Here is a 102,887-nt window from a genome sequence, read left to right as displayed (position 1 = left end):
AAAATAATTATAAGTCAATTAAATTGATTTACATATATATTCAAATGAAAACCTACCCTTCAAAATAACTTCAATTAATTTCTTTTCTGATTAACATTTACTAAAATATAATATTAACTTAACATTAATGGACCAGATGTTGATATTTACTTATGGCAGAAAAAAGGCACCTCACACAATAATGTGAATGGTGGTCTAACAAGCTGTTTATTATTTGCAATACACTGTATATTCTTAATTGTGTGACCAATTGCGTAAAATATTCTTAGAAACAACAACTTGTCCTTACAATGATATTACGCCAAAAAAAATTGTAAATGAAAATAATTATGTTATTAAGTATTTGAAGTTCTAAATTGGTGCATTTCCAAAGATATCATCAAAAAACTGTCGAATTAGTATCAAATAATTATTGTATACCACATTTAAGACAAATTCAACAGTTTTTTGATGTGTTTTTCAGAAATATACCAATTTGGAATGCCTGATTTCAATATGTTTATGATATGAGAAAAATATGAACTTTCACCTGATACCAAAATCTGCATTTTGATGGGGGTAAAGTGGGCGACGAGGCTGTCAATCAGGTTACCCACCTTTAAGTAATATTTAAGTCATAATTATATCGTTATGAATACGGCAGACGGCCGAATCCAGATTCGGCTTTTGGTAAATTCATTTTACACATGCATTACATTTGAATTCGAGAACAAGGGATCAATGCTATAGCCTATATATAGAGGGCAGCATATCGATTTTTAACGGTTGCCGTCGGTGACCTGTACTGTGATGCACCGTCAACTAACCTTGTATGCCGCCCTCTTTTGATTACTTATATATGCTGTTATCATCTGGTCTCCGTTAAAAAAATGATATGCTGCCCTCTATCATGTACAGCATTGATCCCTTGTTCTCTAATTCAAATGTAATGCATTCAGTAAAATAAATTTACCAAAAGAGCGAATCCGGATTCGCCGTCTGTCAGATTCTAACGATATGTGTACATCCATATCAAAACGATGCACTTGTCGGCTGCTACATGTATCTCATTTCACACAATAGCTAGAATAAATACCATACTCATCTCAAGTGGAGATCACTTCAAATCGTCCCAAAGTGACATGGTTAAGGAATGTTCTCTGTATTCCTAAACCATGTGACTTGGGGATTATTTGAAGTGACCTCCACTTGAGATGAGTCTGGTATTTATTTATATCCCTAGCTATTATGAGAATTTAGACACATGTAGCAGCCGACAAGTGCATCCTTTTGATATGGATGTACACATATAGGGATGTTTCAGTAATCTGGTATTATACATTGTAAGGCTTTGTTTAATGCTTGCTCTCCACCGACCGACCCAAAATTGGCTCAAATCAGAGTAGGGCCTTTAAAATTGTTTTTTTTTAGTTTATAATTTTAATGGTTTTTATTACTTTTTCTGTGTCTAAATTTAATTTCAAAGCTAAATTTGGCCAACAACATTTTTCTTAAGAAGAAAATCTTTACTGTAAACTCATTATAACATTTAAAACTATCCATTTATGCATCAATGTTTCTGATAAATTTGGCGTCTTAATGCCTTTAAGTATGCAGTCGTTCTAATTTAAATGATTTCTATGATGTGTCTTGCGTATTGAAGGTCTGAAGTAAGGTATTGATGTATCTTTCAACATAACCAATATTCATTGCCTATGCAGGCCTACAGACCGACCCACCCCAAAAATCCCACTGGAGGGCAAGCAAACAATTTTTTCTCGGCCTTATGGAGAAACCTGATAACGTATACATAAAATTCACTGAAAGATTTATACAGACACATAATTTCATTGTTGTACTGTTTTATTTCCACATTCGTTTACATTTACAATATATAGTACCTGCATTATACACCCAAAGATTACCAACTCAAATTGCACTATACGTAATGTGGTAAATTGCCCATCTTGGTTTGTTGCTTACCCGGAGGGGGCACTCGCATGTAAATGTGGTATGGGTATGTGTGGCATGGCGGTTAAGGGTCTCTTTTTCAGGCTCTCCAACAGTTGGATCATGCTCCAGTTCTTTGAGCCTCAAACTCTGACAATTGTAGCTCTTTTTTAGCTCCAAAGCCTATAATTTGGCCCAATTTTCAGTAGTTCACAAGACCCATAAAAAATGTTAAAATTTCAGTTAATACAAGCCACTATTTTGCCCAAAATCAGTTCTTAGTTCCAAAAGTTTGGTGCTCTGCGCCACACACCCCCACCAAATTTTCAGTTGAGTGCCCCCCGGGCTGCTTATGGAGGTTATATAATGTACATTTGGCATTTATCAGCAAGAACCCAAAATTGAACGATAATTTGCATCTTTAAGTTGAGCTTATAAAAAGATTTGCTCATGCATCGGTTAGCGTGCGTTTTTGACACAACATGCTGCATGCAGACAATCGCACACTTTGAAGTTTGAAATAATCCAGAGTAACGTGTTGCCTCCATGAGTGACACACAAAGATGGCTGAGTCAGTACTCTTTGGCTCTACCTTAGGGATGCAATCAAAACTCGACCGGCAGCTGACCAGTGGCAGGAATGAAAGTCCACTTTTGACACAAAGCCTGCATAACAGTGTTAAATTGACCAGAATGGCCCTAACACGTGCTGAAAATAAAAGAAAGTGCGTAAATCTGGACTACAAAAAAGCCTGAATTCAGGCAAAAGCCTGAAACTTGCATCCCTGACCAGCAGTTACCGGCAGTTGAACCGAATTCCATTGTTGAGACCAATAGAAACCGTCTCCAACTGGATGGAACCACCTGGAACCGGCGGTCAAGTTTTGATTTGATCCCTTACTGACATGCATACAAAAACTGCTATGGAATGTTGACCAGATTTGGCACATATAGGCAGTGAGTAATTATCTTACAAAGATGATTGATTTGGACTATTTGAAATCCATACACCCCTATGAAAGACATGATCTTAATCTCCCACACAGGGAGTGTGAAATTCAAATGTGGTTACCTGAATAAATGGTTACCCTGTATGGGAGATTAAGGGTATGCCTTCCATAGGGTGTATGGATTTCAACTGAATAGCCCCATGAGATATGCATCAAGATCAAGGTAAATGAGACCTGTTCTTACAAAATGTGCAGAAAGTCGCTAGCTAGGGAAGAAAATGTGGGAGATACGTAATATGGTTTTCATGAGACAGGTCAGAAAACGATAGAAGACAAACAAATTCTTCGTTTAAATATTGAATTTTGAAGACCAAGTGAAGGAACAATCCTGACAAGTTATGTGTCATTTTAAAGCTTATGATCCAGAGGTTATGAATCTAGACATAACTCAAAATAAAAATTAGCAACTTTCCTCTCATTTTATGGGAACAGGTCTCATACAACAAGTTATTTGTCATGCAATGTAAATGATTTTAAAGTTTGTGCCTTATTATACAGTCTATATGATATACTGAAATACCATCAATTGGACTAAGGCAGCAATGAAAAAACAGACTTCTATTGGTTTAATTAAAAAATTTAATGTTAGTGGCAGACGGCCAAAGAGATTAGACAAGGAGAACTCAGACTTTGTATAATTCCATGAGTAATATTGGAATGTCATGTATTAAAACCAAAAAAAGTGTAGAACCCATATAATGTACTAAATGTGAAAGAGTGAAAAATCACTCAAAAAGAGCTGTATGAGTGACAACTCTTTTAGAGTGAAGCTCACTCTCAAGAAAGAGTGAAAAAATTCACTCCGGAAAAGAGTGAATCAGAAAAGAGCATTTATTTATTTATTTATTTATTCATTTAGGCCTATTTTATATACAAGAATATCATAGCATTTCATAACAGCTACTATGTGCTTTAAATTGTTGTGAGGCTAGGCCCCAGGTTAGGGTAGGGCCCGATCTAGGAATGTTGAACTGGTCTAAAGCTTAAGCACATACACAATGTGTCAAATTCAGTGTGGGATGAATGATGAAAAACTATGGATTTAGTGAAGCTAAATTATAGTCAAACTGTTCAATGGTGAGTACACTTAGGTGTAGGACATAACACTTGGCAAATACCATGTTTACAGACCACAGTCTGGAGAAGCGTGATGCGGCGTAACCTACGTAAGCTTAGGGCCTACATATGCGTACATGTAAACCGGCAACTGGGCCGGTAACAAACTGCTCACATATGACTTAAGCTTACTGCTGCTGTTGTCTCCAGACCAAGTGTATACTTGCTACAAGTTATGACCTACACATAAATGTAATCACTATTGAGTATGTTGTCTATTTCTTCATCAAATCCGCTTTCTTTTCGCCATTCATTCACACACTGTTCGCCATCTTGTTACGCAAGTTCAACAAACATCGGCCGATTTTTGGCGCTTCTGATTTTGAGCCACTCTGTGAGCGAGTGAGGCTCACTCGAAATCGCGAGTGAAATATGTGTACTGTTTTCACTCTTTTAGAGCTAAAACCCACTCTTTTAGAGCTAACTTAAATTCACTCTGAAATTGTGGTTTTTCACTCTTTTACATTTAGAGAGTAGGCCTATTCCATAAGTAATGCAATGGCCATATTGGATTGTCATGTATTACAACCAAAAAAGTGTATTCCTACCTCTCTCTGGTATTTATTTGTGTCAAATGTAAAATGACAAATATTGGGATAAACGGAAGTATCAGGCTGACATGTGTTGGGCAGTGAACGGAAGTATGTCATACATTGATTTGGTCATACGACTTTTATATCAGTCATAAGAGGCTTAGTTCTATGTTTTCAATATGTGACCCAATCTAATCCACTCTAGCTACTAAAGTCAGAAATTTTGAAATTGAGTTAATTACTACCATTAGTACCTACAATTACTGATAACATCCGTAGGTCTCTTGAATATACTTTCGTGCACAGTTATGAACCTTTTATATGGCTATTTTCTTGTGTTTTTATTGCTTTTTCTCCACACTTTATGAATATATTTCACTGTCATTATTGCTGGCTTTAGCCTGATTGGATCAGATCTGGCCACATTTGTAAGAATTATTTGCACTTTGTTTCACCTTGATATTTGGATGTCATATATCACAGAGTAAGGCTGTACACAGTTGTATTTATGCTGTCACAGGTGGTATTCACTGGTGAAGATTTATTTTTGACATTTGGGGGATGGGGTTGGAAATTTTTGTTGAAGTATTGTGAATCTAGCACTTTTGGCGACAGAATCATTATAGTACAAATGTGTGCGAACATTGAAGTCAAAATGGTGAAGTAATGGTGCAAAAATGGAAACCTACTTACAATCATCAACATTGGGGATGATTGAATGTCCCCCTTATCAAAATATTGGGGAGAATTATCCCCCAGGATTTACACCTATGGTGGTATTATACAAGTTTGCTCTGTTTCCAACAAGTGTGTAAACTAGTTATAGCGTGCATAACTTGATACTCAGGGCCCATAGCAAGGATTTATTTTTGGAGGTGCAGAGGGCTCAAAAGTGGACTCTTTGTGAATCTGTCCTTCAAAAAGGGCTTATTTCAACGTTTTTACTGGAAAAAGTTTTGTGAATTTTTCCTTCAAAAAAGGGCTGATTATTTTTAGAAAAAAGAGTGGTTCTTTAGATTGGCATTTTAGGGGGTGCATCGCACCCACTCTGGCTAGGGTTTTGTCAATACTGTGACCTGCGAAATATGTATCCAAGTACCAAACTCAAGGTGGCACAAAGTGTATGGACTGGTGGTGGTAGTGGTGATGGTGGGGGTTATGATTTAGCTCTCTGTTTTTGATATGCAAGAAAATCTTATTGGGTGTTCTAGTTGAAATCCACACACTATCGAAGACACAGTCTTAAACTTCCACACAGGGGATGTGATTTTCAAATGGTGTTACCTGAATAAAATCCACACCCCTTGTGTGGAGATTAAAATAAGGTCTTGCATAGGAGGTGTATGGAATAGCCCAATACTTCTGATTAATTAGAGTCTAATTATCATAAACAAATTAGTGCGTTATCAAATATCTAATAAAAATAATACAATTCATATGCAATTTTGTGAAATAGCACTTTTTTTAAAGCACCAGTGTAAAATATACAATATTACAAGATATGTAGTACTATCATGATTACATGTTACAGTGTGTGCCTATAAAATTGCATACTGACATATTGACTTAGGATTTTATTCAATATGTCACTATGTCAGTAAGTGGATAGTGATTAGATCATTTGAGCCCATATTGATTGGTAGGGCTATGAGTTTATTGGGCAAGTCTTGTTCGGCTTATATAAGGCGAAAATTATTCGGCTTTTGTTACTGCGCGCGTCAATAAAGTCCCAACTCAACTCACATTATACAACGCACAACTAATGTAAGCATTACGCCCAGCTGCGTGCATGCTATTCTATATCAATGAGCCTTATTTTTTCTGCCTTATGCCTATAAACCGAACAAACTTTAGTCCAGTCCTATATTTTAAATTTCATAGCTAGACCAATAAATATTGGGCATAAAGCATCCAATTTATCATTATTGTTTTGTGATTTGCGAATCGTGTTTCTTTATCTGAAAATATCAACAAGCATGAGTGCCGGAACAGGGATTTTATCAGGCACAGTAATTATAAAGAAGTGAAATTCAGACCTGAAACTTTTCCTCTTTTCAGATGATTTCCTCTTTTTTTTATTTCTGAAACTTATGCGTTTTCTTTTATTTTCAGCCCAAATTGAGCCAATTTACCCCAATTTTACGCTGTAAAAGCAGTGTTTTTTGAGCATTTTCATCTTTTTTCCTCTTTTTTTTTATAAAGACCCTGTTTCAGGTCTGAAAAGGGGTTGGCATAATCAAATATATTCAAAAGTTCAATGTGAACAGGAATGCATCATGGATTAATATCATTGGCATAATTATGTAAAATCATGCATATTGATATGTATATGTACATAATAAATCACATAATTTATTATTACTCAAAACATTTAAGCTTATTTCATAATTACAGGCACTTTGTAGCTAAAATGAACACATATGGCAAAAAAAAAAAGTTTGTCTCAAAGCTCACGAGCGCTTTGAAAACAAATGCTAAATGCGATTTTTTTATTTTTTTTAATTCCCGACTTTTTAAATAAAAAAAATTCAGCATTTTTTTTCAAATTGCGCAATTTACAAACGCGCGTGCAAGCTTTGAGACAAACCTTTTTTTTTGGCCTAATCAATACTGCTAATATTGTGTATGCTTGGGCTAAAACGAAATGCTATGTCTCAAAGTGCCTGCACGAGTTTGTTTTTCTTAGCGCTTCCATTTCAGCTGAAACATTAATTTTGTTATTTCTTTTTTTTATAGTTTTTTGTTATAAAATCATAAATTCTGATAACTATTTTGAAGGAAATTTATTTGATTTGATACTCGCATAAAGCAATTGATATTTGTACTTCAATTGTGTAAATGAACCACAATTTTATGCTGTGTACTTTTGAACACTCGCAAATGACATCTTCATTTAACATTAAGTTTTAAACAAATATTTACAAAAAATTCTTAATAAAAACACAACATTTTGCAGTCATGTTTTTGAAAACTGCTAAGGGCTTTGAGACATAGCATTATTTTTTCAGCCTTATAAAGAAGTGAACTTTATTAACCCTATGAGAAGTACCTGCCGATTGGCCAAAATAAATATTGTGTCCAATTTTGAACCAATCAAGGAGGGTATTAATAAAATCATCAGCAAAAGCAAGTTTGACCATAGTTTAAAGCCTAGTCATAATTGGCCATTGAAATGAGCATTTCAAGTTATCAACCAATCAGAAATGCTGTAAGATGACCAGTAGTGTTCAGGGGGTTAATTAAGGGTTGGCATCATCAAATTTTATCCAAAAGATAAAGTTTGAACAGGAATGCATGGAGGTGGGATTAAAATATTGGCATAATTATGTAAAATCAAGCAATTTTATAACATGATATTGATATGTATAAGTACTGAAATAAATCGCACAAAGATCCAAACATGAAGCAACTTTCCATTATTCAAAATATTTAAGCATTAGCTGTGTCATATAATGTCTGTAAAGCATGAGATGCAGTGCAGTTGATTTGTAAACCTTTTATGCATGCAAATATTTTTCTTCCCATGGGGGGTCCCAAATATACCGTGGGTTATAAACTTTTGGAAAGAAAAATAGGGGGGTCATCAATTTTTTGTTGACCAAAATGTAGGGAGTCACAAGATGACCACAGATAGATTCAAAAAGACTGATTTCAAGGTTACTCCTTCATGTAATTATACACGAAATTAGGGTTAGGGTTAGTTTAGGGTTAGGATTAGGGTTAGGATTAGCTTACACGAAATAATTACATGAAGGATCGACCGATTTCAATACAATATTAGCCTGTTTAAGGGGTAAGGTGTATCGGTGGTGGGGGGTCATAAAATTTTATTGATGCTGACTTTTGTAAATTTGGGACCCCCTTTCCGAAGAAAATGGAAGCCCCCTAGGCCTTTATGGAAATGTACAAATTGCAAAAATTCCATGTCACAGAAATACGGGTGGTCTCCAAAACATGCATGAAATTTTAACGCTGCCAAACATATCATGCTTTACCTGTCGATTGGCCAAGAAGAAGTTTTCATTATCAATTGGACCAATCAACAACATTGTTAGAATAATTTCACCACACAAAAACATTGGGGTGAATTATTTGCAAAGCTCCAATCTGATTGGTGATTAAAGTGAAGATATCATATAATTGACCAATCAGAGGCAATGTTAGATTGGCAGGTTAATGATGAAGAAAATTTTAGGAGAAAATCTCTACTTCCGATTATTTATGTTCTTTTTGTTTATAGTATTACCCTCATGTAAACATACTCAGCGTTAGCCTTGTATATATGTGACATGATCAAGGGGAATGTCGACCCTGGTCAAAAATGAGTTTTACATGTTTCTGAAGAGGACATTTTAGCTTTCAGAAACTCCATGTTGATATGACTTTTCATTGTGAAGTTACGTCAATTTATCAATCGCTGAAAACAATATAAAACAAAAGAATCTTTAATAACACTTTCTTTGCCAATATTTCAAAATCAGTATTAGCAACATCGGACTCATTTCCCTTGATCATATCACATATTTTAATTTGTGATGTGATAAAAGACAGATATTATACAGCATACAGAATAAAGCTGTCTAATCCCCTCGTTGAAGTCTTGACAATCATTTTATGCCTGCATGAAGGATACACTGAAAAGATTAATTCATCAAAAAAGTGGTCTAATTTGACAAATTAAAATTCATCATTGCATATGAAATATTTAGCATTCAAGATAAAACTGCTGAGTGCTTGGGATTTTGAAGAAACAATTTATAGTTTTCATCATTACAAATATTTTCACAACTAATAATTTTTTAATTACAAAGTAATGAATAATTTGTAAAATTACATTTAATTTGTCACATACTAAAAATGTTTGTCATACTCCATATTTGTCATTCAATAATTTGTCATTTTACAAATTACTCTTTAATTCATCATTATATTTTATAAGTCAAAAAATTTTTGTAATGATGAAAATTAATTTGAAATGCTATGATTATTTTCCATGACATTCCAAGCACATTTTCAGCAGTTCTTGAATAATTTGATCATGATATCCACCTTGAAATACAAGTGCCCCAACATCAGCAGACAAAACTAGCTGTAATCATATGACTACACAAGACATTCATTGTCTTGGTTCATCTTTTTTGTGTAGGAACATATCCTGCCTGTCTGTTAATAAAGTTACTAACTGTGAGTAATGTTACATTATTGGTTTGTTACCAATGCAATGTTGTGAAAAATAACATTTAATAATGACGGTTATTCAAAAGTCCCGACTCCCTTTCTTGTATAATTCATAACCGTTATATAAATGTCCTTTATATAACCATCTGGTCATACATCAGCTTAAATATCAAGAAAATGATCAGAATTTCACCAACTGCAACATATTTCTAATTTCAACAGTAAATTAAGTTGCAGGTTTTTAAAAGGGAGTGAGTCAACTAAAACTTTGCCAACCCATCTTTTTTACGGTTGCTATTCTTGGAGGAGCCCTAGGGCTCTCCCCTCCAGTCAGAATAGTTTGCAAATAAGTGGGGAGGGGTCAAAATCACATTTTCACTGTATCTGATGTACAGAGCCATTTCCTGTCTTATTTTCACCTTTTGGGGGGTTTGGGGTCCCATGGATCTGCCTCTGACTTGGGAATGATAATAACGCATTTGTCACAATTTGACTGCTCAGTGCCAAAAGTAGATCAGTGCAATAGCTGGCATGTGTAGCTGCCATGTGTAGATGAGTACAATATACTGTGTGTAAATTGCCAAATGGTCACAGGGCAGCTATTGCACTTACCCACTTCTGGCACTGATGAGCAGTCAAATTTCAGATGTTTTTTTTAAAACTAAGTTGAAGTCACATGACTGGTGTAAAATGTACAATCACAATTACATGATCAGTAAAACAAATCATTTTGATTTAAATTTTCATATTAATAAAAAATACACAAATCTATTTATAGTACATAATATTTCACATGTTTAAAATAAATCTAAAGTAGCCTCTTCCGCAGTCTCATTCTCTTGAATATATTTCAAAATATCCGCATCCCCTAATGAATCTACAGCGCCACCGCTTGACGAGTCGGTGACATCCGATCCATTTGAGGCAGCAGGCACCACTGGTTTGCTCGATTCAGACTTTGCTTGTGTTTTTCCTGGCTTTGGCACAGTCGAAGGTTTTGGTGCTGTTGAAGGTTTCGGTGCTGTTGAAGGTTTCGGTGCAGTTGACGGTTTTGGTGCTGTTGACGGTTTTGGTGCAGTTGACGGTTTCGGTGATGTGATTTTCGGTTTTGGTGATGTTACAGCTGGTGGTTTTGTCACTGGTTTGGGGGTTTTCTTGGGTTTCTTGGTGTCGAGCAAAAGTTGATCCAAGTTTTCTTCGACGCTGGAGACAAAATGAGATTGTGTTAAGGATATAATCAAGTGGCCAAATCTTGCACTTCCCATAATGCATTTCTCCCATTTCAATTTCCTGTACTGATTTGCTATCTAGTACAACATGGGTGGATACTCGATAATGATGAAAAGAACCTCAATGAACAGAGCACATCCAGATATTGCAAAATATGTTTATTTCTTGACTATCGACCCATGTTTAGCCAGTCTTCTCAAAATGAAAACAAAGGGAACCTGTACAAATTAATGGGAGTGTCACTTGATGAAATGAGGTGATGTATCATGTTGCAAAGGATTCTGGGAAGGGTAAGATATCAGCTCTACCATCTGGCTACCAAAACAAGGTTCAATCTCTCGGCAAACCCATGCCCATTTTTGTTTTTCATGCTTCTCTATAGCAACGCACCAGAAGGCTTTTGCAAAGCATGTGCAATATGTGTTTATCTATATACAAATAACATTATAAGGATATGAATAATTAATTGACAATATGGAAATATAGAACAAGTTCAAATTAATAAATTGATGAGGAGGGCTATAATAAGTTCCTTATTAATGTCTTAAATACATACAAAGTTATAAGGAATTCTTGAACTCATTCAAGCTTATAGTGAATCCAAATTGGCACAGAGATTATAAGAAAGTCTATTCCATGAAGTGGCAGCTCTATAATGAAATGTTCTCTGCCCAGAAGATAATTTCCACCTTTTCTTTATGAGATTGACTTCGAGTGTTCTTAAAATGAGTAGATTAGGTAAAAGTAAATTGAGATGACAAATAATGTGGAGCAATGTTCTTTAGACATTTATAAACTAAAATAAGTAACTGATTCTCCCACCTACTTTCAAGTTGTCCAACCACTAGCTTTTAAACACAGATCCCTGGGGTATACCAACCTGAGCCATTGGCTTACTTGAGTAAATCTGAATAATCCTCTTCAGCTATTGCCTCATCAGTTCTCATATTACTAAACTTTTAATCACATAACGGGTCCAACCACTAACTTGTAATCACACAACAGGGCCAAACACAGACCCCTGGGGTATACCAACCAGAGCCATTGACTTACTTGAGTAAATCTGAATAATCCTCTTCCGGTACAGCCTCATCAGTTTTCGTCACACCGTCGCCGGCTCCTGGGGGGAGGTACACATCATCACCTGTGTCCTCTGATGCTTCAAAGAGCGTCGGCGCTGGTCCTCGCGCACTGACGTCACGCTCATTTGAGAAAATTGTCGAGTCGGTTTCTGTTAAAAGAAAATGTTATAAAATTTTAACTTATATTCCAGTTTTAATTGAGCTATTCCAGTTGAAATCCATATACCCCATATGGAAGACATAACCCCATTTGAAATTCATACTCCATGTGTAGGAGATTAAGGTCATGACTTCCTTACACACTAAAAACTACGGGGTTATATTTTCCGTGGTCATTTTGAATTGACCACGTTTGGGGTTGTTTTGACCCTTCAAGGGGGTTGTACTGTTTTAATTTGACCACATTCACGAGGTCATTTTAGCCACGACATTTAACGTGGTCAAAAACGTAGTGGTCATTTTGCCGATACCGTCGCGCATTGATATCAGTTTCAATCTTCCGCTTTGAAAATCTCAATTCATAAATGAGTTTAAACATGAGCTGCAATTAATGTTTGTTGATTAATAAATAAAACTAATTTTTTGACCGGTTACCCAATTTGTCAACTTTATAATGACTTGCATTTGAACTATTTGCACACACGGTGTGCATCGGCTCACGTGGTCACATCAGCGCCATATTTGTTCTGATTGTGCAGCTCAGCGGATTGTCGTGTGTGCTTGTCTGCATGATGGAATATGAAAAGTTAGTTGAAAAGTGAGACTGCAAGGATGCATAGACCCTTGTCTATGCACGCAGATTCATTCCAATTTCATGCTGTCGTGGCTGGTGTCTTGGCTGCAGTTGTTATAAGCTTATATCATGTAAGCTTATAATACGTGAACTGTCATAGGCGATGACTGACTGTGTGTGAGTGTGATACACAGACGCAGTTTGCAGTTTGCTGTTTATGTAATGCTTTCTCTGTGCAGAAACACACGTATGTCCTGGTGGGACCAGCATGACCATAGGCCTACTAAAAAAATCCAAACAACCCCTAAATGTGGTTATTGAGTAACCCTATAAAACAACCCTTTCAAATGGGTCATTTCATTTGACCCCGAAATGAGGTCATTAAGTAACCCAATAAGGCAACCCTTTTGAAGGGGTCATTTCATTTGACCCGGAAATGTGGTAATATTTTGACCCCAATGGGGTTACTATTTGACCCAAATACGTAGTCATTGCAATGACCCACCAATGGGGTCAAAATGACCCCGTTAGTGGTATGGTGTTTAGTTGATAACTATGCTGGGGTCAAAAATGACCCCGTTTGGGTCATTTTTTGACCCCGTAGTTTTAAGTGTGTAGGGGGTGTATGGATTTCAACTGGAATAGCACATTGAACATCCAGCTTTACAGCTAGCCTTAATTTTAGGCACATTTTGTTTCATTCATTATTACATTTACAGATGAGATGCATTGTGTGTGTGGGGTGCGTGTGTGGGGTGTAGGTATTTATATGGGGGTGTGTAGACTATGTGTGCATTGTCCTTGCATTACTTCTGAACACTTTCAAATAAATAACACTCCGCTGCAATGAGGCCATCAGCAGTTCCGAGGACATAAACATAGGTTCTTGGCATATACTTTGTTTTAATGGGTCAGAAACAGCAGGTCCTATAGACCACTTTACATTATTGTTTATCAACAAAGGCGAGGGATTGGTCTGTCGATATGCTCGAACGAACCGCTTCACTGTTCAATGGCTTTCTTGTACTATATAAAATGTGGTGGGAGATTTAAAATACACATGCCCTGAGCAGACTACGATGCGCACGCACACTGCAGGGCAAAGTACAATGGAAAGTACCATAATGCCTGCGCATACTGCCGGGCAATGACGTCACATGTCAAGTGGTCTATAATAACCCCTCTTTAATATGTTACGGCAAAATTTCATCTCCAATAACTTCCCATGGTTTTTATATCCTTGTGACAGAGGGATTGGTATGAAAACCCATCGATATCCAGAGGACTTTTGGACTTCAAAAATGTTATCATTTTTCATGTCCTCAGAAATATGTGTAATGCATGTAGGGGTGGGTGGGGTGGGTGGTGGCATGCATTATATTCATGCATTTGTAAAGATCTGTAAATGTGGACACACCCCTGAAAAATAGCTTGATAACCGAGGACACCCAAGAACCAACCGAGAATATCCATGGGTTCACTTTCTCTGTCAGTGTATTGCTAACAACATAAAAATACAGACAATACCGGTCCAGGGTCATGTCTTAGTTGGATAGTATTTAAAAATTCCAGTAAGTCCACAGATTGGAGCTTAGCTTTGTGTGAGCAAGGTCCTCAATTAGGCAGGAAAAAGTTGCAGGTCCTCGTTTGTAGGCCTTTACTAGTAGGGGTGTGTGTACACATGCTCAAAGATGTCAATTATAAGCCTGTTGGCATAATTTGTATAGGGTGTGAGTTTATATAGGGAGGGGTGGGGTGTGTGTGTGTGCATGGGGTAAGCTGTTTGTGTTTAGTCTATGTGTGTAGTATGGGGGTGGACAGGTAGGCTATATATTGGTGCGATAACAAAACAAAAACATCAACAAAACAACCTGCATGAATAAAAAGAAAGTAAACAAACAGAGAAACAAATAAACAAAGGAAAAGCTTTCAAAATGCAACCCTGTCCTAATATAGCATATTGACATTAAAATTATTTTTAAGGTGACAAAAAAAGAACCCTGTTCTGCAGGCGGACGGACTTCCCAAATATAGAGTGTGTTGGTCAGGTAGGGGCTATGCCATTACAAAATGTGAAAAAATTTTGCCAAAAAATGTCTGATTTTTTTCAAAAAATTTAAGTCAAAATCACTCCATGGCTGTTTTTATTTTCATAAAGCTAACAAAAAATCAAATTAAAAAAAAATCCTCAAAACACAAAATCTGAGTCAGTCAAGCTAGTAGAACAGGTTTTTTTTTATCACCCAATAGAGAATTTTGACATCACTTTTGATTACAACAGCATAAACTTATCATTAGACGTATCACCATGGTAACATAACAATAATAACAACTAACGACTAGAGAATCATTCAAAGTGAATATAACCTAAAAAGTCATCATTCAAATCTTCCAACCCAAATAATGTAAAATGCACCCATTACCAAATAAATTACAAATTTATTTATATTTCTACCCAACAAAATCAACAAATGATTGAATTTCACACCAAAATAACGCAATCAAAACCTTTATCAAGCATCTACCATACACATGGTTCCCATGGTTACTTCAAATACATTTGATCAGCGTATATATTGTATGTACTCTGCTGACTATAGTACAGACACACATCACATGCTTTCAATGTAATTCCATATTACAACCTAGTCCCAAAATTGACACAATAACTGTAAAAGTCGACATTTCTGGGCATTTTTTTCCGCATTTGGCCAATTTAGAACTGTTTCACTTCCTCTGTGATTCTATACACAACCACACATTGACTTATGCACAAAAAGAATATATTCCTGCATTGTTATTCATGTGGTAACTGATTGTAACACAAATATGAAAATAAATGTAGAGCAAAAAAGTCCACTTTACAGTATAGTTAAACAGCATGCAAGGAACGATTTAAAGGGGGGTAACCCTATTGGTTTTGGATATGGATTGTCTTTAAAATTACATAATAATATCAAATATCGCCCCCTTTATGCTGCTTTGTGAAAAGCGAGAGCATTTGCAGCGTAAATGTGAATAAATAGCCAAATTTGCAATCCAATACCTTGGTATACGTGAATTGCATTCTGGGTAGGCAAGCAACAACAACCATTTCCGTTCAGATGATTTAATTTAATGCTGACATGCTGTACAATCAATGCCCGGCCCGTATTGAACGAAAAATATTTGTTTTTTCGTACCGTTTCAGAAAAAAAGGAAACAAAATATGTTTCCCCTTGCAATATGTACATTTCAAATGAATATAAAAAAGTTTGGGTTAAAATGGAGAGAAAAAAAACCATTCCGACACGGATTTTGAACCGGTTACCTCTTGGGTAGAAACATGAAGCGCGCTAACCGACTGAGCTAATCGCCCGCTGCCTCCATCGTGGAAATTTTATAATTAAATACGGCACACCGTCTAGACGCGTCTCCTCAGCAGTTAGTGTGGTTCGCTTTTTCACAGAATGTGTATGACGCTTGAAACCAAAGTAGCTGTTGAGGCGACTGATATTACGAGCTATTTCGCTCATAATTCCCGGCCCAGAAATCAAAGTATTTACCATTGTTTACAAACTGGTATACCTGTAAAAGCCGCTGTGTTTCATGATTTCTCCGAAATACATCGACTTGGAGCGTCAAATTTCAGGATAGTAATGAGAAAAATAGTATCTATTATGTGATACCAAAACCTCATCAACAATGAAAAAAATCGGGGATGATGCTGTCGATCGGGTTACGGACCTTTAAGTATTATACTTCAGATTTGTATTTGCCCCCTCCCATGTAACCTTTGGCAAATGGCAATTTGCCAATTTTGTCCCCTCTCTCCCTTCCTCGCTGTAAACTTGACATTAATGCATGACATCACATTGTTCCATTAATGCAACAAATTACAATCACATTTTGGTCAAAATGCACATAACATGAAAAACATGACCACAATACAAGTTTTTTTACTTAAAATACACACATTTTCCATCATATTTAACACAGTTTATACAGCCCTGAAGGTTTGTTACATGTATGTTAACAATAAGACTCGCTATGTCACATATTAATTAAAATTTGCTATGTTGAATCTAACTACAGCCCAGAGCACTAAACCTAGTTCTAACCATAGCTAACCATATGTCATAATCAACATAGTGTACCCTATTTCATATTAGACACCCAATTAGACATAGCAAACCTTATTAGCGAACATTTTACATTGGGGTGGACATGTACCGTTGAAACTATACATATAGCTTTATAACACATTGCATAATACCACATTAGTTACTAGGTCCCTAATGTGATATTAACCCTAACACGGACCCTGGTGTTTTGCTATCGGAAGGCAGTGAAAGAACAAAAAAGGAGAGAAGATGATCAAAGATTTCACTTAGCACCCACGATCACCGACCTCATGCCATGGGGATTGGGTTGGCCTGACCAGCGCTTCTGTGAGCATATGACTTGGAGTGAGTGCGTCATCGCATCACATGAAATGCATGCATATCATGCGCAGTGGCTTCTTTGTAAGATTCTATAGCATATTATGGGTTAACATGCACAAATGGGGATTTTGATCATATAGCTCATGCATATTTCTAAACATATTGCAAATACCAAATACCACAGTTACATTTCCCCCAAGTCCATTACCAGATTTTGCGGTGCCCGAGGCAAGGATAAAGAATGGCACCCCTTCTGGTGGATCCTGAGGGGTTCCCCCCTGGGAATCACAAAAGTTTGCAAATAAGAGGATATAAATTGCCTAATTCACAGAATATCAGATCAAGCTTTCCTACCTAAAGTTTAATTTTACACCAGATCCATTTCAGCACCCCAAGAAGTGACCATGGCACATGCCCCCTTCACCATAGCAACACCTCTGCATTCTCCCAAACAAACTTTGGTAAAAAAGATAATCACTTCACCTTACCCTAACAACGCCTGACAACATTGGCTCCAAATGCATTTACAATCACACCCGTTTTACACAAACTAGCATGAAAAACATATGCACAATACAATTGTTCACTTAAAATACACATTTCGATCCACATTTACATAAGATAATCACTCCACCTCACCCTAAGTTGACACAAAGGCATGACAACATACTGGTTCTAAATGCATTTACAATCATCACACCCGTTTTTACACGAACTAGCATGAAAAACATACGCACAATACAACTGTTCACTTAAAATACACATTTGGATCCACAATTACATAAGATAATCACTCCACCTCACCCTAAAACTTTGGCACAAAGGCATGACAACATATTGGTTCTAAATGCATTTACAATCATACCCATACACAAACTAGCATGAAAAATCTATGCACAATAGAGGTTATCCACTTGGTGGAAGCTCTATAGTCCGAAGGTTCTTTAGTCCGACGGTTCTTTAGTCCGAAGGTTCTTTAATCCGACGGTTCTTTATTACGAAGGTTCTTTATTCCGACGGTTCTTTATTTGAAGGTTCTATAGTCCGAATTTCAAAAAGGTTCCTTAATCCGAATAATAAAAGAGGTTCTTTAATCCAATTTTAAAAGCGGTTCTCTAGTCGAATATGAAAATAGGCTCTATAGTCCGAATTGTAAAAAGGGTTCTATAGTCCGAATATGGAAATAGGCTCTATAGTCCGAATTTAAAAAGGTTCTATAGTCCGAAATTGCAAAACGGTTCTATAGTCCAAACGGATACCGTGTTCTTTAGTCCGAATTGGTAAACGGGTTCTATAGTCCGAATTTTATTTTTTATCATTTGTTTCAGTGTCAAATCATCACTTGTTAAATATAAATCCGCTGAAGTTTAACATGGTTGGTTTCTCTGGATATTTTTCTTAGTATACATTAACGTTCACCTTTATTCTGGTGATATTTTCTTCATTTTTATCCGTTTTTCATTTTTGACCCGTTCAGGGTAGACCCTGAATACCCGTTTCTGGCCATTTTTCAATCCGAGGGCCTAAAAATTGTGTTATGCAACTTGTTGGGCGATCCAAGTTCATGTGTAGATCTCAAATATTTATTTAAGCTATAACATGTCTCTCTTTTTCCCACAGAAAGGCCAAAATATCTCTAAAAAGATTTGTGTTTTTACCGGAATCCATCTACATTACATCGTGATTTGGTGGTGTGCGCCCTTTTAATAGCAGTAGCGTCATATCCCATTTGCTATAGACTCTCCTTTAGTATTTTCTAGCTAGAGGGCGCAGTATATGTTAATGTTTTAAATATTCGGACTATAGAACCTTTTTACTGATTCGGACTAAAGAACACGGTATCCGTTTCGGACTATAGAACCGTTTTACAATTTCGGACTATAGAACCCTTTTTTGAATTCGGATTATAGAGCCTATTTCTATATTCGGACTATAGAAACCTTTTTAAAATTCGGACTATAGAGACTATTTTCATATTCGGACTATAGAACCCTTTTTTAAATTCGGACTATAGAGACTATTTTCATATTCGGACTAGAGAACCGTTTTTTAAAATTCGGACTATAGAACCTTGAAATAAAGAATCGTCGGAATAAAGAACCTCTTTTCAATTTTTTTTCGGACTAGAGAACCTCTTTTAAAATTCGGACTAACGAATGCTATGAACACGTGTTCGGACTAGCGAACCTTCGGACTAAAGAACCTTCGGATTATAGAACCTTCGGATTATAGAGCAGTCCCCATCCACTTTACTCATGCGTGACGTACTTCTAACAAAAGGCGCTGATTCCCAAGTATTCCTCATTCAAACCAATTCAATGCACAACCTTGGAGTTACCTGCATGAATTTGGCGGGCTATTTTGAAATAGTTATGGTTGCACATGCAGTTACTTCTTTTGAAAGTCCTAAACAAGGTATAGCAGTCGCTGGTAGGATATGCAACTTATAGAACACGGATAACCTCTATACAACTGTTCACTTAAAATACACTTTTGGATCCACATTTACATAAGCTGCAATACAGTTATACACCACATATGCATGAATAACAATGATCCTTACTCTTCTTGTAGAAAGCTGATGATGATGGTTGATGGATGGGTTGAAAGCTCTCACTCCAAACTCAGCAGCATGCAATATTGAAGCTAACTTTGTATGATTTCTTTCAATGCTATCTCGGTTTGAAGCTATAACAGTAAACCCCACACATAATTCTGACAACTGATCTTAGTAGGGGTCTCGTAGGGTGCTAAATGACAATATGATCCATGTTACATGCCAAAGTGATTTTCCTCAAAATTAAGTTTTGAAGTATATTTACGGTCTCTTAAAACAAAATTTTGCAAATAACCTTCAACTCAAAATCACTGAATACTGAAAATTATTATATAAATGTTTTTATGTTTACAAAGAAGTTGTTTTGTGGCAACATTTAAAAATGTGTTCTAATTGACTTTTTCGGTAAATCTGATAAGCCTTTGCGAGAAGACATTAGATGTCGTCATTTGACGTCATGATGACTTGCAATGCACAGTAACGATAAAGATGTGTGCATCGGCACAGATCGGCATAAAATGACGACATCTCAGGTCTACTCGCAAAGGCTTATGAAATTTACTGAAAAAGTCAATTGTACCCAAAGTGTGGCATGTCCAGGATCTGTTCCTGCGAGGGGCTCAGAGGGGTTTTCAGAGTTATGCGGGGGGCTTAATGGCTAAAATCGCCAAAAACTTCGCTTCAGCCCCCAAAGCAACCCCCTGGACACGCCACACCCTTTTGGAAATATTACAAAACTGTTTGAGTGTGTTGGGTAGATATATATCATAACTCTACCTTTATTGAAACATGTGAACCAGGAATACTGATAAAAGGGGCTATTCCAGTTGAAATCCATACATCCCCTATGGAAGACATGTCATGAGTGTGAATATGGATATAAGGTCATGTCTTCCATAGGGGGTGTATGGATTTCAACTGGAATAGCCAATTGTCACTAGTTAAAGCAGCATTATAAGATTTCTAAAAAAATAGATTTTAATTGACCTTTTCAGTAAATCCCATAAATTTGCGAGTAGGCCTGAGATGTCATCATGATGTCACCCCAATGTGCACAATGCATTGTTACTGTGCATTTCAAAGCTGTGAAGTGCGCAGCAACAATGTGCGCATGAGCGCAACAACATCACAGGTCTACAATTAGTGGGTTTTTAGCGGGTTCGCCGTTGGACAAGTTTAGAACTGTCAAGCTTTCGTCAGGAGTAGCTCTGACTTCTTCAGGACAAAGTACCTAAGAATGAGACATGTAGACCGCCCCTTGTCTACTGATGACTCTGACAAGAGTCGTTCACTGAAGACTGCCCCTTGTCAACAGAGAACAAGCAGATCTCGCCTATCTGCTAATATAAAGGTTTTGGTGGCTCTGAAAAGAGCCGTTCACTGAAGACTGCCCCTTGTCTACAGTCTTCAGTGAACGACTCTTGTCAGAGTCATCAGTAGACAAGGGGCGGTCTACATGTCTCATTCTTAGGTACTTTGTCCTGAAGAAGTCAGAGCTACTCCTGACGAAAGCTTGACAGTTCTAAACTTGTCCAATGGCGAACCCGCTAAAAACCCACTAATTGTTATGAATTCCCGTCGTTAAAGCCTATCCTACAATCACAGGTCTACCCGCAAAGGCTTTTGGGATTTGCTGAAAAGGTCAATTGTCTACATTTAAAATCAGAATTTTAAAGAAAAAAAACAAACATCCTCCTCAAATGTTACAATATTGCTTTGATCTTATTTCAAGATCAGAAGCAAAAAAAGAAATGCTCAAATCACACATCACATTTTATATATAATCTCCGCTTTGTGCATTTATTTCAGTATATAGCATTTAAACAATGCCGAAGTTTACAGTAAAATTAAACGCCTGGTCCCATCGGGATTCAGGTGTGTCTCCACATGCATCAACCGTTTAAACAAACAATTAAACCATAATTGTTACATGTTACAAACTCTTCCTTCCCAAGTATGAAGGCAGTATAAAGTCTGCACAAAAAGTAACTCAGCTGTTATATATACGCCTATAGTTTCAGAACTAATAATTGTTTTCACAATATTTCAACATAAAAAGAAGGATGATTTATTTACGCGCATTTTGATACCCCATTTGTCCAATTTTGGTCAATATTGACAATACAGCAGTGTTTTGAAAGAAAATGCCCCAATTTAAAAGTTATTTGTATTGATTTGAAGTAAGCACAAAGATAATGGCCGGCTTTACGTGTTAACAGTGCTGGCATTAATTATAACCATTGATCGCTGTAAACTGCAACTTTTAAATTCTGGTATTTTTCTGTAAAAGCACTACTGTGTTGTTAATATTGAACGACATTTGACGAATGGGGTATCAAAATGCATGTAAATAAATCATCCTTCTCTCTATGTTGAAATATTGTGAAAACAATTATTAGTTCTGAATCTATAGGCGTATTTATAACAGCTGAGTTACTTTTTGTGCAGACTTTAGTTATATTCGTCTCAGGTATCTATATTGCGGTATTACAGTTGAAATCCACACGCCCCCTATGGAAGATATGACCTTAATCTCCCACACAGGGAGTGTGAATTTCAAATCGGGTTTACCTGAATGGGTGACTCCATTTGAAATCTACACCCCTTGTGAGAAAGATTAAGGTCAAGTCTTGGGTGTATGGATTTCAACTGGAATAGCCTATTTTTTTAATGACTACCAAATAAATAAATAAATTAATAAATAAATTTGGGGTTTTATAGTGCACGATTCCAGCCTACAGGCCTCAGCACACTTTACAGATTCCAGCCTACAGGCCTCAGCACACTTTACAGATTCCAGCCTACAGGCCTCAGCACACTTTACAGATTCCAGCCTACAGGCCTCATCACACTTTACAGATTCCAGCCTACAGGCCTCAGCACACTTTACAGATTCCAGCCTACAGGCCTCAGCACACTTTACAGATTCCAGCCTACAGGCCTCAGCACACTTTACAGATTCCAGCCTACAGGCCTCAGCACACTTTACAGATTCCAGCCTACAGGCCTCAGCACACTTTACAGATTCCAGCCTACAGGCCTCAGCTGACCTATGAGGCAAAAGACACACCTTATAACCATTAGCAATATTCAGAGACGCAGCTCAATATACATGACGTCGTTGGGCAGGAAAAACCTCCTATGTGTTTGTGGCCCCTGAACATGTTTAAAACAAAACTGCTTACATATGAGGTTTTGCTTTAAGCATGTTCAAGGCCAATGACACATATGAGGTTTTTCCGCCCAACAAGATTGAATAATACACTGAAATCTTATTCTTATATATATTTAATTCTTATTATGTACACATTTTTGTACAAGTTTCTTTGATATTGTGCAACAGTGAAAACGCATCAACATTCACAATTTGGTCAAGAAAAACAATGTTTTGTCGTCTTCCACAACTTTTCAGGCGGGTGGAAAAACTTTTCAAAATTTGGTGAGGGTGTTGGAGGACAACAAAATTTTGTTGGCTTTAGGGACTGTTCAGTATTTACGCCAAGGGAGAGTAGGAATTTTGACAACAAAAAAGGCAGCTAAATGTTGCTAAAAATTTTGTGTTCCCCCTTGCATCCTCTCAACATTTTTGGATTCTCCCCTTGTTCTCCCCCCCCCCCCCATCTCCATTTAAAACATACCAATCCCCCATGGTTCAAGTAACAAATTCGGATTCCCCCTCTCATTGTTGGCACTACCAGGGATGGAGATATTTCCCCCATATTTTTCTTGCAACCCCCCGAAAAAATTCCTGGTGCTGCCACTGGATCCTCTAACCATGGAGCTACTCAATACTTTGATTACTTTGATCAGTCAGTAAAATAGAACTCCCTTGCCATGAATCTTAGAAGGCCTACGAGTAGACTGTTTGCATGGCCAATAACCAAAAAAAATCACCCCTTCTCTCTTTTAGGACATGATTTTTAATAAGGGAAGCAATTTAAAGAAACCTATAATGTGAGGCTCAACCGGGGGCATTTTCAGTTGTATACCCCGAAACAAAGCCAGGACCTATTGATTGCTAGGGAGGTGCTCTAACCACTGAGCTGCTTAACAGTTTGAAATAAAATGCCCTTGGTCATGTTGGTACTGCAGACTATTTTGCATGGTCATTGTGTACACTATAGCATATCACCCCTCCCCCCTTTTAGAACATGATTTTGCGCAAGGAAAGTAACTTGAAGGAACCAAAAATGTTGCTGTAGCATACCCCTTGAAACAAAGCCAGGACCTACTGATTGCTAGAGAGGTGCTCTAACCACTCAGCTACTCAACAGCTTGTTTACATCGGTCATTATTGTTTCATGATTCAAAGTAAAACATGCTGTAAAATTCTTGAACATATCCAGTGGCGTACCGTGGCCGCTCCTACCCCGGGAGGCTGAAGAAAATTCAATTTTGCCGCCCCTTCCTCAACAGCCAGAATAAATTTGACCCAATTTTTTTTCAGTGGTTTGAAAAAGTGATGAGCAAAAAAAAAAAAGCAAAACATTTTAATGTATAGTACCATTTTTCTAAAGTTTTATACTTTTTCAAATTTTTCCGCCCTTTTTTCTTTAGGCCTACTAATTCTTTTTGCCGCCCCTTCTTCTTCCGCAGCCCCTTTTTTTTCCTCCCCTTCTTTTTCCGCTGCCCCTTCGATTTGGTCACCGCTGCTTTTACCCGGGGCTTGTGCCACCAAAGCCCCCCAAAATATGCGCATGATATCAAACTTCTTATAAAAACCCAAACCAAACATGAACCTGCTGATTGCTAGGGAAGTGCTCTAACCACTGAGCTACTCAATAGTTTGCCCCCCCACTGAAGAATGTGAGATTTATTGATTTCATATTGCAAATTGTTTTGTAAAAAAAATGTATGAGAAAAAAATCTTTTGACAATCAAAATGTAAGGCTCAAACAAACCAGATGCACAATGACATACTGACAGAAATAACATAAAGTACACGATACCAGCACGGGATTTCCCCTACGCAATCCACAACATCTGCATTTTGTTCACTTTCTGTGAAGAAGTACTTTTGCGATATCAAATGAGGCAAAATTTTACACAGCTGTTTTCGAGTCCCATTATAGGCTGCGAAAAAATACAAACTTTGGATCATATCTGTGTCACGTAGGCATGCATGCATAGCTTTTTAAATTTGCATTAAGCACATTTCTCTATTTTCTGCTTTCAATGTGAAAATGATTTTGTAAACATTAATGGAATAAGGTGCGTCAAAATGTCAAACTTTATGCTGGCTTATAAACTGCAATGCACATTTATTGACTTGTTTTGTTTTGTTGGTTTTTTTTGCTTTGTTTTTTAAGCTTTTTAAAAAGCTATTTCATATTTCATAAACATTAAATTGTAGTTTAATTTTCCCTACCATATGTCAAATCATTCCATGTTAAGTGTAGTTTTTAAAAATTAAGTTTACAGCACATTAATTTTGAGTATAATCAACACGTTGCCATGGTAACTTACAAGATAATCATACACTTGGGATCTGAAACTGAGGAATGCACTATGTTACAAATGTTTTATAATTTGCAAGATAGTGCAAATTACTTGCTTCTCAGAACATAATTGACAAAATCAGGTTTCAAAGTACTATAGGGACACACTAGGGATGTATTACTGCCCTAGCAAGTCAAAAGATAGTAAATGTATGTTTCAAATATCTGCCTTGATAAACAGGGGCTCCGGAAGATTTTCAACATTCATGACATTGACATTGGGGGACTGCAGTGGTGTAGATTTCTGTTGTATGATGTAGGCCTAATATATATAATTCAATTGACATTTTGTTTTCACATTATCATGTTTTTAATTGTAAAGCGCCTTGTGGTCTTTGATGTATTATGCGCTATACTATTAAGATTAAAAGATTATTATTATTATTATTTTGACATGGGGGTGGGGTTGGATTGGAAAAAAAGTTCTTGAATCCAGCACCTTCTGGCAACAGAATAAGTTTATGGTATAAAGTGTGCCATATTGAAGTTAAACTGTTGAAATATGGTGCAAAAGTGGAATAAATTGGCACTTTTTAGGTTAAAATGGCCAAATGAGGTTAATTTGGTCAGAAACCCACATACAGGAGTCAACATGGGGGGGGGGTTATTGTATGCATCACCCATAACAAAATATTAGGGGTTACCCCCCATGATCCCCACCTAAGGGGGGACTGACAGTAGCCATTTTTCCAGTATCTGATTGCAGTTTTTTTTACTTCACTTGAATATTGAGGAACCTAAGATACATGTGGATTCAAGTATGGGTGACTGCAAAACATTTCATAACCTCATGAATATTCGCAATGCATTTAATCCAATCACAGACAATGAAACTTAAAATATGTGGACGCAAGTGCACATTATTAAAAAAGTATAATGTAAAATGCTGGATTTAGCAAATAGGTGTTCATAGTTTTCCCATTTTGGTGGAAATTTAATAGAAAATAAAATTGAAAAACATTTTGAAATTGAATTTTGAGTTTTCCAGTTGTATAGAGTGCATGATGTTATAAACACACACACACGATCCTTCATGTAATTATTTTGTGTAAGCTTATCCTAGACTAATCCGAACATTAACCTTAAGATAAACCTAACCTTAAGACTAATCCTAACCCTAACCAAGCTTTAAGACAAATAATTTAACTTAAAGTCAGATTGAGTGATCCCAGCGAAAGTGTAAAAAGTTCAAATTGTTTATAAATGGCTTACAAGTGCAGGATAAGTCATTAAAATTGTCATTTGCCACTTTTGAAATGAAAAATTTGGCAAAAAACAAAGAAAACAGCAGTTATTGACGAAGTTGAAGCCCCATTCAAATACATGTAGCTAATTTATATACTGTCAGTATATAAATTACAGATTCATGTAAATGCCTTATTTTGTCTTACGTACACAGCTTTCGGCTGAACCACTAGCAGGCTATGTTAGCACATCTATGACAATGACAAAGGTACCGAAATCTGAATTTTTATGATTTTTACGATCTTCCAGGAGAGCAAATCACTGAATGAGAATTATTGCCTTAGTTTGGATGCACTGCACATTCTTGCCCTGCTAAAACAAATTAAATTTAAATGTCAAAATGTTGATGCTTTATATAAAAATGCAGAATAAATTTTGGATGCCATAGAAAGAGAGAAACGGCCTAATAGCTTGTCTTAATGTATAGTTTGCATGTAGCATTCATATCACAGTACATTTTAACAGATTCTTGACATTTCGTTTTAAAGTAAAAAATAAAGCAAAATAAGAAACTTGCTTAAAAATGAATATTGATTTATAATAGAGCCAGCTGACTGCTGAATGTAAAAGAATACTTCTTGAGTTAATGTAAAAATGTGCCTAATCTACTTTAGCTGAAAGAATGGAGAAAACTCAAATCGGTATGCAGTTTTTTTTTTCATGTATTTTAAAAAGTTGATGTAAAAATATGCATTTTGTGTTTTATTGCATTTTAGGGCAACTTTTTTTCCAGTGAAGCCAAATTTTGTGACTTTTCTGCACAAATGCAAAGACCTATATAATAAGTTCTAAATTATGATTGTAAGATTTCATGAATTAATGTAAAAAGATGTGTACAAGCGTGCAATTTTTGAGCCTTTTTGTATGCCCTATATCTAAGATATAAGAATTGCCTTTCATAAACTGATCCTAGTTTTTTTTTAAATGAATGAATTATTCATGGAATATGCCGTTAAAGATAATTTTTAATTCAGCTTTTAACGATATAATTCCTTGACATTACACTACATTATTTAGGTATAAAGACTTATTGGCTTTGGTTGACAAGATCCCTAAGAATTAGAACGAGTTCATTCCATATGACAGTGCTTATATTTTTCAACACCTAGTCCCTGTCAACAGAATATACTCAAGTGTTGAAGAAAACAGGCTATTCCATTTAAAATCTACACGCCCCCTGTGGAAGATTTTGGAAATATCTTCAACAGGGGGAGTATGAATTTCAAATGGAATTAACACAGGCAGTTCCTTTTCAATTCCATACACCCTATGAGAAAGATTCAACTTGAATCTTCCACAGAGGGAGGGTGAGTTTAAAATGGAGCTGCCTTAATGTGTTCATTCCATTTGAAATTCAAACTCCCCTGTGGGAGATATTTCAAAATCTTCCACAGGGGAGTGTGAATTTTAAATGGAATAGCCGATTGGATGGTTGCCATGGAAACATATATCATACAAGAAACATCTGAGTGACATATATTTTGGGATTAACAAGTGCGATGAACGCTTAGCATCATTTATTCATTAATAATATCTTTTATCTAACCCAAATATATACCTAATTTCGACAAGAGACCAAAAACACAATTGGACTAAATTGAAAAGATTTTAGTTCAAAATATGAAGCATTTGTTACTATCATGAGGGGACTTTTATCACTTCAGCACCAGCATGTGTGAACTCTCTCCACACGGGTGTCAACTGCAGACAACAATTTAAAAAAAAATAATAATAATTCAAAAATTTCAGAATTTTAAATTTTCATGTCCATATTTGGAATCAGCAAGAAAAATGCATTAAAATGAGTACAAACAAGCCAAGTATTGGTTCAGCGGTTCTTAAGAAAGCTCTAGATATTTTGAAAAAATATCTTAAAACTTGGACTTCTCATGTTGAAGCCTATGGTCAGAATGCACAGCAAGCATTAATGGGCTTTCAAAACGCACACTAAATAAGTATTTTCCTAGGGCTTCCATAATCCCATAAACAAGTATTTTGGTCGTTATTTTGCCATTTTTAATTTGAAGTCCTGTCTAACATACCCTTTTATAGCTTGTTGATGTTTTAACACCTTACATGCATACGTCGCTTGCCTGTGAAAAATTACCATTTTTATGTGTTTTTTGCACAAGCATATAATATCTACCTTGGAATACAAGTGTCCGGCCTCCCCTGGTTACTTCCCAACTGGCAACTGATGGCTCATGCACTTATTGCTCAAATTCATGTTATTTTTCAGTTGCTATCTGTCTATGGTCTGTCATACAGGTCTTGTAGCATGTATTTTCACTAAAGGGGCTCCCAATTTCTTCGGAAGAGGGATCATGAATATGTCGGTGATTGGAGTCATTTTGTTATCTCGGGTTGAAAACATTGTTCCGAGTCAAGTCAGTCAAAAGTCAAGTCAAACATTTGTCGCTTCTATGTCCAGTCAAAAGGAAGGCTTTAATCCTATAATATTTTATTTTTTTAATTGAAAATTGACAAAAGGTCCACTTTTTTTGAAGGAAAAATTTTAACCTCCTGCACCCCCAGAAAAGCCTGGCTACAGGCTATTGTACTTCTATGTGAGTGAATGCACAGGTCTTTTATGTATTATTAATGTGAAAACAATGTCAACCTATTTCTGAATTGCAGGGAGTTGTACTTTTTCATTGATTAGACTGTTCCAGTTGAAATCCACACCCCCTATGGAAGACATCACCTTAATCTTCCACACAGTGGTGTAGATTTCAAACAGAGTCACCCATTCAGGTACCCCTATTTGAAATTCACACTTCCTGGATGTCTTCCATAGGGGGTGGTGTATGGATTTCAACTGGAATAACCCATTTTGAAGCAGACGACACTGAATGGATGGCTCCATTTGAAATTCACACTCCCTGTGTGAAAGATTAAGGTCATGTCTTCCACAGGGGGTGTATAGGTTTCAACTGGAATAACCCATTACAACGTAACATAGAGAAATTGATATAATTTCCCCTTGATGCAAACTATTATGTAAAACAGGGTTGCCAAACCTGCGATTTGGTAGCCCAATTGGGGCGACTTTTGAAGATATTCCCCAAGACTTTTGACAATTTCCTGTCCCAGAGAAACATTGGCTCCCGCGACTTCCGATAGTTTCCTGCCCCATAGAAATCAATGGTAAAGAGAAAAATTGGGTGACTTTTCGATTATTTGACCAACGATTCGGGCTGAAACTTTTTGGCAACCCTGGTGTAAAATAAAAGCAATAAAATACCACCTGGCAGACTACACAGTCATTATGAATATCAAGAAATATATATAAAGCCGGGATATAAAGTTATGTATTCAAAATACATCATGGATATAATGGTAGTAATTTACCACAAAGATTCCAAGAAGAGTTGATAATGACACTGTAATCATCATTAGTTTTCACAGGATAAATTACAAAGTGGTTTTGTGAGATTTTAGCATCATCCAGCAAATACTAAGAAAATTTTTTTTTCAATTTTTTACATGATCATTTCCCAGATGTCGATTCACAGTGCCAGTGTAAACAGGTGTTATACATGATGCGGATCAGGGTAGTACATTGTGTGCATCAATGCGAGTCTGTAAAGCATTATCTATTCTGAATAATGTATTTAGGAACGGCCCTGTTGATCATGTATGTTTAGGATTATTTTATCCATTTATTTATCATATTTATTAGTTATTTGAATGAATTTGTCCTTGGGGTGAGACCACCTCCTTTCCACCTTTTTCCCAGGTCCTGTTGTCCGCACTTTCAACAGCGGACTTTTCTTACCATGGGATCTGGTTGCAGGAGGAGGTCTCGCCCCTTGGTTGGATATGTGTGCTTTATGTGGTTTAATCTTTGGTAGTTTAATGTCATGCAATTTTGTTGTTTTTTATTGATTGTAAATTTTCACATCAAATCAGCTTTAAATTGCTACCATGTCTTTTAACTCTCTCCATGCAAGTGTCAACTGCAGACGACGAATTAAAAAAAAAAATTCACAAATTTCAGATTTGTAAATTGTCATGGCTATATATTTGGAATCAGCATGAAAAATGCATTAAAATGAGTACAAACAAGCCTAGTATTGGTTCAGTGGTTCTTTAGATAGCTCTTGATATTTTGCGAAAATATCTTACAACTTTTTATGTTGAAGCCTATGGCTAGCACCAGACAGGGTCTAATTCTGCATAAAACCGGACGCGTTATTTCTATAGATCTGCTGCGCATTCAAATTGCATTGTATTGCATCGTAATTTCATTTGTGTCTATGCTAATTATGTTTACACAACATGAACTCACATGTTTTCAAGCAAATTCGCCGATAATGGGTGATCAAAAGCGATCGGAATGTTACAAAAGTACAGATCGCATTCAGCTTACTTCATATGAGATGATCTTGGGAAAAATACGGCATAATTTGTCTTGGTGTTTGCGGAATGCCATGCAGTAAAATATTAATACGTTGCGGCAATTCATGATTGACAACTAACAATCGGCGTGTCCTTCGTATCCTCCACTGTCAATTTCTTATCCACTCACTAATCCTCACAAAAGCTTTGTGTTGATTACGTAATGTGTGGAGGCAAATTGCAATAAGTACAATGAAATAATGAGTAGGGCGGGCTCCGAGGCGGGTTTCTTCTTCATCTTACGTAACAGTATTGTTCTCAAAAAAAACCGGAAGCTTGTCGTTTGGAGCTCTAGCTGAAATACAGCAACATACTGCAGTTACTGTCCGTTTTCCTATACACAATACACAGTGCTCTTTCCCATTGACGCGTGACCTTTACAAATAGCCCCACGTTAACAGTATGGGGATATGACTAGTTAACGTCGCTGTGTGAAAAATAACCGGCCAATATTAAAAGTACTCTTCTAAAGTTCTAGAAAATATAGTTTTTTAACATGTCCTAAATTTTTAGCTAATTTAGATGTTTGGAAATATTCGTACTTTGGTGTTTTAGTTAATGTTATAGGTAATAGTACATTGCCTAGTTAACGTCGCTGTGTGAAAAATAACCGGCCAATATTAAAAGTACTCTTCTAAAATTCTAGACAATATAGTTTTGTAACATGTCCTAAATTTTTAGCAAATTTAGATGTTTGGAAATACTCGTACTTTGGTGTTTTAGGAAGGATATGTAAACGACAGATAACACCAAAAATATGAAGAAATTATTTCTAAACCGTGTTAAGTCAAAAATCATTATGTTGCTCATTTTCAAGAATGCTGGTTTACAAAAAGCACGACATTGTCTGATTTCGTGAACAAAGCCACACATAACATTGTTTCCTTTCGTTTCCTTTATAATCGGTTACCCAACTGAAGCTATGAATACCATCTTTATTGCGATATCGCACATGAAAACAGTCACTTGTGCACAACCAGAGAAGATCCGATTTAATCAGTTGAGCTGTTTCAATGAGTGTTATCTTGGTTTAATAGCTTTTAATGGGGTTAAGTCCTGCAAAGGTCGAGATGAATTCTACTGTAGACATGACTGCATCATGAGATAATGTAAGATGGTAAATGTAAACCTGTATTTTAGCTAGAGTATCTCGAGCTAGCTAGCACGCAGAGCATTAATAAACCATGAGTGAAAATCACAATGCCTGCGTAGACAGTTGCTATACTCAATGCAGATCAGAGTAGTGCAAATTGATGCGCATTGATACTGTTCCTGTATGGAGTGACCCAGTATCTACATAATTGGGTTGATACAGTCCTGCATTAAGCCATCAATGGCTAATGGTAACGTTGTTACTACAACAAAATGGCTAATGCTTAAGTTGTTTCTAAAGTGTATTTTTAAGTGCCAAGCCCTCTTACCCTACATGTTTAATAGGTCATTCATTATAGAGGAAGCCAATTTAACTCTCACCATGCGGATGTCATTTACAGACGACAAGTTTCAAAATTTTCTTTAAAAATAAAAAATTTCAGAATTGTACATTTTCATTACCATATTTGGAATCAGCATGGAAAATGTATTAAAATGAGAACAAACAAGCCTAGTATTGGTTCTGTGGTTCTTGAGATAGTGCTATATATTTGAAAATATCTGAAAACTTAGGCTTTTTCAGGCCTATGTTGAAGCCTATGGCCAGCATGCAGAGCATTAAACATGTTAAAGGACCTAATTTGCTTGTACTACACAGGCTTATAAAAATGGGGCAAAGTGAGTTTAAACTTGCTACAAAACATAGAAAGTAGAAACACGCTTAGACAAAGTCTGTTGTCTCCTGTAAAATGACATGGGCTTTTCTAGTTGATATCCATATACTCCCTATGGAAGACATGACATTAATCTCTCACACATTGAGGTTATATATATTTCAAATGAAGTCATCCATTCATTTCAGGTAACCCCATTTAAAATTAACATACCCAGTCTTCCAAAGGAATTCAATTGAAATTAGCACATTTACCAACCGTTTGAAACTCACCTCTATCTATGGAAGATTTAGGTTAAATCTTTCTCAGAGAGTGTATGAAATTAATATGGAGCTGTCTAATGTGTTCATTCCATTTGAAAAGTAGCCCAGGGCCCTTCCAGAGAGGTGGATCCATGGTTACGGAGGGAGGTAGGCTGAAAAGTGATACTGCTGTCTTTTCTACCTCTAGGGGGGGCACTTAACACAAATGACCATACGGATATCCTCCCCTGGAAAGACCCCCTTTTTGGATTTCGCAGCTCCGAAAGACCCCCTATATTTGACCGAAATAGAGCTCCGAAAGACCCTTGATTTTGATCATTTCAGCTCTAAAAGACTTCAAAATTGCTCATTCCTCATATGACCAACCAAAAAAGCCAAGAAAGACCCTTGATTTTGACTGTTTGCAGCTCCAAAAGTCCCTATTTTACTTGTTCACAGTCCGGTTCGCAGCTCCAAAAGACCCCCTTTTACCGGTACACCGTCAGCTCCCAAAGATCCACCACCTCAAAATTCCCGGGGAAACATACCCACCAAAATTTTTAATGTGCCCCCCCAGGGGGGTCAAGTTCCACCATCTGAGAAAAATAATTTCAGGGTACATTGATCACTTTTCTTGTTTTTTCTACACAAATATGTACATGTAGGTATATTTAACAAAATTCAGAGTTTCGCATTTTTGGAAAAAACAAAAAAAACGACACAAAATGATAAAGCTATAGCAATTACAACGACCACACCTGGTATGTCATGTATATTTCAACACAAAGTTAATGGAGCTTACCGAGAGAAAACTCATAAACAAATAAAATTTCACTGAAAGTAATGATCACGATAATCTATTTTCAATTTCACATGAAACGCTAATTGAAAAACACATTCACAGATCATAACGATCATCACCTGGTATGTAATGATGCAAAGTTAATGAAGCTTACAAAGAGAAAGTTCGTCAACAAGTAAAATTTTACTTCAAGTAATAATCATGATTCTTTTATTTCGGCCTTATTGTCTGGTGCCCCTAATGTCTGAGGCCAAGATAAATACTCATAAATTCATTCACTTTGCAGTTGGGGCCCCAAAGGGCAAGGTAGTAAGAGGGTCCTGTCAGCAACTGCTGACATCTTAAATCTGCCACTGGTGATGCCCAACATGAACTACAAACAGTAGCGTAGACAGGATTTTAGTGTGATGGGGCAAAGTCAAATTTTTGTCCCCATTCGTCAATTTTTTGTCTCATTTATAGTCATTTTAAGGACACTTTACTCCTTGTTGTCCCCACTTTATCCTTAAAATGTTCTGTGAGGGGCAGTTTTCTCCCTGCTCCCCCTGGCTACACTGCCCCCTCACAGAACATTTTAAGGATACAATGGGGACAACAAGGAGTAAAGTGTCCTTAAAATGACTATAAATGAGACTACAAAGTCAAATCATTATTTTTCTTAAAAATTATGGTCATGTAAATCAGTCTAGTCGCAATACCAGGGGTAGCTAGCATTGTCTTTGTCAATAATCCTAAGTAAGATGATGAAGCGCACCAAAAGCGTGACCAAAAAGCATAAGCATATCCATGTGGGGGTGCCCATGGTGTATGCAGGCCTAAAACACCTAATTGGCAATTTAATTTGAAATCCATACACCCCCTATGAAAGACAGGACCTTTATCTTCCACACAGGGAGATTAATGCTGGTTTCATAGTTTCTGCCGTTCAGCGGCGTGATTCTTCATCATGCCGCTTGAAAAGTGCAAGCGGAGCACCACACCGCTGAGCGGCAGTGACTCTAAAAGCCAATGTTGCTGCTCTGCACTGCTCCAAAATCGAATTTTGTTTTCATACGTCAGAGCGGCACCAAGTTGACTTGATTTCAATTCCTACTGATGCTGCTGTTTGGGCAAAGCGGTAGAGTGATCGGTTTGCCGCTGGTCACCGCTAGCATTTTTGATGCGATTGTGCAGTGGATCAAAATCATCATCAGAGCGGCAAAGCGGCAGAAAAGTATCAAACCAGCATAAGGTCATGTACATCTTCCATGGGGGGGTGGATTTAAACTTGAATAGCCCAAATGTTTCTGATGGTACCAGCATGCATTAAAATGGTGTTAAAAATGTCTAAATGCTCAAGATTTTCCAGGCTTTAGTCCCACTGGATCTCGTCAGGGGCTTAGGGACGGCCCCAGGTCCCACTGTTATTGGGAAAAAAACACACCCAAGCTTTAGCACCCCACTATGCCCTTGGAGATCAACATAGGTGTGATAATAAGGGCCTATGTCAAAAAAGCTGTCAAAAAGGTTGTTTTTTGTAAGTGTCATGTCGCCGATTCTGTCTGTAGGGTCAAGTCATAAAAGGTCCGTAATTAATTTTGTATAAATGTCAGATTGGCTATACAGTCAAGTGCAAAATCCCCTGCGACACTTGTTCAGATTTTGCGCCCGGAGTTACATAAAATCGTGCATGAGAAGCTCATCGTATGATATTTGTCCTGATTTCAATGTATTTCGAATCCAGTCCCGCCTCATTAACCAATAGTGGAGCAAATATGTTTTAGGATTTTTCATATTGGCTACAATCAATCATAAAATTCCCTGGGACACTTGTTCATATTTTCAGACCTGCCAACCTACCGAAGTCAGAAAGAGGGACATTGAGGCCAAAACCTTGTACATGTACACAAACCAGGTACCGACAAATTCAAAGACTTGAGGTGTGCAATACTTTCAGAATTCAGGGAAGGTTTTGCAGGTTTAAATTTATCACAATAGACTAAAGAGAATGCTATAGCAAAATTTAAAGTGAAATGTGCATCATTTTCTGCTGTTCTTACATTTAAATTTGCCATCACTGAAATTTTCAGAAAGCAGGACTATCCCTCTTTTTCACTTTGGAAAACCCAAAATGAGGGACAGTCCCTCAAAATGAGGGACAGTTGGCATGTCTGTATTTTGCACTCACATCCATGGGAAGTGTTTATTACATTTTAGATTTCAACATATCGTCGCTATTCCGTCAAAACCTCATTCAACTGAGCAGCTTTTTAACAGTGGTTATAGCACCATAATCATGATTGAGTAGCCCCTTCGTAGGTGAGTAGCCCTGTAAATTGTGACTGAGTAGCCCCTTTATATATATTTATAATTTCAACTGAGCAGCTTTTTAACAGTGGTTACAACCCCCTAATCAACACTGAGTAGCCCCTTCAAAACGATGGGGGGGGGGGCAACCAGAGGTCCCCTGCCTCTATAATGCTACGCCACTGCCTCCACTGTCAATGCAAGTATAACCTCTTATTGTACATACAAGTTAACTGAGTAGCCTTTTTATCAATGGTTACATTCAGAGTAGCCTCGTTTCGAGGCGTTAGGGCGCCTGGGATAGTGTTTTTTTGTTTGTTTTTTTTGCTTCTCAATTTATTTTATTCTGATCTCTGTAAGTCTTGTCCACCTACTGCTGTTGTTAGTATATATCAGATTGCTAGTGGCCCTGCCAGTCATGGCTTAGAAAAACAGGGATAAACCACAGACAATTACTGATCCCAATTTTCATTTAGTGACTGCTCTCAACAACTACAGGTGCTCAATCTATTATAAGCTCTCTTTAGTGATCTTTCTCCCTGCTACAAGAGATCTGATATACTAACAGCAGCAGTAGGTGGACAAGACTTGCAGAGATCAGAATAAAAAAATAAATTGAGAAGCAAAAAAAAACAGTATCCCAGGCACCCTAACACCTCAAACCGAGGCTACATTCAGAGTAGCCCCTCCACTGTCAATGCAAGGTTAGCATACAAGTTAACTGAGTAGCTTTTTTATCAATGGTTACAGTACTATAATAATTGTGTGGTATGGTAAATCATGACTGAGTAGCCCCAGCCCCCTTCACTGTAAATGCAACAACCCTTATTATGTTATATTGCATTGCACATACACTCTTTTTATCAGTGGTTACAGCACCATAAGTGAGAAGCCCTGGAAATCATGACTGAGTAAGCTCTCACATCATAACTGAGTAGCCCTCACAACATAACTGAGAAGTCCATATCCTAACTGAGTAACCCTGCATTTCATGACTTCAGTGAGTAGCCCTCACATCATAACTGAGTAGCTCTCACATCATAAGTACCCCTCATGTCATAATTGAGTAGCTCTCACATCATAAAATGTGTAGTCCTCACATCATGATTGAGTAGCTGTCACGTCATAAGTAACCCTCATCTCATAATTGAGTAGCCCTCATATCATGATTGAATAGCTCTCACATCATAAGTGAGTAGCCCTCACATCATGATTGAGTAGCTCTCACGTCATAAGTAACCCTCATCTCATAATTGAGTAGCTCCCATATCATGATTGAGAAGCTCTCACATCATAAGTACCAATCACATCATAATTGAGTAGCCCTCATATCTGAGTAGCCCCTGCACTATACATAGTCACTCCTACGGAGCATCTGGATGCGAGCGGTCTCCCCTGTGCATCTGCCTCGTCCCCTTGGAAACATTGTCCACAGCAGTTTTTGTACTGTATAGGATAAAACAATAACAAAAGTAATGTTAGTCATTAGATCATCATTAGTCATTATTCATTATTCATACACTTAAAAAGTTACGTTATTACACCATAAAATACATGGTTTCATTGGGGCAATAAGCTTAACAATTACAACTTTTAACATTCTTTCATTTCATCACCATTTTGTTAAAGACATTCAAACATGACAAGAAATCGACACGATGCTGATTTTCTACGAATTAAAAGAAACTATAGATAATAAAATGTATCAAAAGACAAACAGACAGAAAAACAAAACAAAAACATGAAATTTCTCATATTTGAAGAGCCTTTAACCAAAGTGCATTTTTGAAAATTGCATATTTTCTTTTTGTGCGCCATTTTGACCAAATACAACAATATGTGACACTGTGAATCGACCCAGTTGCTTCAAACACAATGTGCTATACCAAAATACTTTCATACATTTTTAATTTTTGTAAAAACACTTTTGATTTATTGTAAAAAGCCATATGTATACATTTAACTAATATATTTTGGATTGAATGAATTAAATCTCAGGATCTCGAGATTAGGACTATTCCAGTTAAAAACCACACACCCCCTATGGAAGACATGACAATAATTTCTCACACAGGGGTGTAGATTTCAAATGGAGTCACCCATTCAGGTAACCCCATTTGAAATTCAAATATCACGCCTGTGTGTGGAAGATTTAGGTCATATCTTCCACACAGGGTGTATGGATTTCAACCAGAATAGCTCATTTTGTTGAAAATCTCAGATTTTTCATGTACAGCACCTAAGGCTGTGCTTTTCGCAGAGTATTTCAGTTAATTTAATTGTGATTAAGGGTGGCATCCTCAGTAAATACAATACCGCTTTTTAGTTTGTTTATCAGCAGCATAGCCAGCTTTTTAGTGTGGGTGGGGGAAACTTTCCCCCTGCCCCACCCCCCTACGGCCACAGATTCTGGATGTGAAACTAACAGGGGCTGAATTTGCATGACGGATTGGGGAAGGGGAGGGGGGCTTGTGCCCCTGTGTTCCCCTCCCCAAATCCACTAAGTGTATTAGTATTGGTAAGATCATATTAAAAGGGCATTTCGTGATCCACAATATCGTCCTCCCACTTTTCTCAAAAAAAGTTGAGATTTATATCCCTGGACACCTCTGACTACATAATGTTATTGTTTATGTACAAAAAATTTCTTGCAGATTAATTCGTTTAGCAAAGATATTGTGAAATTGGAATTTCGTTCTGGTATACCAGAACGAAATTACAACACATTGTCTATGAAGCAGTGTAATACACATAATCATGCATAACTTCATAAGCGCAAAATCGGAATCAACTGAAATTTTGGGAATAAGCTTTTTTTCGTGGAAATCTACTGAAAAATGTCATAAAACGAGGATGCTAGGATCACGAAATACTCCTTTAAATTTAAAGTTAGTGTCAAATGTCCTCCCATGTTGAAAATCTAGTGTGGAATGCGGTTATGATGTTGATAATTTTGATTTTAAATAATATTTTCATCATTGCAGACACTGCACTTGCAAATTAAAATGAACACTCTTCACCAAACCGCACTGACATTTAATATTTATTTTCATATGCTTTATGCCAAAACAATTGAATCAGAGATATTACCAGTATGGGTGAAAGATCCTTATGTAAGACACAGTGAAGAAATTTCAGAAGTTACATCATATCCCGGGTATCATATACAGCAAACCACAGCCTTCTTTCATGCTTAAAATGGTGGAAATTTACAAAAAAAGTGAACAAAACAAAACTGCTTTTTTGGCTATTTAGACATGAGTATAGTCCTTTGCAAAGAGCTTTTGCACTGGCCGACAGGTTGACCTGTTCAACAAGTAAAAAGAACAACAATCAAAGAAATATTTAGTTGCCACACTTTGACAATAAGTTGGAACTCTTCATTGCTGCTCTGAGAGTTCAGTGAAATTAGTATAACTATGTTTGATGAGAAGTACAAACCATCCCTTTTCTCCTTCCCTCCCCCATTCCCCCTCAACCAATGTTGGGGGGATTGGAGAGCCCAATGTCAAAATTGCTTTCATCAACATTGAATTGGGGGAGAGGGGCAGCGATTTACAGTTATTATGCCAGAGTGTGCCAACATTAATTTCTTTGATTGTAGGTATTAGGTCACTTCTTCGCCAATCCAAGCTGTGCAGCTTGATCTGTGAATGAGGTACCGATGTGAAGATAGCCAATGAGAACCCCACTTTAATTGTTATGCTGTAAACAGCACTAAATTGGGCAGTGAGTGCAAAGAGTGTTTACAAAATACTGTAACACACATAAATTTATTACTGTAGCAAATCTTGTGACCAAATATGAGAAATTCTAACCAAAAAGAGTACATAAACTCACATGCACAGAAACCACACAGAACCGAACCGTACACACAATTATAACACAAAAAAGTTATTAGTTAGCATAACATCACATTCTAGTTGTTAATTGGCTAATATTAGTCTACTTAAATTAGTGTTAGTCAATCAACGTGCAGGAGATATAATGCGTGTTAGTAAAGGACAACATTAATGCATTTGTTTTTCGTTCAACAAGCATTCAAATAACCAGGCCCGTACGCAGGGGATTTGGAAAAGTATATAAAAAGTCCCAAAATTTCAGAAATTGCAAGCATAGCGAGCAAAAAAATCAGGTTTTTTACGCTTTTTTGGACAAAAAAGGTCAAAATGTTGTCCACTTTTCACAAAATCGCCCACCCCCCCTTGAAAAAAAAGTCCACTTTTTCAAAATCAGCACCCCCCCAAATGAAATCCTGCGTACGGGCCTGCAAATAACACTCTCATTCCTGTAGCTAACCCAAGACCAAGTCAAGAAAATATCCAAAGGACCAGTATTATTGTATGATATTGGGCTATTCAAGTTAAAATCCATACAGAGTGGCGTAGCGTGGGTTATCATATTGGGGGACCATGATTGGGGGGCACTAAGTCTGATTGTGAGGGCACAAGCCGTTTTTCGGCAATTATTGTATGGGATTTTCTAAATTTTGCAATTGATTGGGGGGGGGCACGTGCCTTCTGTGATGACGCTACGACACTGTCCATACATCCCATATGAACGATATGACCGTAATCTCCCACACAGGGGTGTAGATTTCAAATGGAGTCACCCATTCACACTCCCTGTGTGGAAGATTAACACTCTTCACGCGGGTGTCGACTGCAGACGACAAGTTTCAAATTAAAAAAAAAAAAATCAAAAATTTCAGAAATTTAAATTTTCATGACCATATTTGGAATCAGCATGAAAAATACATTAAAATGAGTATAAACAAGCCTAGTATTGGGTTAGAAGTTATTAAGATAGCTCTTGATAACGTTGAGAAATTTTTTTTTTTTTTTTAAACGCAAGGCTAGCACGCAGAGCATTAAGGTGTACGGATATTAACTGGAATAGCCCATTTTATATATTCAACCTAATCAGTATGTACCTCCTCTATAGAAATTTTCACCTGTATCAATAAATTTCATCATATTTCTGACTAAAATTACCTTCCAGTTACAAATTATGAATAATTTTAACTTAGATAGGCCTACATTATATGTTGAATGTTTATGCATGTCAATTTCCATTTGTAGTTTGTAATGTTAATAACCACCTCCCCTCTTTCCGGAAAATAACTAACTTAATATTCTCCACACGGGTGTCGCTTGCAGACGACACGTTCCAAATTTGCTTTTCAAAATTCATAAATTTCAGAATAATACATTTTCATGACCGTATTTGGAATCAGCATGACAAATGCATTCAAATGAGTACAAACAAGCCTAGTATTGGTTCAGTGGTTCTTGTGATAGTTTTTGATATTTTGAAGAAATAGCTCAAAATTTGAGACTTTTTATGTATGAAGTGCTTAATGTGTCAAATATGAGCCAGGCCTCAGGTGGCGATGAGATCTAGTTCATTAAATAAACCATTAAAACTTATGTTTAAGGGATCTGGTACATGGTATGAACATTTGGACAGTATTTATTGTGTGTCATGAGAGCACATCAGGCATCTCAATTGAATTCTGAATAGAGGAATGTCCTTCTGATATCAAATAATTTTATGACAAATTATTAATTGATATTTTTTAAATTTTTTGATCAGTACTCAAAGTAAACTTTCTGAATCTAATGATAAAGTGTATGTAGCTGGGATAAAATGCCAACAATCAATTGAAAATGTTAACCTTTCATATTAAAGATATACATTTTTCCCCCAAAGACCTTCTTTTTTGGTGTTTTTTGGGAAAAAATCCATATCTTCAATATTATGAAAGGTCAAAATTTTCAATTGATCATCAACTTTTCATCCCAGCTAAATACACTTTAAGTACATTAGATTTATAAAGTTTACTTCGAGGATTGTTAAATATCAAAATTATCAATTTTTAAATCATTTGCCAAAATGCGTATCAGGTTATATCGCGCGAAAAAAAAAAAAAAAATCAAAATTATTTTATATTTATTCTTCGCATTCAGAATTCAATTTGATATGTCTGATGTGCTTTCATTCATGTCCCACAATAAATACTGTCCAAACGTTCATACCCCACCCCTTAAAGCAAGATAGATACCCCTCTAAAAAACTACATCTTAATTATTTTGAGAACTGCGGTTCTGGCCCAAATACTGGAAGAATAACAAGACTCAAATCTAAATTTCTTTCATGGTAATCTGGAAAATGATACATGCATTTAAAATTTGTAGCAATGATGCTTCCCTTGATATCAGACGACTTAGTTTAACTTATTATTCCCCTCTAGTCAGTCTAGTGCTACCCAAAACAACTTCTCATGTTATTTGCATGTGATAGGAATTCGAGTGTTTTCTCTTTGTATTAATTAGTACTTAGCAAACTGCATTCACAGCATTCTATATTAGTAAGATCATTTTGGAACTGAAACTGCAGTGAGGCATACACTATTAGTTATTCAATACCGGGAAATATGGAGGATCGTAAAAACGTTATTATTGATGCGGATGACATTAAGTGTTAGTCAGTGGACCATGCTGTTTTTGTCGTCAGAAGAAAGAATAATTAGTCAGAAAAAAACAACTAACGTTTCGGAAGAAGCCTTCCACTGTGTACACTGTGAAAAGAAGTATAAGGCATTAATAAGATATCGCAAAATAAATAAGAAAAATAGTCTAGAAACACTATAAAATTAATGGTCATTAAGTATAGAAACAGTACGGTGTATAAGTGTTTTTAGTAAAATATAAAAAATAACAGGAAATCATAAACATTGTGTGAATTCACATAAAATGAAATGTTAACAAGTTTGCTAATGATATAGTAATAAGAATGAATTATATCAAAAAAAGATTACAAGCTATAAATGGATTTCATTCTAAAACACTAATATGGCACTGAGCACTAAAAATGGTCATAAAAAAAGCACTCAAATGGTAATAAGGAAGCGCTCAAATGTAATAAAAAAACACTAAAATGGTAATAAAAAAGCACTAAAATGGTAATAAAAAAGCACTGAAATGGTAATAAAAAAGCATTGAAATGGTAATAAGAATAGATTATATGAAAAAAATAGTTCCAAGCTTTATATTAATAAATATGATTGAATATAAAATAGTTTACATCAAGAATTTCTCTAACTCTAGCCTACTGTCAGCATTCCTTTACACATTGGACTATTCAAGGTGAAATCCATACGCCCCTATGCAATGGGGCGGATCCAGGAATTTTCAATAGGGGGCGCCATATGTCCAAGCGAAGCGAGCACAGCGGTGGTCACAGGGGCGCCCATGCAAAGTCAGGTGCCGCTCTGCAAAAATTGGGGGTAACTGCCCCCCTAAATCCGCCTCTTTACAAGTTATGGGCTTACTATTCAAAACAGCATGGATTATTCATTTCAAATGGGGTAACCTGAATGGGTGACTCCATTTGAAATCTACAGCCCCTGTGTAGGAGATTAAAGGCCCATTCAGTGATTTGCTCATCCGGACGATCGTAAAAATCATCAAAATTCAGATTTTGGTACCTTTGTAATTGGCATAGATGTGCTAACATAGCCTGCTAGTGGTTCGGTCGAAAGCCGTGTATTTTAGACAAAATAAAGCATTTGCATGATTCTGGACTTTTGATACTGACAGTACAAAAAGTCCGACTCGAGATCGAGAAGCTCACTCTCCACCGTACCAACGCTGCGTTATGTATTGTTTCTACTACTTATTACATCAGTAGCTACTATTTTAAACAAAATACACAATTTTAACTGTTTTTCATATTTGAATTGACCGTTAGTTTGCCTCGGTGACCTTTAATTGCTTATTTTGTTTTCTACTACAAAAATTAAGCGTCTGTTTTAAATCAATTTAGACTCTACTTCCCCGTGTTAGAAACACTGGACTAGGAAGTTTTCCAGTCGATTGGTGGCGCACTGTACGACAATCTCGATTTTCTCGAGTCGATCTGAGTTGAAGTAGAAAACCTTTCTAAAACTTCTGTTTTTTGACTAATTTGTCGATGTATTCAGGGGAAAAGTGGTTTAATGAAATTCTGTAGACTTATTCTTTATTTCTAAGCAACTCTGACAAATTTCCATTTTTTTAATGTTCCTGTGAAATCACTGAAAGGGCCTTTAAGGTTATGTCTTCCACAGGGTGTATAGATTTCAACTGGAATAGTCTATTACATCTTATACATTGAATTACTAAATTAGGCAACCACATAGGCCTACGCAACTATCAATATCATAATACGTACTCCCTAAATAGACAAGCAACCCTGTTTAAAGAACATCTAAATTGCAAGAAAACTGTCACCTTTGATAAAAGAGTCTGCTAATAGACACAGACGTGGATAATGTGTGAGTCACGAGTGTGAGTTACGAGTTGCAACTCGCAGCTCGCACTCACAACTCACAACAAAATACCTTCACATCTTAGACACAAGGGGTGAAGGTATCAAGCCAATACATTAGTAAGCCATTAATCTGAATAAAACCCTATTTTAGTGTGACACCTCTTGTGTGTCATCTTTAATTGTTTCTAATATTTGACTGCAAACACCACTAGGTCATGCTCAACTCCGAAGGGGCAAAGCAGATATCAACCAAAATATCAAATAATTGTGGGTTTTTATGTACAAGCATGAATTTTGGCAGAGTTGAGCATCATGGCTTGGGAAACATTTTTAGTAGTGGAGACATTTGTGAAAAAGCCCTAGGTTGTGTTTGACTGCCATTTTTTCAAAATGGCCATCAAAATCCACTTAAACACACCAACAGCTAATCGTCCATCTAATATTATACTAAAGAATTGTACATTTTCATGACCATATTTGGAATCAGCATGAAAAATGCATTAAAATGAGTACTAACAAGCCTAGTATTGGTTCAGTGGTTCTTGAGATAGCTTTTGATATTTTGAGAAAATATCTGAAAAATCCGAATATTTATGGTGAAGTATATGGCTAGCATGCAGAGCATTAAATACATTCTATTAATAGTAATGATGATTTTTTTTATAGATTTATACCAATAATGTTCCATACCAGTACTTTATTAATTTACAGCCATAATAAGTTATTCTTTCACAAAATGATAAAATAATATTAATAATAAATGTCACTAATAATAAAAGCCAAAATAAGGAAGTTAAATGAAAGAAAAAAATATCTTTGGTATCTTGACCATTTAGCAGCGAGGCTCTTTTTCCATTGACTTTTTACTGGAGACAACTGAGGGCAAACCCTGCTTCTGGGTGTACATGGACAATTCCCCTACCCCCACAACCCTAATATCTGACTGACCCTAACACTAAATCTAAATGACTCAGCAAAATATTGCCAGCTAGAACACTGGGTAAAACATTGGGTAAAAAATTTACCAACATAGGTTAAATTTGATCATCGGTTAAGGTTGGGGAAAAAAAGGGCCATATTACCCAGCCCGGTCGCTGGGCACCAGGTTGTTACCAATTAATGTAAATAATTTGGCCAATATTGGTTAATACTCTGCATGCGATATCAACATTAAACGTCCAAGTTTTAAGATATTTATTCAAAATATTAAGAGCTACTAGTATCTCAAGAACCGCTGAACCAATATTCGGCTTGTTTGTACTCATGTTGATGCATTTTTCATGCTGATTCCAAATACGGTTTATATGAAAATGTATAATTTTGACATTTTTGAATATATAAAAAATATTGGAACTTCATCATCTGCAACACCCACATGGAGAGGGCTAACATTTAACCAATGTTGGGTATATTTCTGAAAATAAAGGTGAATTCAACCAATTTTGGCTGCAGTTTAACCAATGTTAGGTAAAATGTTTAACCCAACTATTGTTTTACCCGCTGTTCTAACAGTAAGCATATGAGATAAATTTGCCATAGAATGACTGTACGCAAATTTGTCAGAGATGATGCACACACACATTACAGATACGCACAAACAAACATACAAACAAATGCAGACAAGGAAAGACATGTTAATAATACATAAAATTGTAGACACTAATGACAGAAGTAGCAAGCATGGATTGGATAGAATGCTTTGCATGGATGAATGGTAATTGGGTTATTCCAGTTGAAATCCATACACCACCTATGGAAGACAAGATCTATAGTCCTCCACATAGGGGTGTAAATTTCAAATGGGGTTACCTGAATGGGTGACTCCATTTCAAATCTACACCCCATGTGTGGTTGATTAAGGTCATGTCTTCCATAGGGGTGTATGGATTTCAATTGGAATAGCCTATTATGAAGTGGGTATGATAGAAAGGTATTGATCAATGATCAACAATATCTAACCTCCCACCTTTGGGTTGCCAACAAATTTAGACCTACTCTTGGGTCCAATAATCAAAAAAGTCACCCAATTTTTCTCTTAACCATTGGTCTCTATTAGCCACTTGCGGTTCGCCATTATGCACTATGTGCGGGGAGAGCCTCGAACTGGCAGCATACATGAATGGGAATTGAACCAGTCATATAACATTCTGTGTAAGGTTACGTAATTCTTCCTTTCATGTATGCTGCCAGTTCGAGGCTCTCCCCGCATATAGTGCATAATGGCGGAACCGTGCAAGTGGCGAATGGGATAGGACACTACCGAAAGTCGCAGGAGCCAATGTTGAAGAGTCAACCCAATTTTTCCTTAACCATTGGTTTCTACAGGACAGGAAATGAACAAAAAGTCACAATTGTGGGTTTGGCAACCCTCCTGTTCACCCCCTAAGATATAAACCCAACAAGCTTAACATGGATAAAGTAGGCCTATAGCCAAATAGCAAATCTTTCTAATATAAAATTAACATTTAACCCCCCCTCACCCCCATGTAAAGCAAGCCCATGTATAAAGTATAGCTAAATAGCAAAAAAGGTCAACCTATCAAACTAACATAGTTTTAATAAGCATTTAATTTGTATTTCATTCTAATTAATTCTGGTTCATTTCTCATCGCATGATTAATTGATTTGAAGGTTAAAAATTGCCTTCAAATATTGTGTCTGCATATTTTTGCGCATGGATTTATTAAAATTGATAATTTTGTTCAATTGTATTTGTATCAATATTGTGTTAGTATCAATTATTATAACAATTTGGCTGTAAAAATGATTGAAATTGGCATTTTGAATATTTTGCTGCAGGCTTTTCAGGAATTTTATTAATATTTTTTCTTTATAAAATGAATACATGTGATGTGATCAGACTATTAAAATGAGCTGGTTGTTGTTAATATTGATTTTTGAGTTATGACCAATAATTAGCGCTCAACTTCCTTTTTGTATTGTTGTTCTGAGTAACACTAAAATAATCATATTTCTGAAACCGTAAGTCGAATTGTGATTGAAGTTTTCGTCAAAAGAAATGTTTGCAAATGGCACATATAATGAAATTATAAACTGAATTTTGATTTTGCTCGACAAATGATGCATCTTGTTTAACCAATGTTTTCTAAATTGACCAGCTGCAAGGCCAATTAGGTTTAAGGTTCTACATTACTTTGGTTAGAAATAACAATAAATGTATGCTAGGCGACACATTTCCGCACGTAGACATGTGCGTTTATTTGTTGTGTAATAATGGACACACTGAAACCACAGTGGACAGATTGCAAACCCAGGGGGGGTCACTCACATGTAAAGGTGGTATGGGTATGTATGGTGGTGAAGGGTTCCTTTTTCAGCCTCTCTGGCAGTTCCTTAAGACCCACATTTGCATCATGCTCCAGTTCATTGAGCCTCAAACTCTTGACCCAAATTTGGAAAAATTTTGATTTTGTTTAGCTCCAAAAGCCTATAATTTGGCCCAATTCTAGTTCACAGAGCCCCACAAAAATGTTAAAAATTTAAGTTCATCAAAATTCAAGAGTTCATTAAAATTTAAGTTCATCAAGCCCCTATTTTGCCCCAAACTCAGTTCTTAGTTCCCAAAGTTCGGCACTCTATGCTGCACACCCATACCAAAATTTAAGTTGAGTGTCCCCCAGAAGAATATTTCTTAAGGGGAATCCCCTTCCCCCCTGATAGTACCCCCACCGTGATTATGTTGTTCAACCTTTCAAAGGCTTCAACATAACAACACATAGATGCAACAGGGAAATATAGAAGGATGTCAAGAGTTCCGAGGCTCTTCGGATAATACTTCTAGAAATCACAGGTCCTATACCCACCCTCTATAACTTGTTTTATTAATTCAATAAACCTAGTTTATCAATTCAATCAACCTGTTTTATCTAGCTAGTTTGAACAAATTCCAAGTATCAACCATACAGTTGATTTATAACGAAGTCTCTCAATAAATTCAACATAATTATAGTTTAACAATTCAATAAATCAGTTTTACTTATGTTCATGAAATTTATATCACCTATGAAGCTATCAACTTGGTACATGAAGACTCTATACTGATTTCAATAAACATGGGTGATCAGTTCAATAAAACATGCTTATTTATCTTTTACAATAAAATATCAAACAAACTTGGTTTAGCTCTTTAAATGAAATGCAAATTTTCATATCCACTCATAAACTACTAAAGTTTGTTTGGCTTATGTAAGGTGGAAATTATTCGGCTTTTGTTACTGCGCACATCAATAAAGTCCCAACTCTCGCTCACGTAAGTTCACATAAGCATGTGCCAGTCACACATTAGGCCAAAAAAAAAAAAGGTTTGTCTCACGAACATTTTCCAAAAAATCTAAGTGCTATGCTTTTTTTTTTTTTTTTTTTTTTGGTTTAGAAGCTATGCTAATGCGTTTTTGTTTTTTTTTAATTTTTTTTTTAGCCTGAGACAAATGAAAATCACAAGACAGGTATTGGAAAACTACAAGTGGTCTTACAATGAAAGAGAAGCAACAAATTTACAATGTTAATATTCTGTAATTCTTCGCCCCGACACCAACTCATTTTTTACTTTTAGGGCATTCAGAGTAACCGAATCGGCGCACCGATGCAGTGCCCAATTCCTCAGCACAGTCCCCCCTGTTTTAACTATACGAATACGAACAATCATGTTGAAATAAACGGTAAAAATTCGTTAAAAAACAGCTACAAAAATACAAAAATTTATGAAAACAACATGGCTTCACTCGATCGCAGAGTTCTCCGTAGGCTAAGTCCTTTTATATTGCATCCACTTTGCTTGCCGGCTTTACGCTCCGTGCCGTTGCAAGGATGGCGTGAAACTAGCGAGACTGAGGCTACGGTGTGGGTTACGGGCTATCTGCAACACTAATGGCATATACGTGCTGCCTGACATTTTCGATGGTTTTCTGACATTGAGGAATTCATTTTTACTACGTTGGTCGAACTATCGGGAACCGGAAAATCGGGAAAAAAAAAAAAACCTTTAAAAAAGGCGGTCAGCAGCGTGAGACAACGCGCTGTATCGCTTTCACATACTTATGCGTGCGGGTTCGTGAGACAAACCTTTTTTTTTTTGGCCTTACGCAACACACAACTAGCGTATGCACTGTGTCCAACAGCGTGCACACCATTCTATATCAATACAGTGTTATGAGTCTTATTTTTTCTGCCTTATATAAGCCAAACAAACTTTAGCAATGGTTATCATCTCATGAATGACTAATGGAACAAATATTGTTAGTAATGAGTTAGTGCGTTAGCAAAATGCAACTAACATTAGAAAGAAGTTAGTACAAAATTTACTTGATCTAATCCATGACATGATACAGCTAAAAGAGTAAATTTAAAGCAAAAAACAAATTTAACGGCTAATAGTATAGGCCAGACATTGAACCACTGGTGTGCGGGTTAAAGTTCAAGCAGGGGGGCAAAATTGTCCTGCTGACCCACTGCAAATGCAGGTGAAAAATTGGAATTATTTATGGTAAAATAGGCAACAAATTAGGATAATTGTGACCTAAAACAGGCCAAACAGAAGATGCGCATCACACATTTTTGTTAATTTTGTAAAATTTTGGTATTTCGAGTACAGGGGAAAACCTGCCCCCTTCCCCAATCTGTGTACTGGACAGGATCATGGGCTTTTAAACCGGTTGAATATAGATACAACCTTTTATTTAGAATTGGTCATGTTGAAGTAACAAACACGTCTTTTAACAAAATCTCTTGCAAAATTATTGGCCGAAAAACAGTAAGTCAAACGGAAGACCAATGAAATCAAAATATCAAATTGTTAAACGAAAAACATATAATTTTGACAGTAGAAATACCATTATGTGCATAGATCATGATACTTTTCTTAAATGAGTGGATTTGTTTCATCCAAAAGGGGTACAATTTACCAGTTTATAACTCCATAAGGATAAAATACACTATTATTTAATGCACATCAAATGAAAGCATGTTCCTGATGAAACTGTCAGAAAACACTACGTTTTAGCTTGTTTTTGTCAAATTAAACTATTAATATGCCCAACTCCTTCTATATAGTCAAATTATGTACATGTATAGTTGATAAAATCAATGAATTTTGCAATGTTGTCTTTTAACAAATTATGGTAATGCTGTATTTAGCTACTTAACCCCCTGAGCACTACCTGCCGATCTAACATTGCCTCTGATCGGTCAATTACATGTTATCTTCACTTTAATCACCAATCAGAATAGAGCGTTGTAATTGATTCACCCCAATTTTTTTGATTGGTAAAATTATTCTAACAATGTTGCTGATTGGTCCAATTGATAATGAAAACTTCTCTTTGGCCAATCGGCAGGTAGTTCTCGGTGTAACATATTCTTCCACCTAAAGACCCAATCAGTGATTTGCTGAATAGAAATTCCATAAAAATTCATCCGAATCTTCAAATTTGGGCATTTTTTGAACAAGCATAGATGTGTCAATAAATGGGGAGCATGATGTAAATTTGCACGGTGTTATGAACATCACGAATGCGTTCAACTAACATTTCAATTGTATGAATAAAACGATGGGACACATTGTCTTATCATAAATCTTATTGTAAATGTTTTTGAGGGCGTCCTCCTCACCAAATGTTACCATACTGCTTTAACCTACTCCCTATTCCAGAAAAATACAGCACTCATTTCTTTGGAATTAAAAAAATGTTTTCTTGTTTTGCCAAAAACACAGCTAAATCCTAATCCTTCAGTTATTTCTAACTAGCAATGAAAGTCAAATCTTAATATTTGGTACATAGTTTTGGAAATAAGGGTCAAAACATGCATTTTAAGGCGGTTTTCGTATGCTGTGACAATCAAGCCCAAAGACATGTACAGAGACTAATTTTGATGGGACACATTGTCGTATTTTATTTTTTTAAATAAATAAAATTAAATAATTTCAAGTTATTCATTCTAATTTTTGGAATCTTTTTCATAACAATTAACAAAACAAAACATAAATTAAGTGTTCAAATTATAAAGTAACTCTTAGCCTACACTCAAGATTTTGAATACAATTTTGTGACATCAAATTGTAAGGAAACACACAACATTGCATGTTTTTGGCCCATTTTCCCTACAATTAGCCAAATATTGAGTCAATATTAGCTAAATTTTGAGTCAATACTCTTATGTTCTAATCTCTATTAAAACAAAAATGTCCATATGACAAGCAATATACGTACACATACACTGGAAAAACTTGGGTGTAAAAAGTAACACAGGTTGGAGTCAATAGAAAACCGCACCCAGGGGTGTTATTTTTTTAAACTTTTGGGTGGTTTTTTTTACACTCTTTGTGTCACTTTTGACACCTGGAAGGTAAAACAATAACCAAAAGTGTTAAAAAACAACACCCCTGGGTGCGGTCCTCCATTGACTTCAATCCGTGTTACCAACAAACACAAAACGTTTTCGACATCATTCGCAAAAGGTTATAAAGGTTGTCAGAAAATGTTTAAATGTCGGGGTTATATAAAGGGTATATAAAGGCTATAAAACGTTTCCATAACATTAAAACACATTTTTGATACCAACTGCAAATATTTTAACATAATATTATTTAAGTGTTGACAAAATATTTGACAAAAAATGTTTACAAAAGATATAGTTTACAATAACATTTTGAAAACATTCTAAAAATATTGTAGTAGTGTATTTTCATACAAAACATTTTAACACATTTTCATGACCTTTATGTAACCCGACATTTAATGTTATTAAAACGTTATTACCTACACCAAAACACAAAATGTTTTTAAAACATTTTTGTGTTTGCTGGGTTACTTTTAACATCCAATTTTATATCAGTGTAGTATTGGTGTTAGTAACATGTGATGGACACACAATAACAGGGAATAACATAAACAGAAATTAAATTGACAACATAACAAAATTGCAGAAATGCACAACATCATGAACATTGTTTCGCCTGGAGTTTCCTGGTGACATAGCACACACATATTTTGCTGGTCACACTATCGAATTGCACTTGCTATGATTCCTGATGCCATATAATGTATACACACACTTACAAGGGTGTCTTTTATTGAAAAAAAGGGCAGTGATTTAGTGCGCTACGCACAGGCAAAATGCCTAGACGTTGATCCACAAGCCTGACCACTACGGCCCACATCATTCCATAAACAATTAAACAACAATACAGGGACTTTGCTGCTTCAAGAGTGCACACCCTAGATATTCCACAAATAACCTTCGTAATCAGGATCAGCTCCCCGAGTTTGTACGGGTTACAACGAGACAAATTAGCAGTAAGTTCCTTGTCCAGGGGAATTTAAATTTTTCAAATTTTCCACGAGAGCATACTAGGCACCGGCAGGGTTCGAACCCGCAATCTCTCGCACCATAGTCGAATGCTGGTCTTTTTTGTTAGGGATATGCCACTGAAAAGTAGAAAGTGCCCGCACCCATCTAGATACCAATTTTCAGAGTAATTTGGACTTATACCAAAAGTCAAAATTTCGGTAAAATTTAATGCGAATTGCAAAGTTTTTACAACTTTTCCCAAAATATTTGGTACAATTAAAAAAAATTGGGCATGTTTTCATAAAATATTGGGAAAATTTGATAAAATGACCTATCCATGTACCAAATTTTGTGTTAGGATTCATGATCATCTTTCATAAGGCTGATGTGCATTTAAAATAATTTTACAGTTCTCTGAGCCTGGAATTGTTATGAATTATGTATTCTGAATACTTGGAGCATAATGAAGTTGTTATTTTATGTAAGATATGCTGGTTAACAACTACTCAACACCTCCGTGAAAGAGTACATGGTAATGAATAATGAATTAGTCACCTGCAATAATGAATACTGCAATATAATGGTGGTCTTCTGATGATTGACCTTCTTGTGTTCTCACAGGCTCCAAAATTTGTGTGGGTTAAGCAGCTGCTTGATCCTAATTATTCTAGTTTTTGGAAATCCCTTGAACTGTCTGTTTTATCTTCTTTTTATCCAGATTATACTGTCTTGTTGAAGGCAGATGCTCCAGATTGTGTTTTAAATACCCTGTCAAATTGTCAGCTAATTGAGACTATCAAATTATGGTATTTATACAAATGCAAGATGAAGGAAAAATTAAACTGGTCTGATTTCTATCTCCAGGACCCAATTTGGTGGAATAAAGATGTTCGGTTAAAACAAAAAAGTTTTTCTTTTACCCTACTTGGGATGAAAAAGGGATCCATTGCATTTCAGATCTTTATATGGGTCACAATTTAGTTAAAACCTTTGAAGATTTGGTTTTAGAATTTGATATTTCCATTAAAGACAGGAGAAAATACAATTATTTAATGAATGGGATTTATTTGGATTGGTTCCAGAACCCTAAGAACATTCAAGAAACATTTTTGATACTATTTCTGCTTCGCTTTTAGATGCAGAGAAGGTTTCAAAACATGCCAACTCAACTCTTAGGAACCAAGCCACTGTTGAAGCTGAAAACAAATGGGTTGATTGTCTCGATGTGTTTGATGAAATTGAATGGAACTGTGTGCATAGTAGCAATTTTAAATGTACTATTGAAACCCAGTTACGATCTTTTTATTTTAAAGTTTTTCATAGGGCAATCTGTACAAATAATTTTCTTCACAGAATTGGTAGGGTGGATTCACCCAATTGTTACTTTTGTAATGAATTGCCCGAAACAATTTTGCATTTATTCTGTGAATGCAAGAATGTCAACAGTGTCACTGGGGATTCTTTTACATTTTCCAAATTTGATAAAATGTTTGGTATCAGGGATACCTCAGAACATGACCTGTGTATTAATTTCCTTTTTCTGTGCCTTAAATTTTACATTCATAAGTGCAGATTTAAACAGACTAACCTTAGTTTCAATGCTTTTCTGAATATGGTCAAATTGAAGCAGAAAATTGAGTATAAAATTGCTGAAAGTAAAGGTAAATTGCGGCTCCATTTCAAAAAATGGACCATTGATCTTGAAGCATCTTAAATTGTTGTCCTTATCCTCAATTATTTTCAAACTGATTATGGCAGGATCAAGATGGGTGTAACCAAAGAGCTTTTAATAGAAATAGAGTCGCAATAGATTATATAATCTTTTGTTCTTTTGATGCCGATTAGAAGTTGCGACATGCTATTCATAAAAGTGGTACCATTGTTTCGAAGAAAGGGGTTCCGCCATTAAATTGGTCACTGATCCGGCATCATATTAACGCTCTACACAACAGGCGGGTATCAATAAGTGACCACACTACAGTCATGTGTAAGGGCAGTCATGTGTAAAGTGGTACCATTGTAATCATGTATCCCAAATGTGTGCTTGTGTGGGTCTGAAGACTATAAGGAGGCTTTAGCTGTCGATGCAATCATCTTTACCACCCACCTCACGATAGGCGTTTCATTTAAATAAATTGAATGCTCTTGGTGATCGATTACACATTAGAATGTATGAAGGCTGCCATGTGCAGTCCATATATCTATATTACACTATAATGGTAATCGCTATACGTATACATGTAAATATAAGTATAGGCCTACAAAGGTTGTTTTTAAGAAATTTCCATTTAATTTTATTTTAAGAAGGAGATTGGTATAGAAATAGTGGCATGCCTAAAGAGGGGAGGGGGTTGGGGAGGGGCAGATTCACCTCTGTAAGAAGTCTTGGGAGGGGAGGAGGGAGGAAGAAGGGAGGAGGGATATGGAGAATGGGAGAGGGCTGGAGGAAGGCAGAAATAAAAAGATATAATAAAGACAAGTAGATAAATAGAAATATAAGAAAAATGATGGGAATGAGAGAGGGAGGGTGAGAGGGGACAATGAGAGCGAGGGAGTGATAAAGACAGTGTAGGTCTAGGAAAGAATAAGTATAGAGAAGGAAAAAGAAAGGAATGATGAATACATTTAATAATAATTATTAGGCCTATATAATAACTAAACGCATAACAGCACTGGGCAGCCATTCGACGATGTCAATGCCTTGATTCGTTACGTAATTAAAACGCCCAGTCAGCTGTATTTCACACCTACCAAACACAACTCACCCAATTTCGCAAACTGGACGTCGAATGTACACTCTCATGAATATTGATTGGCAACATTTTCCAATATGTCAGCGTTCTAATAGGAAACAATAGAACAATAGACCCTGCAGAGCGTTGGGTGTAACCAAGTAATGTGTGCACTTGTTTGACACAAGACTGGTGCTTGTATTTTGTTTGTAAGAGTGAACGTTCTCTTTGTCCATCGTCTTTGTCTCTTTTGTGATTGTCCTTTGTACCTGTTCTTAAAAATTTTGACTATAATATTATGTTTTAGTTCATGATTGTTGGGAACTGGTGGCTCATTGTGTATGTTTTTTCTCCCTCCACCAGTTCCAAGAACAGGGAATAAAAAACTTTAAAAAAAAAAAAAAAATACTGCAATATAGTCACCTGGAATAATTAAATAGTCATCTAATTAAATCTATGACCCCTTGAATGTGTTTTCAAATCAATTAGAATTAAATTTATTCAAATATATCTCAATGATACTAAAAATATCTCAAGAATTAAAACACAAGATTTAATGAAGTAGCAATGAATCAGCATCAAATGTTGCTTAGACAATTAATAATAGTACACCTAGCTAAAAGTCACTATTAGCATTTTTCTATTTTGATATTATATCACCGATATAAACCATAAACATGTTAAAGTGTTACTAATCCATCAATAAATCCTCCTATAAAGGTGTTATAGTGTTAATCGTATGCAACGCCTCCTATACTTTTACATATAGAATATAAATATAAACATGTTTTAGTGTTTATTATGTGTTATCCATTGTTTTTTACAGTGTATATACATTGGACTATTCCAGTTGAAATCCATATACCCCTATAGAAGATATGACCTTAATCATCCACATATGCATGGTTTAGATTTCAAATGGCATCACCCATTCAGGTAACCCAATTTGAAATTCACTCTATATACCTGAGTGGAAGATTACAGTTATGTCTTCCATAGGAGCAGTGTTGCCAAAACTTTTCAGCGTCAAGGCGCAGCGCATTGACTCGCCAGGCCGCGGTAAAAGATTCTCAAGTAGCCCAATTTTTAAGCTTCCAAAAAAGCGCCCAATACCGGATATTTGGGCAGATTTATCCAAATTTAGAACACAAATCACCCAATTGGGCAGAAAAGCACTTGATTTTTAAACTTCCGGTACTCACTAGGAAGTTACTAACCGATCAATAAATGGTCACAAACCCCATTGTAATTGCAATTTGGAGCTTTAGAGACTCAAAACCTTTATAAATCGGCTAAATTGAAAGGAAAATACATCAAATTACTGCCGCGGCCTGACACTGTCAAAAGTAGCCCAATTTTAGGCAAGTAGCGGCATGCATTTTTGAGTAGCGGCAAGTGATCGTCAAGTAGCCCAATTGTGCGCCTAAGGCGCGGTGTTGGCATCACTGCATAGGAGTGTAACTCAAACAGCCCAATAATGGAATTGAACAAAAACCAATTTTGTGACAAATTTGATAAACATTGCATCCATATTAAGAAACAATCATACCATTGTGTTATATTTAACAAAGCCAAAAATACAATTCTCATACGAATTTCATTTTCTAACATCCCAAAAGACAGTGCAGTGATTTATGTTCATACAATTGTGTGTTTTTTGGTTACTCTGGGCTATTCAAAAACAGTTTGCTAAATTATTGGGGTACTTTCAAGCCATGTTTATAAAGTCTCCCATAAGCTCATTTTCAAGCATCCAAAAGACAGTGCAGTGATTTAAGTTCATACAATCACTGTTGGATTACTCCAAGCTATTCAAAAACAGTTTGCCATATTTAATTTTCAATTGATTAGGGTATAAACATGTGTGTTGCACAGGATGACAGGAATGCATTTATTTTCAGACATAAATTCAGTGCATTAACCCTAACCCTACACATGGTTTTTTTGCTATCGGAAGGGAAAGAAGAAATGAAAAAGGAGAGAAGGTGAAGAAAGAAGTCACTTGGTACCCCCAGGATTCGAACCCGGGACCCCTCGCATGCCACGCACATCACCGACATGTAGCTGCCGAGGTTTGGCTGACCCGGGCAGCAATTTCCTGAGTATTTACGACTTAGGCTGATTGCGTCATCAAGTCACGTGGAATCAGATGCATGCACGCAGAGTGGTTTTAATAGTCAGCTTTAGTGAGACCTAGTTGGGTTAGGGTTAAAGATCATACATTTGTGAATCATACATTTGTGAAATCACTCCAAGCTTTTCAAAAGGTTTGCCACATTTGTCAAATTATTGGGGTGCTTTAATACCATGACACATGGGTAAATATACAATTTTTTACGAAGACAGAAATGCAATTCTCACAGCTTCTCACATTATTTACAAGCATCCAGAATCAGTGCATTATTTAAGATCATATACAGTTGTGAAGATTTTAAATTTTAGGGTACTTTCAAACCATTATAAGACAAAGCTGAAAGTTTCACATAGGTTAATTTTCAAGCATCCAGTGCAGTCTTTTTAAGATCATACATTATTTTGTGTAAAAATTAGGGTACTTTCAAACCATGCTTACAAACAGACATGTTTTACGAAGACGAAAAGTGAGTGTAGTTTAGTGGTTAAGTTCATACAATTGGGTAAGTTTTTGGAATCATTCCAAGCTATTCAAAAGGTTTACCACATTTAGCTTTCAAATTATTAATACCATGGCATGTTTGTAAATAAACATTTTTTTAAACGAAGACAGAAATGCAATTCTCACAGCTTCTCAAATCATTTCAAGCATCCAGCCAAAATCAGTGCATTGTTTAAGATCAAACATTTGTGAAATTGGGGTATTTGAAACCATATTCATAAACATACATATTTTACGAAGACAGAAATGCAAGTCTTACATATTAAGCTCAATTACAAGGATCCAGAATCAGTGCAGTGGTTAAGATCACACATTTGTGAAAATGTTAAATTTTAGGGTACTTCAGACCATGTTTATAAACAGAAATGCAAGTCTCATAATAATAATAGGCTCATTTCAAGCATCCAGATTCAGTGCAGCTGTTTACGTTCATAACATACAATTGTGAATGTGAACACTTTTTGGGATCACTTCAAGCTAACAAAGTTTGCAACATTTAGTTTTCCAATTATTGAGGTAATTTAATTCCACGACACATTTGTAAATAAACAAGTTAAGAAGGCAGAAATGCAATTCTCACAGCTTCTTACATCTTTTCAAGCATTCAGAATCAGTGCAGTGGGTTAAGTTCATACAATTGTGAACAGTTTTTGGTGATTATTCCAAGCTATTCAAAAGGTTAGCCACATTTAGTTATCAAGTTATTGGGGTACTTCAGACAGAAATGCAATTCTCACAGCCAGGGGCGTAGCCAGCTTTCTTGGTCAGGGGGGGCAAAATAAAATTTTGGGGGCACAGACGAAAAAAATTGCAGTTGCATCATACAATACATAGAGACTGTATGTCTTGAGCTTCCCGAAAAGGGCCTTATTGGGATGAAGTGTGTGTGCGTGGCGAAAAAAAAATGGTATTTTACACTATTTTCGTCCATTATCCGGCTAAAAAAGGGCTTTATTATTTACAATGTAATAGCGAAGTAGCTTGAAAATTTTTGTATTTTACACTATTTTGGCCCTGAATTTTGTTAGAAAAGGGGCTCCTTGCCCTTTTTCTTTTCCTTTGCCCTCCTGATTTTCTCTTTCATTTTTTGTCAGAGGGGCACTTTTTCTTTCATTTTTTTGTCAGGGGGGGCACTCTGCCCCACCTGCCCCCCGCTGGCTACGCTACTGCTCACAGCTTCTCAAATTCAGAATCAGTGCAGTGGGTTAAGTTCATACAATTATGAACAGATTTTGGGAATCACTCCAAGCTATTCAAAAGGTTTGGCACATTTAGTTATCAAATTATTGGGGTACTTCAGACAGAAATACAATTCTCACAGCTTCTCAAATTCAGAATCAGTGCAGTGGGTTAAGTTTATACAATTGTGAACAGTTTTTGGTGATCATTCCAAGCTATTCAAAAGGTTTGCCACAGTTAGTTATCAAATTATTGGGGTACTTAAGACAGAAATACAATTCTCACAGCTTCTCAAATTCAGAATCAGTGCAGTGGGTTAAGTTCATACAATTGTGAACAGTTTTTGGTGATCATTCCAGCTATTCAAAAGGTTTGCCACGGTTAGTTATCAAATTATTGGGGTACTTAAGACAGAAATACAATTCTCACAGCTTCTCAAATTCAGAATCAGTGCAATGGGTTAAGTTCATACAATTGTGAACAGTTTTTGGTGATCATTCCAAGCTATTCAAAAGGTTTGCCACGGTTAGTTATCAAATTATTGGGGTACTTAAGACAGAAATACAATTCTCACAGCTTCTCAAATTCAGAATCAGTGCAGTGGGTTAAGTTCATACAATTGTGAACAGTTTTTGGTGCTCATTCCAAGCTATTCAAAAGGTTTCCACAGTTAGTTATCAAATCACTTCAGACAGAAATGCAATCAGTGCATTAGTTTAAGATCATATACAGTTGTTAGAGTATTTTCAATCCATAAACATACATGTAATTCAATAAGACAAAACTGCAGGTCTCAAATAATAAATTCATTTCAAGAATTGGTGCAGTGGTTTAAGATCATACGATTGTGAACAGTTTTTGGGATCACTCTTGTTATTGACTAAATCATTTTACACAACTATTGTGTAAAAATATTACTCAACGGTTGTTTAAAAATTAACTGGGGTCAATTGTTTACCTAGTTTACATAACAGGTGAACAGTTGGGACTAATCATCTGCTATGTGGCAGCACCAGGAAGTTTTTTCAGAGGGCGCATGGGGAAGGGAAAATATCAACTAATTTTGCGCAAATTGCAGGAAAAAGCGGACATTTTTGCAATTTTGGGTTTTTACTTGGGAAGGGAACAGGTGGGGGTAAGGGGCATAATTCTGACTGGGGGAATTTGCTCCCCCCCCCCTCCCTGTGGTACCACCACTGGTCATATACTGACAGACACTAGCTTTTTACTTTGGGAGCCAATATACCTAACATTATTACACCTCATACATATTCATAAGCAAATCATGTCACTTTATTGGTCAATCGCAAATGACACAACCTATTTCACTGTGCGGTAGTTTTTCCTACATGACAACCTCATCCCATAATCAAAATTTGGTGTCAAAAAACAAATACTTTATAAACGTGTTTTATATATAAAGTGGTTTATATCGGGGAAATAGTGCAACTATTTTTCCCTCTGTACTGGCAACGGCCGGGCCTATCACCACTCACTCTCTTGGTTTGGGGGTGACAGGTACCCCAGGAAGAATAGTTTGTCCTATTTTTCCCTCCACACTGGGTACAGGCCTGTCATCACTCCCCCTTCGGGTTCTGGGTGATACTAGCCAGTATGTCATTCAAAATAGTTTGCCCTATTTCCCAGCTAACCATGTAACATTTGTACACAGTGAATTATTCACTTTTAAAACAGAGAGTAGACCCCAAGTTTTGATAAGTGTGATTCAGAGTAAAGAAAACAGTCATTCAAGCTTTGTGCATTTCTACAAATTCAGTTCAATAGCAATATATAGCCACCCAGCAAACACAAAAACGTTTTAAAAACGTTTTAAATAAGTTATATTTTGGCTTTTGGTTTAGGTAAAAACGTTTTAATAACATTAAAATGTCGGGTTATATAAAGGTTATGATAACGTTTTAAAACGTTTTGTATGAATACACACTACAACAATATTTTTTAATGTTTTCAAAAAATGTTATTGTAAACTATTTTTGCAAACATTTTTGCAAAATATTGTGTCAATACTTAAATAACATTATGTTAAAATATTTGAACTCAGGAAACACAGAAATGTTCTTAAAATGTTTTTTCAAAACCTTTTAATAACATTTAAATGTCGGGTTATATAAAGGTCATGAAAACGTTTTTAAACGTTATTGAAAATATTTTGGGCAAACATTTTTCGCAAAAATATTTTTTCAACCCCAAAATAACATTCTGTTTAGAATGTTTTGTATCAAGTTTTCAAGAATGTTTTTGGAATGTTATTAAAACGTTTTACACCCTTTATATAACCCGACATTTAAACGTTTTCTGTAAAACATTTTCGTTTGCTGAGCAGTAGTTTATCAAAAATGTTTTTTAAGGTTATGAAAACGTTTTATACTCTTAATATACCCTTTATATAACCCGACATTTAAACGTTTTTTGACAACCTTTTATAACCTTTTGCGAATGATGACGAAAACGTTTTGTGTTTGCTGGGCATATACATGAACAACGGAAAACAAGAATAACGAATAATAACAAGAAACAAAAAACATTTAATCATATGTATTAATTATACATGCACATTGGCAAAGAAATGTCACTTTATTCCTAAGGTAAAAGCATTAAGGGCTATATTCTAGTTGAAATCCATACACCCCCTATGACAGACATGACCTTAATCTCCCACACAGGGAGGGCACCCTGAATGGGCGACTCCATTTGTAATCTACACCTCCTGTGTGAGAGATGAAGGTAACATCTTCCATATGGGTTGTATAAATTTCAAATGGAACATCCCAAAGCTTATTGAGACCTATTGATGGTGGCCTATACTTGCCGTAGTAAAATCATATTCTACAAAGTTAAAACTATTCTTCATTAGAATTGTACTGACAGGCCAAATAATTTGAGACCATTTTCACCAAAATCTGATCACTGTTTTAATTTAATTTGCACCTTGCTCATAACTCCAAAGTTATCAGTCATACATGTCAAACTAGGTGCTTTGCAAGCGGGGCACCTGGAGGGCCATCATGGACGCCCCACTTTTTTGCAGCTTCACTCACTCCGCTTTCCGGGATCGTAATTTGGGTGCCCCATTTTTTGTCACCTTGCTATGCACCTGCGTCAAACTATCCATATTCTAAATCCTTCTGCAAGGAATATTTTGCCATGGCTTTAAACAAAACTTCAGCAATTTTGGAGTTTTATCTTTCACCTTTGAACCTTACACTTGTCTGTAAATCATTTTGTACCAACTAAACATAACTGGCAAAACAATCTAACAAACATAATTATTCTTTTACCAGGATAAAACTGATTATTGCTTGCTTGCTTCTCTGATTGACTGATTGTTTGAATTATTGATTGATTCAATCCAAGTAGATTGGTTGATGCTAGTTGATTGAATGATCCAAGCTGATTAATTGATTAAGATTAGAGTTAAGATTGAATGATTGTAGGTTAATGAACGCGTTTTACTTGTTGGGAGAGAAATTAGACAAAATAATGCACACACGCTGATGTTGACGAGTCTAATGCACAAGATTTCATACACAACAAGAAAAAAAAACAGGTAATTTTTGCTGTTTTTATAACAGAAATATCACTAAAATGTTTGAAAATAGAACCAAATCTGGGAACCATATATAAATCCATCAACCAACATGAAAAATGAATCAATCTTTAACGTGACACGAATGCATGCGAAAGCACTGCGCATACACAATCAATACACTCTGCATATTTTTCTAACAGCTTTTCTGATTGGCTGCTTTGATATAGGAGTGTATGAATCAATCTTACGTCACACCTAATGCATGCGAAAGCACTGCGCATACACAATCAATACACTCTGCATATTTTTCTAACAGCTTTTCTGATTGGCTGCTTTGATATAGGAGTGTATGAATCAATCTTTACGTGACACCTAATGCATGCGAAAGCACTGCGCATACACAATCAATACACTCTGCATATTTTTCTAACAGCTTTTCTGATTGGCTGCTTTGATATAGGAGTGTATGAATCAATCTTACGTGACACGAATGCATGCGAAAGCACTGCGCATACACAATCAATACACTCTGCATATTTTTCTAACAGCTTTTCTGATTGGCTGATAAAGGAGTGTATGAATCAATCTTAATTGAGTCTCAGTTTTCGACTTGCTGAAAAAACCTTTAAAAAATAATGAACGAATGAAAAGTGATGGTGACATGTCTTTGCCAATTGTCTCATTCATGTGGATTCAAATTAGTGGCTACGGAATACAATAGGTTTTTAATCCAGATTAAACCCACATTTGCCTATTCCAGATCAATCTGGATTTATCATGGTATGTTCACATAATACATCTATACTGATTCTAAGGGCCTATTTATACTATAGGCCTATACACCAGGCACAAAAAGAAACTCGTCAGTTATATTCATCCTTGCTGTTCAACAACCTGATAATTTTGGATTATTCTGAAATATACATTTTGTTAATTAGACTTTGCCCCGGGGACTTTGCTTTCTCATTTGACACCCTGTTTGTGAAAGTCGTGCAAGATTTGACCAACATATGCGCCTCCAAAACCTCAAACCCCAAAATCAAAAGTTACAATTTCAATGATTCAACTGTGCCTGTTACATTGTGTGATTTATTGATTGGCCCGTGGTGCTTGTGTGCAATACAACGATGCGTTCCCATTGAAAATGTTTGAAATTGCAACTTTTGATTTTGGAGTTTGAGGGTTTGGAGGCGCATATCTTGGTCAATTTTTAATCGATTTTCACAAACAGGGTGTCAAATGAGAAAGCAAAGTACAATTAACAAAATGTGTATTTCAGAATAATCCAATATTATCAGGTTGTTGAACAGCAAGGATGAATATAACTGACGAGTTTCTTTTTGTGCCTGGTGTATATTGGACGTCAAACATTCGATGCAGCAAGTATTTTATTCAATCTGTTTCACTTAGTTGTTATCTTCCAACAAATGTTTGTTGATGCAAAATCAATTGCATTTAACATCAAATATCTGGTGGAAATATATAATCGGATTTCTGAGGTCACCAAACATTCATTAGAAGTTAAAAATGACTATAAATAGAATGCAAATAGATTGAATAACAAATTCTTCTTGCATCAAATATTGAACATCAAACAAAAATTATAAACCAGGCCAAAGAGCGAGCTGATCCAGAGTAGGCACAGTGCATTGGGCTATTCCAGTTGAAATCCACACTCCCCCTGTAGTGAGTATTTCAAATGGAAGTTACCCAATTGTCTATTCTATTAGAAACTCATACTCCCTCTGTGGAAGACTTCAGCTAAATCTTTCACAGGGGTAGTGTGGATTTTAAATGGAATAGCCCATTATGCATTGCCACATTTTGTCAGTCATATCACATACGGATCTATACAAAATGGACAATAGTGTTTCACATACAGAGCTATACAATACAGGAGGGCGAGATGGCTGAGTGGTTAAGGCGTTGCGCTGCCGGTCGGGAGATACGATCGACGAGGGTTCGAGCCTTGGGCTTGCCTTAGGTGAAAATTCTCTTCCCTCCCAAAAAGTTCCTATATGGTCGGGAATCCTTCAATTAGGTTCAGTTATTTAATTTCAGAATTTAATTGTAGAATTTCTTCTTGCCCCCATACACTGCTTAGCACGTGCAGATATAGGTAGTGTATGTGCTTCGTCCGTGATTCGGAAGTCACGTAAAGCCGTTGGTCCCGTGTACAGGAAGAGTCAAACCCTGTGCACGTTAAGTGTCAGAGCTATTCGAAAAGAGAAGGGGACCATTCCGGTTCTGATATCTGCAATCAATCCTAGGTTCCAGGATCGTGCATAGGTTAAAAAAAAACTATGCACGTTAAGCCCGTGCGACAATACTCAATTTGAGGTATGCACGTATATAGGAAGAAGAAGAAGAATACTGGTTTTAGATTTAGCCTCAAACTTACTTAGGCCAAAAAAAAAAAGGTTCATCTCAAAGCTGACGCACGAGTTTGTAAAATCACACGATTTGACAAAAAACAAATGCGGAAATTTTTTTTATTTCAAAAAAATGTTTTTTTTAGTTTTTCCAGAAAAAATCGTGAAAATCAGACTTTTTCTCAAAATTTTCTCGCCGTGATTCTAAACCAACTATCTCGCTTTTTAAGAAAGTTTCCAAGCAGTGCACTTACTATAAAAATGTTGCTTTATGCCATAAAAGTTCGCGAATTCAATAAAATGCAGTTCAAGTGCAGAATTCAGCAGCATTGCAAGCACATGGATGAGTGTAAAACTCAATAAAACTGACATTTCATTTCAAATGAGTTCAAGTTTAGGCCAAATATCATTATATTAATCGAATTAGTGGAATATTTTGACTATAAAACATAATTCACGGTCAAATTTTTGTCACTTTTTCTTCGACTCACGCCGGGCCGGCAGTTCAGTGAGTTATTCACAAATTACATGACAATCTATACTGACCTAATCTGATCAACAGAGGGCCAGGTAGGCAATTTTTTAAATTTTTTTATTATTTTCAGTATTTTGGCGTTAAAAAAAAAAAAAAAAAAAATAGCATTTCGCATTTGTTTTTAAATTTCTCGTCAGCTTTGAGACAAACCTTTTTTTTTTTTGGCCTTATTGCTAAATTAATTGTCCCAAAGGGTAACATTTATGAAGAAGACACTTGAAAGTTTTAATTTTGGTGTATTCTGCATGCCAATCTTTTGAGTAACATTGTGTAACATGGTATTAAAGTTATAGCTCTGTATGTGAAACACTTTTGTTTAAATGGTCTTAAACTTATAGCTATGTATGCAATGTGACCGACAATTTAGATATAGAGGTGGAGTGGACAGGCCCATACACAGGATTTCATTTGGGGGGTGCTGATTTTGAAAAAGTGGAATTTTTTTTCCAAGGGGGGGGGGGCAATTTTGTGAAAAGTGGACTTTCTTCCCCAAATTTGGACCTTTTTGTCCAAAAAGCATAAAAACCTTTTTCCAAATTGGGGGGGGGTGGCGACGGGCCTGGGAGTGGTTGTACTGTGCCAATAATAATTGTCTGCCTTCATGTCCTTATTCAACCTACATGAATCTCAACAGTCCGGTCAGACTGCCTGATCAGGAAATACTGCCGAATCAGGCAGCATGTTGCCGAAGTCAGGCAGCATGGTATCCCACAATGCAATGCTCTATTTCAAATAGAGCATCTTTTAATATACCGTTATTTCTTGGTTTAGAGTAAAGAAGTAGGTAAAATATATGAAATTATTAATGGATGTACAATTAGTAGTATTTTTTTATCAATTTTAGTTAAAATAAAGTTAATTTGCATATTTAAATCAAATTTTTTTTAAACCGTTAGAAATTGTTTTGTTATTTAAATTATTTTCCTCCCCGTGAAAATTTTTTTTCGCCCAGTGAAAAATTGTCAACTTGCATGTAGCTCATGTGTGTCAAAGTAAAATTTCCACCGATCTTTTATAAAATCACCATGAACAATTTAGCCCTTAGTCTGTCAAATTCGGAAGGGTTACCAAAGCCTGTGTTGCCCGACTCGGCAACATGCTGCCTGATTCGGCAGTACTTCCTGATCAGGCAGTCGGACCGGACTGCTCAAGGTACTCTATTTCTTTACCTAAATGTTGTATTATGTGTTACATATCATAAAATATAGAGTGAATCTGTATTTTAATTCGGATCAAATATGCAACTAGGTCAGATCTGGATTAACCCAAATTATGTAAATACCCCAAACGATGCATTTTATACTCAAAATATTTAAGCTCTCCAAGGTAGAAAATAAATTGCATATTCTCCGTTTTTTGTGTTTCTTTTTCATATATTCGATCAATCAAATGACAAAATGTTATTGACAAACACTTGTTAAGTGTTGAAACGCCCTCCAGAGACATCAAAATTCTCTGATTTCATCGGTCGTATGAATACTCACGGGAGATAAACACTTGAAAATTCCTTGAATCCACATGAACAACACACCACATGTGAATTTCTACATATGACTAAAGAAAAAACACTTCAAATTTTAACTCTCAATCACTCAAATTTATATGCAACTGGTCGGAAGTCTACTAGTTGTCATGGCAACTAATGGTTAAAGTTTGAAGTGTTTTTCTATAAATAAGAAAGAAATTAACGATAACAGGAGGAATAAACACATACCGTGGAAAGAGGAACGCCCGCTGATAACCGCTATCACCCTCGCCTCATGGACACCAGCAGCAACGATGGAGAAAACGCCACCGTGAGATGGCAAATGAAAGTAAAATGTTGAGAAACCCGATCACATATAGACAGAGCACCACATCAAATATTCCTGCTTAAAAAGCATTTTCAGTATAAGTTCTATATACCACTCACCAACAAATAAACAATACAAGGATACCCACACACTAGAAATGGTATCTGTTATTCCATATAAGGATACCCAAATACCAAATATGGTATATAGTATTCCATATTAGGTTAAAAATAATTCGTATAAGGATACCCACACACTAATAATGGTATCTGTTATTCCATATAAGGATACCCAAATACCAAATATGGTATAAAGTATTCCATATTAGGTTACCAATTCAGCAACTGACAATAATGGTCAAAATGAGATCACACCTTGAATATTTTTGCAAAGAATACCCAGATGTGTATACCGTATATCCTCTAATAAATGCCCCTCCTCTAATAAATGCCCATCCAGTTTTTTTGAAAAATTGAATTAAATAAATGCCCCCTCTACTCCCCTGAAACAAACAATTTCCATGCCTCACACAATCAGTAATGGGATTGGTCTTGGCGAAAATTACATTGTAAACCCAGAAGTGAACCGGAAGCCATTGATTTTAAGTTCATAGTTCGTCATTTTAGAGTCATTTGTAAAGTTTATCTTACAATTTTTCCGGGAATTATCACTGGGAAAAATGACCTCTAATAAACACCCCTTTTTCAAAAATTTCACACCCTGGGGCATTTATTAAAGGATATACGGTACACATAATAGAAACACCATACCTGTTATCCATACCAAATATATTTAGTTTTCCAACAAGAATATCCACATAATAAATAAGGTATGAAATCTGTTAACCATGTATACCAAATAAGGTATTTAACATTCCCTATAAGGAAAATCATATATAAGAATACAGGCAAAGTATTAATTGTCTATGTTCCATGATTGGCCAAAGATACCATCTACAATTCAAACCTGTAAAAATTCATTGTTTTTATAATGCTGACATTGCCAACATTCAAAAATCATGCTGTGTTACTGCACGTTCCATGGCAAATCAAACTTAACCATTTATGAACCAATTATTATTACAGCAATACATCCAATCGCTCATTATTGCAGATGGCACAAAGGGCTTCCATACATACAATTGAAATCTGTACACCCCCAAAGGTAGGCATTACCTTAATCTCCCACAGAGGGGGTGTATATTTCAAATGGAGTCACCCATTCAGGTAACCCCATTTGCAATTCACACTCCCTGTGTGAAAGTCATGTCTTCCACAGGGGGTGTATGTATTTTGACTGGAATAGCCCAATGTCAGCTGTTTCAATATGAGCTATTATCATAAAATATTAATTTATTCAAGTTACTAGTCAATTCTTGGAGCATTTTAGAATTTTGTTTTATATCTCTGCCTGATTTGCTGATTGGTCTTCGGCAAAATGGTCCACAAAAAGTGACAGTTGAAGATACTAGTCATGAAAGTAGAAGAGCCCCCTCTATTGTCAAGATTTTGTACATGATGTGTTTATTTTAAAATCTAACATCCCAAGATGGTGGGCTATCTCAGGCCTCAAAATAATTACGAACTTGTGTTGCCAAATTGTTTGTTTATTTTCATTTCTTACTATCATTTTGTTCATCAGCTTAGGCCTCATTACATCTACTGAGCCTGGTAGGACATTAAGTAATCATCTTATAGCATGATAGATAATATCAAAATTCACAAAAATCAATTTTTCCATATAGAGGGTATAAAATTCTGTCCAGGCTCCATGAGGCCTCCCCTGAAAATGATTGTAAAATAGATCTAAAGGACCTGTACCTCTGTCATCTTAAAGACTGTCCTCTAACATGGCTGCCATGATTGAACAACCAGAAGGGGCAGAAGTCTGGTTTTTATTTTCAAATTTTGGACAGGCAGTTTAGGTGAAAATGACAGGCATTTGCCAAATCCTAGCTAAAAACAAATAAAAGGGCACCGATTTATAGTGCGCTATGCACAGGCACAACACCTAGACGTTGATCCACAAGCCTCAGCACACTTTACAGTCATGTTCAAACAACAGCTACGACCCTGTACTCAGGCAAAACCATTTCATCTTCAATATGTGGGAGATTAAGGACATGTATACCATAGGGGAGTATGGAACAGCCAAATATATACAGAAAGTTTGAATGTCTATGAGTGCCACGGTGTCCCGGGCACGGTGTATGTGGGTGTGTAGGGGTGTGGCTGTGTGGGTGGTGCATGTGATGATAAGACCTACATGAAAGTGTGTAATAATATATATATATTTGTTTGTGCACATGCATGTATCACAAATGTGCCGTACTTTTATCCCTGATGAAGTACCATGGAGTTACAACAATGTGAACGCAGCTACTCCTGGCACCCTGTGTAAGTTTGATCTTTTGTTGGTCGGAATTAGACATTACATATTGCGTGGTTGAAAAAGGTCATGGAAACACTGGAAGTGGTAGCCGATGTTTAAGCCGACCAGAAGTGAGTGCTTGGTGGAACTGGTCGGCGTAGTACTAGGAGTAGGCTAGGTGTTTTTATCAATGTTAGCGTAAGTTTACACTGGGTGTAACTCAAAATGTGAACACAACTACTAATAAATAAATCCACTGACCATCCAGGACTCAAACCTGAGATCTATCAATGTACGGTCCTGTAACAGTAATGTAACAATGAGGCCAGTGTCGTTTCAACAGCAAACTATTTGAAACTGATATATTTCTCCCACATTGCATTGCGGTGACCCCAAACACGCTGAGGTCAACATCTAGAAAAAAAAAAAAGCTCAGTGATTTAGTTGATCCACAAGCCCCAGCACACTTTACAGATTGTTGCTGACCACTACGGCCCCACATCATTCCATAGACCATTTAACAACAACTCAGGGACTTTGCAGCCTCAAGAGCGCACAGCCTAGACATTCCACAACCATCACAACCAGGATCAGATCCCAGAGTTTTGTATGGGTTACAACGACACAATTAGCAGTAAGTTCCTTGTCAATTTTCCACATGAGCACACTACTAGTACTAGGCACCTTTGTTTCCAATGGACATTTTATTGTGAAATGTCATTGTACAAGGAATACATTAAAAAAAAATTCCACATAGCCCCCGAATGAAAAGTATTTAATTATCTTTGTAATCACTCAAAAAGCATTTTGTGTGAATTTTACATCCGAACTAGAGGCTATTAAATTTTTACGAGCCTTTTTATTTTACATGTAAAGCCTATGGGGGTGACGATTAGAAATGGACGGCAATATTGAAAAACCCTCATTTTGGGCCATTTTTGACACTAAAATGCCCATAAAAAAAAGAATAGCCTCTAGTCCGGATGTAAAATTCACACACAACACTACCTGAGTGAGTACAAACATAATTAAATAAATGTCATTCGGGGGCTATAGCAAAAACAAAAAATGTCCTATACCTTCATGGTAATGAAACAAAGGTGTAGGCACTGCCAGGGTTCGAACCCACAACCTCTCGCATCATACAGGCTGTCCACATAGAAGTACAAACCAAATTTGTGGCACCTGGGGTCAATGCTTTGCGTCACACGCACTGCGTGTTTCAAAAAAAAACGTGCCGCGTAAAGAGCGTGGTATGCTTGGCAAGTACAAATCGTGCAGCAGTTGGCGTGCCAAAGAAGCAGTTAGGTGCATTGCACTGAAGAATATATTCTCATACGTGCAGTTTCCGAGGTCTATTTACTTTGTACTTCTAAGTGGACAGACTGTAGTCGAACGCCTTATCGATTGAGCTAGCTTGACTATGTCTGAATCAGATTAGGAATAGCGCTATTGCTCTCTACTATAAACAGCCGAGATAACGGATAAGTGACATTCCAGCCTAATCCCATATGCACATAAGGATAACGTATACCGAACACCACTATAAACACACTCTATATGTGACCATCCAGCACAACTGAGCCCTGAAGTCGCCAATCATCATTTTTGAGATATTCAACCAAAATATTCTTCTTGAAATTAGCTTTAAAATGATGTATATCATGTCTATAGTACTTGACATTTAAGTAGTAAAAATCAATAAAACAGTCAATAAATCCTTTGTTTCCTATTGTTTATTGTTAAGTTCAATGGAACATATCTCAATAGTGGCACTGGCGACATCCGGGCTCAGTTGTGCTGGATGGTCACATATAATCTATAAGTGTTCAGTTCGCTCCTGGTCGTCTTTAATCTCATTAGATTTAGTTATACCATTGGACAGGTAAAGGTCCCCGGTTTAAATCCTGGATGATTAGTGGATTTCACTTTCACTGGCTATCATTCATGTTGTGCGGTAAGCAGTTTAAATCCAGATTTAATTATCATAAAGTTACACGTTTAAAACACTTTTTCTTGAGTCATAACCAGTTCTTTATTTATTTTAATGTGTTTGATGTTGCTGAAAGGAGGTACACCATATTTCCTCGAATAGTCACCCCGGGGGCGTTGCATTTTCCGTTATTAGAGGTCATTTTTAGAACGATAATTCCCCAAAAAATCATTAGGTAAGCTTAAAACTTGCGCTGAAATGATGAACTATGAACATAGGAACAATGATTTCCAGGTTTACAACCAGATTTTTGCCAATTACTGACGCCATTAGGGACCATGTGTGCACCTTGGTAAGCTTACTACACAAGATAACATGGAAATATCAGACATTTTTAAACATCTTGGTTGAAAAAAGTGGGGGAGGTGACTATTGAGTAAATACGGTAATAGGGTGGTGTAAGTCAACTATAGGATAACAGGTGATATGTGGGTGAAGACAAAATAATTGCAACAATTTGTTAATTGCTCAATTCTGCTTACATCAATTGGAATTAGGATTACATGTGATAAGATTAGGGTTTGGGTGAGGTAAGAGTTAATGTTATAAGTTAGATTTGGGGTTATGGTTAGATTAAATCCATCAGTCGTCTACACTGTGCATGTATTTGTGTTATGCTTACGGACAACTGAAAATCTTACGGCTCATATCGTGTCGCGCTCATGAAAATATTCTCGCGTATTTGGTTGTGCGCATTAGCTTGACTGCCTATTGGCCCCATGTACCGCACCATTGTGATACGATCGCGTGCTGGAACATATGTTCAATATCAAACACTGTTAAAAGGTCGATTTGGGCATAACTGTGCAGTCGCAATGCAACCAGAATCCAACACTTTTAATAAGTTCCTCAGTTGTCAACCCAGAAAGTTGACAAAAGCGGGCAGCAGTCTAGGTTATGGTGGGTTAGGGTAAGGGTGCTCCTACAAATAGCGCACTGACACACAAAGTATACAGGGACATACTTGAACAGTAACAAGGAGTGCACCAACATTTAAGACTACATTTAAAGGGACAGAAAATTGCTGACCACTATGGCCCAAGATGTCATAATGAACTATTCAGCATCATTCAGGTAAGAACCTAAATCAACCAACATGGGTATAACCATCAGAACCAGGATCAACTCCTTGAGTTTCGTACAGGTAAATGGAGATAATTAGCAGTAATTTCCTTGCACAGGGGAATTTCATGCAGGGATATGAGTATCCCTGTTCTAACCCTAACGGCCTAAGGGCTTTTCGGCGACGGGAAGGGAAAGAAGGAAGGAATAAAGAGAGAAAAGAAAGAAAGAAGTTGTTTGCTCTGGGTGGGATTCGAACCCGAGACCCCTCGCATACAGTCGGCGACACCTTGCCACGGGTCTTGGGCTTTGCTGGCGAAACCGTGCCTATATATCACTTAGTGCGATTGCGTCATCACACCATGTGTGCATAAATCAGGTAGTATTTTGTAGTACACGGTACGGTTATAGGGTTAAGCTAGCTCAATTTTTGTCCACAACCAGTACAGACACTGCCTGGGCTGGAACTCATACCATCAAGTACTCACGCTTCCAGGGTCCAGGTGTGGACGATTTCAGAATTCCAAACACAACTAGTTTTGGGCCAAATCGTGCAAAATTCAACTGGATTTGATAACTTTCAACAATTTTCAGGTGGAATTCCACATAAAACTAGCAAAAATATCCAGCTGGGGGATACCAATGCAGTGGTGCTAGATCCCCATTTAATAACACTTCAGCATAAGTATGGGATAAATCTGGGTATGTGTTCAAGGATTACATCACCATCATTCTGTACAGGTGCAATACCCCAATCAGCCTTCATCTAAAATAACCATCACAGCCCAAGATATCACATAAAACATTTCAGGATCATTCTGAAATCAGTTTGCAAAGGTGTACAGGGATCATTTCACCATTTGTATGTGGCTACAGTACCCAATCAGCCTATGTATGAAATAACCGTAACAGCCAGGATCAACTCCATGAGTTGTATGGGCAAACAAGGTCACAGTCAAACAGCAGTATCATTCTGTGACAAACCTTTGGACAGGTGCAGTACCCTAGTAAGCCTACACCTATAACAACCTTCACAGCCACAGGGGAACCAGGACATTCAGGAATTTATTTTTGTCCAGATGCTTATAGAGGGCGCTTGAAAACGCATCATAACATCCACAAATGGAGATTAATACCCTATCGTCTCGATAGAGAGGAGTTGTTTTGGCCTGCCCAATAACTGGGGAGTGTTGGCCATGGGCAGGGACAGGTGATTTGGCGCGAACTTTTTTCCGTGCAATCTCAAGCATAATTGGCTATTTTTTTCCTATGGGCAGGGATACATGATTTGCACTGAAAAAAAGTTCTGCGCAATCTCCGCGCAATTTTCTATTTTTTCCCGCGCAAATTGCCTGTCCCTGGCCATGGGGGTGTTGACCTAAGCATCTACTTGAAACCTAGCTCTCATAAACTGGGCTATTCCATTTAAAATCCATACTACCCGTTTGGAAGATTTTGAAAATATCTTCCACAGGGGAGTATGAATTTCAAATGGAATGAACACATTAGCAGCTCCATTTGAAACTCACCTTCCCTCAGTAGAAGATTCAGGTTGAATCTCTCTCAGAGGGTGTATGGAATTTAAATGGACCTGCCTAATGTGCTCATTCCATTTGAAATTCATATTCCCCCTGAAATTTCCAAAATCTTTCACAGGGGTAGTGTGGATTCTACACGGAAAAGCTCATATCTCATTACTAACCTATGAATGAATCAATCAATCTATGTTAAATATTACAAGTCACATACGATATAAAAATCACGATGCATAAATATCAATCAAATTTCTTTACGGATTTTTAGTCAACAAAGGCAAATTTTGTTCTTCATATCAATTGATAGCTATTATGTTACATCATATGTACATTATGATACCATCATAAAACTTGTTGTCTATATCGTTAAAAAACACGATTTCTTAAACATGATAAAAGCTTATTCAATCCTTGTTGAGAGCACGCCAAAACAATACTATAATTGTTACCATGGATTCTATATTGAAACTGCAATATTAATAATTTACAAATGTACACAACCTGCATAAAATATATTTAAAATATACTTCCGTCTCATATAAAAGTTCTATTTTATTCCGCAGGCTAATCATTCAAAAGCATTTGGCCTATAGTTTTATAATTCTGAAAAATTAATGAGATTTTTTAGAATTGCTAACTCCTAGGACTATATGCATAATTTAGATTTATGATAAAACCACCAAAATAAGCCTTCTAACTATGAGATTATCTCCATTCTGATATTTGTAAGAAAGCTTTGATTTCGACGTACAATTTTTTATAAAATTGTTAGAAATTTCAAAACTGTTAAGTTTATTACCATATTTTGAATTAACATGAGATATGCATAAAAATGAGTCCAAAATGACTGGTATTTTGGTCCGCGGTTCTTGAGATAGCTCTCAAAATTTTGTGATTTCACCTCAAAACCCTCTGACCGACTTTATATGTTAATACCTATCACTATGCATAATGCATTAAAATAGTTATGGTTGGTTTACCTACATCAAGTTAAGAAAATATAGACACTTATATTATACAAACAAAATACGATCTTATCGAATATATTACAATTTCAAAATATACAAATGTAAACATGATTATTCAAGTAAATAGTTAGTAAGACACATCATGTAAATACAAGAAAAAAGGTTGAGATAATTGCATTTTGTGATTTGCCAATCAAAATACCGGCTAAGTTAAAACAATCAAAAGTATTTCTAGAAACTCTCAGCAGAATTTCTGAATATTTGGTGTGGAATTGACGTTTTGAGTAAAGTGATAAAATGTTGACTGCTATCTTAAAACATGTGTAATAAAAGCTTACAATCATTATCACCACATCTTCCCAACTTTGTCAATAAATATATCATGCGAACACCTGCGGATGAAATTGTTAAAATATGAACAAATAATAAATGAGATGTAGATGAAACATATTTATAATGATTGTGTTTTTCCCACACTTCACAAGCCATAATTCCAACTCTTCAATTCCAAGATATTAATTACTCTTTATCAGTGGCGGCACCACAATATTTTTTCAGGGGAGCATGGGGGGGGGGGCAAAGTGAATTTAAGGGGGTGCAAAATCGACAAATTTGGAAATTTACGTAATTTTTGTTGGGGGGTTGCCTCAAAAGTGGGGGAGGAGCAAACAGGGTGGGGGCAAGAAAAATATTTGGGGGGGTGCTCCCTTGCCCCCGTAGTGCCGCCACTGCTCTTTATCATGTTTATCAACAATGGCAGCACCGAAGGGGAGGGCATACCCTATCTGGAGCTTTATCCCCCCCCCCCCTGAAAAACAATGTCACATGAAATTTTAATTTGGGTCAAACATGCCCAATTTAGGATTTTTTCACCTCAAAAGAATAATTTTGCCCTCTCCCCTGCCCTTGCTATCCAAATAAATCATGCCAACACTTTTTATCAACCAGATAAATCTGATTTTAAATATTGATCCAAGACAACTGGATTTTAATTACGTTATTTGACATCAAGTGCTGCAGCTGCTTAATTACATCACATAAACTGGCCTCAAAAAGAAACTTATAATTTTTCACAAGGTCATATCTTGAAATCCTCTCCATAAAAATGAACAAAATTGCACACAGGATTACTTCAATACTCTACTCTAAACACTGGTCAGTAACCAAACAGTTGTCCAACTGACACAACAGCAAAATGCACTGACATGGAACACCTTCCTGGACCATATTCACAGCCCAACAGATTTCTTTTGCTGGGTTGGACAACTGCTGGTTACTGGCATGTATTTAGAGTAGAGTATTGAAGTAATCCTGTGTGTAATTTTTGTTCATTTTTATAGGCAGGATTTTAAGATATGACCTTGTGAAAAATTATAAGTTTCTTTTTGAGGCCTGTTTATTTTGAAAATTGATTTCTTTTTTTAGAGATTGAAAACTTTTTGCATAATTATTGTGAGATATTTTGCTTCATTAATGGGCTATTCTAGCTGAAATCCATACACCCCTATGGAAGATGTGATATTAATGTCCTTGTGTATAGATTTCAAACAGAGTTGTCCATTCAGGTAAACACATTTGAAATTCACACTCGTCGTGTCTTCCACAGGGGGTGTATGGATTACATGGAATAGCGCAATGTTATTCAAATCTGAAAAAAAATGTATACATCATTCAGACAAATTCAAATAAAGTTTTAGAAAGTTTTGTCTGAAAGAAATAAAGCTTGGCAGAAATCTAACTAAAAAATATCAATATAAATTAAAAGAAATTGTGTGAAAATAATGTGACAGAGGATTAAATACCAGAAATAACATGTGTTAGGTGCTGTTATTATAGTGTCATGCCGTTTGTTAGGAAAGAAATGTTCCTTCAAATTTGCAGGTGCAAGAGAATTGTTAAACAATTGGAAAATAATGGTACACTTTATTGGGCTATTCCAGTTAAAACTCCATACACCCCCTATGAAAACATGACTTTAATGGCCCCACAGGGTGTGTGAATTTCAAATGGATTTTCTGAATGAGCAACTCCATTTTGAATCTACACCCCCTGTGTAGCTTCTCATCTTCTCTGGTCTTCCATAGGGGATGTATGGATTTCAACTGGAATAAGCCATTTTGGAGCAGATGACACTGAATAGGTGGCTCCATTTGAAATTCACACTCCCTGTGCAGAAGATTAAGGTCATGTCTTCTACAGGTGTATGGATTTTAACTGGAATAGCCTAAATCTGCTCTCAAAGTAACAGGCAGTATCTGCTTTTCCGGATTTTTTTAAAAGTTAAAAAAACCCACAGAAACGCATAAAATTTTGATGCCGCCCTTTTAATCTAAACATTTGTATCGTCAAATGAGTATGAACGTGTGACAGTGGAATAGGCCTGTGATGTGGGTGTCTGTTGTCTTACGTCTTGACAGAGGATCGTCCGACGGAACGCCTGCCGGAATCTGGCTGACATGACGTTGTAGAGAATCGGGTTGATCGTAGAGCTGGTATACAGAAGCACGATGGATATATGGTACAGTCCCTTGTGGTATATATTCAGCATTGTATCTGACCAGTTATCGTAGTTGAAACTTGGCATGAGTCGGATGATATGGAACGGTAACCAACAGATGGCGAAACACAGCGCCACCAATGCTGTAAAGAGAGAAAAAAAACGTATGATTAGGCCATCTTAAAAGGGCATTTCGTGATCCACAGCCTCATCCCCCCACTTTTCTCTGGCTACATGTTTATGTACCAAAAATTTCTTGCACTTTAATTCGTTTAGCAAAAATATCGTCGAATTTGAACGAAATTACAACAGTGGCCTGTGTAATACACATAATCATGCATAACTCGCCAACGCAAAATCGGAATCAACTGAAATTTTGGGAATAAGCTTTTTGCGTGGATATCTACTGAAAATGTTATAAAAAGTGGATGCTAGGATCACAAGATCCTCCTTAATTAAATCCTGTGTCTCAAAGTTTGTGAAAAATTGAAAACCTAATGCAGAATGTAGTTCATTTTATTGGGTTTTTTTTTTCATTTTTAAAAGCTTTCGGACAAGCATTTTGTGCAAAAAGTATCCAATATTGAAAAATTGATGTCAAATTCTGCCACCATTTGACAGCGTTGTTTTTTAAATCCAATTCCGTCAGCTCTTATGGGTTCTGTCCCTATAGAATGTCCTGCAATGATTTTTGGCATTCTGTTTCGTGATTAAAATTTGCGACCAAATTGGAAACTTGAAATCAAATACGATTTTGAGTTTTATTTTCGCCTTTTTGTTAGAAAATACAAAAAAAAACCAAGACATAAAAAAATGAATTTCTTGATTTTCAAAGAGGATAATGCACACAATTTTACTAACACGCACAGCAGCTTTGAGACACAGGATTTAATTAAGATTGCCTTATATTCTTTTTCTAATTATATTCAGTTTCCTCTTGTAGCGAGCATTCATTCCCCGTGGCATTGTGTTTATTTGTTCTTGTGCAGGATACGTAGCTCATTACCCACTTTACTTGTCTTATGCTGGGGGAACAATTAAGTATCAGTAATGATCTTCTTCACTAATTTACTTGTGTTATACATGTTTGTCTGTATTTTATACTGACTGCTTACATTAGACCCAGTTTTAACCACCGTCGGTGGCATAGATTTCTTTTTGACATTGAGTGGAAGAAGTTGGAAAAATTTCTCGAAGTATACTGAATCCAGCCCCTATTGGCTCCAGAATAAGTTTATGGAACAAATGCGTGCGAAGTGCGTGAAAATTTTTGCCATTTTGAAGCTAAAATTAGCTTAAATTGTTGAAATATCATGGTACACAAGTATAATAAATGTGTGCGAAGCGCGAACAAAATTGCACTTTGGGGGCTAAAATGGCCAAATATGACGTTAATTTGGTCAGAAACCCACATACAGCCGTCAACATTGGGGGAATGATTGTATGGACCATCCCCCCTGGCAAAATATTGGGCAAAAAATCCCCCCATCCCCCGGGATCTACGCCTATGACCATCGTGTATCAATGGGAGCTGGTAGCCTAATGGATAGAGCATCCATCTAGAGATCGGAAGGTCGTGGGTTCGATTCCCATGCCGGCATATTCCCTTGCTTTTTTTTCATGTGGGTTGTGTGCCGGTCGGTGTTTATTTGTTGTCTAGTTTAATTGTAACACTTTGGGTTGGTAAACTGTTCTTTCTTTCTTATGAGTCCAGACTACTGTGAATCTAAAGTGATTTCAAAATTGTAACGTTCCAATATTGTACGATTGGAATCAGCATGAACAACAAGGGCGGCGGAACGGGGGGCTAGGGGGCCAGTGGCCCCTCCACTTTTGACTGGGGGCCTGGCCCCCACTTTTAACCCATAATATGCTGTGTGTAACATGTCCTGGTGAACATAAAAATCAAATCTCTATTCTAGACCCTTAACATGCTTAAAAAAGTGTAAAAATGATGCATGAAATGGCTTCAATTGGACCTTCATTTTGCAAAATTTTCCAACTCCCCTGTATTCTGTCGGTCGGACATCCGGGCTATCTCTAGTCTCGGGCCCAAACTGCATGTGGCTCACGGTTTGTTGTGAACAACAGAAACCGGCTGTGAAGGAGGCTACATAGCGATGTTGCTGGAGTGATGTTCAATTTCGGAAAAACGACACTCGACCATGGAATTTAATTTTAAGTTTGTCAGTATATAAACGGTAAATCAAGTAAGTTTCTTTCACTCTGAAGACTTAGAAACGGTTGTTTGATTCCACTGACTATTTGCGATCGAAATTTACATTACACCAATGACAGAAATCATCAACAAAAATCGAATCAGGGACTTGTTTTCACTCGAACATCATCAACCGGAAGTGACGTGACACGGACCGACAGAATTAGGACACCCAACACTAAAAGCAATAATTTATACAATTATAGTGAAAACTTATTTTCGGATTTTTCAAACAAAAATTGTACACAATGATAGTGCCAGAATGGTCCACCAAATGGCTTCAATTGGGCCTTCAGTTTGCAAAAGTTTTTCACTTCTCAGGGGGCACATCCCCTCAGACACCCTCTGCGCGCAAGAAGCGCTGACGAGATGAGCCGCTTCGGCCATTATTTAGATTTTTTTATGCACACCGGACTGGCCCCCCACTTTCAAAATTGTTCCGCCGCCCTTGATGAACAATCCACCTTTTTTGTAACTGACCACTTGTTAATTAGGCTGGAGTTAGCGAAGCTACAGATATTAATTACATATGCCCAATTATGCAAAGCTAATTAGCCAAGTAACTATAAGGACTATCTACTATCTAGCTGAGACTGGGTATATAATGTACAAGCACAATAGAAGTATATTGTGTTTAGCATTTTGCTCATTTTAATCTGCATAATTTCTTGAAAAAATAAAATGAGCTCTAATAGATAGTGTCAAATTTGATATTTACTCACATATTTACTGATGCAAAATTGCTTAAATCATATTTGGCATCTAGCCCAGGTTGACTTGACCATTTAAGAGCATTTTTTTCAAATTAAAAAATGAATTGCAGTAAAATCATTCACATAAACAAAATGCGCATAACAGTTTACGGAACACAAACTTGTTTTCTTAACTTGCGCATTCCATGCATAACCAATTACCATATGTGGGTCACTATCGCCGTACTATAAAAAAAATTTTGCACTACATTTACTTTTGCGCTACCACGAAAACAGCAGCACACAAATATATTCCTTTTGTGTTTAGGTCAATGTAAGGAAACTTAGAATCACAAATTTAAAAACAAGGAAAACAGTTAAAAATTGGCAAAACGCAAAAATGTAATCGCGTGAAAATGTCCACTTTTATAATACTTTCTTTTTCTTTCAAGAAACAGCTCAAACACCTACATCCAATGTACATTGGGTTGCCAAACAAATTCAGCCTGAATCGTGGGCAAAATAATTGAAAAATCACCCAATTTTTCTCTTAATCATTGGTTTCTACGAGGTAGGAAACTGTCAGAAATCGCAGGAACCAATGTTGAAAAGTTGCCCAATTTTGTTCTAAACCATTGGTTTCTATGGGACAGGACATTGTCAAAGGTTTCATGGAAAATCTTCAAAAGTTGCCCAATTGGGCTACCAAATCGCGGGTTTGGCAACCCAGCATATAAAGTAACTTGCAATTTATTCCAAAATTCCTATTTATTCCAGCATTGTCTGCTTGGTTTACCTCTTATGTGGGGACCTGGTCAAGGTGGTATTTTTCCTAGAAGTGCAGTTTGTCTTACATGGACATGTGACATACAGTAAGCCAAAAAATTAAGGTACCAGTTATGTTTACCCCCTGTATATCCTAAACAAACACAAATATGTCATAATTGGAACCAGCAGCCAATAGCTGCATCTTTTAGCTCGAATGTAAGACCTCATTCATTGAAATTGTTTAAGAAATAAAGACACGACGATCCAAAACCCCAAGGAAGGTGCCAACTTAAAAGTTGCAGTTTCCTCCATTGCGTGCGCTATTGATTTGTACACAAACCAGTCGCGAACAAGGGAACTACCGCCGTGCTTCCATTGATTAGAATATTAAAACTAGCATCATGCTTTCATTGATTAGAACACAAAAGTGCAACTTTTGATTTGATTTCGTCCCTTCGGTAGGTTTTAGATCACCGTTCTCAACCAATTTCAACAATAAGGTCTTGAATCAGAGCTAAAGGGTTCAGGTATTAGCTGCTTGTTTTAATTTTGACATATTTGTCTTTATTTAGGATATACAGGGGTGAACACAACTGGTACCTTAATTTTTTGGCTTACTGTATTATAACCCTCTCCACACGGGTGTTGACTGCAGACGACAACTTGTAAATTTTCCCATTTTGAAGTACGAAGTAAAGTACACAGAAACGCACATGCTGTAATGTCAACTGGAAATAAAACACTGCTAGGCGCACACAAATGCATGAGCGTCTTAATACGCATGATATGCTTCCGCAAAATGTGCGTACCTTCGATCCTTCATACTTCAAAGTAGACAAACTGTAAAATTTTCTTTAAAAATTCAAAAATTCCAGAATTGTACATTTTCATGAATATGTTTGGAATCAGCATGAAAAAGGCATAAAAATGAGTACAAACAATCCTAGCATTGGCTCAGCGGTTCTTGAGATAGCTCTAGATATTTCAGGCCTGTAGCCAGGCTTCTTGAGTTAGGTGGTTCCTTTTTGCAGATTTATGTTAATTATTATAGACTGATGTAAGTAATGGCTGCAAATGCGGTGCAAGGGGTGTCTGAGAAGGGATGTGCCCCCTCAGAATTTGAAGAATTTTGAAAAATGTAATCCCAATTGAAAGCATTTGGTGCAGCATTTTGACATTATTTTCAGGAATATATGGGTTCAATATATTATAGCAAAGAGGTCAATTAGTGTGGTTGAAACAAGAAAAAGTTGAATATCAGGTCTAGGGGGTTCGAAGAATTTTGAAAAATGAAGTCCCAATTAAAGGCATTTGGTGCACCATTTTGACATTATTATCAGGAATATAATTATGTGTTCAATAAATTATAGCAAAGAAGCAAAATAGCGTGGTTAAAGTTTGGTGCAAATTTGGTGCGTTATTTCATCACAAATAATATCAATTATTTTCTTATGATCTTACGTTATATCACTTCCTTCATCTCTGAACTAAGCTTTCTCGGTCATCATTTTTTGCACACAAAATAATTTGATAACAATCTTCAAATCTAGATGAGACACAGAGCCAAACTACTCTGCTATTAGACCCTCCCTCGGGTCCATGGAGAACGACCGGTAATGTAGATTACATAGCATTAAAAATCAACCCAATACATGGACCCTACCAGTCTGTAAGCAATCTGCCTTCCAGCTCCCAGTACTTTGTGGGAATTCACTTTTACGGATTTGGGGTCACACAATCTTTCTATATACCACGTCCATGTTTTCACTACATTAACGATTGTGTATGCGCCTATTCAACCTTATTGTATCTGACCAATCAACGCAGCTTGGCAGCGCTGGGATATTTGAAAAGGCTTCCTAGCTAAATAATGTGCAAACATTTGCAAACCGCACGCGATAATATACATAATATGGACAATAGGCCTAAGTCCGAGTCGAGTGGTTGCCTTTTATTATTGCGCTGCACATGGGTCTATCAGACACGTGCCACTTGAGCTCAATACCTCTCAGTTGTTGACAAGTGTCCCATCCGATCTTGCGTCACATCCCGCGGCATAGCTTTGTGTTTGAATTGAAACTGGGGCGGGGCTTTCGTAATTTACATCGGAACCAGGCTTCGTTGAACGATTATTTGGAAGGGAGATCTCAAACAGATTGGACCAGTCGAGGATTCAGCGCTCAATGGACTTTCGCGTTCACTTATAATACGAGTATGTTTCTATATTGCTGCACTGACTGTGTGTGTAATCAGTGGCATCGATTTGTGGATGAAGAGGAATGGGGTTTTGGCATTGAGAAAACTAAGGGGGGGGGGTTAAAGGACTTTGGCATTTTTTTCATAGGGCATTATGTAATTATTTATTGTTACATTATCCAGAGATGAACCGAACGGAGACTGGGGGCCAGTCTACTCTGCTATATTTATTGCATTAGACACAAAGACATAATTCATAAAATTATGACTTTATGATGTCCTCCTATAGAACTGCATGGTAAACAGCCAAAATAACCAGTAAGGTTTCTTTTACTTTACATTGTTATTTCAGCTCAAAATGGACAAAATAGAAACCCTTCCCTACAATTTTTACTAGTATTATTTCAGCATTTTGAGTATAGAATAAAAAATTAAAAATTTGAAGGAAATCATACATTAAAGGGGTATTTTGTGATCCAAGCATCTTCTTTTTATGACATTTTTCAGCTGATATCCACGAAAAAAGCCTATTCCCAAAATTTCAGTTGATTCCAATTTTGCGTTTGCGAGTTATGCATGATTATGTGTATTACACTGTTCCATAGACAATGTGTTGTAATTTTGTTCTGGTATACCAGAACAAAATTCAAATTTCACGATATCTTTGCTAAAGGAATTAATCTGCAAGAAATATTTTGTACATAAACATGTAGCCAGAGGTTTCCAGTGATATAAAATTTTTTGAGAAAAGTGGGGTGATGAGGCTGTGGATCACGAAATGCCCTTTTAAAGCTTTAAATCATCATTTATATTTTCCACATACAAAACTTCCTGCTAATCTAATTCAAAAATAACAATTTTTATGCTGAAATTGCCATTTCGCCCACATTACCATGTTCTCCTTTTTGTGTGTGAACATTTTAGAGGATTCAATCGAACCCCAAACCACCATCCCCCAACTACGGGCCTGTATTTTGAGAAAATATACCAAACAGCTTGGACTATATAATTTTTGCAAAATGCAAATACACATCATTTTCAGATTTTTGAGATAAGGCCGCAAACATGTGGTCCATAATGCTGGCTTTATGTCACCCTACTTTGGGAATTCCAATTTATGCCTCCACCGCAAGGCAGACTGTTTCTTTTGCAATGACCGCCTGTCGTACCACTTCTAGGTGCTGTAATGGGCTATTCCAATTGAAATCCACACTACCCCTGTGGAAGATTTTGGAAATACATTCCACATGGGGAGTAAGTTTTTCAAATGTAATTGGTCAGAGTTAATCATTTTGATACCCATACTCCCCTGTATTATGGTTTTACCTATATATTTTCCATAACTGGAGTGAGTATTTCAAATGGAAGTTACCCAATTGCCTATTCTATTCAAAACTTATACTCCCTTTGTGGAAGACTTTAGCTAAATCTTCCACAGGGGTAGTGTGGATTTTAAATGGAATAGCCCAATTCTTGAATGGATAGGTGGATTGACTTCGGATATTCTAGATTAGGTAGTCTACGGTCAGAAAATCCACCTCATTTTGGGAGGTCTAATTTGGTTATTTGTTATTATATCAATGAATTTGCATATTTTGCACTGAAATTGAAATGAAATGAAAAAATGTTAGGAGGAAAATCCCCCCTGGCGCTGCACTGCTTGAATGGACAGGCAGATTGACTTCAGAAATTCTACGATAGTTAGGCAACGTTTAGAAACTCAGGCTACTTTTGTGGTCAAAATTGCATATGTGACCCGCTCCCACAAAACCAAGTCACTAATTTTGAAAATAGAGTTTTTGATGTCATCATTTAGTATAGGTCTTCAGCTTTCTTTTGATACTAAAATGTTTCTGGGACATTTGGTCCTCATTCTACGGTCTTTCAACGGGAAGGGGGAAGCGACACATAAAGAAATGGCAAATGCAAGAAAAGTGGCTTTAAAGTTGTTAAATGACATGTTAAAGCCCTGGTTTTGGCTCAGAAAATGCTAGATGTGGGTGCTTTAGACGTAAAAGAATATTTTGTTTTCAATGGTAGGTTAAAGTAAACATATTAAGGAATCAAAAAATAATAAAAACTGAAAAATCAAAATCTGCAAGGTTTTTCACAGATTTCCCAACTTTAACTGGCCGTATCTCGAAATGGCTGAGTGCGACTTATGGCGGGTTTCGTCAGAGCAGGTCACATATTTGTTGTTATGATAATGAGTTAAATTGCATTTTTTTCAAATATCTTATTTTCAGCAACAACAAAAAAAAAAACCTTTTTTTTTGGGGAGGGGGGGAATAATTTGCATATTTTGTTATTTTGATAATGAGCTAGTGGTTTTTTATTTCAAATTTGCTATTTTCAATTTTTTTTTCACTTTTTTTTTTTTTTCAAAAATATTTTCTTTTGAAGTTTTTTGTCTTCTTTGAATACCGTAAACGTTCGCCTATAATGGCGCCCCTGGGCTTCTTTGCCATGGGGTAAATTTCATATACAAATAGAGAGCTCCCTTCTCTAAAAATCCCAACAAGAATTAAGGGTATGTGCCCTTATTTGCTGGTGGGATTTTTATGGGAGGGCACTTTTAGTTTGTGTCTAAAATTCCAGTTATGTCAAGGGAGCCTATAGCGCCATTAGGCGAACGTTTACGGTATTCATTCATTATGATGAGTTGATTTCTAATTTGCACATTTATTTTACAACTTTTATTTCAATTTTTTATTCAAACTTTCAATTATTAACACTATATAAGCAACACTTTTTAAACACCTAACACCTTTATTTAACAAATAATTTCATTATAAAAATTGTGACATGTAACATTTATTAATACTTATAAATTAATAAAACTAATTTGAAGTCAAAATGTTAAATTTAAATGCTTTTGTAACACTTGCACACATGTTCACATATAAAAAGAGAACACTTCTATTAAACTTAAAACACTTTAACATGTTAGTGAAGATGGGTTAACACACGTGTTAAAATGTTTATGTCAAAATAAGTGTTAATAAAATGTTAAATGTTAAAAGTTAGTGTTAGTGGAATTATGTGTTAATAAATGTGTTAAGTGTTAACAAAGTGTTGCTCAAATAGTGTTATATGTGTTATTATATCAACACTTTTGGAAGTGTACTCTGTCTCTTTTGGCCTTTTACAGAGTGTGATATAGGACTATACTTCAAGCAAAAGTGCAAAAATCTCAGTTGTTATGATTTTTTTTTAAAGTTTCCGATTCAGTGAGAGCGACTTTGATATCGGGCTATTAGAGTTGAAATACATACACCCCCTAATGGAAGACATGATCTTAATCTTCCACACAGAGGGTATATATAGATGTCAAACGGATTCACCCATTCCATAGAGGGTGTATGGATTTCAACTGGAATAGCCCCTTGTTAATGCTCTGCGTGCTAGCCATAGGGATCAAAATAAAAAGTTTTGAGACATTTTCTCAAAATATCAAGAGCTATCTTAAGAACCTCTGAACCAATACCAGGCTTGTTTGTACTCATTTTAATACATTTTTCATGCTGATTCCAAATATGGTCATGAAAATTTTTGATTTTTTCAAAAATAATTTGTCATCTGCAGTCAACACCCATATGGAGAGAGTTAAGGATATGTCTTCCATAGGGGGTGTATGGATTTAAACTGGAACAGCCCATTGTTAATGCTCTGTGTGTTAGCCATAGGGATCGAAATAAAAAGCTATCTCAAGAACCACTGAACCAATACTAGGCTTGTTTGTACTCATTTTAATGCATTTTTCATGCTGATTACAAATATGGTCATGAAAATGTATAATTCTGAAATATTTGATTTTTCCAATTTGAAATTTGTTACCTGCGTGGAGAGGGTTAATAATAGGGTGAGACTTACCCAGCATTTTTACAATCTGTCTCCTTGTTTTCTCCACAGAATCCTCAGCTTTTTGGTGTGTTTCATCTGGTATTGAACCATTCTTTTTTGTTCTGATTTTATTAGTTGTAGTCCTTGAGCTCCTACGCATTTTTACTTGAATGTTAGATCCGTATAATACTCTGGCAATAAGTGAGTATAATATGGAGATGACGGTCATTGGTATAAGAAAAAGCACCGTTAACGAAAATCTGTAAAAATTGTCGACACGTTTGTTCCAAATAGTATCCTGAACGTGACAGAACATTGATTCCGGAATGCCGGGACACACTTCCCACGTGTGATATGCGATAAATAACGGAAGGCAGACGGTAAACGAAAAGAACCAGATGGAGATGATTATTTTGGTGGCTCGCGATTTTGTGACTAGCGACTTGGCCTTGATCGGATGACAGATGGCGATGTAACGTTCAACAGTGAAAGCGGTGATATGAAGAACTGTGGTATATGTGCAGGCTTCTATAAGGTAATAACGCACACGGCACAAAAAGTCGCTGTAGACCCACGGCCACGCAGAAAGCGCAAAGGCGATCTCAGTTGGACCGGTAAGCGATAATATGAGTAAATCAGAGAATGCCATGCTAACTAAATAATGTGATGAGGTCTGTAGTACTCGATTCCGAAATATAACGATTATTGTGAATAAATTGCCTAAGAATCCAATTGTTACTAGTAAGCCAAGAATTACAACGAATGGTATAATGAAAGAGTACGAATAGTGAGGTTCTCCCAGTAAATGAACTAAATACTCGATAAGTTCTTGGCCGGTAGCGTTGTACATTGCCATCGGACAAGTACCGATATTGAAGCACATTGACGTGTTTATTTTCAGTTGATCAAGCACCTTATCGCTTCCATTGGCCATTTCCTTTAATTTATCCAGCGGAACATCACACATAAAATCTTCGTAGTTGAAGAAGCTTGATCCTATCGATTCGCCCTCCATATAAGGTAGCTCGGCGGAGGACACCGTTTGAACTACGCTCGCCATGGTGGGAAACACCTCCACGGTGATTTTGCAGATAAACTGTAGTAGACGACTAATGAATAATGACTATGATTGGTTTAACTCCACAAAGACTGGATGCAGTCATACAAACATCTGATTAAGGAATGTTAATATGACTAATGACTAATGACTAATGACTATTCCGACTAATGACTATTCCGTAGTAAAAGTATGCCACACTTTGACATATAAACTGCACAATCGCATGTTAATCCAATGAATAATGACTAATAGTAGTTTGACTAATGATAAAATTAGTCAATATTACGATCCCAATTTCAGATCATATTATATAATATTGTTAAAACACACTACATAAGTTGCTATACAAAATGACGAAGTATATCCACTGCATGAATTGCACTTGATAAATATATATATCAGCTTGAAATATGTTAGCTCCACTTATAACAACGTAATAGGAGTTACACCGCAATGTTTCTTCTAATCTCATAAATATTTTACAAATTGAACACTGTTGTCGAGAGATAAATGCTACGGAGATTAAATCCAATACAGGCACGTAAATTTAAATAATTTTCTTGCAATATTTTTTTTTTCAAAGCAGCTCTCCACTTAGTTGGTCTGTAAGTGATGTGCTTGTCATTATCACCAAATTCACTCCGAATAGCTTCCGAATCCAAATAAGAAGTATCTTCTAAAGCGCAGAAGTAGCTCGTATATCCTTAGGTAGTGTAGTTTGGGTCAAAAGTGCACTTTTTACAAAAATTTTCACCAATTCTCTGCCAAATTTGTTCAAAATCCAGCAAAGAACAAAAACCATAGAATGTAGAAGTATTATTGTGGTTAGTAGAATTCTGGAAGTTTCCGTTAAAAAATAACGACCAATTATTGTGAAATTTGCTACAAATATGGTAGCAAAATCACCTCAGTAGAGTAATAACAATACTAGCCATTGCATTCATCCATATTATTGATAAAAATCATCCACTAATGGAAAAAAGTCATTCCAATACATCAAAATGTCATCTCAATTGAACCAATATCTTCTTCTTCACATTACTCGACAAGAAGTAACCATATTACCTCTGTTTTCAAAATTATCCTTGTAAAATCATCCGTTGATTACTTGATAACTTCCCGTTAGAAAAAAAAATCCACTTTTTTTGTCGTCAATAAACCACCACTAATGGCGTTTAATAAATCGCAAGAATATCACCACTCTTGTTTGTTTGTTTGTTTGTTTGTTTATTCCCAAGGTTGAAGTCAATTCACTGAGCCAAGTTCTAACATTGAGAACTAAAAGTCCATTATCTCCGTCATTGTTTGAAGCAGAAATTGTGCATCACTTTTCCACATCAATATTGCATGGGATTTCGTTGCTGACTCCCTGGCAGTGGATGTACCAATGAGGCGTGTGCTACGGCTTGCTATACTACCATGTACTGCTTCACCTGCCAGAAACTCTCAGTGTGCTCAAATGGTGATTACTTGCGTGAGATGGTATACTGCAAAATCTGTCTGCTGCCACCGTGTGTTGGGATGTAGACAGGTGGTAATGATCACTGTTATTTCTCTGCCTGTGACTGGCCACTGTGTCTCTGATTCAAACATACATATCCTTGTAGAGTGTTAACGTTGTGTTTGCGTGTCTGGAAATGGAAAAAAACAAAACACATTTATGGTGAGATTTTGAATGATGCGTACTAGACTAACAAATAATGTTAATGGCAGTGCAGTTTCCAGCAGCTATATTTTCCTAACATATGCTAGGAAATTGTACAATTTTACAGTATCAAAATAAAATACTGTACAAACAGTGGTGGCACCAGGATATTTTTATGGGAGGGGGGGGGAGGGGGGGCATGGGGGAGGTGAATTTCAGGGGAGGTAAAATTGCAGCAAAAAAGTGAAAATTTACTTCATTTGGGTTTTTTTCCTCAAAAGTGAGGGGGCAAGAAAAATATTGCCCCCCAGAAAGCACCGCCACTGTGTACAAATATAATACTCTCACATCCCTGCTTAAAACTGTAAACCAACAGCTTTCTGAAACAATATCTATTACCATGAAACTCTACAGTGCCAAAAACAGCCATGCACTCATAATAATTATTTCATACAGCTAAAAAACCCAAAATTTGTAAAACTCAAAATTACAGTTGCAAAACTGTTGTTTTTTTCATTGCCTAAGGACAGATTTTGCCAGTCAGCATGCATTGGGCTATTCCAGTTGAAATGCTTACACCCCCTATGGAAAACATAACCTTAATCTTCCACACAGGGAGTGTGAATTTCAAATGGTCTACCTGAATCCATTTGAAATCTATACCCCCTGTGTGGGAGATTAAGGCCATGTCTTCCATAGGGGGGGGGTGTATGGATTTCAAATAGAATAGCCCAATAGCTGGAGAGGAGAGCATGCTGATTGAGCTCCCTTTTCAGAGTCATGGCTTCTTGCTTCATGCGAGGCTAGTCTGCCTCACTTGCAAGATAGATTTGAGATGGATGTGATTCATGTGAGGTGAATCCATGGCTCAATGCCAACTCTCAAGTTCCCCTTGTGGAAGATTAGAGCGGAGTCTTCCACAGAGGGGATATGGGTTTTAAACAGAATAGACAGTTTGGTCTTCCATTTGTAATACTCACTCCCATTGTGGAAGATATAGGTAAAGCTATACACAGAGGGAGTATGGGTTTCAAAATGAACTGTGGCCAATTCTGTTTGAAAACACACTCCTCTGTGGAAGACTTTTTCATTAAACTTACACAAGGGGAGGGGGGGTTAAGATTTCAAATGGAATAGTCCATTCAATTATATATATAGCAACTGCAGTTACAGGGGATGAAAACCAATAAATACAGACATAAAGAAATAAACTCATATTGTTTAACCCTATGAGAGCTACCTGCCTATTGGTCAAAAAGAGGTTTTCAATATCAATTGGTCCAATCAGCAACATTTTTAGAATAATAATTATTTCACCACACAAAAAATGGAGTGAATTATTTGCAAAGCTCCATTCTGATTGGTGATTAAAGTGAAGATATCACGTAATTGACCAATCAGAAGCAATGTTAGATCAACAGGTAGTGCTCAGGGGGTTAAAGAGATAAAATGGCAGAAACTACTCCCCATTCCAGAAAAATACAGCATTCATCATTCATAGTACTAACTGGAGTTAAAAGAAAAAGTTCACTAGTTTACTAATTTCTTGAAAAAGGGAGTTGAAAACATTTGTTGGCATGTTTTCTGACAATCAAGTCACAAAAATCAAAGATTTGGAACAAGTTTAAGCATTCAAAATCTTGAGTATGATATATGCTGAAATTTTGGTCTAAATTTCACTTTTTTGTGTTACCTTAAGGGAAGGGGTATGAACGTTTGGACAGTATTTATTGTGGGACATGAGAGCACATCAGACATATCGAATTGCATTCTGAATCGAAGAATGTCCTTCTGATATCAAATAATTTTGATTTTTGAAATTAGCAATGTAATACACATTTTATGGCAAATCATTAAAATTGATATTTTTGATATTTAACATTACTCAAGTAAACTTTATAAATCTGATGATATGTACTTAAAGTGTATGTAGGTGGGATGAAAAGCCGACGATCAATTGAAAATTTTGACCTTTCAGTATTGAAGATATGGATTTTTTCCCAAAACACCAAAAAATTAGGTCTTTTGGGGGAAAAATCCATATCTTCAATATGAAACGTTAAAATGTTCAATTGATTGTCGGCTTTTCCTCCCAGCTACATACACTTTAAGAATATATCATTACATTTATTAAATTTACTTCGAGGACGGTTATATATCAAAAATGTGAAAAATATCAACTTTTAATAATTTGTCATAAAATTTGTATTATACCGTGAATTTCAAAAATGAAAATTATTTGATATCAGAAAGACATTCTTCGTATTCAGAATGCAATTCGATATGTCTGATGTGTTCTCATGTCCCACAAAAAATGCTGTCGAAACGCCCAAAACGCTCATTCCAGATCCCTTAATGATTGGTTGTAAGAAGGAAACATGTCTTTTTCAAACATTAGAGTGCATTCATTTGAAATTAGACTTTGTATGTGTCTTCAGACTTGATTGTCACAGCATGTAAAAAACACCCCAAAAATGCATGTTTTTGGCCCTTAATTCATAAATTTGGCCAAATAGTGAAACTCAATTATTATTGCCAGTTAGTACTAAATGACTAATTAGGATTGAGCTGTATTTTACATTGGTGCACATTAATGTGGTTCTCAACTCCTGTGTGTAATGTCGCATTGTCTCAGGTGGTACTAAGGCACAATTTGTATATAATTTGATGGTATAATTATTAAGAAGGAGAAAGAATCACGCATCAAGATTGTACACCAAGTATAGCAGTATAATGATGCTAACTTGGCAGCTCATCACATAATATACAATGCCCAAGGGGCCACTTGAATATCAAGGTGATAGCATGCTCGTAAAATACAAATAAGTGTAAAGCGTGGTTCATAAGCATTATACGTAATGTACTCATTCAGGGTATCAAAAACAGTAAAAATGAGGAAAAATGGTAATTTTTTTAATCGGAATACAAGTTTAGGGTAGAATGTAACCCTCTCAATGCTGGCGTGTTGACTGCAGATTTGAATTTAAAAATTCAAAACAATTCAGAATTGTACATTTTCATGACCATATTTGGAATAAGCATGAAGAGTACATCAAAATGAGTACCAACAAGCCTAGTATTAGTTCAGTGGTACATTTCAATTTCATCGCGCGATGTTGCAATGTTTTAAAAGCATGTGGGGTCTGCATCTCCTTTTATGGTCATCCTGCTGACCTTGATTTGCCAGCAGCCAATCACAAGCATGCATGGCTGCGATATCGCAGCGCGATGCTATAAAGTTGAACAAAATCCCTGGACAAAATCCAACTCCATCATGGGCCGAAATTTCCACAGCGTGATGAGAATTTTCAGTGCCAAGCGGAGTGAGAATCAGACTTTACATTGATGCACATTAATGTAGTTCTCAACTCCCCAGTCAGTCAGAATTAATAGGTAAATTTTCACGGGAAAATTTTCTGGACACGTGACACCCATGGGCGCAGACATATTAGCATTATGGAATGTGACCCGAGCACAGCGGGTGTTCTTCCAATGTATTTGAATAGGAAGAATTCTTCCTTTGAGGCAAAATAAGTTACTTGTCGCAAGTTAATAATGTTTTGGTAAGAGTTTCCGTATATAAATATTTTTTTCCGTAGATAGATATTTTTGAAATTACGTTTTGATGATATTGTGAAAAAATTAAGATAACATAATATTCAATAAATTTGCAATGCACAAATTTCTATTAAAATTGCGGTCAAAAATACTATTCCAACGCAAAATTACTAAGACTTGAATAGCGAGGTCACCGCCGGGGGTCAGAGATCAGGCTCGAGGTTACACTCACATTGATACGCATTGGTCACGTGTCCAGAAAAATTTTCCCGTGAAAATTTACCTATAAATGTTGACTGCCTGTAGTATCACATTGTCTCAGGTGGACTGAGGTGGTACTAAGGCACAATTTGTATATAATTTGATGGTATAATTATTAAGAAGGAGAAAGAATCACGCATCAAGATTACACACCAAGTATAACAGTGGATGGTGGTTACTTGGCAGCTCATCACATAATATACATAATGTTGGATTTAGGCCTCTGATTTGCTCATGCATGCATGTTTTGTTTTCAAGGTTGTAGGCCTATATCCAATACTTGTTACATTTACAATACATCTTTTTCATGTAATATAGGCCTAAAATGACTTAATATTCTAGATATGCCTACTGGTTATAAAATTATTTCTTATTTAATATGCATTGTATACTTTGAATTTTGCATTGGTAAATCTTGTATTTTCTCTACTTACAAGGCTTGTTTGTCTTTGTTCGTTTTATTTTCCTATTGTAATAAATTTTGTTTTGCTTATTGTAAAATTGAAACATTATGTATAGGGTGCCACAACATCACGCTGTGCGTTTGGTGGCATCCTCATCCTCTGTTTTTCATACTTTTGTCATATAATTTAAAATGTTCCACACTGTTTTATACAAGAAAATATTATTCTGTATTATGTTAACATGTATTTTGAATGGATGAAATAAACTGAACTGAACTGAACTGATACAATGCCCAAGGGGCCACTTGAATATCAAGGTGATAGCATGCTCGTTACAAACAAGTATAAAGCGTAGTTCATCAGCATTATAGGTAATGTACTCATTCAGGGTATCAAAAACGGTAAAAATTAGGAAAAACAGTAATTTTTTTACATTAATCGGAATACAAGTTTAGGGTAGCATATAACCCTCCCCATGCTGGCGTGTTGACTGCAGATGAAAAGGTTTGAATTTTCTTTAAAAATTCAAAACAATTCAGAATTGTACATTTTTATGACCATATTTGGAATCAGCATGAAGAGTACATCAAAATGAGTATGAATAAGCCTTGAATTGGTTCAGTGGCTCTTGAGGTAACTCTTGATATCTACAAACTCCATGGCTAGCATACAAAGCAATAAAGTTTTAACAGTCATTCAACGCACTCAATAATTTGATGTCAACATATGTCTTCATATCAAAAAGGTTGATAGTTGATAGTGATATTAGTCAGGGTGCGCGCCGCCACGCAGCGGCGGCACGCTTGTTGCTCCTCAATGATCGCGCGATAATGCGTTTGCATAATACACGGCGAGAACTAAAATGCGACTCGGCGGCTTAGATGTTCGTGATGGTTTCGTTCATTTAAAACAACGGGGATGTCCTCACAAAAGTAACTTTAATTTTTTCTGAAAAAAGGCAGTTTTTCTCGCAAAAATTACATTAAAACTGAATAAGAATGAGAATAAAAGATAGCATTTTGTGCGCCGGCATCCACTACTCAAAATATTGGCCAGCCCATCCATTATGACACGATATTGGATAGGCAAAAGACAAAATCCTATCTTTTATTCTCTAATTACCTAGTATTTCTGACTTTCGTTCTAAATAACGCATTTATTTGTACTTCAAGTGCTCATTGCTGTTCACAATTATGTATTCTTCACTTGTGCATTATATTCTAAGAACTATCCTTCATAGTGATATTATCTGAAACGTGCATGCAACAATATAATCTAGATATGAGATACAATAAGTGCACCCAAAACAGGTGATTATTTATCTATAATCAAGAAACATTTTAGTCACCTTGGCAACAGTGCAGACTGCAACTTTGCTTGGAAGCAAATTCTGCTCTGACCAATTGTAACATATTATGCCTAGTTAATATCCTGATAAAATGGGCTATTCTATTTAAAATTCACACTACCACTGTGGAAGAATTTGGAAATATCTTCTACAGGGGGAGTATGAATTTCAACTGGAATTAACACATTAGCAGCTCCATTTGAAACTCACTCTCCCTCTGTGGAAGATTCAGGTTGAATCTTTCTCAGAGGGTGTATGAAATTCAAATGGAGCAGCCTAATGTGTTCATTCCATTTGAAATTCATACTCCCCCTGTAGAGGATATTTCCAAAATATTCCACAGGGGGAGTGTGGATTTTTAAATGTAATAGCAAAATTATATGAAATAACCAAATAGTGGCTAAACTTTGTGCAGTATCCCTATTCTATAGCCTATATTAAGCTAATTAGGCCTATACATAATTTGGCTATGACGTTTAACAATGTATATTATATTATACATAAAAAGTTGACCGACATACCCTTGTAGGGTATCTATAGACAATGAAACAATTTATTTTGTTTGGCCTTATGTGATACAGTCTGTAAAATGAGAACCTCATTTACTTTACCAAATCTTTGACCCAGCAGTGATATTTTATAATTAGGGTGAAATTGGGGTAACAGTGCACTTGGATCCAGAAGTACAAGGAATTACATGTTCTCTTTTCATTCCATTAACTGCCAAGCCATTTTGGGTAGCGCTTATTTTTTACATTGTTTGATAGTTGCATATATTTAAATGGTCAAAATTAAAGTATGGATTTTATATGTACAATGCACGTTTTAATGGTTCTGTGTTGGATCCATGTGTAGTTGGATACAGTAGCAGCACCAGGGGGGAATGCCCCCAGTCAGAATTCTTTCCCCCAGTTGTCCCCAAATGCCTCACAGTCAGAACGTTTGCCCCCAGTTGCCCTCCCCCAGTACAAACCAAAAATTACTCACTTTTTTCTCAAATTTCCACTTTTTCAGCAATTTTGCACAAAATCGGTTGATTTTGCCCTCCCTTGAAATTCACTTTGCCTCCCCAATGCCCCTCGAAAAAATATTGCTGGCACCACCGCTGGTTGGATGCACAACTTGATGGTGGATCATGTGTGTAAAAAAGTTGCTTGTTGAGCGCTTACAGGGGCATGGGCAGTTAATGGAACAAATATTATATAGGTTGATGATGTAGGTAAATAGGCCAATCTAATCCTGCCAATGATCCATATCTAATTGAAATATGTCTGTACAGCTGCAAGTCTATTAACCCTAACAGGACCAAGTACTACAAAATACTACTTGATATATGCGCTGTTCGTGCGTGCGTGGATTCAGGGGACCCGGCCCCCAAAAAAAAAAAAAAAAAAAAAAAGAGGAAAGGAGAGAAGAGAAGAGAAAGAGGAAAAAGGAGGAAAAAAGAAGAGAAAAGGAGAAGGGAAAAGGTTAAATTGCACATATAATAGGCCCATATATGCCTAAATCGCAGTTGGGTCAATCTATATAGGTCTGTGATTATTTTGCTTGACTGTGGGTCCTCTGCCCAAAAGCATGTGAAAATTACGGCGGGCCCGCCGATATATATAGGGCCCGTCACATTTGGTCACCAAAGTCAGTAGGCCTATTAAGACGGACTCCGTGTCGACTTCAATTCAACATCGATCCATGCATGCTTTAATTGCGACTCTCAAGCCTTAGGCCTATAAAGTGTCAGTGTAACATGTAAAATTTTACAAATTGAGTTCGGGCCCTTTTCTGTTTTAAAAAGCAATCATGTTATATAGTGTAAAAATGATGCACCAAATGGCTTCAATTGGACCTTCATTTTGGAAAATTTCCAAACATCTCAGGGGGAATATCCCCCTCAGACACCCCTGCGTATACAAACAAGTGCCCGTTTTCGTGTCTGTATTAAACACCCACCACTTGATGTTTAAACCAATAAATCATACAATAACAGTGAAAAAAGTGGCTTTAATTGGCCTGTCATTTCGCAAATTTGATATTTTCGGCTTTTTCAAACTAAAATTTTACACAATAATATAGTGCCAAAATGGTCCACCAAATGGCTTCAATTAGGTCTTCATTTTGCAAAATTTTCTCACTTCTCAGGGGGTACATCCCCCCTCAGACACCCCCTGCGTGTGCAACTATATGTTTACATCTAAAGCAATATTGGGTAATTTATAAAGGTCAAAACTTGTCCACGAATGGCTTCAATTGGGCCGTCATTTCGCAAATTTTCGACCTTTTTAAACATAAAATTTTACACAATGAGTGCAAAAATAATCCACCAAATGGCGTCAATTAGGTCTTCATTTTACAAAATTTTTCACTTCAGAGGGGAACATCCCCTCCGACACCCCTGCATGCGCAACTTTATGGGTACATATAATCATAAAGCAAAATTCAGACAATAAAAGTCATAACTTGTCCACAAATGGCTTCAATTGGGCTGTGTTTTCGCAAATTTTAGGCTTTTTCAAACTAAAATTTTACACAAAAATAGTGACAAAATGGTCCACCAAATGGCTTCAATTGGGTCTTCATTTTCCAAAAGTTTCTAACTTCTGAGGGGGGGTACATCCGCTTATGCCATTACTTACATTTTTTAAAACAAATTGGGTCCCCCCCTCTGACTGCTCTGGATCCGCCACTGGTGCGTGCATCCCACGTGGTGTGATGACGCAATCTCCCTAAGGGATATATAGACACGCTTTCGCTGGCCAGCGAAGCCCAAGACCCGTGGCAAGGTGTCGCCGACCCAGTGCTTGGCATGCGAGGGGTCTCGGGTTCGAATCCCACCCAGAGCAAACAACTTCTTTTTTTGTTTACTCTCTTTATTCCTTCCTTCTTTCCCTTCCCGTCGCGAAAAAGCCCTGAGGGGTTTAAGGTTAAGGCTTTACCAGAGATTTTCTAAACATATTTTGTCTAACGTTCCCCCATTGCCCTCCCTGGGATGCTGGCCGCCCTGATATTTAAGATTTTTATGCCTTATTTGAAATTTGCCTCACCCCCACTCTCAAATTTTATTAAAATTGATGGCATAACTGTAGAGTTATTGTCCAAAAACTAAAATCAGAGGATTTTCGTAGGCAATTTTGTAGACAGTCTTGGCAAAAATGTGTTTCAACACCTGCTCTAATGTTCATGTTCTTCTTAGCATAGTGCGCACCCTATATGAGTCACTGAAAACTAAGAATTATAATAGTGTTGTCAGGGCTAGATTTACCATTGGGTCAGATGGGTCTGGGCCCAGGACCCCCAAATTTTTGGGGCCCCAAAGTTTTCATTTCATTTCAATTTTATTTATACACGGAAAAGCCCAGATCAGCCCTTGAGCTGGTCTTCCCTGGGGCCGTGTTGCTACATAAATTTACATGTTACATTACATCATTAATCAAGGATATTAAAAGTAAATGGAAATACAAAAACAAGTATAAAAACTATATATGACAAAGTGATAAAATATAAATTAAACATACAAAGCAAGTATAATTGACAAAGTAATAACCAAAAGCAAACATTTAGGCAAAGTTCAATTCATACACTGAAAACAAAACTTGGGGTGCTCTACTAAAGAATAGTTAGTTAAAACAATGTCAAGTACGACTGAGCTATACCTAGTACGGCTGGACTGACTAAACTATATATTAGTACATCAGGATACACTAGCGACTTAACTATCAAATATACTAGTTCAACCATGACCAACTAATAAATAAATTAGTTCAACTGAGACCAGGGGCTCAACTAATATATTGGGGTGTTCTACTAATGGGCTCTACTATCAAAAATGATGTCAAGTACGACTATTTTTTTTAATAGGGCAATCTGTACTAATGATGTTTGACTAGTTCAGCTGACTGAACTAGCCTGTGGAACTAGCCCAATTCTAGCCCGGTAGAAGTGGTCGAAGATATGGAAAGGTACCGTTTTATTGACCTTTTTCCCCAACCTTGTGTTTTTTAATAACTTACAAACCGTTTTAGCATGGTTAGAATTTGAAAAACAGATTTGGCCCCATTTTTCGAGCCCTGTTTTCTACTACACACGGCATGATGAAGGTTCCCACAATTCGGCAGCCATGGCAGCCTCAACCATGCATGCATAAACCCACGGTCCATGATCATGACATTTGTGATCCGATTTACAATCTCATTTCAAATTCTAACGGTTTTGTAAGTTATTCAAAAACAAGCTTGGGAAAAATGTCAATAAAACATACCTTTCCATTTCTTCGACCATTTCTAATCTACCGGGCTAAATTGTCCATCTCAAGACGGGAGATGTGCTATCGTCTGCAGCTGCATGTGTGAAATGTTGTCTATAAGCTAGTAGAGACTAGCTCTACTAGCTTTATTTGTCATAAGAGTCATGCCATGTGATCAAAAGGGCGGTAAATTCAACGTTAGTACAATCCTTGGTACGGACCACAACCATGATTCGTTCTACCAATTCGTAAAGCCAGAAAAGTTAGTCGGACCGACTTTTGCGGTGCAACTAATCTTCACTTATTAGTAAAGTACCACAATTTGGCATAGTTTGGCATGTCCGTACTAACAATTTCCCTCACTGCATGCTGTACTAGCCAAGTATACTAGATGGACGTTTAGTCCGACATTAAAAACTAGTTTACCAGGGGAAACTAGTGGTCCTATTAAACAAAAGCTTAGTTCAGCTTATATAATACGAGTTTTTGTTTTCAGTGTAATTACAGTAAAGCAATCTCCTGAACGCAGTAGATCTATCGCACAACTGTGCTTCAGCTGAGAGATCGTTCCATAGATGAGCACCCCTGTATGAAAGACTGCGTTTCTTAAAGTTATCTTAAAGTTATTTGTCCTGTGCATATTCCTTTTTAGCCTGAATCCTTCTTATTTAGGCCAAAATAGGGTAAAATTGCACAATTTTGCACGCTTCGCGAACACTGGCCCTTTCCGTAGCAAAATTCACCTTAATTTTGGGCTAGATTAGTCTGAATTTAATTTTTTTCATGCTCCACACGCAAATATCCGAGTGAAACCTATATGCTCATCTCCCACCCGCCATAGATCTCACACCCAAACCAAAACTGGGCACTACATGCCTTTCCTCAAGATGAGTTTGGCGGCCTCCAAATTTTGGCCTGACCCAGGGCCTCCAAAAAGGTAAATCCGGCCCTGAGTGTTGTCTCCTTGTTCATTGTTTGCGTACCCCCTCCCCTTTCCCCACCAAGCAATGTTGGGAGATATGATGAAGATGAGCATATTGGGCATGTCAACATTGTACGGGGTAGGAGGGAGACCATTTCCAATGAGGCCTTTAATAGTGTTCAAACAATTATTTCTAAGATTGCAGGTGCTCTATTGTCTCATATAACACAGCCAAAAACCAATGAAATTACAGGAAAAACAACAACTATTTAAGAACATGTTTTATTTGATACCAAAAACTTTCAACTACCACCAATATCATTTAGGTATACAGTAAGCCAACAAATTAAGGTACCAGTTATGCTCACCCCTGTATATCCCAAATAAAGACAAATATGTCCAAATTAAAACAATCAGTCAATACCTGTACTCTTTAGCTCTGATTTAATACCTTATTTCATGAAATTGGTTGAGAATTAAAGAAACGGTGATCAATGGAAGTGCAGCGCTAGTTCTCTTGTTCACGAATGCTTTGCGTACAAATCAATAGGGCATTTAATGCAGCAAACTGCAACTTTTAAATTGGTATCTTCCTTGGGTTTTGGGATTGCCGTGTCTTTATTTCTTGAACAATATCAACGAATACGGTCTTAAATTTGAGCTAAAAGATGCAGCCACTGCTGGTTCCAATTATGGCATATCTGTCTTTGTTTAGGATATACAGGAGGTGAACATAACTGGTACCTTAATTTTTTGGCTTACTGTATAGTTGGCTCTCTCGTAAACTCTAATTGAAGACATGAATGTTAAGATCAAGCCATGATAAGTTGATGATGTGCTATAGTATTACCGATACTATCAAATGCATACTATCTGTGTCCCGGGATCTGTGTGTCACAGACACATTACCAAATCATATTAAAGTCTCTCAAGATTTTGAAGGATTTAAAGTGAGAAAATGTTTTATACAGATCATGTATAAGATAAAATGTAATTAAATTTTCCTCATCACACACATGTGATGCGATGTAATGACATGTGTCAGCAGTGAGACAATTATTCATCCTTTTTTAGTTTTGAGATATTTTCTCAAGATATCAAGAAGTATCTTAAGGAGCATTGAACCAATACTAGGCTTGTTTGTACTCACTTTAATGCATTTTTCATGCTGATTCCAAATATGGTTATGAAAATGTACAATTCTAACATTTTTAGAATTTTTAATAAAAACTTGTCATCTGCAGTCAACACCCACTGGAAGAGAGTTAACAGTATATGCAATGCAATTTCTTTCATTTTAAATCATTCAATAAACTTCAATTCAAAGATGAAGTTCGATAAACAATCTACATTTAAGATTATAGAAGTTTAATTGGAATGACAATTTTAGCAAAATTGTAGAAAATATTAAAAACAGGGAAAGATCTTATTGCACTTTGCCGAACATACTTCACACTAATTAATCAAATCAATTACCAGAACAATCCTTGCTCAATTTTATCCTGACTAAATAAAAACTACCTGTAAAAATATAGGCCTATATCATATCAAATACTAAATTAAATTTTGAAATTGAGAAATAGGATTTCCAATCTATGAATAAATGAAACAGCAGATATGTAATTAACAAAGTAGATATTCTGTTTTCACTTAACCCTCTTCATGTGGTTGTCGACTGAAGACGACAAATTTCCAACATTTTTTTTTTAATTCAAAAATTTCAGAATTGCAAATTTTCATGAACATATTTGGAATCAGCATTAAAAATGCATTAAAATGAGTACAAACAAGCCTAGTATTGGTTCAGTGGTTCTTGAGATAGCTCTTGGTATTTTGAGAAAATAAGTCAAAGCTTGGACTTTT

The 102,887-nt window shown here is 36.5% G+C and overlaps 1 protein-coding gene across 3 annotated transcripts; it reads right to left on the bottom strand.

Annotated features, from left to right (window-relative positions):
• Positions 1 to 10,867: 10,867 nt before the first annotated feature.
• Positions 10,868 to 89,652, bottom strand: LOC140162456 (growth hormone secretagogue receptor type 1-like). 3 transcript variants are annotated; one of them, XM_072185697.1, is made up of 4 exons: positions 87,620 to 89,649; positions 77,783 to 78,015; positions 12,049 to 12,226; positions 10,868 to 10,968 (listed from the first exon to the last, which is right to left on the bottom strand). In XM_072185697.1, exons 1-3 carry the CDS (start codon positions 88,647 to 88,649, stop codon positions 12,098 to 12,100), a joined length of 1,392 nt encoding a protein of 463 aa, XP_072041798.1. In that variant the 5' UTR covers positions 88,650 to 89,649; the 3' UTR covers positions 10,868 to 10,968; positions 12,049 to 12,097. The 3 variants fall into 3 exon arrangements, with proteins under 3 accessions (XP_072041798.1, XP_072041800.1, XP_072041799.1); XM_072185699.1 differs by lacking the exons at positions 10,868 to 10,968; positions 12,049 to 12,226 and adding exons at positions 36,892 to 37,477; positions 42,583 to 42,611 and having other exon boundaries at positions 87,620 to 89,652; XM_072185698.1 differs by lacking the exons at positions 10,868 to 10,968; positions 12,049 to 12,226 and adding an exon at positions 36,892 to 37,477 and having other exon boundaries at positions 87,620 to 89,652.
• Positions 89,653 to 102,887: the final 13,235 nt, after the last annotated feature.

Source organism: Amphiura filiformis, chromosome 10 (genome assembly GCF_039555335.1).
Source record: "Amphiura filiformis chromosome 10, Afil_fr2py, whole genome shotgun sequence".
Lineage (NCBI taxonomy): Eukaryota > Metazoa > Echinodermata > Ophiuroidea > Amphilepidida > Amphiuridae > Amphiura > Amphiura filiformis.
The sequence above is the reverse complement of the archived record's forward strand: the minus strand, read 5'-3'. Positions and strand labels throughout refer to the sequence as shown.

Coding starts and splice junctions, on each gene's coding strand:
- LOC140162456 (XM_072185697.1), bottom strand. CDS start 88,649: ATGGCGAGCGTAGTTCAAACGGTGTCCTCCGCCGAGCTACCTTATATG. Junction 78,016..87,619: donor ACAGATTGTAAAAATGCTGG/GTAAGTCTCACC, acceptor CTCTCTTTACAG/CATTGGTGGCGCTGTGTTTC. Junction 12,227..77,782: donor GGACGATCCTCTGTCAAGAC/GTAAGACAACAG, acceptor TTCTTTTAACAG/AAACCGACTCGACAATTTTC.